Genomic DNA, 144,179 nt, shown 5'->3' with positions numbered 1-144,179 from the left:
TATTTTGGGAATTATCTCACATAATTATGGAGGCCGAGAGTCCCACAGGTTGCCATCTATAAGCTGGAGAACCAAAAAATCTGGTGATGTAATTTAATCTGAGTCTGGGATTGATGATGATAATTTTCAATCTGACCAGCTCTCACACAGAGAGAACAAATTTACCCTTCCCCTTCCTTTTTATTCTATTTCCTCAGGTTCTTAACAAATTGGATGAGACCTGCCCACGTTAATTACTAAGGGTGATATTCACTCAGTCTGTTGATTCTAATGCTAATCTGTCCTGCAAACACCATCACAGACATACCCAGAAATGTTTACAAACTATATGGGTATCCTTAGCCAAATTATGTTGACACATAAAATTAACCATCAAGACTCTATATATGAAGTTCATAATGTCTGAGTCCAGAAAGGTAGGCTAAATATAGACTCTCTGGACACTAAATTCAAATATTTATTAATACAATGCCAAAATATACCTATGCATATATCAACCCATTTCTAATTATGTCTATATATTATAATTAACATACCTGGACAAATTATTCTCCAACATTCGATGCTATAAATAGGTACCCCTCCAATATGCTAACGTGGTCTCCTGTACTTGCTCTATCTTTGCATGACTTGTAATTGCCTATTTAAACATCTATGTCCCTTTCAGATTGTTACTTATGACGGCATTATGGGGTGCCATGCACAATTATATACCCTTCCCAATGCCTAGCACAGTGCTGGGAACACAATACATGTTCAATAAATACTGCTTGAATAATGATTTGCAATGTCTTTAGTAAAAGCCACTCATAAAGCTTGCCTCATTTCTCTTCTGATTCTAGCTTGTAAATAGTCTGGGAGTAAATATGGAAGTAAAAGGGAAGAGGGAGAGAGGACGTGTTTTGGGATGTCAAAAGAAATTGACTCTTCATATATCCCCACCTGTTCTTGGAACTGAAATATTGCAAACCAGAATTTTACTATTAAAGTTTCCAAAAGCAGAGTAGGTTGAAACAGTCACCTTAGTAAACATTTTTATCGCTATCTTCTAATGTTTAAATAATATAGCCTAAAAATCAGCAATACCATTCCTATGTTCTTGAGAAATGTTTTCTCTGTGCACAGTGGACATGCATGAGATCGTTTATTGCAACTTTAGCCAAAACTCCAAGAAATGGAAGCATCTGAGTGCCATTTGACCAAGAGTGCCAAAGTAATGGATTACTAAATGAACTGGCATAAACTAGAGCTGCACACAAAAATAACTGTGGCTCTTAGAAACACGTGATGGTCAACTTTACATGTCTTCTTGGCTGAGCTACAGTGTCTAGATTTTTGGTCCAAAACTAGAATGTTTCCATGAAGCTGTGCTTAGCTTAGGAGTGGTGGCACATGCCTACAATTCCAGTGACTTGGAATCCTGAGGCAGGAGGATCCCAGGTGAGGCCAGTCTAGGCAACGTAATGAGACCCTATTTCAAAATAAAAAATAAAAAGGCCTGGGGAGATAGTTCAATGGTAGAGCACCCCTAGGTTCAATCCCTAGAATCCCTTTGTACATGTGGGTTAATATGTACAATTAGTAGACTTTAAAAGGAGTTAAACAGATTATCCCTTTCTGCATAATGTGGATGGGCCCTGTCTAATGAGTCAAAGGTCTTAAAGGCAAACACCGAGAATTTCATAGAAAGAAGGAATTCTGCATCAGGAATGCAACCCAGAAAGCCCACCTGACTATGACCCCTACCCCCAAAAAAACACAGACAACAAAAACAAAAGGAGCCAAAGGGGTTGACATAAAACTTAAAAACTTCTGCACAAAAAAAGGAAACAATCAACAGAGTAAAGAAACAATCTATGGAATGGGAGAAAGATTTTCCCACCACATATCTGATAGGGGTTTATATCTGAAACATAAAAAGATCTCCAAGTACTCAATAACAAGAAACCAAATCCAATTAAAAAGTGGGCAAAAGAACCTGAGTAGACATATTTCAAAGATGATGTACAAATGTCTAACAGGTGTATTTTAAAATGTTCAATAGCTCTAATTATCAAGGAAATGCAAATCAAAACCACAAGGAAATGATGTCATCTCACACTTGTTGTAATGGCTATTATCAGAGGTGCAAGATAGCTAGTGTTGACGAGAATGTGCAGAAAAGGGAATCCTAACTGTTGATGGGAATGTAAATTAGTACAGCCATTATGGAATTAGATTGGAAGTTCTTCAACACATTCAACATGTAACTACCATAGAGTCCAGCAAACCCACTACTGGCTGTGTGTCCGAAGCAAATTAAAATTGGTATGTTCAAGTTATCTGTACTCTCAGATTCATTATTCACAGTTGCCAAGATAAGAAATTAATCTAAGTGTCCATCAATGGAGGAATGGATAAAGAAAATCTGATATATACCTAGTGGAATACAATTCAGCCTTAAAACAACAATAACACACACACACACACACACACACACACACACACACACACATACACACACGTACAAGATTCAGGCAGGATTTATTTGTTTTTCTTCCTATTTGTTTTGGGGGGGGAGGGTATTGGGGAATGAACTCAGGGGTACTGGACCACTGAGCCACATCTCCAGCCCTATTTTGTATTTTACTTAGAAAAGGGGTCTCAGTGAGTTTCTTAGCACCTTGCTTTTGCTGAGGCTGGCTTTGAACTAATGATCCCCTGCCTCAGCCTCCCAAGCCACTGGGATCACAGGCATGCACTGTGGTGTCTGGCCTTATTATTTTAATTGATAAGTTAAAATTGTATTTATTTATGGTGTACAAGATGATGTTCTTAAATATGTGTACACTGTGAATGGCTAAATTAAGCTAATTAAAATATGTATCACCTCATATACCTATTACTTATTTGTGGTGAGAAAACTCAAATCCACTCTCCCGGTAATTTTCAATAGGTTGAAGAACCTCCCATCTATTTACATAATGGCTGCAATAACTTGCATTCCCACCAATAGTTAGACGAATTCCTTTTTCTGAAAATCCTCATCAACACTGGTTATCTTTCATCTCTTTGATAATAGCCTTTCCAACAAGTGTGAGGTCTATGTCCGTATGTGTATGAACTGTCCTTTGCTTCTGTCCCTGCAGAGAGCATTGGTTACTACAAAGAACAACCATGACTGAACAAAGAAAATGAACTAAGTACCATGGTACTATGAGACCATAATTATAAGATTCAAAGGAGGTAAAATCAAATACCATAATGTTCATGGATGCGCACCTATCTGGCAAAATAACTAAGTTGGAGAGGATAAGTCTGAAGTGTGTGGCTACATATTGCCTTTGTGTGTGGCTCAGGGAAGGAGGTTGGGCCTCTTTTAGGAGGGGTTGGTAATGTTCTGTGTTATGGTTTGGGTGTGAGATGTCCCCCAAAAGCTCACATGTGAGACAACGCAAGAAGATTCAGAGGGGAAATGATTGGGTTGTGAGTCTTGACCCAATCAGTGAATTAATCCCTGTAGGGATTAATTGGTAACTGAAGTGGTAGGATGTGGCTGGAGGAGGTGGGAACTGGGCATGGCTTTTTCATATATATTTGTATCTGGCAAGTGGAGACTCTCACTCTGCTTCCTGGTCATCCTGTGAGCTGGTTCCTTCTGCTACCCTCTTCCACCATGTTGTTCCTGCCTTACCTTGAGCCCCAAGGAATGGAGCCTGCTGTCTATGGACTGAGACTTCTGAAACCATGAGCCCCTAAATAAACTTTTCCTCCTCTACAGTTGTTCTGGTCAAGTCCCTTAGTCACAGGAAAGAAAAAGCTCACTAAAACATTCTGCTTCTTAGGTAGGGTGGTAGCTTTATGGGTATTCATTGTATTATTATGCTTTATATTTTACATGTATATTAAACATAGCCTTTTTATGAAGCAAATATTTTATGATTAAAACTTTTTTAATAACAAATCTTATTGGCACCTATAAAAGAACATTGTGCTGAGCTCCTTTTGTTGGCTTAGTGACTGTTTTTAACATAAAATATTTCTTCCTGGAAGCCTCTCTCTGTTCCTTTTTCTTTAGTAACAGTCTTGCCTCTTTTATCCTTGTCCCCCTTGTACTTTTCACAGCTTCTAATCCATTAACCACTCTGACATATGGATTTAAATGCCCTTCTTATTACACTCTGTTGGATCCAAGTTCTCCAGGTCCGATTTTCCGAACTCTGTCTCATAATCGGTTGCTTTTTTTATGCCTTCATTTTCAACCCCCTTGTCTGGCTGCACTGCCAAGCCCCTTACTCTCATCCTGCCCCAGCTCTGAACTGCATCCCAGGAGAGTGCTATATCCCCTGGTGCCTCCTTGGACTTTGATGACTTCTCCTCTGAACCTTGTTCTTTTGGTTAAGTAATTCTCCTTGGCCAAGAGTTCACACCTGTAACCCTAAATTTCTTTCCTTCAGTTCTCTCTTTTACCTTTTCTAATCCGGCTTATACCCACTTCACTCCAGTGAAACACAGTGCTGCCAATTACCTCCTCTTGGGGGGCTAAGCCTCCTGGCCTCTGTGCCAGCCTTCGCTCCCTCAACCCTACAGCTGCCTTTGAGTTGGCTCAACAGTCTCCCCCTGGGTCAATTGATGACTCCCACAAGGGCCAGCCTGACTGAGTACCTCGCCTAGAACATTGAGGAGCACTGTGCAGCTGCTGCCCAGGGTATTTTGCATGCAACCAAATAGCTCCCAGCTTAAAAGAGGTGAGCCTTGAGATGAGAATCAGTTTTTCATTTGAAAGCTGAATAAAGGTTTGATCGAGCAGGCTGAAGTACCTTGAGGAAAGAAAGAACAGCCCATGATTAGAAAATGCAGACCTTCTCAAATAATTTTTCAACAATTTAAAAACTAGCAGTTTAAAATAGAAATGTTGAAGGAATATGAATTGGGTCCAAAGCTCACTGTAATGACTTGCCCCTGAACAACCTCCTGCCCCGGCTTTTTCTCAGCCACACATTAGAATTTCAGTTTTTATAATTAAATATTCAAGCAGCATATTTAAATTTTCCATTTCATTGGTTTTTATTTAGATTGATAAAGGCTTAGAAATAATCTTTTCTTCTCTAAAATCATACTTTAAAAAAAATCTTCCCTAAGGGCCCTCACTGTATTTTATCATTTATTCAAACTTTGTATATTGTTTATAATGTTGTTTGAATTTGTACTTGATAACCTGTACTTAGACATTTTGGAGAGATTCCCACAATGCTCTCTAAATTAACACTATTGATTTATCTCTAAAAATTCCTATACTTTAGCTACATGAGACTCTTCTTACACCTATGCTTACCCTTTTCAGTATTTCTGCTCAGACAGTAGTCTCTTAATTATTTGTTTTGCCACTTTTTTTTGACTAAAAGTCTTTCTTGCCCTCTCCTTCTTCCCTGGTCAAAAGTCCTCCCATGATTTGACCTGCTGTAGGACTTCCTTAGTACCCTCTTGGACTGTATTTTTGTTTTGTTTTATGTTGCTATAATATTTCATGAGCTTTTTATTTTGAAATAATTTCAAATACACAGAAAAGTTACAGAAATAATATAGAACCTAATACTCTTTGCACAGATACCTAGATGTTAACCTTTGCAGTATTGTTTAATCTTTTTTCTTTCTCTGGATGTGTGTTATGCATCATATTTCCCTTCTGGATGTCTTTAGAATAGGTTGCATATATTATGCTTTTTTATCCTTTACCATTTAAGTGTGTGTTACCTAAGAAGAAGGTCCTTCTTTTATGTAACCATAGTATAATTCTCAAGTTCAAGAGATTTATCATTGATTTCATACCATTTATCAAAGAAATCCATATTCCCGTGTGATTAATTGTTCTAATAAAATCCTTTATAACACTTTGCTTTTTCTTCCAGTGCAGAATCCAGTCTAAAATTACATATTGCATTTATGTTACATTTATTCTAAATTATGTCATTAGTTGGCATTTATAATAACAACTGATAAGCAATCTAAGTAGTCATATTAAGAACATATAAATATTCTGCTTTTCATCACAGTCTTCTCCCTAGATTTAGCATCCACTGCTGATCCTTGCCTGAATCAATCTTCACTATAATACTTGCAAAAATGGCAAATTTCTAACTCCATTACTCCGTCTACATTTATCTATCTGAATTATCCTGTAAAGAAGAGCCCTCCCATTACCCATTTTATTTGTTATCTAATTATTATCAGTGTGGACTCAATAGATTCCTCTTTTATTCAATGCTTTATGTCCTTATTTATTTTGGTGCTTAAAACTTTCCAACATTTAGCCAGGGCAAAACTTTGGGGCCGAGTTCTGTATCCTTCTGATATATCCGTGGATTCTTTGATCATTACCTTACTCTCTGTTATCACAGGGTAGTCCAGGCTTATCTTGTTCCTTTCCTCCCCCAGCCCTGAAATCGGCCATTTATTCATTCATATTGCAAATGTGATTTTAATACCTGCCATGTACCAGTCATCCTGCTAGGCTCCAAAGATATGATTCTAAGCAAACTTGACATCATATTTTTCCTAATAAAATTTGAGTATATGAGACTGACATTATGCTTTTTCTTTGCTCACATCTCATGCTTTCACCCATGTGTGGTGAAGTACCGGAATCTATTCCAAATTGGATTGAATGCTTACTGAATGAGTCTTAAGTTACTTTCTGGTGATCTCCAAAATTCTCTCTTGTCTAATAAATCTAGAGCAAGGTGATCCTATGAACCTATAAGAAATAACTGTGAGTATAAGGCTGTCTTCAGCCCACAAAGAAGATGGCTTTGGAGAGGCCCTGTCCTAGGATAGGAGTGTACCTCAGCATCCCCTGCATGCTGACTTGGGTGGACCTGATACGCACAATGCTGTATAAGACAAGGGACAGTGTTGGCACTGAGGAACACAGGACATTGGATCAAATTTTTTCTATTGTTTATTTTATAGACTTGATTTTTAGAACAGTTTTAGATTTATAGAGAATTGAACATACCACACAGAATTCCCGTATTTCTACCCCACCTCCCCATAACTTTCCCTGCCATTTGCATCTTTTTGTTTTGTTTTGTTTTGTTTTTTTGTTTTTTAGAAATTGGTGTTTATTCTCTGTAAATTGGTGCTTATTCTCCTTATTTCCATCTTGCTTATTAATACGTGTCTGCAGAACAGCTCAAGACCACTCAGTGGTTGTTCCTACCTACCAGTGGCCTGAGCAGTGGGAGCTGCAGACCAGTCTTCAGTGGCTGGCTGGGCACTCCAGTCTTCAGTTGGGAACTGTTGGATAGGCACAGAGGGCACCTGCACACCTTCGGACCAATCTGCAACCTCAGGTTGAGTAGCAGTGAACTCAGGAGCTGAAGCAGTCCATTCATCCTGAAATTCCTTCTTGGTCACAGCCTTTTCAGCAGCAGCCTGCTCTTCCTTTTCAATCTCTTCAGGATCTCTGTAGAAGTACAAATCAGGCATAACCTCCTATAGTGCTCACGGGAAATGGTGCCACGCATGTGCAGAACTTCTCGGGCCAGCATCCACCACATCAGACCCACAGAGTGAGCTACCTTGTTGTTGCATGGAATGGCAATGTCCACATAGGGCAGAGGAGAGTCTGTGTTACACAAAACAATGGTAGACAGATTGACATAGGACGCTTCTGTTAGAGGCTGGTGGTCAGCCCTGGGATCAGTAATCACCAGAAGACATGGTTCCCGGAAAGCTGCCTGGATCTAGCTAGTGAAGGTTCCAGGAGTGAAGTGGCCAGCAATAGGGGTGGCTCCAGTGGCAGCAGCAAACTTCAGCACAGCCCACTGGCCAGTATTCCTAGAGGACATCAGCAGGGTTTTCAATGGCAACAATGGCCCAAGCTGCCAGCAGAAGCTTCTCCCAGGTCCTCTTCAGATTTATGATGTAGATGCCATCACTTTTCCTTTTGCAGATATACTGTTCCATCTGGAAATCAAGGTTGGTGCCACCTAAGTGGGTTCCTGCTGCAAGGAATTTGAGGACATCCTCCTCCTTCATTTGCAGGATATCAAGGGCTCCGGACATTGTGATAGTTTCCCTTTAAAATTATGACGGGAATCAAGAACTACGCCATATGGATCCCTCCCTGGGTAGCGTGGAAAGCTGCCATTTGCATCTTACATCAAGTGTAGTACATGTTTTATAATTACTAGGTCAATATAAAGGTCCCAGTATTGACTTATTTTTATTAACTAAACTTTATAGTTTTCATTAACGTTCATTCTTTCTGTTGTTTGTACAGTTCGGTACGTAGTGTCAAAAGCACAATGTTGAGTATCCACCATTATAGGATTATACAGAATTGAGTTTGCCCTAAAAACTCCCCATTCTTTTTGTGCACCCTCTTCAAGTCCCTCTGAATCTCTGGCAACCATGGATCAAAACTTTAAGGAGGAGTAAGAGAGTTGGGTTATTGAAGGATATTATTGTTGAAAGCCACAACTTCTCCAGTTCCATGCTGCGTGATTCTCCATCTTGTCCCATGAGCCTCAGTCACTGTGGATTTCCTTCCATTCCTGGAAAAAGCCAAGCTCCATTCCACTGCAGATCTCTGTGTTCTTGTTTACACATTTCTCATCTTTCAGATGAAAGAGACCATCTCTGACCATCCCACCAAGATCCTTCTTCCTTTAGCATTAGTTTTACAGAACTAATGAAGAATTAGTTGAAGAATATGACAAGAGGCTTGAATTTTTGTTCAGGGGCAATAGACTTTGAAACAAAACAAGAAGAATCATCATGACATTTAAGGTAATTGACTATAGAAGTGCCCTCTCACTTGAGCTAAGAAACTTAACAACCTAGACAAAAATGTTAGTATTCTCATCTCTATTATCTAGAAAACTTGCTTGCAATCTGAAAAAAACAAAAACGAACAAGTCATTGCACACGGATTCAAAATAAATGAAATGTCCCATGGTGAGGCTTTAAGCAGAACCTCCTGTCTTATTTAGGGATGCTACTTCCTGCTTTGGTCATGCTGTTTCAAAGTATTAGTGTGACTGGGCTGGGGATGTGGCTCAAGTGGTAGCGCGCTCGCCTGGCATGCGTGTGGCCCGGGTTCGATTCTCAACACCACGTACAAAGAAAGATGTTGTGTCCGCCAAAAAACTAAAAAAAATAAATAAATATCAAAAAAATTCTCTCTCTCTCTCCTCTCTCACTCTCTCTTAAAAAAAAAAATTTAAAAAAAAAAAAAGTATTAGTGTGACTGGTAGGTACACCTCAGGGACTTTTGAGAATATAATTTGCAACATTTAATATAGATGAAAAGTGAATGCTTTTCATAACCAGTTGTGTAGAGCTGAATGCATAAGGGACAGTGGCTGAAAAAAATGTATTTGTGTTAGTCATATTTAATTACAAAGAACTTTCCCCAACACCACCACCTTCTCCTGTTTAAATGGAAAGTGGCAGGATGTGGCACAATATCCCAGAAGAAATGGTGTCTTGGAGACTGTTAATCATCTACATTTTAGGAACTTGGGGTCTTAAAAAAATGTAATCAACCAATATGGGAATTGGACAGTAAAATGATCAAATTGTGATTGCTTTATTTACCCACAGATAAAAGTACCTATAATCAAGATTTAAAGGATTTGCTTTTCTAAAAATTAGGCATAGAAGAAAGGTTAGGATTGGATTTTTTAATCTTTTTTTCTGATTATAAAAGTAACATGGATACACAAAAGGCTGACATCTCAAATTGCAAGAATGAAATAGAAAAAAAATTAAGGAATGAAATAAATTTACTATAATCCCACTATCCAAAGGTACTAACAACTATTATCATTTTGATATATGAATGAGAGATTTGGGGTTTACAGTAAAGAGAATTCTATATTCTGACTTTTGTCATTAGTTTTTATTCTCTGCATCTCTCCTCATCATTAGTCTTCAAAGCCATGATTTTTAGTGCTCACTTGTAATTTCAGCATGTGCATACACCTGATTTATTTAACTTTCTTGTTTTTATAAATGTAGGTTGCTTCCAGTTTTTTATTATAATGAATAAAGTCGTGGATTTTCAGTTTAAAAAAAAATCAGAATTGCCACTCCTTAGCCTTCCACTTTTCTGAACTCTACCTCTACCATATCAGACAAAGGGCATCTATCCACAAGGAAAATGAGACATTTTGAGCAGATCACAGCAAATTAGAGACTTCAATACTTTTTTTATGATAGAGAATAGAGAGTAAATGACAGTAATGGAAGACTGCTAAGAGGTTCCAGTGAAAAGCCAACCCACTGGCCCTAAAGAACACAGAGAGATTCAGTCCTTAGAAATAATTTGTTATTTGTTCCCTATAAGTAAACCTTACACTTCTCTCTTTGAACCCCTAATCAGGAGTGAGAATACATTTCTCACCTTGACCCAGGTAAGAATCAATAGGCTCTCAGATGGCCTCCTGCAAAGAGGACAAGATCAAGTAGAACTACTGGTCATCAGAGCATGCACCAGTGGGCCTCTGGTTATTTGAGGAAGACCTTTTCTTTTCATGCACAATAGAAAACACATAGAAAATGTAACCTTTGCTGTGATTTTCCCTCCACCTCCTTCTTTTGTTATGCAGTTTCTTATTTGCCTTTTCAGGGTATCTGAACACATATCCAGTCTACAACTCTTTGCAATTTCATTCACTTTATCCTACCTCTAAGCTCATTGCCATTTGTCTTGGATGTGGTGTAGATCGTGTGTGTGTGTGTGTGTGTGTGTGTGTGTGTGTGTGTGTGTGTGCGTGTGTAGTAAGAATTGTATGCAATATATATATATATATATATATATATATATATATATATATATATATATATATAAATTTTTAACGCATAATTTATTGAATCATGGCAAGAGCTATAAGTTTCTTTATTTGACTGTCAGAGTCACCCAGTTTATATTAAGCTGAATAAAAGCCTCTGATGATGACATGAGTGGTTCTTAATATGTCTGGGTGTTTAGGTTTTGATGCTTTTCCTTGGTATAGCTAACGCCCCCTCATTGAAGGTTTTCTCCATCCATGCTAATGTAGCTCTTCTAGAACTTTATTTATCACTTTATGTTGTAAATATTTGTTCCCAGAACTGTTTCACACACCAGGAACTATATCTTCATTCCTTCAACACATTTTTTGAATACTTGCTACATATCACACAGTGTGATAGAAACAGGAAATACAGTGATAAACAAGATAACATGGTTTATTTAGGCAAATACAGTGTGGTCTGAACCCCAAACTGGTATATTAGGTAGCTGTTGACAAACCATCCCCAAACTCAGTAGCTTCCAGCAAGCATTCACTTCCACACCTCTGGGTCTACAGGATCCCTATAGTTTGTTCAACTTAGGCTGGGCTCCAATGGGAGGTTCCACTTTAGACAGAAGTCTTGTTGGGCATGTCTCCTCCTTGTAAGTTGAGTTCAGTTCCTAATTACTTATATTAATTCCTAGGGCACACAATCCCAAAAAACTAAAGGTCAAATATTCTCTCTGATATGTGGATGCTAACACACAACAAGAGACATGGAGGGTAAGAATAGAAGTTCACTGGATTAAACAAAGGGGAATGAGGGGAAGGGGGTGGATGGAATAGAAAAGATAATAGAATGAATCAGACACAACTTTCCTATGTCTAAATATGAATCTACCACCAGTGAAACTTCACATCATGTACAACCACAAGAATGGGATCCTAAGAATAAGTTATACTCCATGTATGTATAATATGTCAAAATATACTGTCATGTATATCTAAAAAAACAAATTAAAAAGAAGAAGAAAAACATTCATGGGTCACAGGCTTCTCAGAGAATGAGCTCTGCATGGTGAATTGTTCAGACACAAAAGGTCAAAAACATTAGAAACTTCTGCTCTAGGATGTCCACTTTCTATTGGATAAAACAATAGAAAGTAACTACATGACCTCTAGGTCAATGGAACAGAGAAGTACCCATTTTGGGAAAGCACTGCTAAGTTACACACCAAAATGTATGGATGTATAATTCTAATACAGGGTTGATGTCAAGAATTACAAAATGTGAGCCAGGTATGGTCGTGCACACCTGTAATCCCAGTGGCTCCGGAGGCTGAAGCAGGAAGATCGCAAGTTCAAAGCCAGCCTCAGCAAAGGGGAGGCGCTAAGCAACTCAGTGAGACACTGTCTCTAAATAAAATATAAAATAGGGCTGGGGATGTGGCTCAGTGGTATAGTTCCCCCAAGATCAATCCCTGGTACCGCCCCCCCCAAAAAAAAGAAGTCTAAAATGTGATTCAATTGACTACATGACATAGTTATTATAATTATTATTTATCATTATTGGTTACAGCTTCCCATTGTACTCTGTAAGGCTCCTCTTTAAATACAGCACTTATAAAAACTTCTTCAGTATTTGTCACCCTACTCTTCAGTAAACTCCATAAAGGAAGAGATTCTGTCTGTTTTACTTGCTAAATTTTTAATTTTTCCTTTATACTTAGTAGATACTCAATAAATTAATATTGAATAAAGTAAAATTGGTAAGTGTCATGATGGCAAGTTTAAAAAGTTAATAGATCATATGGAACAAGGGCTCTTAGTGTATTACCTGCCCATTAAAATCACCTGGGAAACTTTAGAAACCATATGATTATGCTTCATCCACACCAATTAAAGCAGAACCTCCTAGTTTAAAACTTCAAAGGAGTTGGGCCTTGGCATGTTTTCAGTGCCTACCAGGTGGTTCTAATGTGTAGCCAGGGATAAGGATCAGCAGTCTGGGGATAAATTCCTGGTATCTGGGCAGTTAGGGAAGACTTCTTGGAGGAAGTTCCTTTTAAGCAGAGACTATGCCTAGACTGATAAATTGGCCCAGCTGGGACAGGGGATGGAGGAGAAAGGATTGTAACAGAAGGAGTTACATGTGCCAATGTACTTAGATCAGAGAACCTGCTTCACCTGATGCCCAGGTCAGGTTGAGGTGAGTACACGCAGCCAGACAAATGTCTGGACCGAATTCTTAGATGGTCAGAAAAGGTTAGGATTTGAGGGAAACCTTTCAAACCAGGAGACAGAGGTTTCTCAGGAAAGGCTCTGTCCAGTCCAGTCCAATGAACTCTTGATGGCTGGCCAGGTGATGCTTTTGTTCCACACAGGATTTGCCTGAGTTTATTTTAGGGGTTACTATTGCCATGCAGAATTCCACCCAGCTATTCTTTCTGTAAGTCTCTAGGCAGCCATCTAATTTCTAGGCTATGACAATTTTTCCACACAACATTTTTATTCATGATGACTATTGATTTCCATTTTAATAGTAGGCAAGTCAGAGTTTTTTAAGTATCAGTATAAAAAATAGTCGTACCAAGAACATTTCTGCTTCTTTAAAAATTTTTCTTAAAGATAAAACTCCAAGTAGCTCCATATTCTCCCTACACAGATCAATATGATGGATCCATTTCAGATTCTTGTATCAGTAAAAGCTTGTTGCTCTTGTCAGTATGATTTATGTTCTTGCATTTGATAATGAGAAACATTTATCCATCATGGTTTACTTCTTTTTTTCTAGGAAACTTAGAGCTAAAATTGCAGAATTCAATATTAGCCCAGCTTTAAGGTATAATTTCCTTTCCTACCTATCACATTTAATTCCGTATGTGTATCTTTAGCATTCCTACTCTGTATGTGGCATCTGTGGCAATCTACCTTAAGTACTCTTTGAAGAAAGAAGATTGCAGATTACCTGGTAAATCACCTCGCACAAGATGCTGTGGCAAATACAAAGGTATATAAGACTCACTCACCATCCAGAATTTTCAATTTACTAAATATTTACAGATAATTTTTCTACAATAAGTCTGTTAAAGAGGGGCTTATTGTTTTTTAGGCCCAAACTGTCTCTACCATAGGTCTAAAACTAAAAATGTATTTTCTTGCATTCTAAAAGTTATAACCTTTTCTTAACAAAAATTCTTTCAGGGCTGGGGTTGTGGCTCAGTGGTAGAGTATTTGCCTAGCCCATGCAGGACCCTGGGTTCAATCCTCAGCACCACATATAAATAAATAAAATGGGGTTATTGTGTCCAACTACAACTAAAAACTAAATATTAAAAAAATTCCTTTAACTGTATATAGAATATTCTTTTCTCAGAAGACAGGTATGTGTGGATATGACTACAAGTGCAAAAGGTGCAGTAGTTATTATTACCAATGCATCATTACAAAGGTTGAAAATTTTGAAATGTTTATTCATAGCAATTTTAGTTGGTAAGTACATTACATGGGCACTAGCAATAAAACAGTAAATGCAAAAATAGTTGCTACCTGCTGCCTTTTTGCAGCTTTCCAGAGAAAATTGTATCAATTTAAATCAACTAATTTTGAACCCTATCATTTTGCAACAGAGAAGAAAATCTAAGAAAACTGAGCACCCTGCTCTAAGGAAGTTATGGATACAGGATTAAATAAAATAACTGGAAACTTTCCTAAGAAAATTAGGCAGTTCCAGATCCCAACACAAGGGGTGTCTTCTAATATACCTCCTTCAAATAAAGAGAATAATGCTTTAAAACCCTCTAAGAAATTTTCCTATCCACAGTTCTACCTGCTGAATCAAATTAGCAATTTTATCACTTTACTTTATTAACACCTATTAATCTTGAAAAGCATATTAGTGGTGTTCTATTGATCTCTTTTCTGGTTTCTATAAATGAGAAGGCTTCTTATTTCTATTTACTGATGCGAAAGAAAAAGAGATTTAAGGCGATACACTTAGCATAGAAAACTCATAAACTTCCACCTAAATAAGCAGTTACAGAAGAGCAGCTGTGTCTAGATTGCATTGGTAAACAATGCTGTGTTATAGACCAATCAATACAGTTAATGCTAATTGTAATGTACTTTTGTCAAAACTGCACTTTGTCTTAAAGTTAATTTCTGATTTATGTCATTTTGACATAAAGTAATTCTGAAAACCTAGGGCTTATTGCATTCTGTTCCTGCTAATAGGGAGACTGACGTGATTCAAATATCATACTATCCTTCCGAGTCAGGTATCAGGTTCAATATTCCTGTTGATTCAGAATGGACTGATGTTTACCAAGCTATCCCCTACCCAGCCCAGACTTCAAGTAATAGTTCAAAACACCAGTTGAGTCAAGATCAACAGGTCGTGACCTCAACCATATTTACAGAAAACACCATGAGCCTGTGTCTCCAGAGGCAGTGTCCCTTACGACTGCCTACAGAAATATTTAGAATGCATTGTGGAGTGCTTTGATCATTTTGTTCAATAAATGATACATTTTCAAAATGGGAGCAGAATTAAAATTCAATTTTTATTTGATTATGGGTCTAGTGGATGGTACTGTGGTTCCTTACACATCAGTTCTTAATCCTGGGGACAAACAGGAATGGCAAGAGTCAGATCCATCCCATGTTATTCTAAAGAAACTGGAAAGTTACAGAGCTTCTTGCTTGTGGATGTGGAACAATCCTGCCTGTTCTTTCTCTTACACAGAGTACTGCATACCACCCTAATATTCTCCAGTATCTTCCCCTCTCTAGTTTTTTTTGTTCTCCTTCCTCCCTCCTCTCTCCTTCCTGCACTACCACCCCCCTTATTTCCTTGCTTCCTCTATTTATAAATATCTGATTCACATTTATGTTCATGATTTTTTCTTTTTTTTTTTTGCTAGATAATTCACACCCTTTGGGGAGGGAAAAAATACTTAGCAAATTGCCTGGTTCTGTACTAAGACATTTACAAAAGAAAATCTAATAATTTTCTATAGCTGTTCTTCCCAGCATGGTATGGAAATGCATTCCAGTAGTTTAATTTTCTTTTTCTTCTCATTGCCAGAATTATTTATTGTTGAAAATTGAGAAATTGTATTATAGCTATTATTTCTTTTGATTGGTTTAAAAGTTCAGTTTGATAAACATCTTAAAGGAAAAAAAAATCCCACAAAGTTTAAATGTGGTTTGGAAAGGCAGCAGAGGGATTTGAAGAGAACAGATCTGATGAAAAAGAAAAATGTTTTAGCATTTTCAACGGACCTGAGCAGAATCAGTGAAAAACAGGAAGTCTCAGAAGGAAACTGCAACAAAGTAAAAAGGGTTTATAAAAGGATACATAGCCATTCTGAGAGTTGTGCTGGAAGGGATAAGGTGATATTTTTTATCTTAGGCTATAATGAAAAGACCAGAATGATGCCTCTGTGGGAATCAAACTTTTTCCTTGACAACAAACTAGACTTCTGTCCCTGGCTAAACATCTTGAAAAGATATGGAAACATGGAATTGATCATGTAGACTTGATTTGATCACAATTTGTGGACAGAAATTCATATGACTGTAGATATGACATGAACATATCACAGAGAAATCTCACTGTTCCTATCCGTGGAGACTGTTCCATCAATTCTGCATCCACAATCATTGTCAACAGCCATAGTGCACATGGGCACACAGTATGGTGCATTGGACTGGAAATAAACACAGGAAACAGGTGAGCTTCAACTGGTTCTCTTCCCATCCACTAACCAGCCATGCGTCAAGGACACCCAATAAACTCACTGTCTCTTAGTTTCCTCAACCTTTCAAGTAGGAATAATAATAATTCCATATTAACTACCTTGCTATGTTGTTATGGATATCAAATATGAAAAAAAAATTAATCACTTTCCAAACTTCACCTTAAGACATTCTTTAAAAAAAGAGTAAATTGAGCCAGACACAGTAGTGCATGCCTATAATCCCAGTGACTTGGCTGGCTGAGGCAGAAGGCCACAGTTTATCAAAATCCATATTTCTTAAAATAAAAATTAAAAAGGGCTAGGGATGGACCTCAGTGGTATCCACCTCCCCCACCCTGCTCAAGAAAAATAAAGCAAATTGAGATAATTTGTACAAAGGAGACTTTTCTTTCATTCCTGTTTTGCTAAAAGTAGAAAAGACTTATTGTAGATACTCCCATTTTTAATATTTGAAAGAAGTTCAGATTCAGAGGCAAGTTTTAAAACACTTCACAGTTACTTCAATGGTGATGATAACAATATCAGCACAACCTACATTAATAAAGGCCTTGATATCCACTTACAAGTCTTTCTATAAGCATATGATTGATTGAGGAAGACAGAGAAATGCTTTCTGGGAGAAGCCAGCTGGCCCCACAGGCTCCCATACACAGGGAGAAGCTTGAGGTGATCACCAAGTCTGGTATTAGACATGGACGTTGGAAACCCTATTGGTCAGTACAATCAGAGGGAAGCAGGCTCAGGGAAATAACTCACATCAATTCAAACATTAACCCCAAATACAGGATTCCAATTTATTCACCAGACATTAAAAATATAATGTTCTGATGGTAGACCTGTGCAGGCCAGCACTCCCCAGCATGTCTCTTGATGATGGTGGAAGCAGGCCCACTGTCCAACCTGGATGACTGCTGTGGTCAGGTCACCGAAGTGCTGTGAGGTAACTGTGCTGTACAGGCCAACTCCCTGGGCTCATGGTTTAGGAAAAACAGTTTTCCAGACAGGACTAGAAATGCAAAATCAATTTTTGCCCTGATGACATGCCATATTATTCATCAATCAGCTTTCAGATTAAGATAATTTTTCTTTCCTTGCCATATGAATAATTTTTCCTTCAAATTTGGCCTGGGAGATATTCTACCTTTTTAAAAGTAATCACATATTTGCTCTGATATATTAAATATTTGTTTCATGGAAACACTTGTGGGGCAATCTTATTTCTATTTCCAAATTCTTGGGCTTATACCTCACTGGTGCCTAAGGCAGCATCACCAACGATTACTCTTCACATCTCTCCAGGCTTGCTCTATACTCTTGAACTTCCAGGCATTTGAGCACAGTTTGGGTTGGAACACTCACCATACCCAATAAATTCCTATAATACTTCAGTAGCACTTTAAAAATTTATTTCTCTGTGCCTGTGGGTAGGCATGGGGTATTGTTTATATGAAAGGAACTACCCAAACTCAGTTACTCTGTAGAGTTTAATTTACTTTGTTGGGATAGCCTTTCCAATGCAGAAAAATAGAGTACAGTGTCCTCCTCATTTTGCAAGAGTGATGACATTGATATCAACCTTCATTGAACCACTCAAGTTCCATGTCCAGTATCACTAATCATTGCAATATTTTGAGATTCAAAGAACTGCTTCAGCTTCGGCCCATAGCCTCAATGGGCTACATTTGTAATAGCAGCTAAAATTAATCAAGTGCTTACTATGTGCTAGGCAGTGGATTTAGCATTTTGCATTAATTATTTCACTTAATCCTCACAATAGTGTTATGATGTAGGTGGTTTTAATTATCCCAGTTTTACAGTTGAGGAGCCTCATGATAAGAACAGACAGATGGTAGGAGGTAGGGCCAGGACACAAACCGGCTGGGGAAATCTGAAGCTGAATGGTGACAAAGGAGTATTCTTGTTTTTCTCATGGTTCTGGTCTCTATGGTAGGCCTGATCCCTATTGCAAAGAAGTATCTTAGGTGTTCCACACTTGCTAAGCATTTGGGCAAGATCTGGACAAATAAAAAAAAATCAGGAAGTGTAGAATCTTGTATTTTATCAACACAGGAAGTATGCCAGGCATTCCCTGGATCTGCTGGGGTTCCCAACAGACCACTTTCTCAGCTGCCACAGAGCCATAAACATAGCTCTGGGATCTACTCATCAGCGCTCTGAACCGTGTAAGCAGAATGTCACACAACAGAGAAGTATTAAGATTTGAACAAAATAAAATAAAATAAGTGTTGCCTACAGAACCATGATTCAAGGGGGGAAAAAAGTTGATTTTTTTTCAAAGACTCATTTTTTTTTCTTATAATTTCCAGAATATGAGACATTTGCTGGTTGTAAATAGTCACATGTTCTACTTTTGGAGCCATGCAGCAATACTTAATTGCACCCCTGAGAGACCCAAATAGAGAAAGTTTTGCCTTACCCAAAACTCGTTGGGTTAGAAATAGCATTTTTTTCCCCTACTGAAAAACAAATAAAAGGCTGCCATCATAAATGGCTGATAGTCCCTGGAGGTATGACCATATCTTCATTTACACCATTTGCTCAGCCTGAGGAAGTTATTGTTTTTATCCCATTGCCAGTTCCCATTGGAACTGTGCTGGCTCCATTCTAAACACAACTATAGGACACAGTGTCCTTCTGTCCACTTGAAAACATGTATTTGGCACCTACCATGGATTGGCCACTTTGCTATCAATCCTTAAGCCTTATAATTACACCCAAACACTAAAAATCATTTGAAAATCAATTTTTTAAAAATCAGTGTGAAAATTGTAGACCCATGCTTAATATGGATATGAAATGTCACTTAGTCAAACGAATACTCTGGTGTGTAATTTGGATAAGGGAAGCATGCCATTAGAACTAGAGAGCACTCAACCTTTGAAACTGGTTGTTACCTCTTTCTTCCTCTTCTGTCCTTTCCCCGAATCTGTCTCCAAGTCACCTCTCATCCCCTACACACAAATACAGACTTAATCATAAACAGATCTGTAGAGCAGCCAATCAGGGCTACTCCATCATTAAGATCTATCACTACACAGCATCTTAGGGTTATAAAATCCCCCCCCCACCCCTCACACACACACTTGATGAATACCTGTTTGGCAGCTCTCACAATTGCCCTCCCCAAAAAAACTCTTTTCTGGGGGAGGAAACAAAGTCTCACCTCCTTTTTACAATGACCCAGCAGAGAAAAAAAATGAGCTCGCCCAACACATAACATCCTCTTTCAGAAAAGCCACATGCTCCCTCTTGAGAAAGGATGGAAAACGAGCTGCCAGCTAAAAACTCCTACAGGATGTCACAGTTACAACTTTTCACTGGCACTCCTAGTGACAGAGCTTCTGACCTAAGACAACTGAGACACACAGATGCACTTCTAGTCTGCTCATTAGCCTAATGAGGATGGAGTCAGGCAAAGAGTTAATTTGACTAATTTAATCAGCATGTCCTTAGATGTGTCTACCGGGAGAACACCAAAGTGGCAGAGGCAAACAGAAACACACAGAGGAGAGGGATTTACGGAGTTGTGCTTATGATTAGGCGGAGTCACAGTTTGAGAACATAACAGCAAGAAAGCTGGAAAGAGCCATAATGATTGCTTACCTCAATCACATCATTTTATAAGCTCTAATGATATTAAGAAATCATAAACATGAAATGTATTGTAAAGTGAGCAATATATGAAAAACATTTTATCCACTTCAAACTGCTACTCTATGTATTTATAAAATACTCTTATGTTGTTTTCCTAAACAATATAGGAGAATTTAGAGAGTGGATAGATTGTTATGTTTTCATAGAATCATTGCTATAAGTAAATTTCTTCCTTTCCTATCTCTTAAATAAAAAAAAAAAGCCTGATTTGTTTAGCTCTACGGACACACTTTAAATTCAATCATCTGTTAAGTACATACTTTGAAACTGTTATAAAATTTTTTCCCAAACTTTTCCTGTCTTTGAAGATGCTAGAAAAATAAAGCACTGATGAGTATTATTTGAAGATGAATATAAATTTCAATTTTACCAAATTTAGGGATTCTCAGTGAAAACTGAGTGTGGATGATTTGTATTTTTGATTAATGGTTTTCAATTTCTTTAAAGTTCTACCTTAAAACGAATACCACAAAATATCTATTTAATGTTGCCAGTACTTCTGACAGCATGCCTTGATCTTACAATTAGAGATTAAGCCACAATTACTCATCAGATTCAGTAATTCTAAGAGAGTTGATTGAGGGTTTTCTGGACAATGGAATGTCATTTGCATTGATTATTTCATTATATTAATTTTCTCATCACTTTTCTTTTTTCTTTTTAATTCGAACACTATTAAGGATGCTTTTTCAACACGCTCAGGCAAATGGATTTTTTCTATTAGAGGAAAAAAAGGAAGAAAGGAATAGCTTATGGGGATAAGCCTACAAGTCTCATAGCCTATAAATTGGTCCTGTTCTCTCTCTCTTTTTTTTTTGTTAGTAATAGTTTGTAGAATTAAAATGGGATGGTGAAATTTATATTTGAGTCTGAGTATTATAAGATATTGATCTTTTGAAATGTCCCTCTTATCTGAAAGATATTGCTGCTATTCCAGCCATCAGAACAGGCCATACATAATGTCTCTTTTCTTTTTTATTTTTTTCCATGTTTTTATTGGTGCATTATAGTTGTACATAATAATACCCCTTTTCAGTAAGTTTTCTCTCAAATGATTTTTCTCTGTTTAAATTATTAATGAAGGTCTGATTATGTATACTAAGTATGTAAACTAAGTATAAAGTTTATACTCCAGTAGGAGAGACAGACACTAAATAAGTAAACGAATAAATGTGACTATAAAATATAAGTGCAATCCAGGGAAATAGCTGGTTTTGTAAGAGAAAAAGGGATATGCAATTTGTATGTGAGTGAGGTCAGAAAGTCCTCTCTTGAGAGATTAAGAGCAGATACAAATTAGACAGCTAGGTGGGAGGGGAGAGAGGATACACAAAAGATCCTGAAGCAGGAAAGACCATGGGGGGTTCAAGGACTATCAACAAGGTCAATATTAGTTGGAGTACATAGAAAATGGCAGGAGATAAAGCTGGAGGAATGGCCAGGATCCATATGGGAAAGTGTTGAAGAGTGAGTGGGGAATTGAACATGGAATGGTGATGGAGTGAATATAAGATAGGATACCTCAACTTGCTCCTAAAAGCCCATTCATTATAAAATGACAGGCAAAAAGTAATTTTTTTAAAGGCATAAATCTCTAGAAGCAAAGAGAGATGCAGAGGAAACAATGGTGTTATTTGAATCTGAAAAGCATGTAAAAGTGGTAACTGATTTATCAAATCTGAGAAAGCCTGCAGTAAAACTGAGAAGTTACCCTAATTTACCAAATTATCTGTGTAAGTTATCTATGGATGTGGGGAAAAGAAGAAGCTAAAAGCAAAAATTACAGTTAAGCAAGGCACAGTGGCTCACACCTGTAATCCCAGCAGCTTGGGAAGTTGAGGAAGGAAGATCACAAGTTCAAAGCCAGCATCAGCAACAGGCAAGGTGTTAAGCAACTCAGGGAGACCCTGTCTCTAAATAAAATACAAAATAGGGCTGGGGATGTGGCTCAGTGGTTGAGTGTCCCTGAGTTCAATCCCTGGTACCAAATATATGTGTGTATGTCAGTTGAAAATCCATTCAAGGAGCACTTTGACTTGAAGGGATTCAATATGGAGATGTAACTGCTTATAAAACTGTTGGAAGGACAGGAGAAACAAAGGCTGGGGAAAGCCATGGCTACTCCTAAGATTTGTTTTGTTGTCAGCATTCAGAGTCAGGGCATGTAAGAACTTCAGGAAATTGTCAGGGTTGACGACAGTTATCTGCAGCATCATAGGTGGTGATTGACAAGAAACATTCTAAAGCTTCTTTAAAATTTTGTACTTGCTGAAGTCCACAAAATAGCCTATTGCTGCCAGAGAGCAATACCATCATTTCTGCCCTTTTTTAACTTCCAAAACTTATAGGGATGCCTGTCATTGCAGAATTAATCCAAAATTTGATCAGCAAGTGATTCTGGGAATGTAGTTTCTGCAGTGGGAGAAAGCACAGGAGAAACATGATAGAAGGCGGGGAGGAAGATCCATCAATCCAGCAGAGAGCAACTCCCAGCTCTCACTCCCCATTTGTGCAACTGGTCATTGCCCTTCCCTTAGGCAGAAGATTAGGTCTAGAGCCTATGGTCTCTGGACTGGAACTCTTTATTCAGTTGATGTCTGGGACACAGTTCTTAAAACAGGGTAATGAAGAGAAAATTAACTAGCACAGCAAATCTTAAGACTCCTAACACTCTCCTCCCATTCATATCTCATAAGGTTGATAGACAGGTTTATTATCCCTCAAGCTATCTTGAAAAAGAGTCTTCTCTAGAGAACCTCACTAGCCCAAAAGAAAAGACCTTTAAAGAAACTGATAGCTAAGTTTCCCCAGAAAAAGATCCTGTTAAGTCACTTTATAAAAAAGCCCAGGGTGGCAAGTTCACTCATAGATATGAAGTTTTAAACAACTATTTAATGCTCTGCACTAAATATGAGCCAAGTATGAGTAGCCTTTCGAGAAAGCAACATGTATGAAAACCAGAACCTAAAATAAACAAAAAATTAATAACCCAAGGAAGACAGAAGTTAAAGAGAAAATAGTAAACTATTGGGAAAGAAAACTAACATTATCTGTCCTCAGAAGGAAAAAAATATATTGAAATGGGAACAGAACGCTGTGTGTGTGTGTGTGTTTCTGTGTGTGTGTGTGTGTGTGTGTGTGTGTGTGTGTGTGTGTGAGTGAATTGAATTTTGACAGCAGAACCAAAAACCTTAATGGAAATTTCAAAAACAGTTACAAAAATATCTCAGAAATTATAGTATTTTGTCTGGGGAAGTATCCCCCAAAGACCCATATGTTGAAGGCTGGGTTCCTGTCTATATTACATTCAAGAGACAGTGGAACTTTAGAGGGTACAGCCTAATGAAATGAAGTTTGGTCATTGGAGGCTTGCCCTAGAAGGGGATAATGTGACCCCAGCCTCTTATTGTCTTTCTCTTTGCTTCTTGGTTACCCTGAGATGAACAACTTTCTCTTCTGCCTTGCTCTTCTACTATGATGAACCATGATGCCAGATGCCCAAAAGCCATGGGCCAACCAACCATGGACTAAAACCTCCAAAACTATGCAGCAAAACAAATCTTCTCCTTATAAACTGATAATCCTGATATTTTGTCAAAGTGATGGAAAAAGTTAATGCAGATAGAGAAAAAAACTGAAAGAGAAAGAAAAGACAAAGGATGTTTTGAATTATAGGTGCCATGAAAAGAGAGAACTGAATTATGAGAAGAAGAAATTATAATGGGAAAATTTAAGATAATATACCAGAAATGGAGGGCATGTGTTTAACACAATGAATAAGCATGGGCCCACAGTAAGACACATGAAAACACAGAGGAAAAAGACAATATTACGAATTTTTAAAGAAGATTAAAAAAAATGAGGACTTATGTCAGGGTTTGAGAAACTTTCTGTGAAAAGCCATATTGTAAATATTTTAGACTTTGTGGGCCAGTTAATCTCTGCCAAAACTACCAAACTCTGTTATAATATGAAAATAACCAAAGACAACATGTAAATGAATGAGCATGACTGTATTCCAATAAAACTTTATTGACAAAAACAGGCAGTGTGCTGGATTTGGCCTAAGAGCAGTAGTTTTCTAACTTTTGACTTATAAAAAGAATCTGGAATCAGAATAGCACCAAACTTTCCATAAACTGAAGACTGGATGAATATTGTTCAATATTGTTAAAACTCTCAAGGAAATTTATTTTAAATATATACTTCTATTCCCAGACAAATTATTAAAGAAATGTGAGGAGTGAATGAAAGTTTTGAAAACTTAATCTCCCATAGGCCTTTTTTTTTAAAAAAAATATAATCAACAAGGTGCTTCATCAAAATGAGAAAGAAAATCAATAAAGGAGAAGACATAGGATCCTGAAACCAGGAATTAGTTTCCAATTTTTGGATCTTCTGATTATGTTCAAGCAAAATACCAAGTCACTCAGCATAGAGATTGGAGCAGATCAGAAGGCTTTAGTAGAAACTGATCCAAGAAAATGCTGTTGAGAGAATATCAATTCAATGGATACATTAATGACTAGTTTTGCAGGTTCTGGGTATGCATTTATTTAGTACAAGCCACTTAAAAATCTCCATATAAATTAAATAAATACTATTAACTTCAGAGGACAAAAAAGTTGTATAAGAAAAACAAATTAACTATGAATCACTATATGACTCATCTAGTGGTCTCAGAGTCTTAATTAAACTATACTTGGATCCAATCAAATTTATGATAGAGTTGTCAGATTTTCATCACTGTGACAAATACCAAAGAAAAACAACTTAGAGGAGGAAATGCTTATTTTGGTTTATAGTTTCAGAAGTTTTCCATTCATAGTTGGGTGGCTCCTTGACTTTGAATATGAGGTGAGTTAGAACATCATGTTGGAAGGGTGTGACAGGACAGCTGCTCAGCTCATGACATGTGGGAAGCAGAAAGAGAAGAGACCAGGGACAAGATGTAGTCCTCAAGGGCACACCCCAGTGACCTGCTTCCTTTAACCAGCTCCTACTTCCTACAATTTCCAATACCGCCTTCATATTGTTAATTCACTGATGAGGTCAGGGTCTTCATGATCCAATCACTTCCCCAAAGCCCTACCTCTGAACACTGCTGCATTGGACCCCAACCATTCAACACATGAGTCTTTGGGGGACACTTCACATTCAAACCATAATAAAGGTACATCAAAAAGATGGGGGGAAGAATGGCCGTATGTGGTATGTGATGCAGCTTTGTTTTCCCTGTGATAATAGATAATGCCTAAACTGTAAAAGTACTTAGTGCCATAACTGTATAATTTAGAATTTTAGAGACAAATACCAAACAAGGCAATTACAAAAATTGAATATGGTTGTCTCTGGGTATTCCGGACTAAAAGTACTTTTAACAAGCATTGTATAACAATTTGCCTCTTAAACTATGTGCATATATAAAACTTTGATTTTTTTTAAAAAAAAATCTTTAATTGTTAAGAACAATGAATACTTTTTCATCAAGGGAAAATAACCAATGGCATATTTAACCAATGGATTTTGTGTGGTAGCTCTTAAAGTAGTCAAATGTAGCTTGTATATTTCAAGGTGGATAAAACTCAGATAACAACACTGAGCAAAAAAACACAAAGCAAATTGAAGGAAGAGATGTAGAGTATGGTAGAACTTTAAAAGTTTAAAAACATGAAAAAGAAATACTATATTTTACTAATACATACATACATACTTGAGAATAAAAACTTTCATGGGAAAAATAAAGAAACAACTTAGAATATAGTTGCCTCCTGGAGGGAGAACAATGAGTAGTTTTGAAGCGCTTCCACTCTATTCTGTTTTGTTTCTCTAAAAATATTTTTTTCCTAAGCAAATGAGATGAAGTAATATAGTTAGGCAAAGCAGGAAGAAAAAGTTCAATATGCAAGAAAGAGAAAGATAAATATGAGGAACAATAATAATATTAAAATCAAAGATATTTTCCTATTTCTGACAACACTTCATCCATGCATATAGGTTCTTGCCTTCTCTTGTCTGTTTGTTTTGTTTGTTCATTTGTTATACTAGCTTACCAATATGCTCTTGCAGTAACCAGCTGTACCACAAGTTAGAGTCCAGCTCAGCCAAGCTTCCTATAAAAGTTGGTTATACATGGGTTTTCCCTCTACTTTTTCTTCTAAAGTTACTTCTTTTTTCTTTTAAGTATCAAAGGCTCAGTAGGAGAAGTTTGAGTAAAATATGGTGTTATCAATTGTAATTGTTTCCTACTTCAGCCCACCACACAATGATATCTTTGGAGAGGGGGAGCTACAGTGAAAAGCACTGTGGGACTTGAAGCAATTTTCCTGTTGAACATAGCATGAAGTAGGTATTTTCAGGATTGAATCAGTCATGCAAGGATGACATAAGAACCAGGTCTCTTCTACACTGGCATCCTGAAGGTGTGGACTCAGTCCTCAGATTTGCCCCTGTTCAGTCCAGCAGGGGTTGCTGCAACCCCAAAGTTGACCCAAATAAAACAGTTGTTTCCTATGATACATCTGTTTTATTACAGGAGAAACCTCTTACAGGTAGTTGGTCCTCACATTGCAAAGAACTGAGACTCTCACTTTCATAAGGGCATTAATCCTACTCAGAAGGGTTATGGCTCATGACCCTATAGCCTCCCAAAGACCCTACATCCTGATACCATCATATTGGAGGTGAGCATTTATTTTTTTCTTTTCTTTTTTGTAGTACTGGAGATTGAACCCAAGGTCTTGCATGTACTGTGCAAATGCTCTAATACTTAGCTATCTCTTCAACCCTTGTTAAAACTTTTTATTTTGAGACAGGGTCTCAGAATTGCTCAGGCTAACCTCCAACTTGCAATCCTCCTGCCTCAGCTTCTTGAGTACCTGGGAATTATAGGTATGTGCCACCATGCCTGGCTAGAATTTCAATATAAGAAGTGGGGGTGAGGGCACAACATTCAGTAGACTGAATGTATGCAAATAAAGCAGATGCCCTCCCGGCTACATGTACCAGGGTTGGATCACATGCTGTAAGGCAAATGGGGATGGAGAAATGAGAAAGTGAGATTTTTAATCTCCAGAGTGAGAGGTAAGTTCTGCTAATAAGAAAGTGGAGCTGTGCAATGGCATCGAATAGACAGTCAACAGTGCCTACCACTCACCTGCATGCCTCAAAGTATGATCTACAACACCCAAAAAAGTGCACAGCAATGTCCAGTGAACACAGCCATGCCCAGCAGAAGAGGCAGCAATGCCTCCTAGAGGCAGCCGGAAAGACAGTACCAAAATGGAAACATATATGGTTCCAGGTGGACACAGTGGCACCCAATAGATACAGAAGGGTCAGCACAGAAGGAGATCACAGCTGTACTATCTTAGATGATAGCTCTAATCCATATGAGGCTCTTCAAACTAAAATCAAGTGAAATTCAAAATTCAGATCCTCAGTCACACTAGACATATTTCAAGTATGTAATAATCACTTGTGGCCAGTGGCAACCCTCCCATACATCATAGATCAAGAAATTTTCCACCTTTACAGAAAATTCATTGGACAGTGCTGGGCTAAGGCAAAGGGAAGAACTTTTAAAATGATAAATCTACATATGTAGGAGTAGAATTAAGTTAAAGCTCATCTGCAAGCATGTCTGGGGAGACCTCTGGCCAAGATAGGAATTAAATATACTAGCTAATGATTTATAATGTGCTGTTTAAAGCTTGAAAGTCCCCCTGGAGATACCCAATGCCAGCTTGTCTACATTGTTTAGTGAAAATGTCTAGATTGATTGTCCATACATGGTTTTACCTGGTCACTCAGCCTGATGCTGGCTATTTGATCCATTATATAAAAGACTTCCCAGTAAGCTTGTGCCTCATCTTCCTGAGACAGACATCTCATAACCATGTCTGCAGATCATGATCCTGAGATAGAACATATTCTATGCCACTGAGAGAAAATTCTGGAAACAGTGTTCACATGTTTCAGGCCTTCATGATGTTGCTTTCTGCCTTCTTGCTCCTGGTGCTGTGTACCCTTTGCCTGTCATAAATCTTTCATGAGTATATCTTATTAGAGTCCTGTGAGTCCTTTCAATTATCTGACCCAAAGTAATTGCTACACCCCATGGTGGCCACTCAGATTTGGTCATTAACACAGATGAAGCACCCCCTGGACACTGCTAGAAATAACTAGATTGAACTTGACAAAGCTCTGAGGTCCTGAACTAGCAGGGGTGAGCATGAAACACCATTATTTTTTTTAATAAGATTTTTGTTGTTCTTGTTCACTCATACATGTTAGGAGAGAGCTTTGAATTAAATAATAGAGTTTAACATGAATATAAATCAGAGACATCATCTGTGTTCAAGTCCATGAAAAGATCATTTTATTCCCTCAACTGCAGTTTTCTCTTCTGCAAAAGAGAAAATAATTCAGAACTCACATTACAGGTCTGCTTGAGGGTTAATTTATATAATACAGTCCATGAGTAAACATAATACTGAACATGTAGTATGAACTTATAAATGTGAGCTCTTATTAGTACACTTTCCAAATAGGTATCTGTTAAATATGAATATTTATAACAAGTCTGGGTAATGCATTACCTTAAATATCTTATTACCTTAGATTTTCATTTTATTTAGTAATGATGTCTCAATTACTTTCCAATTTTGCATCTATTTTGCTTCCCTTTAAATGATATTTTACATAAACACACACTATACCCTGACTAGAAGTCTACTTCTTCCAACTCCAAATATAATAAACATTTTCATAAGCTCCATTGATGAACTTAGTTTTATTAAAAATTCTACATTTTTATTCTATGCATGGTGCTTACTCAGTGGGAAAATTATGAAGGTAATTGGTAGGTCACTAACTCAAATTTCTTCCCCTGGTGGTTAATCATGGTTTCTAATCCCAACAGCATAAATGGTTCCAGCAGTTTGCTGGTATAATCCTCTCCCTTTACAGTGAGATGTCACAGTTAGCAAATGATAGAACCAGCTCTCAAATCCAATCAGACCCCTATAAATGTTGAAACTGTAAGAATGTATAGAATAATTTTGTGTATCTTTAAAGAGCACATTCTTTAAAATAGAATGACAGACTTTAATGAGATAATGAAAAAAATGAGATTATTCAACCTAATTTATAGGATGACTCTTCAAGAGGGGAAAAAAATATATGGGATATTCTTCCTACCATGAAAGAACTTGGACCCAGCTAGACACTGTCTCATTCAAGGTTGTTTAAGTCACATGAAGCAGAAACCCATTCAAGATATTTAAAATGAAACAGTGATTTGTTATAGAGGCATCTCAAAGAAGGAAAAACAAGCATGTGATCTTCCGTAAACTAGAATTGGAAGGTGAAATGGTGTTAGCTGAGGCAGGCCCTTAAATCTATTCCTCACGTGGCAAGTTCTCCAGTCTTTAGCTTTCTTGGATGCCTTGCTCTGAATTCCTGTCTGCCTCACCTGGCTTCCTCTGCCTGCATTTCTGAATGTGGCCCACCATGGCCTCACTCTTAACTCCATCACTTCTTGCTACCAGCACACGTCTCCCATTTCTGTGAGGTAGCATCCTCCTGGCCATTACAGTCAGCCTGCACTGCTTGCCCTTGGTGCAAAAGTTCACCTGTTGTGAGTTTGGCAGGTGATTTGTGAGCACATATAGTCTGGAGCTCATGGGTCTGTGGAAGATGTGCAAACATACCCTTTATACACGTATATTAGTCAGCATTCTCCAGAGGAACAGAAGCTGTGTCCACATACAGGCATAATAAAATGTACTGTTGTAAAAGGTCAACTGTGGGTTAACTGAAGAGTGCCTTGGTGTCCGTATTAGAGGGAACTGATCTGATTCTAGAGGCAACTTTAGATAAAACTTAGTGTTAAGCTCTTTCCTTTTTGAAGTACATGAAGAAAAGATTTTAATTTCAGGGCTATTTGAAAAGGGGTCTTGAGTGGTCCAGGATTTTTAAAAAAGGTAAGATGATATAATATATTCTACTGGTAAGATGCCATCCTTAGGAACACATAAAACCAAGAACCAAGATTTATGTACAAAATATCTGTGTCAGTGCTACAAACAAAACAAAAACTGAAAGTGATTTAAATACCTAACATTAGATTCATTAATAAATTATGTATGTCCAGATGTTGTACCATTCAGAAGAATGTTTCCAGAGCACATTTAGACATAAGAGGGAGGGGAAATAGAGTTGCTCATTTATATATTAAACGTAATATTCAAGCATAAAGCTGGATGTTTGTAATTATGGTGTTGCTAAAATTAAAACATTAAATCTTTGTTTTGAAATTTTTTAGAATCAATTTGCACTTTTTAAACATAGGATATTAGCATTATTGTTTATATTTTTCTAAAGATTTATTATAATAAGCAAAGATTGATATCTATCACATATATTCTGAATATAAAGCAAATGCTAAGCTTCTATAACAAAGAGGCACATAAAATGCAATGACTTAAATGAGAAAGAGGTTTATTCCTCTCCCAAGTAATCATCTGGCTGGTTTTTGCTTGCGTAATTTCCCTCCATAAAGTCATTCAAGGAACCAGGATTCTTTTATCTTAGCACTCCACCTTCCACTTTCCTGCATGATCAAAGCTGAGTTGGTGCTGTCTGAAATGAGTCCCTGTTATAGCCTACAGGAAGGGGGAAACAGAGCAAACTCAACTAAGGATGTATAGTAAAAGTTGTTCACATCACTTCTGTTCATATCCCATTAACCAAAATGTGGTCACATGGTCATATCTCACTGTAAGGGAGGCGGGATACAGTGGGATAGGTGTGCTCTATGATTTAAAGACAGAAGGAGAGAAAGGATACTCATGGATCATAGTCTCTTCCACATCTGCTAGAACATAATGGGTCCTCAGGGATCCTTTACTAATGGTTCCAAAATAATCTAAACTGTTGTTGTTGTTTTGTCCTTTTATCAGTAGTGGAAACTTGCTGTGGTGGTCAATGGATTTAATTGTGCAACTAAATAATCAAAAAGAACAGGATAAATCTCAGACAACAAACCAAGACAGAAAAGAGTAATCATGTTCCTTTATTATCTTTGAATCTTTTAAATAGGACTTAAAGCTGCCCCCCATCTGGCTAGAGAGAAATTCAGTCCTGGGCATAACTGGACTCTTCTTCAAGACTGTGTCATGACCTCTACTCGGGCCTGCAGCTTCACTTGTCAGTGTGCCTTAGGTTCTTAGGGCCTTTAAGTGCCAATCTGTGCTCTTTTCATGCTGTGCACAGAGCAGAGCAACCCTCTTGAAGGTACACAGGTGCCTAACACAAGCCTCACCCCCCATCCTAGTACAGCAGGCAGGGCCTCTGCATCTATTTTTTTTTAAATTTTCCCTGTTTTAGGTAAACTTTTCTTCTCTCCCCCAGGAATGTTCACAGAAACACTACAAGGCTAAAGTCCAAAGGAACATTAAGAATGTCAGAAAATGGCCAGGTGCAGTAGTGCATGCATGTAATTCCAACAACTTGGAAGGCTGAGTCAGGGGGACTGCAAATTGGAGAACAGCCTCAACAATTTAGTGAGGTGAGACCCAGTCTCAGAAGAATAAATGAAAAGGACTGGGGATGTGACAGTGGTTAAGTGCCTCTGGGTCCAATCCCCAGTGTCAATAAAAAAGAATGACAGAAAATGCTTTCAACCTCAAACAAGGTCTGTTTCCCCTCTGCAAAATGTTCCCTACTTGGAATGGAAGACAGGGGTGTAAACAGCAAATAAAACCACACCCAATCACCTCTAAAAATCATGCTGTTTCATCCTGAGATGAAACTCAATTCTCCATTTCTGCTGAAAATTGAGATAGGAGTTTCTCTGCTTCTCCTGGCAGGTGGGGTCTGTGCAAGGTTGCAACCCATCTGCAGCCCAGGCCTTGCAGCTCTTAATGGTGGGCCATGCATGCCCTCCAGTGTTGCAACAGACCCAGCAACTCACCATCAACATTCTTTCTGGGCTCTTGTCTCATGAATTCAAAGAATGAAATCCATATACCAGATGAGTGAGGAGTCTAAGAGTAGGATTTACCAAAGAATAGAAACAAGAACAGAACCTGATAGCAGTTTTTTGCCATCTGAGTGTGCTAGTCTAGAGGTTTATACAGCACTTGGGTCATTGCTACTGGTCCAAGATTATGCTAATTAGGGTTTGGAAAAGTACTAACACTATTTGTCAACTCCTGAGTTGGAATTTTCCATTCAGTCTGCCCCACTTCCATTTTCTCCCTTCAAGTCAGGAAGCAGGAAGTGGAAGGTTGAGGTCATCAGATGGTCTATGCTTTCAGGTTCTGCGATGCTGTGCTGTGTGGAGTGGGCTTTTGCAGCAGGTGTCAGTAAGTGCCCAGGCCTGGCCCCTGAAGGGTGACAGGTTGGCTACCTTGGCTTGCATAGCCTCAGGCCCACCACACCTGCATGGTGGGCTCCACACCTCTGCAGGCCATGCTTAGCCCACGTTCCAATGCACCCGAGCCAGCATTCCACCGCTCTGCTGGCTGGCTGTTGCTTCTCAGAAGGGAGCAATAACCTGGCTGTTTGTCTTTGCAGCTTGGGACCTGTGTCACTGTCATCAACGTGCTAGAATTATATGAAAATTAGAACTGATGTGCTTCACCCCGTGAACTACCTATTTTCTCGAAGATTTTCTTCCTCTTGGTTTGTAGTTTACTGGTCATATTTTGGAGAGTCAAAAAGGTCAGATAACTTCCACCTAAGTGTTGTCTCCCTGTATGAATTTTTCCTAGATAAAAGAAAATTGCAGCCAGAGGAAAACAAATGAGAAAAAGATTGCATATTTAACTGTTGTACCTATAAAGTTTGCCTATGGCTTAAAATAAAGAATCTGGACATTATCCTAAAGCTTGGAAAGTATTTGTTAATTACCAAACCTGCAGCATCTGATGGGTGTGGAATACAGGTACTCAACCCTGTAGGGCACCTGAGGGAACAAATAAGAGAGAAGGAGGGAGAAATTAAATTTCACCCAAATCATACCTAGGATAGGTGAGCGGGCTTCTTCCTTCTTTCCTCCCATTCTTTTGGCGGCTTCCTACCCACAATCACAATTTGAAATATAAAACTCTCCCTCAAAATCATCTGTTTGAGAATAAAACATTTTATTCTTCAGTTCTTTGCCTAGCTGACTTCCCAAACATCAACATTTCAAATTTTAAAAATATTTGACATTTTTCCTGTTGATTTAACACAAGCTGGTAGTATACATTTTTATTTAAGAAAATTCACTTTAACATGGTGAAAACATGGAAAGAAGCAGCATGCAACCAAATCTCTGCTCCAAAGGAGCTGCCTCTCATAGACACCAAGGAGGGCTCTCACATCAAGGGGACAGGGAAAGGACCTTGGTGCTTCTGTATCAGGGAAAACTTTCTCTCCGTCTTTACTTTTTCCTGAAGATGAAGTGTTGTAGCAACTTTCCAAGATGCTATGGTTGATGTCTTTATTAATGATCTTGCAGAGACAGCAAATGGTACTCAACTTAAGTTTGTAGATGATGCTAAATTAAGAGCTGTTGCTAATACCAGTAAAGACTATAGCAATAAATAAACTCGTGATACATAAAAATATAGGAAAGGAAGAAAAGGGAAATACATGAAACATCTGAAGGGGATATGGAACATGTACATTTTGTGATGTTATATGAAAGCTAACATCCTCCCCAAAGAGGAGGGCAAATATAAAGATGCTGCTGCATGGAGAGAAGTTGTCCCTTCCTCCTAACTCTGATAGGATTAACTTGGAACAGCACATCCAGTTGGGAACCCTGTATTCAACTTAGTAAAGTCTGGAGTAGAGAACAAAGCTACACTGAGAATCACTGAGGGTAATGCAAACACAAAAGTTACTAAGGATAAATATTTATAATTTCCAGACTAAAGAGAAATCTGCAGTTATTTGAAAGATATGAACACTACAATGAAGAGCAATTATTTAACCAAGGAAAGGTTTATGACTAGAAATAATGAAGTTAAATATAGCTTTATTTCAGCAAGATCAGAAAACTTTTTGTTCAGACACAAAAGCTATTAAACAGTGGAAACAAAGAACATCCTTCCAGAACCTTTCTTTCTGTGGGTCAGAAGAGAAACATTGAAAAGGGCTATAAGATAGTTAACAAAAAGCATTATCCCACCAGTGAGCAGAGAGGCAGGGAAAACAGAGACCTGGAACTTATCACTACCAATAGTCCCTGGGGACCTTGAGATGAGGGCTCTGGACCCAGGCTCACAAGCCAGCAGAATGTGTTAAAAGCAAGAAGAGAGACCACAGTTCCAGAACGGCTCCTTTTAGTCTTGGGAAGGAGAAGCAGAAAAGTCTCTAGTCGTACATTATAGAAAATACTGAGAAGAGAACTCTGATCCGTATTTCTGATATCCTGTAAAAATTAATTCTGTGATGGCATGAAGCTTATCCATCACAGTGGCATGGGTAATAAATGAATGTCTTCTATGAATATTGATTCTTTCTGACAATGAGCTTACAGTGCAGCTGTAACTTACTCTCATGCCTGACAAGTTCTCCTCCCATCTCTTCTGGGTAGTTTGGAGGAGTACATGATAGAACTGCTAGATGAAAGAACTTGTTGCACACAATCCTTCTGACACCAAATGTGTGGGTTTTCCACACCAAAAATTCTCCAATTCTCTGTGGAAACAAAATGATGTCCTACGATTTACCTCATTTCTGATATTAATTACCCAGGGTTAATGCAGATCCCACAGATTAAGAGCTTAGTCCCACAAGACTGTTTCCTACCTTAATATGTCAATCACAAGTAGTTAGTCCACAGGTTACTTGGTTACTCACACTTCTGTCAGACTTGGCTGCAAACTGAGGGTTCCTGCAATTCCCTCTTCAGTTTAATTATTGTCTATAATGGCTCACAGAACTCAGGAAAACACTTTACTTGCACATACCAGTTTCAATGGATATTAAAAGCATAGAAATTAATGGCCAGTTGGAGAGGTGCACAGGATAAGATCCAGAAGAACTTTGAGTGCATGAGCTTCCGTCCCTTTGGAATTTGGGATGAGCACTGCATTCATGAATCCAAAATCTCTCACAACCCTTTTGGTTAGAGTCTTTATAGAAGATTCATCATGTAGCCATGATGGATTGAGTCATTGTAATTGGTAATTAATGCAATCTCCCAGGAGTTTGGAGGAAGGGGCTGAAAGTTCTAACTCCATTTTTGTGGTGAGCAGAATACTGGGGATTGATCCCAGAGGCACTTTACCACTGAGATACATCTCCAGTCCTTTGGCTTTTTGTTTTAAGACATGTCTCACTAAGTTGCTTTGGGCCTCATGATGTTGATGAGGTTGGCCTTAAACTTGAGATCCTCCTATCTAAGCCTCACATGCCACTGGGATTACAGACATGTGCCGCTGCACCTGGCCTGACTCTCTTTTTACAGCATTGATTCATCTAGAAATTAGCTTCTACCATGAAGTTATCTAGGGGCCCATGAAGAATCACATCATGAACATAAAGTCAGGTATGATTAAAAGAGGGTTATTTTTTTTAAACTCCAGAATGTGGAGTTTTTAATGTTTAAATGTTTGATTATTTATTTGTTAATCTGTTTATTTTAAATAGGGGCTAATTTGCACTCAGGAAAATCCAAGGTCTTAGAACTGCACCAGAAGCCATAAATGAAAACCAATAGATATTTCTTGTTATAACACAGAGCACAGCATTGCTGACAAGTCTTAGCTCGAACATATCTAAGTTACTTAAATTTTGTGAAGCTCAGTTTTCCACGATAAAATGGGTATTATAATAACATCTAAAAACTGCCATTTGCTTATAATTTCTAAGGTCCAGGAATTTTACTGGTTCCCTAAATAAGTTGGAGTTTCATAAGCCGGGTAAGAGATAGGGAATGGATGGTACAACAGAGAGAGTTCTTGATTATCAACAAGAAAATCCAAGAAAATCCAACTCCAGTGATGAAGCAGGAAAGGACTTTGCAGAAAGGATACTGCCCAGAGAAATGCCTTTGGCTAAACATCTATCAGCATTACTCAAACCTCACCACTAAAACTAATGGTCCCTCATGGAGATGGTCATTATGGCCATCCACAAGAAAGTCTCCACCTTGAGATGCAATATTCATATACCTGCTGAAAATTCAACTTGACTACAACCATAGCTTTCATTATCACTCTCAACACTTTGGGGACCTCATTTGACCCTGCAGCACTGCCGGTCGTAATAAACAAACACCCAGGTGGTTATCTTCTGTCAAATAAATTCTACTCAGAGATGTTCTGTTCCAAACCAACATCTCACATGTATCACTAGCAGGATCAAATCTCTGGCTGTGTCCTAACTGCAAAGTAATCTGGGAAAGTGGGTGTTGTGACTTCTGCATTGGGAGGCAGGACTCAGGAGGAGGAGCAATTCCCCAGTGTGAGAAGGTTGCCGGAGATGCTTGGCAGCTTCATAACATGACAAGTGTCCACTCAAGGATTTGGCTGCCAAACACTAACACACACATATGTTTTCCATCTTAAAATTAACTAGCAACAGGTTTAGCAACTGTGGAATACAAAATTCTGCAACCTCATATATCCCTCATAGGAGTCATCTGTCACAAAGGAGAGAAAGAGTCGCTTGCGACTGCCTCCCACTCCAACTCCAAAATCTATGTGTAAGGTGTGCTCTTCCTCTATAAATTTCACAATTCTGTCTGGACAGTCTTATGAACTACATGATAAACTACTCAATGTAAACAAATAGGAAAGGCAAGAGGAGAGCAGCAAAAGTTAGAACACAGGAATACAGGCATGAAATAGGGAAAAAATGTCAGCACAACAGGCTTTATCTCTGAACTAGACACAAGTTTGTAATACTTTTTATTTTCTTTCTCTGCTACTTTTTTCATGTTCCCATGTTCATCGATATGTATCTCAGCTAGTCAGGGTCCTTCACCTGGTTGCTTAATCCAAATTTTATTCTCCAAACATTTAATCCCTTGGTAGTCTTGTCTACAGAGAGTTGTTATAGTTTTCTTTATCACTGGGTAAGGGAAAACTAGAAGACTTCACAGAGGATTCCTGGGAATCCATGTAGAATATCTTGTCTTCATTGTACAGCAACACCATTTCCCATCAATAATAATGATCAATCACCTCAATAAACATGGAACTCTTATTTCTGCCTGTTTTTCAAAAGCAAGAAGAATGCTAGGTGGTCAGGTTATGATCTCAGCTTCCAACATGATTGCATCTCTTGATGGAAACCTTTCTCTCATGGTTACCAACACACTTAAGCCAGAAAATTCCAAAGACATAAGGAGAGGAAACCAAGGCTGGGGAACTTTGGTTATACAGCTAGACTATTTTTTTCCTCCATGCAAAAATAGAGAAATCAGCTGTCTACATCTTGAAAGAAGAATTTTACCAGATCTCAACCATGCTGGCAGCCTAACCTCTGACTTCCAGCCTCCAGAACTGTGAGAAATCAGTTCCCACTGCTGAAAAGCCACAGTTCATGGTATTTGGTTGTTTCAGCCTGACCTAAGAGTTGTAATATTGAGATATACCACCCATACTTCTACCCTTGGGTTTTTGGATCCCTGTGCTTTGGCTGTGAAGGAAGAAAGGCCACAAATTGGTCAAATCAAACTTACATTTCTGAAAAAAACACTTGGGCTACACAAGGAGCTATTACCCAACCAATGTTAAAACTGAGCCTTCAGTGGACCCTTCCATTGAGTTTTTAGGCCAGATGCTTCTGGATAGTGGGGTACACAGTAGTCCAGTGAAATCTCATGGAATAGCACATTGGTTTATGTATTTTTCTTTTAAAATAAATTCTTTGTTCAAAGAATTTTATTCTCCAGCTCAGAATTTATGAAAAGTCAATCATCTCCCATGACTTAATAAGGTGGCCTTTGGGATCCTGCCTCCATGCAATTCTCCTTTACCCTCTTCTAGACAGTTTAGAGGGCCAGAGGACATGATTTTCCAGATTCCTCAGAATCACACAGTAATCATAAAAAAGGAATTCTAGCCCTCCAACTTCACCATTTTTATATTCAACCATTTTTTTTTCCCTTACCTAGGTAGAAAGGTGCCTCATTCCTACTTAGATTGCCCAGTGCAATCTTTTCTCTACTCAATCCCCAGGCACATTCTCATAGAAAAGTTTAGCACATGTAGAAAGGAAAAATTCAACAAACCTTGGAAATATTACATTTAATCATTCTTTCTAGCATTAAGAATATCAGTCTTTCTCATAGGACTTTAAAAGATCAAGCTTTGATTATTTAACTGCAAAATTGGTGAATTTAGGTATCAGCAAAAGTGTTTACAAATTCTTCCACCCAGTCTTTACAGATTTTCTCAGTTTCAACCTCTATTTAAGGTTATTTTTTTTAACTGAAGATCTTCTTTCACATCCAGAATCTTAGTATTGTTAACTTATCATTTAAAAGACTATCTATCTATACACCTCTGTATTTGCTTTATAGTGTTAAATTTAAATGTATATTTTTAAGAACAGATTGAAGTCTACATTGTATCCCCTTTGGGTATTTTCTAATATCTGTTGTAGTGGTTATTGTTGTTTTACTCTTTTAAAACCCATGTTGACAAATTGTGTGACTTTGATCTTTAGTAATAGATCTATGATAAAATAATCATTTCTATAATCTGATATCATTCAAAAACTTTGAAGCTTAGGTTTAAACATTCTCAATGGACTATCAAACATCTGTTTTTACTAATAACATGGTTCCTTTGAAAAGATCAAGAATGGCTTAAAATTTCAGTGAAGATATTTTGAGTCATAAATGGGAAGGCACAAAAGAAAAGGCAATTTATTGAAAAAAGCATATGATTAGAAATGGTCTAGAATGGAAGAAATTTTTCTGAGAATAAAAGAAGTGATTAGAAAATACACACACACACACACACACACACACACACACACACACACAATTTTCTCTCAAATAGTAGCTCTTAGTCTTCTGGGAGTGTTTAATAATAATCTAGGTAAAGCCATAGACTTTTCCCCCATATTGGAAACCCACAGGTCCATGGAACACCCAGTCTGTGGACCCCAAAATAAGCTCCCATTTCTAAGAAATATTATTAGGCAATTAATCCAAGTTAAAATACCCTCTAGCTCCCCTGTGCCCACAATCAAAGTCCCACTTGTTGAATCTCAGTCTTCATCCTGAAATAGGAAAAAAAAACAGGTATCATCTGTGGTTTTTATCGATTACAACACAGCAGTGTTGGTGTGACTATGTAAGAACATTTATGGGGCGTGGTTTGGAGAATATCATTCTTGCAAGAAGAGGCAGCCTGAGCCAAAATAGGATCTGTGAAGCATCCCTCTGTCTGTGGCAAATTATACATATGAAATGGTAGTGCAAGATGGTCCCTGCTGTGGGTAGTGAACAGGATCTCATCTTCTTATGTATGTCATGACAACTTGATTCTGTGGAGAGAGGGTTTGGAAAAGTAGAGCAATTGGTCAGCTTCGAATGTCAGACATCAAATCACCTAGAGTCAGAGACACCATGACAGGTGGTTGCAGAAGTCCAGGAGAAGAGTTATCAGACACTGAACTAGACAATGAGAGTGGACACAGCAAGAAGAGAAAAACCCAAGAGACACAGGGACCTGATGAAGGGATGGAGCATGGAGATTATAGAAATAAAAATGGCAACATGTCTCCCTTGCTTAGGGTACTTATACTTTATAGAAAATTTAAATCCAGAAGTAACAGCTTTAACATGTCAGGACCATCCCAGTAGGGCCCTGGGTAGCCTTGTCATGCTGTGAATATAGTGGTGAAAGGAGACAACACTCTCCTTTCCACTAGCTTGACCTGACAGCCACGGCTAAAGTTTGGAAGCAAAAATGTTGGAAGTGAGATAAAGAAATCATTCAACTAAATTTCTTCATAGTCTAAGTAACTTACATGTGTGTGCACATGTGAGCAGAGATTGAGAGAGTGGCTGAAGAAGAGTCTGGCAAGGGTCAGAAAATCCTGCCAGTGCCAAACATACATGTTCTGTGTATCCAGGATTCTTGCCAGAGTATAATACACATACCTTATCATCAAGTGCCTAAAGTATGTTTTCTTTGACTTTCAATATATACCCTTTTATATTGAAGAATTTCTCCTCTAAGCACTTACTCTAGTAAAATCACATTGTGATTCATATGCCTGATTCTGCTTCACTGAATTTTGACTCTGTTTATAGCTGAGATATTTTGGGGGTCTTTTCTAATTTCTGATGAATTCTCTCTTCTTGTCTACTTCAGATCACTGACGAATGAAAGATAGGTAGAACCAAAAAGGAAAAGAAGGGGAAAAGACTCTGTGTCTGAGTGGAATCTGAAATGGTGTTAATCATAGGGTTAGTTATATCAGGGCCTTTGGTTCACTTGCCTCCTCTCCATTGAGGTGGTGGACTCAACTAGGGGCTGAAAAGAGTAAATTACACACACACACACACACACACACACACACACACACACACGAATCTCCACTGGTGCTTCCTTTCAGCAGTCTAAAAATACGAGAAGGAAGTAAGACCAAGTTTGTTGCTAAACCTAAATGACAAAGTCTTACAGGTCCCTTCTTCTAACTAGCTTGCTGTTCCTAAGGCCCTCCTATTCTGTCAAACCCTTCTATTATGTTCTTTGTCAAGAACAACTAACTGTCATCAGATTCACATGATTCAACTTAATATGTAGAAATTCTGGAACCAGGAATGTGCCCCTAAAATGGTCAGGAAGGAAAACAGGTTAAGCCACGTTTTCTGCCAGCACCACCTGCTGTTCACCTCTGAGAATCCCCAGTTCTTCCTACTGTACCTGAGAGTTGTCCTTCCATTAAAGTCTGTGTTGGGTTAGAGGAGAAATGACAAGTAATTCAGAAAAACTTAGTGGCTTTTTTTGGCAAATATAAAATAAAAGCCATCTTTAATCCAGCTTGTATCAGGACATCCCAGAACCATAACATCAATGGCCTTGTGGCCCTTTTGTTTTGAGGATACAGCACCATCACATGGCAGTGAGGGGAAGAATACTTGTCCCTTGAACTTGACCTTGGGTGGATATCTAAGACACCATCCTGGCCTCTTTAAGAAAGATCCCTCCCTGCTTGCATGGGAGTAAGGTGGAGAATATAGATAATGTAAAAATATGACCAACAAGAGAAAACTAAAAAATCCAAACTCTGGAAACACTGCTGCAAAAATTTAAATCTGCCTGTAATAATCAATAGCTTATGCTGGCATGCCCACTCATTGCAGGCACTGTATGCCTGCAGACTGAGATACAATCAAGCTTTCATTTATATTTATGTGACTAGGAGGACTTTGTATTTGATGATTTTAAAAGATGCATAGACTCAGCTCTGTTTAATTCTGATATATTAGTCTATTATCTATAAGAGGCCATTGGCTAAATTGAACTATTCACATGAGGGTCCATGATGAAAATTTATCAGGATGATAGGGAAATATTCAGATTTAGGTTTTCTTCAACAGTAAAATTTGAAGACTATAAGCACATTGTGCTTCCAAACGACCATCAGAACTAGATTTAAGAGGACCTTATTGTAAAACAAATGCATTATTAAAATAGTTTGTTATGGTGCATTGAAAGAGAAGCAGCTTGACAATTGATGGAGCAGGAGAGATTGGATGCACAGAATTGCAGCCGGTGAAACTGCAGTCTCACAAGTCCAATTCAGCAAGCCTGGAGGAGGTCCCTAATGGTGAGGAAAACTGACATATCTGGGTGGCCTGTCACTCTCAGAATTAAGTTTTATTTTGTTTCAGTAATATAATGTTTATTGAACTTCCATCACCACTAATTCAATCTAGACGAATTGCTTCAGTTTCTAGGTCCTTCCATTCATTTGGCATCTAGGGTAGGTGCCCCAGTGTGATAGTTATGATGAGCATAGATTTTCAAAGAGGATGCTCATGGTCACCACCCTGAGGAACCTGTCAGGGTAGAGAGAAAATACACAGATATACTAATTGATACAACATAATTTAACGATCTTTGTGCAGGAGTTAAGGAGAAATTGAAAATTACAAGTTCCCAGGGGAATTTCAGTGTTATTAAACAAAGATATTATAGGTACTATAAATCCCAATAAGTATGCCCCCCTCTCAATATCATCATTGTGACCATGTCCTATTAAGGGGCAGGATGTGTGTCTATCATTGTGGTTTCGAACATTGCTCCTGGGCTTGCAGTAAATCATTTCTATGTATGATCAGTGACATGGAATTTCAGGGCAGTGGTCTCTGTAAGCAAAGATAATTGATTTACTGGAAGCAACATGGGGAATTGAAAATTCATTGGACTTTGTGGCGGAGGCCTGGGACCTAGTTTCAGTTCTGCCACTCTCTGCCTATGGGACCCTAAGAAAATCATTCTACTTCCAAGGATCTCAGATATTTTCAACTGAGAAACATCAATGGAATATTGAACCTCACTAAAGGCCTGCATTCCTATGGTTCAATGTGAAAGCGAGTCTTTCTTCACCACCTCTAACTTCAAAAAAAGACACCAATAAGACTTTTGACTTCATCTCAGAACCAGAGTCAAGAACCCTGTCTTTATAAGGCCACATGCTCATGCTACTAAATTAGTTTTTGTCATCTTTGTACATTGGATATTGATGACCAGAGATCCATTCACCTAATGGATTTATATTGAACATACACTTTGGGGCCAGAGTAACAATGGGAATAAGATAGAGTTCATTCCGTCCTCTACACTAATAAGATGAAAAAGTTCCTGGTATTTAGGTCAGGGAAGTCAAAAATCTTCTAGCAGAATGTATAGCTTATAGAGTGTTATTGAACCCTATATCAGAAATGATTATATAACTAATTTAGGAAAACCTCCTCATTCTTCATTAGGGGAAACTAGTACTAGAGTCTTAGAGCTTCTCCAAGTCACTCAGGAAGCTGTGATAGATTTAATTAATTCAATAAATATTTGAGCTCTAGAATTTTTTTGCTAGGTACTGAGAAAACAGTAAACAAGGCACTTCAGACTACAGTCTCATGGGGACCGTAGATCATTAAACATCTTTTGATAAGTATTATGATCTGGAAACCCATTTCTGAGGAATGTCAGAGAAGGTTTTCTCAGGGAATCAAGTTTAGGCTGAGTTCTAAGGGATGGGTAGGAGGCTTAGAGCTAGGACTGAACTTAGGGTTCAGTCATCTTCTACAAGATCAGACTAGAGGAACAAACTGGGACTCCTTGCTCCATAGGGAATCGCAGTTGCTCCTGGGAGATAGGCGCACTCCGGTGCCTTAACCAACACAAACCATCAGCTGTCTCCTGAGAAACTTTATCTGTGCTGACTCTGCCTTTTGTTTCCATTGTTGCTGTTATAATACTGTAGTGGAAAGGATGTCCTGCAGAGCTAGCAGACCTGAGTTCAATCCCAACTTTGACTGAGACTACAGCTATGCCCCATGGGCAAAGCACTTGCATCTTGGAATTTCCCAGCTGCAAAATAAGGAAAGTATCTCCTTAATAAGGTTGTTGAGTCTTTAATCAAATAATGAATATAAAACAGCCACAGCCTCCAGCAGCCAGGCTGCATAAAGAGCCCACAGAGAGTAGCTTTGAAGGGTCAGGCAACTGCAAACACCTGAAATTGCAGGCTTCCTGTCAAGGGTGACTAATAGACTTTGCAAAGGAAACAATAAATTCAAGGTCTCTACACACTAAGAAACTCTCTTCTGTTCTGCTCCTCTGCTTCCTCATTATCAATTAAAATTATTATACACTTTCTTGGTGCTTTACATTAAGTCCATTAAAAGAGATCTCTATAAACCCTTCATCCCAGGCTCATCACTACTCGGGACTTACCAAGAAAAGAACAAACATAAAATTCAAATGTACAAATTGACTGATTAGAATCAATTCACTTGGCCACAATGTGTGAAAAGAAGCACACTTTCTGTTGTCTTACTCCTCTGGCATAAATTTAGTTTATTCAAGGGATTTTTAATGAAGAACCTAATAAAATTATAAAGGTAGGCCCAAGCATGTTTTGAACAAAATCATCAAATACTTCATCTACTTTCTGCTTTAGAGGAGCTCACCCCGGGTGGTCAAAAATACTGCTCCCCAAGTGATCCTTTTTTGATAGGCTACAGAACAAAGCAGGTGGATGGATGGTTTCAAGGCATATGGATCATGCACACCCAATGTCTAATTTCTCTTCAGGACACAAGAATTCTTCCTGCCAAAGTCCCCATCTTTAGTGATGGCCAGCCACAGTAGCTCTTGGTTGCTACATTTGTACTCTATATAACTTCTGACCTATTTCTCCTTCAAAAGTTTTGTTAACTTCACCATGAGGCTTTGCAAAGAAGGGAAATGACAAACTACAAATCAATCACACTGGGTCTGCCCCAAGCTAATGAGTGGGGATTTGGAGGTCTACAAAGTTGATCAAATGCCTGTGAGTTCCAACGTGTGAAATTATTTCTCCTCTGGCTTTTCAGAAACAATGAGGATATCAATTCAATCTTTCCTATTGAAGAATGTTATGCACCATCAGCTTCCAGCCTCAGATTTTTACAATTTCAATGATCCCTAACCAATGGATCTTAATTCCTGCTGAAAAAAAAAAAAAAAAGAAAAAATCCTATAGGGTTTTCTCTAACTGCTGGACAAGCCTCCTGCAAATTCTTTTGTATCTTTTCTTCACAAATGCCAATGTGAGCAACAAAATTCGAAGTGGTCACATGAGAAAGAGAGCTGTTTGCAGTATTTTTAGCCTTGAGAAAGCTGCATTGTTTGATTTAATTAATCCAATTAGTGATCCATGTAGCATTACATCTAATTTTAAAACCTCTATCAATGGGCGTTTATCCCCTGTAACTTTTTTTTTTCATTTACACTAAATGTATTTTAATGGTTACATAAAAATATAAAGAAATGTACATATTAATCAAGTAATATTATGTTTCAATATATGTATATATTGTGTGATGCTTAAATCATATCAAACAAATGTCTCCTAAACATTTAACATTTCTCTATGGTGAAAACTTTCAAAATCCTTTCTTTTAGCTTTTGGAAATGTAAAGTTTATTATTGTTATCTATAGTCACTCTACCATGCCAATAGCATGCCAGAACTTTCCCCTATCTAACTGTAGCTAAGGACCCATTGATCCCAGGTAACTTTAATGAAGAAGCACTATACCAGCAAACAAGCACAGAAAGGGCACATGCGGTTCTCTAACCAACATTGAAAAGGCAGCTCTTAAGGTATTCTGCTATCTATCACAAGCCACCTGTGTGAGTGTTATCACTGAGCACCTGTTACCACCTTGTTCTTAAGTGTTCTTTTCAAGCTCTTTTATGCCCTCAAGGTCCAAATGTTAGAGCAGTGAGAACTCACAGCACTGGGAATCTACAAAGACTTTCCAAGGTGTAAAGAAAATCCTATAGCATTCCAAGCATCGATTTCCAGATTCCCAAACATCATCCGTACCCTTTCCTAAAAAGAATGTGCCCCAAGTATACACCTCTGTTCACTAATAGCCCTTTTACAAATTGAACAAACATGAACCATTGCTTTAGCCTCCACCCCCAAGGTAAAAATTGGCACCAAATTATAAAAATTTTTAAAAGTGGAGGTACTTTCTTTCATGGCTATTCAGGAGAGAATAAGTTCTCAGGGTGTCCAGTGCTTCATTGTCCTGCACATGCAGAATGAAGGTCAAGGATGAAGCTGGGCACTAGAAAGAAGAAATCTGGTTCCCTGTTTGAAAGTTCTAAATTCAGATACTGAATAAAATGGGGCTCATGGTAATAAAAATTAAAAAGAAGGAAAGTGGGAATAATGATGATTTTAGTTTAAAGACTTCACCTCTTCTATTCCCCTATTATCCAAGCATTCATTATTCATGAGAGAGAATCTGTTGAGAACAGGGTAAAAAGAGCACCTGTGAGGAAATACTGAACCCTAAAAATGGCCCTTTTTATATATTTAAATGTAAGCACTTCTTTTCAGCCATTCTCAATGCTTATCCCTAAAACATGTTATTAGCTCTGCAAAAAAGTAGCTTCCATCAGCCAAAGAAAAGCAACTCCCATCAGCCAAAACTGTATGGGTCGTGACGCAGATCTTTTCAATGTAAGTGGAATGATTTTTGGGGACTCCATGTTTTTCAAAATAAAATCCACAAACTTCCATAAGATTTCTCTTAAGATTTGGTGTATGTTATTAAATAATGTAGTTATTTAATTATTATAAGTTAGTTATTTAAGAGACCACCAAGAGACTGACTTTATGCAATTTGCAGAAGGGGGTTTATTGAGGATCCATTCCAACGCGCTGGGGCTCCCGGCTCACTCCAGAAGGCAGAGCAGCCAAAAGCCCAGAGCAGAGGTCAAGCAGTGCTTAAGTACACTTTTTGAGGAGGGCGGGGACTATGCATACATCAGAACAAATCATCATGAGGCACGGGAAAATTGAACAATTCTGAGACATGATTGGTACATTCATTGGCGGGAACAGATGGGGCAGGGGTGATTGGTTACTCCTAAGTGGGATACACATTCAAACTGATTGGTTCGGGCCCTGAATGCCCTAGGCTGTGAATCAGCAAAATAGCCTTAACTGCCTCAGGGTGTAGCAGAGGAATTTAAAGAAACTTTACCCTTTCATTTTAAGTTTTAAAACTTCAAAAAGCATACCAGTTCTAGAATAATACTGGATATATTTTCCTATATTCTTCCTGATAAATGTAGTCAAGAACTCTGGATATTATATAGAAATAAGAAAGAAGGTTCAAAAAGATGGCAAGAAGACAGCAGATCAGGGAGAGACCATGGAACCTCAGAAACCACCTAACGTGAGTTTCCTGGCCCTTGTGTTTGCCTACAGGTGTTTCTCACCAGCAGTCTTACTTCTGGACTGAATCTTAGATAAGCTAACAATTCAGAAACACAAATACATACAAGAAAACATGCCCCACACAGCCTGTTCTCTGTAGCTAAAAGTTAAGGGAAGGGCTGCCTAGCAAGATAGCAAAACTTTTAGGCAATAACTGTTCTACTCCAGTTACACACCAGGGAAAAAACTGAGGCCACGTTCCCACCAGTAAAAGCCAAGTTGGTAGGAAGCTTAGGCTTCCAACTCATCAGATTCTAACCAGCTGTGCCTCCGTACTCCAAGGATGGTACCAGAGGACACCAAGTCAGGGGCCAGGACTTTCACCATCACCCAGTGGTAACAAGAACTCCCTCCACCCCCACCTTGTCAGTGGAGGTCACTGGCCTAAACTCCTAGCCTTGCTCCATGGTAATGATACTACTTCCCCCAGGGTACTAATGAAACTTGGACATCTGTGTCACCTGACATGAAATGGCTGGCACCCACACTTCCATATTAGCATGGTGTTGGAAGAAATCTGCTAAAACAAAACAAAAAAATTTAAATGAAATTCAGAGCTTCAGAACATAATGCTCAAAATATTCAGAATATAGTAAAAAAAAAAGTTTAAATCATTCATTATAACAAGATCCAGGAAAAATCTTAACTTGAATCAATTTAGACAGTCAACATACACACACACACACACACACACACACACACACACACACAGCATAATGGACTTATCTGACAAAGATTGTAAAGAATATGAAAAGAATATTTCCATGAACACTTTTGAACATAATTTAAGCAAATAATTGGGTTGTCTCAGAAAAGAAATGGAAGATTTTTTAAAGAACTTAAAAAAATAATAATAATCTGTTTTCTTTGGATCAGATTGGAGTTTTGCTAATCTATCCTGAGAGTTACTGACTTTCCACTGTCATCTACATTCTGCTTTTAAGCCCATTCTGTGACTTTTTAAAAATTTTTCCAGGTGCTATATTTCTCAGTTCTATAATGTCTAAGTGCTTCTTTATTCTTTTTCATTGCTAAGATTTTACGTATTTCCAGCCTTTTAAAACATATTTTCCCTTATGTTCTTAAACAAATAGTTGCTTTAAAATCTTTGTCCTCTAATATTTCATTCACCTTGGGGGTTTGTTTATTTGTTTGTTTTCTCTTAAGAATGGGTCATATTTATCTAGCTCTTTGTGAACTAATTTGGGATTAAATCCTAGACTTACTGAGTATTGTGTTTTAGGCATCAGATTCTTTTGTATTTCTCTGAAAAGGCAGATTTCCTGTTTTAGCAAGTGATGCTTGGGTTGGACTCAAAGTTGCAAACACTAACTCTTGGGGAAGACCTTGAAGCCCAGTTCAGATCTTTCCTCTTCAGAGGGCTTCTGTCCTGTACATTTACAGCTCAGTATTTAGCTAAAGATGGAGGCCGAGCCTATAATGGAATTTGAGTCATCTTCCTTTCTAATTCTCTGCAATTTCACCTTCACTTCTCAGCAGCTGTGGTTGTCCCCAACTCTATCTTCTGGTTCTTCAGGCTAAAAAACAGTTTCCTTTCAGAGTCTTAATGACATCTTCATGCCAACTGTGACCTATCCTTAGACTAAAGACTATTAAGAAACTGGTCACTAACCCTTTTCTATGTACTGACTCCCTCCAGAACCTGCCTGCTTTTACATCCACTCTCCAGGGAGTTCAGGTCATTGTATTATTATTATTATTATTATTATTTTTTGCTTTAATTTGTTTTGTTTTGGTCCAGAATTATAGTTTTTACCAGCAAGAGGGTAAGGTTCAGTGGGAGCTAGTCCATCATACTGGAAGGGAAAATTCAATAGTCCTGATTGTGATTTATAATCACTTACTGAGGTTTGCTCTGCACAGGAACTGTGCTTTTCCATAGATGAGCTTATTTCCTCCTACAGGGATCCCAGAGGGAAGGAACTGTTATTGTTTACCTTTTACAGCTATGGAAATAAAAGTTGAGAATGGCCCCAGTTCACACTCCAAGTGACAGATTCAAACCCAAGCATTACAGACTCCACAGTCCATCTTTTAACCTACTCCTTTAAGTTAGAAAATTAGCTCTCACTACCAAAAGGTGCCCTGAGGCACCAAAGACTGCCTTAGGCAGGCTTCTTAATCAGAAGCCAACTTTAAACTAGTTGATTGCAGGCTTAGAAATTCATTTCCTTACTCATTTAGAGCAGTACTTTCCCAACTTGCCTTATCATACATATCACCTGAGGGGAATCACTGGTTACAGATCACAGACATCCTGCATCAGTCTCCAAGGGCAGGGGCTAAAAATCTGAATACCGCATTTGCTCTCCAGATGATTCTAATGTTCTTCCAGTTTGAAAGCACTTCACCATCTACCAAAATTCTGTATTCACAACTCTGTTTCCTGGGATGAATGATGATAGCAATAAGAAATGCTAATTATCACCTAGAACTTACCTCAGGCCAGGCAGGCACTTGTCTAAGTATTTTACACATATTAGCTTCTTTAAGCCAAGTTGTCTATGAGTAGATACTGTTTTAATAAGGAGATTGAGGCACCAGTGGCCCACAATCCTATGGTAGGGAAAGGACCTAGGCTTCTGGAGGTTGTTTGAGTCCATGATTATTATTTGTGTCACTCCACTATTCCACCTCCACTCCAGTTTGCCACAGATGCTCCTGAAAAGAATTCTGGTTACATGTGTGGCCCTATGCACCTTTTCCCAAAGGCTCAAGAATAAATTTCTCAGCCTTCTCAGTCTGGAAACAGCACCTCTTTCCTGTTAGAACCCGTTAAAGCTTTGGGTTGTGCTTTGGGCAACTTCAAAGAGTCCAGCCACTACGTTACTTTCAGCAGAAAGCTTGGAAATGAGTGGGAAGGAGCTTTGGAGAGCTCTGCCAACAGATTCACAGCACATACCTAATTATTTCCACACATTTCTACCACAGCCCAGTGCTAGGCTCCAATGTTTAAATATAATAAGGAATTTACAGTTTTAAAAAGGAGGAAGAGAATCCAGGTGCAGTGGCTCATGCTTGTAATCCCAGCTTGTGAGGCTAAGGCAGGAGGATAGCTAGTTCAAAGCCAGCCTCAGCAACTGAGAAACCCTAAGCAACTCAGTGAGACCCTGTCTCTAAATAAAATACAATATAGGGCTGGGGATGTGGCTCAGGGGTTCAATCTCCAGTACCAAAAAGGAGGAAGACAGTAAACAATAAGGCCAACAATTGCAAACTGAACTACTGACCATGTTCACAATTCTTAGGGTATTTTATGAACTCTGGTATTGACTAAAGAAGTTTGAAGCAGAGAGAATCAGTCATTCCCTTACCATGGGTTTTATGAGAAGCAAGTCTCAGATTTGTTTATTTATCAAATGCTTATTAATTTATTAACAAATCAAATTTTAAAAAAATTATTTGTCTTCTGTGGAGAAAGCCTCCTCTCTTTTTCTTTCCAGATACTTTACCTATAGCTCTTTTCTTTCCAGATACTTTACTTTGCATGAAAGGCTAATTCTTGGGCAATGCCAGGATCCCACAGCCAAGACACTGTCACCCTGATGACCTGAAATAATCTAAAGTTTATGGACAGAAACCAGACATTTAATGCAGTCGCCAAGGGTATAGTCACAGGCCTTGCTGCATTCTTATATCTCATTCATACTATTTTAAAAATAATGTATATTAAATATCTGGATTTCACAATTGACAGCATATTTTTAATACTCCTCAAATTAGAAAATAGACTACATTTTATACAACATAAACTTATTTCTGACATCTAGTGTGGTAATTAGAAAGCATCTGTTGTTGATGGAGAGGTGGCTGACAGGAGAATCTTCCCTAGTTGCCTCTGGAGGGTGGTCCTTTCTGTTAAATGTTATCTGACCCCTATTTTTAAGCAAACAAAAGTTTATTTGGCTCATGATTTTGGAAGCCCAAGATCAAGGGGCTGCATCTGATGAGGGCCTTCATGCTAGGGCATCACAACAGAAAGACAAGCAAGCACATGAAACAGAGAGAAAATCGAGCTGACCTGGTCCTTTTTTATCAGGAACACACTCAGTATTAATGTATTCATGATTGTGGAGTCCTCGTGGCCTAATTCCACCTGTCAACACTTTTATGATGGCAATGAAATTTCACTCTGAGTTTGGGAGGGGACATTCAAACCACAGCATCTACTTTTCCTTCTCCATCAGTCTCCTACCTCAGTTATGGAGAGAAAAATAGGGCAGAGTGGAGAATGGTCAGGGACATGTTGATCAGGCAGGAATAAGAATTGCCTGTACATTTGGGCTGCTATAACAAAATACCTAAGACTGGGTAATTTATAAAAAAAAAAAACTTTCTTTCTTACAGTTCCAGAGGCTGAGGAGTCCAAGATCAAGGCACAAGCAGTGTTTGGTGAAGATGGGACTGAGCTGATTGTCCTCGGATGGCCAAGGAGGAAGACAACTCACTTCAACCTCTTGTATAAGGCACTAGATCCCATATATGAAGATGGAGCCTTTGTAGCTTATCAACTCCTAAAGGTCTCCCTTTATACTATCACCCTGGGAAATAAGTTTTGACATTTCATAGGGGCAATCTTGAAAGTTAATCAGAAGAGACAGATGGCATTAGTGCCAGGGGTCAACATGAAACTTTCCTATAAACACCACAACTCATAAATTCCCCAATCACCAGCAAAGCTACTGTCATCATCTCAGCAGCCTTTAGACTCATAGATTTGTTCTCCACAAAGTACATGAATTCACACTTTCCCTCTTTCCCATCCACCAACTCTGCACTGTGCTGAAACTGTTGTCCCCACCACTTTTCCTTAACAACTCCTCCCTTTCTATTCATCCTGATCTAATAATATTTCTTTACACAGTATTAGATCTCTAGAAAAGCCATATCTGGTCACTCTCTAGAAAACATAACAGAAAATACTTCTCTAGAAAAGTAATACTTGGTCTTTTGTCCTTTCCAACACAGCCTTTCTTTTGCTTCCTATTTCTTTAATGATCTGTTTATTTTTATGCTGCTGCTAGGGCTTTTTATTTTCTTATTTATTTATTTGCATACTAGGAATTGAACCCAGAGCCTCACACATGCTAGGAAGTACTCTACCACTGATTTACATCCCCAGCTTTCTTTTTAAAATATTTATTATGAGACAGCATCTCTCTGAGTTGCCAGGCTGGCCTGTAACTTATGAGGCTCCTGCCTAAGCCTCTCAAGTAGCCACAGTGTGGGAGACCAACCTCCCATGTGACTGAGTTAACTCCCCTGCTGGGCGGTGGGGTGTCAGGCACCCAGGCTGCTAGACCGCCCCGCTCTTCTAGGGTTCCATGACTGTCTTGGAGCCCTGTCTTCCTACGGCACCATGGGTCTAGCTACGCTCCCCTTGTCCTGTTTAGGATAGAATGTTCCATGGAAGTGCCTTGTGTGTGTCCACTTCTCTTACTGTGCCCTTGGGTGTGGCCTACCCAGGTGTCAGTCAACTTGCTGACAGTGGACATCATGAAGATAGACTCAGCCCCTGAAACCTGACCCCTTACCTCATTTGGATGGCTTCTCCTCAATAAAATGGGGTCAGCACGTGCTCTCTCTCTCCTCTCTCTTTCTGCGGATCCTTAAGGTCAGAGGAGCCATCACAGCAACCCCAAAGAAAAAGGTATTTGTGTCTCTTGTGTGATTATTTTGCACAGGCCAGTCAGCCCAGTTCAACTGGAGTGACCCCTGAGCCTTTTAATGGAGGACAGAAACCCGGCACTGCAGCACCACATTCAGTACCTTTATTTAAAAAAAAAAAAGAAAGAAATTGATTTGCATTCTAGACAGAAAAAGAAATCAAGTGATATAAAAAGAATAGGAACTAAAGCAAAAATCACCTAAATCCTACAACCTGAAGAAACATTACTAGCAAACTAAGTTTTTTACTACAAAGAAATATGCATATATTTGTGTAATTTTACATAAATGGGACTATACTACATGTTGCTTTTATCATAGTCATATTTGTTTTTTAAACCCATGTGTTTTGGCTTACTTCCACACTCACATTTATACACATATATGAGATTGATGCCATTGTTTTAAACCAAAACGTGTTATGCATTTTTCCTTCATCTTGCTTTTATCACTTAACAATGCATGGTAGAAATCCCTTGCAGCCAATGGTTTACATTTTATCCATTATTTTAATGTCAGCCTAATATTCCCTGATGATGGGCATTCACATTATTTCCAGGTGCCAAGGCATGCTTTATTATCTTTTATATCTTTTATATGCTGGGCACTTTCATGCCTTTGGCTCTATTTCCAGGAGCAGGATTACTGTGGAGAAGATCTTGTGTATTTTCTATTCTAATGAATTTTGCTAAATTATGTGCCAAAACCCACTTTCCTAATTCTCATTTCTGCCAGCCAACAGGAAGGGTATTCTTTCACTCAGATCTTCACCAATAGGTATGATCACTCTTGAATTTTTTTCAGCCTAATTGGTGAAATACTCTGTCATTGCTACTTTAGTGATTCTTCTAGGATTACTGCTAAAGCTTTAAATTTTTATATGTTCATTTTCCATTTGTAAAATGTCTGCTAATATCTCTTGTTCATTTTATATGGTTACTTTTCTATTTTGCTCCTTTGTATTAAATATTCTAATTTTATTATATATTATGTGTTGCACTTATTTTTTCCAATAAATCATTTGTTTTAATTTTTTAATAATAATCACTTAGGTATTTAAGTTATATAAAGTTATATATGGCTTTTCCTTTGTAGCTTCTGGGTTCCTTCTTTTGCTTTAAAAATGTTCACTACTTCAAATAAAACTGCAACATGCATTGTAGACTACACCTCCAATTGTTTCCTTAAGCCAAATTCCTAAAAATTAAATTAGTAAGCTAATGAGGTGGAACATTTTTAAGATTCTTAATGGACAGTGCCAAGTTCTTCTTCAGATAGATTGTGGTCATAACCTTTTAAATCCATCTAGTAAGAGTATGAACATGTTGCTTTACCAGCTTCTTCTCCAGTACTTCTTTATTAACTTTACTGCATGAGAACATCTCTAGTCATAATCCTTCCATAATACCACCCATGTATCTCGCTAAATCTTGAAAATCCTGACATTGGGCTAGTGGTCTACTTTTTTCACCCTCTAAGATGACAGTTTTTGTTCAATACCTTCTGGAGCAAAGGAATTTTCTTTTCCTTTGAGTTTTCATCATTGCAGGTCATGGACTGTACTTCATTGTGGCCACTAACCTTATCTTCTTCCAAAGTAGAGGGCTTGGAAGCTCATAGCACAGATGGATAGAAACTGCATTGTTGGGGTATGTGGGGGTGGAGGCTGGGGTGGTCTTCTTCACAAAAGACAATGGGAAGCTGGGGGTCATTTCTTCTTGATCCCTGCTTTTCAAGACTATATGAAACTTGGTGTGATGGCGCACACCTGTAATCCCATCTCGGGAGGCTGAGGCTGGAGGATGGCTGATTCAAAGACAGCCTCAGCAAAAGTGAGGCACTAAGCAACTCAGTGAGACCGTATCTCTGAATAAAATACAAAATAAGGCTGGGGGTGTGGCTCAGTGGTTGAGTGCCCCTGAGTTCAATCCCTTGTATCAAAAAAAAAAAAAAAAGAAAGAAAGAAAGAAAGCAGAAAAAAAGAAAAGAAAGAAAGAAAAAAGAAAAAGAAAAAGAAAGACTATCTAAAAACAAAATGCCCATGAAATTTATCTGTACCTGGGATCCTCAAACCTTTCCCGAGGGCTCCTGACTGCTATAGTTTGAATTTTAAGTGTCCCCTAGACCTGTGTGCTTAATACAGCCCCTGTTGTAACTAGGAGGTGGGGATCAGGGGGAGGAAGTAGCTCATGGGGTCTGGGCATGCCTTTGATGGGGACATTCTGGTATCCTCTGCTCTTTTTATGCTTTCTGGCTGCAGAGGTGAGCATCGTCCTCCGCCTCACTCCTGCCATGAAGCGCTGTGCTCTCAAAGGTCCAGAGCAACGTGCACAAGCAACCAAGGACCAAAACTGTGAAACAACTTTTCTTCTTTAAGTTGCTTATGTTAAGTATTTTGTCACAGCCACGGAAAGCTAACACAAAAAGCTCTCTCTTAGTCCCACCTGCAGAGTTTCTCATTCTGCAGGTCTGGGGCAGGGTTCGCCCATTTGCATCTCTAGCAGGTTTCCAGGTAACTCTAATGATGCTGGTCCATTAGCCACACCTGGGAGCCAGTGGGCCCTCCTGCCCCCTCATTTGCCACTTCTTGTAGGGAGGTGATGCAGGAAGTAAGCTCGTCAGCAAGTATGTGAACTTCATACCTTCCAGAATAATTCATTTAATAGGTCTCACTGTGAAGTCCTGTTACGTCTCTAGAAAGTAACCCTCTTCTTATTAGTTCTGTCCTCTGTGACAGTAAAGAATGGTTGTCAGCACCTGCCTCATTATAACCTCTCATATCTTCAAGACAAATATTAAATTTTTCTTACTCTCCTTTTCACCTATCTAAAGTTTTGGTTCCCTTAGTCCTTCCTGATAATCATATATTGGACCTGCTCATCATTTTTATTGCCTTTCCCTGAAGCCCATTTTGAATTTTCACACCCCTACCCCTTCCCCCAACCTGGTTAATAAGAACAGATATGAGAGAAAGGGAATGTGTTTGGACAAACCTTGACCATATAACTTTCTAGGATACCCTACCAGGGTATTTTAAGTATTTTCATAGCGGTTGATGATTCTCACCCCTCGCCCCGCCCTCAGTTCTTATTTCAAAGATTATAGTGCTACACAGATAGGTAGGAAAAAAATAGCTATTTTTTTCTTATTTATTCAAACATAGTCATCTACATCTTTTTTGGTACTAGAAATGTCTATTCAATGATTTATTCTACAAATATTATTGAACACCTAGGATGTGCCAGGCACCATGGCTGGCAGATCTAGTGGATGTGACATCAATTTTGGTCAAGTCAATTTTCCTAGGCAAATCCTCAGTCTATATCAAAAATGTTTCCACAACCTCACCCATAAGGCTAAAAAGATAGTTCAGCCATACAAAATGACTTTGGCTTCTTCCAGATCTGCCATGTTTATGTAGAAATGAGCCTAGATTATAGTCAACATTATAATATGTGCAAGGAAGTGATATTTTCTATAATTCAAGTTGGCTTTCTCCTCCTGGACTGGGGATTTAACCCAGGCCTCATATGCTAAGCAAATGCTTTTATTACCAAGCTATATCCCCAACCTTTTTTTTTATTTTTTGAAACAAGGTCTCACTAAGTTGCCTGGACTGGTTTCAAACTTGAGATTCTTATCTAAAATATTAAGTATCTGCTTTATTGGTCGGTTTGGCCAAATTTCTTCAAGCTGATATATTGAGCTTAAAGAAAATCATGCCCACTGGGCATTATGTAGTTCGTGTATAATCCCAGCTGCTCAGGAGACTGAGGCAGGAGGATCGTGAGTTCAAAGCCAGTCTCAGCAACTTTGTGGGGGCACTAAGCAATTCAGCAAGACCCTATCTTTGAATAAAATATAATAAAGGGCTGAGAATGTGGCTCAGTGGTTGAGTGTCCCTTAGTTCAATCCCCAGTTTCAAAAAAAAAGAAAAAGAAAAAAGAAAAAATCATGCCCATTTTACAAGGAATATCAGGATATTCCTGAAAAATTTAATTCTTTTGCCACATTGCAGCCAAAATTTGAGCCTTGAAGGCTTATGATGATATACCATCTTCTCTGAAGTTGCCTGAGTTAGATGCTGGGAGCCCTCACCTATGACAGGAACCTATGGTGAGATTAGAGCTGTGCATGATATTTCTCACCCATGGTTCAGTCAGTTATGTATCAGTATTTTAATGATCTTGCTAAACACTGACCTAAGTCTGCTCTTTTAATGGAGAAAGTGGTTCAAGCAGATTTTGGACTGCTTTTGTTTTACTGTTAAGAGTCAATGTCCACAATTGGCTGCAATTTAGCAGAGAAAAATCAGTACATCCATTTGTGGATGGATAATGTTAAAACCAATTATTAAGAAGGGTGGATATTCTTATTCTTTATTATCTCCATTTAACACAGCAGATAGATTTTGTGCATCATTCATTTCCCCTGACTTTTAAGATTAGAGTATATAAAAATAAACTTTTAATTAGCAATCTAGTGAAAAAATAGACTCATATTCAGATCTTGCATTATGTATTTTTCCCTCACTTCTAAAGTCTTTTAAAAATAATCTCCATCATTTTAACTTGGCAATGAACCTCCAGCATCACACTCAAAATTAACTAATAGTTTTCATTAAGTGCAGTCTAGACTGTGTCTTTTCTCATTTCTAAAGCATAAGCAATTTGATTTGTTGCTTATCCCAAACTTTTCCTAAAGACAAAAAGTGGAAGTTATGTACAACTGCTTTCAAACCTCCAATGAAGTAAGTACAGAGTTCAATAACTTCATCAAAGAAGGTCTAAATTTTATGGTGCAAATGGCAGGCTTTACAGGTCAGTGAGCTTTTTCAAATGGTACACAGGCTGCCTATATTAAATTTGTAGAAAAGAATTGATTTTGGTGGTTGGAATAAGGCCATTTTCATCTAGCTGCAAGATTTCCAGAAATAATAGTGCTATATTAGAAGATAAATTATATATAGATTACTGTTTTTAAGTATTATTCAGAATGTTAACAACTAATATAATGGGCCTTCTATTGCAATCCTAAATAGCAAGTGTCAACCTGCTTTTTAAAGTTCCCCAGTGGCTCTCAGCAGTCATGTGAGTTCCAGGGAAAGCTGTGCTGTCTGGCTCACAGAAACATCATGTTTTATTCTTGCTCTTTGTTTTCTTCCTTGTAGGTATGCTGCACCTCTGTTATTGGCAGGACCTTTGATACCTGGCAAGTTGCACCACTGGGAGGTAGGAAGAAGTGTGTCTGCAAAATGGAAGTTCTTAGTGTGTTTTCCTTCCGTGTGAGCTATTAACTGGCAGAAAGATTGGTAGGTGCACAATGCATCCTCCTGAGCCTCCTCTAATTCACCATGTGCTCTTGTGATCTTTTACTCATGAACCACTTCTCAGAATGGGAGCTTTTCTAATTTTGCAGCCTTACCATTTCAAGAGGTCAGAAGGGCTGTGTGCAGCACACCTGGGCAGCATATTTTTAAAGAGACCCTTTGCAGCTAGCTGTATGTTTTCTGTAGTTAGGAACTGAATATATGATGTATACTGTTTCCATAAAAGTATAGAGTTGTGCAGAGAAATTCTTTCCCAGTTCCTTTAGTTTCCCCTCTGCACTGCTGTTGCCTTCCAGTATTTCTCTGTTTGTTCATACGTTTGTATTCTTAAGGAAGGAGGGAATTCCTATCATATTTTCTCCCATTCCAGTGTTTAGCATAGCATCTGGAACATAGTAGATGGTTGGGTTTGTTAAGTCACTGCCATCCTACTTGGGGCCTAAAGACTAAAATCTGTTGAAATCCCACAAAATCTCAAATACAGAGTATTTGCTAATGTGAACATTGAATTAGAACCGAATCTATATGATGCTCAAGTGAAAGGAACTCAGAAATAGTGTTTGTTTTCTTAAGAAAGTAAAGAAAAATGGTGCTGGGGATGCCAAGAAGAAAGACAGGCACACTTCTACCATGGACATGTCTCTGACTCCTGTTTCCCATGAAAGGTGGAAGTTGGATCTCAAGGATCCTTTTAATTGTAAAAGTTCAGGGCATCTTTGGCATAGATCATTATTTTATTTTGTTTTATTCTTTATATTTTAAAGATCTTATGTTCTCATTGCAGTTCAGAATGCATGAAAAATATGTAGATTCAATTCAGAAGGGCTTTTTTTCTTTTTAAAGATTTTAACCTTTATTTTATTTATTTGTTTTTAAATGGTGCTGAGAATTGAACCCAATACCTCACATGTGCAAGGCAAGTGCTCTAGCACTGAGCCACAACCCCAGCCCTTAGAAGGGTTTTTTTTCTAGCCATAAAGCTTATGATAGACCCTTAACTACAACCAGGACACTAAAGAGAATGTTTCCAAATCTTGTTTGGGGTTTTCAATGTCTGAGCGCTACTCGCAGCTGGCATATCAAATTATATATCTCATGTAACTTTAATATCCGAAGAGTATACTTTAAAATGTAAATGAAAAAGGATAATTAACTTTAATACAATTGTCTCAAACTACCTTGCCTCCCACTATTAGAATGACCTCTCTAGATTTATAATGGTTTATTTCACTATTAAATAAAAACTATCGCTACTTTAAAATATCTGGGCCTGTTATGCCCATTCAGGCGGTTGTTCAAATGTCCACTGTCAAGGACAGCATAACCAGATGGGTTGGTATCAATTTAACCTGCACTCTAGTCTCAGTGGTTATTTTACCACTTAGAATAATAGCAGTTCTCAGATATTTAATATATTTCTCAGAGCTGAGGTGTTCGGGGTCATTCCAGACATGACAGTCCCTTATGAAAAAAAGAGGGGAGGGATCAGATTCTCTTTTCGCACCAGTCATACATAAAGGGCCTCCTTCCCATTGCTCACTCTCTCATGTTTGACTTCTGGTCCTTGGTCCTCCTCCCTGGGGGAGCATGCGTTCCTCTGCGAGTTCTTTGTCATGAAAACTCAGAGCTGAAAGGGACTTCAGAGTTCATCTGTACATTTCATAGATGAGAAGCCAAGGGCTGGAGAGGTCATGCAACCCAGTTGAGGTCACACAGTTAATTAGGAGAGGGCTGGACCTGGACTCTGGGTCTTTTGACCTCTGCTCCAGAGACTTTTCTATCAGGTATGAAGAGGGGGAGTGGCAATGTAGGCACCAGAGACTCCATGTGGCATTTTAAAATAGCAAGACTTTCATTTCAATTTTTTTCCCCTCTTGTTTTACAAAGATTTCTTTCTTTGCTTTTTTTTTTTGTTGTTGTTAATTTCCCAGTCCTCCCATTTTCTTATATGGAAGATTAATCTGACATCTTCTGCAGAGAATTGACTGTTTCCCACAAAACAAAGAGTGGAAAGAAAGTAGTACAAGCATTGGAGGGTCTCAAGGGTCCTTAGTGCTCCAAGCTTCCGACAGCTCAGTAAACATCTCTGCCCTGATTGTCCAGGGAGTGGAAGAAGCAGGAGGAAGTTGCCTGTAGAGCACTGGGGATGGTAGGAGAAGCAGTGTTGCAGCGAGTGAGTGGCTAGTGTTCTTGGCGCTGTGATAGGTCTGTTTTTCCAGAAAGTACAAAAAAGCAAAATCATCATTCCTAAAGCTCAGAAGAGCCTGGCAGCCAACAACACTCATTCCTAAGGCTCTAAACAAATGCCAAAAGGCACCGTGTGTCACATCGGAGATCCCAGGAGACAAGCGAAGCATGTGTTTATGTTGCACACAGGTCTACAGGGAGGGTGCCTTCAGTCTCATGAAGGAAAGTTCTATCTCTGATATCAATGAATATGTACCTGCTCCAAGGAGGCAGGTGGTATAAAGGGTGATACCAGGAGGACTTCAGCCTAGATGTTGAGAGCCTGGTGCAGGAAGTTTCCAAACATAGAACAGATACACAGAGAGTCCTAAGTTATCTTTGCCTTTAACCTTGCCTCCTTTCCCTTTCTCCTGCTTCCTTTATGCTACCTTCCATACCCCTGAGCCTTAACTATCCTATGAACTTCAAAGCTGGCAAAAACATCTTTGGAGAACACTCTTCTGTCACTTCAGGAAGTGGGACTGTACCAATGGCTGAGAAACATTGCAGTTTTGAGTTTCAGAGCAGTTAAAAATATAAACTGCTACCTGAGCCAGACCACAAGGACATCTCCCCCTCTCATCTCCTTATCCTGTACAACAACAACCCAGCTTCTCTTCCACTCAGACAGCTCTCTGGTCTACAGAGGCTTTTGGATGCATGTTGGCTGAAGAAAGCCATTAATCCCTATTTGAGTCATTTAAACAATTTTCTTTTGACAGAGGGAGTAGTGGTCATAAATAAAAGGTTTTTATCTTTGACTTCTAGGATGGGCCTGGGAATGGCACATCTCCAGACACTAAATGGAGTACTGTGATAAGACTGAGTGGGAAAATGAGGAAGATATGAGGCTTGATTCTGGACCTGCATGTGCTGAACCATGTGTTACCTAGAGTCCCATGACAGCTGTTACCTGAATAGGAGTGAAGCTTTGAGTGCATTTGGTCAGCTTTGACACCCAAGCAAGTTACTAATGGCTGTGAATCCATAGCCTTAAGTTTCTCTTTGCTGTTAACCCAAACCAGAATAATAAATGCTGGTGTCAGAGTAATAAATGCTGCTGAAACAAACTCATATTACTCAATCCTTTCCAGTGCAGTCATGTGTGTGGTGGAGGGGGGAGAGAGGGAGAGATTTTAAGTTGGAAAATTTGTCAGGTTACCTTTAAATAATTGGTATTTGCATTTTAATATTCTCAGAGGTCTGCATTTACTCACCAATACAATCTGACTTAGAGGACAGTCAGTAATCTTGTGCGATTCTTCCATAAAAGCTGAAACAGTCAGTTTGTCTTTGAGGCTAATGCACAGCAAGAGGCTAAGCTGATTTGTGTTTTCTTAAATTCTCCAGGTGATAGGGACTGGATAGCTTATTGGACTTCAAAGGGCTTCTCTTCATGAGAAGCGAGTGCAGGGAATTAATATGCTACCCAGAATAGGGATAGACCAAGCGGAGGCTTCTCTAAGATCACCTGGAGCCAAGACAGGAGGCAGATGAGTAGCACAGAGGATAATGGGGTGAAAGTAGGGAAGGATTAATTCTGGGCATTTTGTATTCCTCTGTTACGTCTCAGGACTTTGAATCAGGGAGACTATAATACTAGATTACTAGTCCTTTGCTACAAGAAAACTGTTTTCAAACCATCTCCAGGGTGGGTTAATGCAAGGAATGTCATGCATGGATTCAGAAGACATGGTTTGAATGAGACTAACTTACTTATAGGACGTGTTGTCCTTGGTGAGTCCACTGAACTTTCCACCTGTTTTCTCATCTGTATAATGGGAATAAAAATGTCAATAATTAAAGGATTATTATTAGAATTTATTAAAAAGATGCATATAAAAATACCTGGCACACTGTATTTGACATATTGGGTGTTCAGCAGGCATGTCTTTCCCTAGTCTTTACTGTTTCTCTCCACCAAAGTGCTTCACGATCTAAAACCTCTTGCTACTCAAAGGCTTTGGAGCGGACACTTTGACACAGAATTCTGCATTGTCTAAAAGTCTTATTTGCCCTGCAAACTCAAATTCTGCTTAATTGCTTCCTTCCTAAGGTTGCTCTGGGTAAGTTCTGTATAACTCAGTTTGAAGTTTAACCCTATTTGCCCTTTGTCAGGGGGACTGTGCTTGGGGGGTAAGCTGTTTCTGAAGAATTGTGCAATTTAGAAAAATTAAGTTTCAGGCCAGCCATGTGGCTCTGACAGCTTATACTGCTCAGTACTTAGCAATAATGGAGAAAATGCCAGTAAAAATGACAAAACAGCAGAGCCCTGACCCACCAGGCAGTTGTATATTGAGTATGTCTTGGCTCAAACTAGGGATGATTTTGCTTAAATGAACTAAGGGCAAAACTGCCTGTTGTAAGTCATATAAAACAAGATCAGTGCCCTGTGTAATTAAAGATGCAAACCAGCAGCACAAGATTTTTGAAAATGCAAGGTGAATATTGCTAGCTTTAAAGAGGTGGAGAGAGGGTGTAAGGGCAGTCCATTTTCTATTTAATGAGTTGATTTAGGTATGTATACGAACACCAAAAAGAGACAGGCAGTCATTCAAATCCATCTCTATTTTTTTTCCTCCTATGTTAGAAGAAAGATTAGAGATATTGGTTGTCCAGATCCCATAACTGCTCTTATCATCCTGCAGATGCACAGAGAGGGGCAAATAAAGGAAAGAGTTTGAAGGAGATAAGTACAAAGCCACAGAGTGAATTTGTGCAGGAATGAGGATTAAAGCCGTTAAGTGCTTTAGTCACTTGATCCTGCTAATCTTTGTTCTCTAATGTGAAAAATTCATGGGCTTAGGAAGAGACTGCTGTAGGTTCTTATATGGAACAGGACTGACTGTCATTGTGTAATCCCCACATATTTGCACCCTATCTTTTCAGTGATCAGAAATAGGCGACTGGGGAAGGCAGGCAGAGAGATTAGCTCTCTATTTCTCAGCACATTGTGTTTTTGTGTTGCAGCATCTTTAATTACTGAAAAGTAATTCACTGAATAGCACCCTGGTGGCTTGAAAGAGTTAATGCAGTTTCCAGAAGTGTCTAACCTCCTCCTAGGGAGTAGCTTAAGTACAGAGAAAATCTGGCTCAATAAATACTAAACAACAAGAATCTACTGATAAGGGTCAAACTCCACAAAACAAAATTGAACCAATGGCCCATTTAATCCAGTACCTTCTCAATAAATCCTTTTTCACCATAAGGCACTATTTACCAGGTATTTTCCATGAATTGATGACCATTCTTTCTCGATCCTTTGAGGTCAGGTCAATATCCATTTATATACTACTCATTTCATCCACCATCTATCTGAACATTCATCCATCCATCAGTCTTATTGAGCACCTACTGTGCAAGGTTCTGTGATAAATAAGACAGTCTTTTGTTTTTCTGTGAAGAACTCACTGGAAGAGGGAGATGGAAGGAGATGGACATATATAACCTACTCTGAGGAGCCTGGAGAAATCTTCAGAAGCCCTCATGAAACATGATCCCCTGGATTGGGAACACTGCTCTCTTTGTGTGCTCCCACTTGGCTCTGCAGTTACCTAATCACATTGTGTTGTAATTTTCTTTTTATTGACAATCTCCCCCTCTATGCTGTGGACTTCTTGAGGGCAAGGTCTCAGTTTCATTCATCTTTTTGTTCCCAGTGTCTAGACCAGCCACTGGCATTGAGAAGCTAATGGTAAATGTCTGTGGATGGATGAATGGGTGGGGATATTTTATTTTGGCTGTGAACTTAGCTATACAAGGCATAGTTTTGATCTATGCATATAACTTCGTGGTGCCTGGATAGTTTTAAAAGGTAATAGCTGGGGATGGCCATAGAATCTCAAGCTTTCCTATTTATGACTCAGGCAAAATGTGAGATTTGTGTGCATGGTATACAACTTCTTTCAGAATGAGAAATATAAGCTCACAGATACGCTATATATATATATTGGCATCCTGGATTCCTTCCTTTACGTTATAAACTACATTAAATCCATCCCTATATCATATTTATTTTGCTACCTTAATAGAGTTAAAATCTGTGACTTTTCTTCATCCTCACTGTTACTACTTTAGTCCAAGCCACCATCGTTTTTCGCTTGGTTTACAGCTCTGTTTTAGTCTTGCTAGATTCCAGTCTTCCTCCTTCTGCCAAATCTATTCTTCATATTGAAGCCTGGATATCTCCTTAAAGTGCATCTGGTTTTGCATTCCCCTTACTTAGGACCCTCTGAGCCACAACCCCAGCCCGGATGGCTCCTTCTTGCTCATAGCATTAAGTCTTAATGCATTAGCACGGGGTACAAAGTCTGCCATGTTCACATCTCTAGCGCCATCTCCCAAGGATTCTCTCTTGAATACCCTTCTCTGATACCCAGAATGCACCATACACTGTCTTGCCTCCTAACCTTCTGTTCTAACCCCTTCCCTCTCTGTATATACTCGACCAAGTTCCTCCAGCTAAAACATCTCTTCATTCAAAATTCCTTCCTGGAATGTCCACTCCTTCCTCCCCATTCCTAAAGCATACTCCACTGTGAGGAGGGTGTAGCTAAGTCTAAGCGGTTCTGTGAGGTAACTGTTGAGTCTGAAACTCAAATCCATGACAGGGTACCTGCAAAGCTGTCTTTCCTATCACCTGTGAAGATGGCAGGGATCCCGAACTGGGAGTTGGAGAACCTAGTTAGAGATTATCCCAAGTTTGTTGACCTTGGGCCAGCTGTTGAACCTCTCCAAGCCTCAGTCTCTTCATCTGTAAAATGAGATAGCACATTCTCATATGTGTCAGGATAGTTGGGAGTTCAAAAAAATTGTGCATGAGAGAGTAATCTGAAAGCCACAAGTACTCTGCAAATGTGAGGAACCATCATTATCCCACAGTAATGTTATATGACCACAGGCTGAGTTTTTTTCCCACCAAAAGTTATAGTCAATATCGTTCTAGAAGTGTCTGCTTTCAAGCACATAAAAAAGACTGTGCAGAAATATGGAGCAAATCCACAAGCCCATGATACACAGCTGCAAATGTTGGAGGCTCCCAGCTGTGACACAGAGCTAGCTGGCCATGAAAAGTAGTATCTTTTTAAGATATAGCCTGGGATCTTCTCTTTTGCAGAATTGAATTGTTCAATTATATTACAGTAATCTGACTACGTGATCACTACTTTCAGTGACATTTGCCAAATGGCAAATGGCTTTGTACTGTCTACAGGATGAATTGAATTTTGACAGCTACAATGAAATTTAACTTTTACTCCTTCATTACTATAATTTTTATTTATTTATTTATTTTTGTGAAGCGTAACGTTGCATTGAAATTTTATTCTCTTTCTGCCAGATAACATGAAACCTACCAATTCTGATGCTTTTCTCCTCTTAGAGCATTTTTGAATTATAAGAATATATTTTCTAGATAGAACATTATATACTACCTATTGCAGAAAATCTATGTCATTCCTCCTCACCAGCTCACTCCCACAACACATACTCGGTTACACTGTAATGTGTTTGTACCAAAGAAAATTACTGACCTCATGATCTGAGCAACAAAATGTTCTCAAAATATATTGCCTCATCTGTTAGGTTTGATTAAACCATTTATCAGCAAAAAATAAAAATTGCTTTTCTTTGCTGAGAACATTTGGAGATTCAGGAGTACTTTGCTGGGCTGTTGTTATCTTTGTGGGGCTATTGATAGAACTGCATACTATCATTAGTTTGTAATAATATGGATGTGGGTTTAAATTAAGAGGAAGATTGTCTTATTTCTGATATTGCACTGCTTTTCATAACTGGGCTTGATTCTGACTATATTCCGACTATATTAGACTACCTAGGAGTATTTAGTTGTTCTCTCTCTCTCTCTCTCCCTCTCTCTCTCTCTCTCTCTCTCTCTCTCTCTCTCTCTCCCTCTCTGTGTGTGTGTGTGTGTGTGTGTATTTCTTTTAGGTTCCATTTAGGAAGTCATATAATTACTCCTCCATCCATGATATATATGCATTGAATTTTTTTTGACTCATGGGGATGAATTTATGGTATGTGCTATCTCACCTTGGTGAAATATCTGACTGAAATTAGGAATGTGGCCAAACATTAAGCAGCTGAGTTTTTCCTCCTCGTGTAATGCTCATTGATCCCCAGGGCCACTGAATTGCTATCTTCATCTTTCACCTTCATTCCCTACTCAATAGAGTCCGTGACTCCAATGAATGTGAATTAAATGGTTGCACAGTTTGACCCGCCCTGACTCTGAATGGTTATGTGACTTTTCAGATGTGGTCAATTTTGATAAGTTTCCAGATGAAGTTACATTTGGCATGGGATGATTTGAGAAAATTCTTATTCCATTCTCATTATACTTGCAGTGCCAGAAAAATATATGAGACCCTTGCCATACTTATGTAGTCACAAATTGAATAAGCGTTGATTCTTTTTGAAGTTTCTGGAGAGGATTTTATAAAAGAGATTGGTAACATATATTATTCCCCTAATATTTATTGAGCAGCTATCCTGTGCTGGGTGCTGTGGTGTTTCCTGGAGTTGAGATCAGGAGCATAACCCCTTAAGGAGTTTAATATCTAAGTGCTGCCAGACTTGCAAATAAACACTTGCTAATTATAACTGCTTGAGTTGGTGAGCTTTTTGTCATTGTGAGAAAAAATACCTGAAAACATCAACTTAAAAGGAGAAAAGGCTTATTTTGACTCACAGCTTCAGGGGTTTCAGCCTAAGGTCACTGGGCCCCATTATTTTGGGCCTGTGGCCAGGCAGAACATCATGGTGGAGAGCACATGGTGAGGCCAAGATGCTAACCTCATGGTGGCCAGGCAGCTAAGAGAGAGAGAAAGAGAGAGAAGAAGGGGCCAGGGGTCCCAATACACCCTTTCAGGGCACAGCCTCAATGGCCTACTTCACCCCATGCAACCCCATATTAAAGTTTCCACTGTTTCTCAGTTGTACCCTCAAATGGGAACTGAGCCTTCAACACAGGAGATTTGGGGGGATGTTCAAATTACAATACTGCTGTAACTGAGTGTTTGAAGTATAGGAAGAGAACAGGTGTAGGAGAATCACAGTTTGCCTAGGGTGGAGGGAAAGTTTTCCTTGCCGGAATATAATTTGAATGGAGGCTTCCAGGATGATTAGAAATTTAAAGCAAAATCAATTATTTAAATAAGTAAATAAGAAAAAGAGTGCTTCAGAAGAAATACAATGTGCCAAGGTCTGGAAGTGAAAGAGTGTGGTTGTTTAGTGATTCTGGGTATTGAAATTTGGGTGTGTGTGCTTTGGGCAGCGGGGAGGCTTTACTGGAGGGTCACTGTGCATGAGGTGGGACAGCAGGCCGGGTCAGCTAGATTATGAAGGGCTCTGGATGCCAAGCAAAGGAATTTAGCTTTTGTGCACTATGGGAGATTTTCATCAAGGTAGAGATTGTAACAAATGACATTTGGAGGGTAGCAATTACATGTCTCCAACAGCCTAGCTGCAACCTCCCGAGTGACTATAAAAGCTCCATGTGCCCTTGAGAATATGTCAAATATAAGTGGAAAAGAGCTGAGATTACTGCTCAGGCAGTTATGAAGTGCTGAACGCATCTGAGAAGGGGCACACTGGATCAGATTTACATGTTCATTTTACTAATGAGAAAAAAGGCTCAGAGAGGTTAAGTGACTCCCCCACCCCCCCCAGGTTCAATCTCTAGTGATGTTTGAGGTTGACTAAATGCACTAGTGCTCTTTTCATCTCACTAAAAGCCTGCAAAGAAGACTAAAAGGGACGGGGCAGATAAGGATTTATAGCAGACAGAGAAGTGACAAGCTGAGTGCTGGGTGATTTCACAGGATGGAACGGGAGGCGTTGGGCAGATCTGGAGGGAAAATAAAGAACCCTTGAAGTACTAGAGAAAAACTTAAGGCAGAAATCTGGTAGGAGTCTTAAGACTCCTGGTTTTAAAGTCCTAAACTTTCTGGTTTAAGAGCTGTTGCCTAAGGGGAAGTTTTCTAGAGTGTTACAGCACAGTTCAAAGGAAGTGATCTTAGGACGGTAGCATTAAGCCTTAATGGACACTCACAGCTAATTTCTCCATCGTCTATCATGTTGAGTTTGGTCTGAATGATCTAGTTGGGCAAGTGGGAACTCAGAGCCCTTATGGCAGAATTCAGTGGAACACAGTTCCCACTGGTCCTCTTAACCGTGGCATTTGTTTTTAGATATGCCAGAAGGTCCAAGGGCACTGACTCTGAGAATGGGGATGCTTTGGAAGGGTGCCGCAGTTCAGTGATTTTATTCCTACCCTGCACATTCCTTTGCCAGGGATCACCCATAAGTACTACTGCTTTAAAACACACAGGGGACATGGCCATCAAGAGGCAGCATTTCACAGATCAAACCACCTGGCCAAGGACAGCAACTCATTGCCCTGTGGATTTACCTTAGACCTATCACACATGGGCTCCTCCATTCAGAGCTAGTCTTGACTCTCGGTAGTTGTCGGATATGATATCTATGAACCTATTATTCATTTGTTTAATGTTTTGACAAAGCTCGTCCTTTGTCTTATATCCTTGTCTAACACAGCTTGGCACATTCTGGAAACTTCTTTATGTTCCTTAATATCCTGGAAGCCTCTAGTGAGCAAGAACTGGTGCATTGGTAATATGGCATATCACTCAATTTATGCCCCAAATAATAAAACATTTCTCTCAAAGTTTCCTGAGACTTTCCCAGTGCTCTGCATATCAAGGGTATGGACACTAACATGTGCTGGAAGCTCATCAAAGTGTTGCTTTGTTTTGGTGTTTGTACTAATATTTTCCTTCAACCAATTTCATTTTTTTTCCTAGTTTGCTAGGAGATTATGGAGATATGACACGATACTTGATTAAACTGCTTGGAGTACCTTAAATTGGTCTGAGGATAAATGAGACAATTCAAGTAGAAGTGCTTGGTTTCATGTCTGCCACATGCCACATGCTACATGTCACACAATAGTGACTCATTGGCAAGTTTCTTCATCATGACAAAAACGAAAGTCAAAACAAACCTTGAAGGCCTCCCCTGAATCATTAATGTTTACTTTTAAAATTTTGAGAGTGGAGAATACTTTCTCTCTCTCTCTTTCCCCTTGTTTACTTTCTGGAAAACAATCTGGCTGTTGGCTGTTGAGTTCTGATTAAAGGTGAGGCATGCTTCCATATGTAGGGATGAGATATTTAAAAAAAAGATAACGCTTGAAACCACACTTTTAACATTCAATTTCAGTGCTGTCCAGAGTAACTATAAGACTGGGGAAAGGTGAGTAATAGATCTGACAGCTATACTCTAAAATGGACCTTATTAGTGAAATATAAATTATAACCAGGCATTTTCTATCAGCACCCTGTGCAGTTAATGATAAGCAGTCAATGAGATTTATATATCCTTAGCATTTTTATAATGAGTCTGTTGCTTTGATGACAGTTCACTGTCAAACATTATGCTTAGAAATTTATAGCATTTGATTCAAATGAATAGACAGTTTAGCTTCATTGCAATCTGTTCTGATTTTCCCTTTTCATAAGGCTCACACTTTCACTTCTTTCTCTCTTTACTTTTATTTATTTATTTTTCTTTCCTAGGCTAAGCTCTTAAGCCCTACTCTGGAAATGAAGTTTTAAAGTGGGTGCACATTGACCTGCAGAAAGTATGTGATAACTCCAAGGGAAGGAGTTCAATGGATTCCAAAAGTAGGTATGAGGAGTCTAAAGAGGAAAGATGTTCCATGAAAGTATCAAAAATTTACAGACGCACTGGGATGGTGGCTGGAGCGAAGTTATGAAATATAACGCTAAGAGAATGGGTAGGATAACTATGACAAATGGTGGTTCCATTCCAAGTTTTCTAAGGAATCTCCCAGTTATCCCACTCCCTGGTCTATACCCCAAAGACTTAAAATCAGCATACTACAGCAATGCAAGCATCAATGTTTACAGCAGCTCAATTCACAATAGCCAAGTATTGATCCAACCTAGGTGCCCTTCATCAAATGAATGGACAAAGAAAATTTGGTATATATACACAATGGGATTATTACTCAGCCGTAAAGAAAAATGCAATTATGGCATTTGCCAGTAATTGGATGGAACTAGAGAATATCCTGCTAAGTGGAATAAGCCAATCTCCAAAACCCAAAGGCTGAATTGTTCTCTTTGATATGTAGATGCCAACCTACAACAGGGAGGGAAGGGAGAAGAAGAATAGAAGTTCATTAGATTAAACAAAAGGGAATGAATGGAAGGGAGGGGGAAATGGGAATAGGAAAGACATTAGGATGAATCGGACATAATTTTCCTGTGCTCATATATGAATACACGATCAGTGTAACTCTGCGTTATGTACAACCACAAGAATGGGAACCTAATTGGAATGGGTTGTACTCCATGTATGCATAATATGTCAAAACACACTGTACTATCATGTATAACTAAAAACAACAATTTTTTTTTAAAGATATTGGGTGGGAAGAAAGTCCTTTAACTTTGGGAGGAGCTGCCCTTACATATTTGCATAAAGAACATAGCATCTCATTCTCTTCTGGAAAGAGCCCCACATGGGTTTCCACAATTGCCTACAGTCCTGAGGACAAGCTCTCCATTAGACAAGTGCCCAATAAAAGCTGCTGAAAGATTGACTGCAGCTTCAGAGGGCATGCAGAGGTGATTCCAAGGATCACTCAACAGAGCCCGGCTGCCCCTGTAGGGCTGTTTTGCTGCACAGTTCAAGTGCACGCAGCTGTTGGATCTGATGGCTGCCTCTGCACAGCTGGGAGTGTGGCTTCCCTTCTGGTAATCAGGTGCTTGATTTTCAGGAAATAAGACTCTTGTTCAGAAAAATGTGGTGTCTCAGGTAGGCAGGCTTTGAAGGTAGGTGTTTTCCAAAGGTGGTAGTATTAGAGTGGTATTTATGCAACTTTATAAGTAATGCAAAGGGGCTGAAAGCATTCATATCTCATATCACTTATGCTCTCTGTTCCAATTCAGAACTTAACACCTGCCCTCCTTACCCAGGGCATGTCCACTGGCTCAGAAGGGAGAGCTGGATGGGCACCTGCATTTGAAGTCCAAGATGGTGGCCATCTGCTCCCCACCTGTTCTTGTTCTGATTTTGTCTCTATCACAATTCTAAAATGTTGGCCCTGCCAATATTTTTTCTGAGTCTGGTCCTTTGGAATCCGTGTGGATAATCATCTTATTTTTATTTTTATTTATTTTTTGTGTATGGAGGATTAAACTCAGGGGCACTCGACCCACTGAGCCACATCCCCAGCCCTATTTAGTATTTTATTTAATGACAGGGTTTCACTGAGTTGCTTAGCATCTCACTTTTGCTGAGGCTGGTTTTGAACTCACAATCCTCCTATCTCAGCCTCTCCAGTGGTGGGATCACAGGTGTGTGCCACTACGCCCGGCAATCATCTTCTTTTTTGAGTCTCAAAATTTCCTGAAGAGCCCAGAGTCAACTTTCCCTTGGCATCTTGTATGCTGTGCTGCTTATGATCAGAATTCCACTTGGATTAGGAGTCTAAACCTTGTCAATGACTGTTTCATTGTTTGTGAACTCCAGGGCCTCAGCAAGAACCTAGATGGATGCTTGGATGTATGCCCCTTTAACGATGACTTCTATTATGACAATAACTTTCCTATCTATTTAGGTCCAAATAAATGGAAGGCTCTATGCTAGTTATTTTACATATTACTTTCTAGTGCTTACTAGAGGCAATATTAAAATTCATATTTTGTTTATCCACATTGGTGAAAGCATGGATAAAATTCCAAAGTTCAGTATTATTTTTGGAATAGTAGAATCATAAGTGGAAAGTGAAATAATTCACAGAAATACAGAACTCTGATTTCTTATGCCACCATCCATCTTGGCCTCTTGTTTGGAGGTCTCAGCTGGCAAATTTATCTTCCTTTTTCATGAGGATACTATTTCATGTGATTATTCTTGCCTCCAAGCTGATTGATGACAAGTGTTAAATTTAAATAATGCCACAGTTAGGAAAGAAGTGGAGAGAAATCTGTGGAATTCTCTGAAGCCTGAGTCAGGCATAGCACAGATTAGATACGAAACCTGGGAGGGCTATCCTGCAGGAGCTACTATATGGGTAGTTTGGTGTATTCACAGGAAACATTCTAATGTTGCTTCTGTTAGGAACAAAGACACTGACAGTGGAGGTCTCTAGAATGCACTTAAATTATAGCACTGTGGTGAGAGCAGGGATTGAGGGGGAGTGGTTGTCAGGGAGAATTATGAAAGCAAGTGAGTGCCATGGTGACAACATTGGTAGACATTAAAGGGTCTTAAAAGGGTCACGGATGGAAGGTAACATTTCTGCTGTGTGCCCCAGATGTCATGTAGCTGGAGGCACACAGCCCCAGTGACTGTGGGATGCTGAGTAGAGGGCTCAGAACCAGCCAATGAGAGGCACATGCTTTGCCATTCAGAGCTTAGATGCAGGAGAGATGTGTGATCAAGTGGTTATTGCTCAGTCTGGGCTGGAAAATCCTTTCTAGCCAAGGACCAATATTTCTTTAATATAGCACAATATGTGCTTGAGGCTGTCTGTCAGTCTTTGGGGCTTTTGAAATACAATATTAGCAAAGTCACTGACATTTTATTCATAGAAGATGAAAAATAATGCATTGGTTATCAAATGCCTTTTCATAAGCATCATATTCATGTATTTCATATAGCCTTTCTCCAAGGTTTAAAAAAGCAACTTGTCCTTAGAAACCAAGAGAGGGCACGTGGAATGGTTCTAAATGAAGATATTAATATTCACATTATAGCTAAACCTTGCTAATTTGCTCTAATGACTGAAAACCTATTGCAAATTACCAAATTAGTGAGTAAGCCAGCAACCAGGATTTCAGAAAACCCAAAGATGGCATCAGAAAATGAACCTTTTCCTTTAATTTCATCAGCACAATTGAAATTTAACCAACCAGAGTATTTGTAGTCTATATTTTGCCTATCTTGCAAATCTATGTGCATTTTAAAGAGTAGTGGTGAGGCTACTAGAATAAAATTCATTGTAATATATGGTTGTGATTAAGAAACATACACAGAGCAAAACAAAAACTTGGAAAAAAGACACTGAAGATTTGTCCAGAGGATTTTAATTTTTATTGTGTTTTTATAATCATTGCCAGACATAAGTGTGTTCATTTCTTCCTTTAGTTATCAACCAGAATATTGCAAATGCTTAATGAAATATTGCACAAAAGACTCATAAGCATTGGTGAATTCTCTCAATTGACCAGGCACCTTATTAGTGAAAGAAGTAATTTTCTAAAGCAAGATTACATGAAAATGGACTGAGTGAGAGTAAGGTAAGAATCATAACTTTGTTGGCAGTGACAGCTTAGATCTATAACCTATGACAGTGGAGGGGGTCCTGACTGGGTGGTGCCTGAGACTAGCCATGACATCGCTAAGGTGTTGTGTTGTCTCATTCTTCATAAGCTGTTACTTTTATATCTAATTTTGCATTTTCAAATTTATATTCTTTTTTAATTGTATAAATTTCTGCCCTTATAAAACTTGAGTCCACCCTGGATGTTGGAGCCAATTGTTTGGAGCTTTAGTTAGGAGAGTTAGTGGAGTGAGAAGAGAGTGGACTGAGGGTAGAATCGAAAGACATAGATGTATAAAGAAGAAGAATACTCTTAAAATGGAAAAGAAATGAGCTTCGGGATCAGAGAGTTCTTGGAACGCAGAAACCTATCTTTGTCTTCTTTTTCCTTCTTCCTTAGGCAGGGTTGCTCTGTCTTCTAGGAGGGGAGAGGATTTATAGGATTTATTCTTTCCCCACCTTCAGAGAACATCAGCGTTTCAGCTTCCTGGATGGAGATAGGATATGGGTTGAGAATTATCACACCGTGATGAGAGCCCATGAATTTCAAAGGCAGCCCTTTTAAATGAGAAGGGAAATGTGCATCCCAGTGTAGAGATGGAGCATGGGAATTTTGTCATCATAGGTAACATATTTCTATAACATATCTTGCCAACTAGGATTTAGCACATACTTCTCTAAGGTAATGTAGAAATGGGAAAGAGGCACGAATAACAATCATTTTTAAAGAACTTAATTTGAAGAAATTACCTGTGTCCATGGCTAATTTTAACTTTACCTACACTTTTAACTGCTTGGTGCTTGCCAATCGTATTGAGCCTCTAAGTTCTTTGAAGAAGTCAGAAACATGAAAAATATTTTTCAAGGAAAATGTGTTGTTCTTCGTGTTAAAACTGAAATATAAAAGGAAGGAGAGCACCTCCCTCCCATCGTTTAAGAGGAACGCTAGGAGCTGTTTATTTATTTATTTATTTATTTATTTATTTATTTATTTATTTATGTTAAAGCTTCAAGTATTCTGGAGTGTTGAGTTTGTCTGGCAGTACCTTATGTTTTTCCCCTCCACTTTTGTGTCTTTGATAACTTTCTGGAGTTGTTTCCTTGGAGACATGGTGGTAATGATCATAACAGGTACACTTGGTCTCTATCACTCTCTTACAAGGATGCTGTAGATGTGACTGGGTAAAAACTTCTTGTAATGAAATCCCATTCCAATTACTGCAGTGCAGAACTTAAAGTATCAGCAGAATACACTGGGAACACTTCAGCATCTTTTCTGTTTTTTGTTTTTTGTTTTCCACCCAGCTCAGATATTATTAATTTTTAAACTTTTGTCCGCAGGAATCCATTAATGTCCCTTTTCAAACCCTCTAAAACACTCTCCAAAGAGGATTCTCAGATAGGTAATTTTATCTTATCTGAGTTTTTGCGGAATTTTAGTTCAAATGTTTTTGTATTTTTAAGAGCCCTCTAGATACCTATGAAAGATAGTCGAGTTGAGTTACAACACACGTGATCCAATGCATTCATAATCTGAAAGTATTCTTTAGGAAGAACAATCAGAGTAATCGCTTCTTTATTCAAAAGAGAGGCCACCTGAGCTCTTCTTAACACTTCCAAATGTTTGAAAACCAATGCCCTTAGCTGGTTATAATGACATTTTCACAGAAGATATTGAGCGTGTCTATAATATGTACTAACAAATAGATATGGTGAAATTCCCTGATGGAGCTGAGCACAGAATGTCAGATCCGGGAATCTCTCTGGACCATGACAATTTGATTTTATTAATGCCTTAATTCTGTTAAGATGGTAAAAGGAGGGTTACCTTTGCCTTTCTTTTCTTTATTGAATTAAAATGTCCTGCTATGAAGCAACACTTGCAGAACAGTCACGTGTTTAAGGAAAGAAGTGACTAAAATATGTTTCCAGAAAGGTTTGCTGAGACTGACCAGGTGCCTTTTGTCATTTCATTGTCCTCTGTACTCAGATGTGGAGGGGTTAGGTTCTGCCACCTCCTCCCTCTGTTTCTTCTTCTTTCCCTACCCCATTTCTAGGTGTGTTTTCAGGAAGAAGGCAATCTTGGCACTTCAATACTGTGTCGCCTCAGGGCAGTTATATTCCTTTGAAAGCCTTCTTTATTTGGCTTTTGTCTTTAACTTCCCTTTCTTAGGCTTTCCTATAAAGGAATGAAAGAATATTCCTAAAAACGTGGAAGGATAATTAACTTATCGTTATGATTTTTCTTGACCATCAAATTTCTTAACTCAAAATAATAACCCAAATAAAGGCAATTTGAGCCAAGATAATGACAATCATTTTCTACATTTTGTCTTTTACACTGTGGACTTGATGAATTCTGTTACCTAGTGACATCATGATGTAGAATTCCAGTGTATGCATTATGATTAAGAGAAATTCACCTAGTTGCTTATATGAATGCCATCTGCTTCTCAGCTAATTTGCCTACATAAAATCTGGAGAAACATTTAAAGCCATTTAAAATCAACCCATTCATGAATCAAAATGCATTGTTTGATCACCTACTATAAAGAAGATATGATGTTATCATTTTTAAGGGCCCAAAGATTTGCTAAGTGCTGGCCTGCCGCAAGCAGTTTATAACTTACATAATTATTAAAGACAAATACTCACATGAGGTAGTAAGAGGATGTCAAGTCTGACAGTACAAACTGCCAGAGGATGGTGAACTCACTGTGGGCTGCTGCAGTCAGACAAGGCTTCCTGGGTTGTGCTTGATAAATGAGGTATGAATGAACTATAATAACTCTGAGGCACAGGTATGGGTAGGGCCTTCTATAAAGGAGTGATGAGAGAAAGAGAACTCTGCAGGCAGAGAGATTATCACAATTGAAACTACATCAGCAGAACACTGAGAAGGGTGTTGGAGATTAGTGGGAAGGGCAGGGAAGAGTTCAGCCAACCTGGGGTGGTGGGAAATCATAGAAGAAAGGGGACGCAGTATTGAAGTGCCAGTGAAAACAATCACACTAGGATTTTCAGCTGTGGTTTTGGCAAGTCAGAAAAAATATGTTCTTGTACAAGTGGGAATTAACCCTGATGTCTTAGTAATTGATTCAAGTCTCAGTATCAAAGACTAGATGACTAAACAGTACTAGCTAATAGATTTTATTTTGTTCACCACGCTTTTGATGAGAGCAAATAAACATATTTTCTGTTTGAAATGTGTCTATGCATCAGCCATTGTTAATGGTTTTCAGTGGGATCTCTCTGTGTGTTCGTTGGGGGGGCGGGCATGACTTTATAGATAAGCCCATATATGTACATGTGCACCTGTAGACTGTGTGTATACATGTATATGTATTTTAAAGGGGGTTGCTAAAAATATTGGTGTATGGTATACAGCCCTTGATCTGCCATACCAGGGGAAGGATTTTTATTGATATACATTTCTTCTCATTGTTCACAGATATTTTTGTTAATAAAAATGAATGAACCAGTGTGTTCATTTCTTACAAATATGCATGGTCTTTGATGACAACTGTAAGCTATAATAATTAACATATTCAAAGATTGCTTGTGAAAACTATGAAGGTTTTCTTATATTTTTGGTTTTGTGGATGAACTCAGTGATCAGGTATCACTAAAAACCACTGGTTTTTCTAAGGCCAATACCAGGACCGCACATTCCAGCAATTCTGCAGTAATTGTTTCAAAAGGATTCTTAATTCATAGGTAGAACAACTACATCTCATTTTGCCTTTCACAATGTACTACTGAATAAAACTATTTAAAAGTCATTTGTCTGGCGAGTTACTGAACATTTCATATCAAATCATCTTTTCTAGGAAATAATTCACTGTGAGACATGTTGATGACAGGTTCGGATTTTAGAAAATGGTAATTTATAGTATCAGCTCAGTTGTCTTGATGACCCTCACTAGACTGTACTAGTATTTTACTTATTCTTCCCTCTTCTTTGCCTTTCAACATACTGGAGGATAATTCATATCCTTGCTAACCTTTACAAATGCTTTCCCCAAAGGTTTTCCTTCATCAATATCAGTGAAAACTAACCCATTGTCATCTTCTTTTAAAAAGTAATTAGCCATGAGTAATTGCTCCATCCTGACATCTTTCCAACTGAATTGATTTTCTTTTTCTTTTATTTGAAGGTAGATCTATTAATTGTGGCTGTGTTAGAATGTGATCACCCTTTTATTTTCCCATTTCTTACTTTCTGCTTTTCTGTGAGGCCTCTGGATTACACTAAGCTTGTAGAGTTTAATGCCATATGAACATTTCCCTGGTTTTATTATACATTCTATTCCACAGTAGAAGAATGGATTTTTCTATCCAGCTTTATTAGATTCGATTTTGGAATATTTTACTTAATGGGTTATTTTCATGGCCGTCTCTATGCAACATTTATATGGGAAATGTGTGTTACTTGATTAAAAATATCCCATGGGACATTTTCCCCCAGTATTTTTTTTTGACATTACCATTTGGCTGTGCAAAAGTTTAAAAAAAAAAAAGAAAAAAAAAAAACAAACCTTTTTACTGGGCATGAGGTGGTCACCCTATAACAAACTCCAGACATTCAAATACAATCTAATTGGAGAAGGGCCATAACAAAGGATGAAGGGAAAATAAACAGACCATGCCTGTATAATTCCTATTTCTAATGCCCAGATGGGATTTTGTCTATGTGCTCTATTAAGGAGCTACCCTGAAAAATTATTCAAAAAGCTTTGGCTGCTACAGGCTCTGAGGGTTTGGCTAGGCCTTTCCTTGCTGGTCTCCATTAGTCACTGACTTGCTTCTGGGCACAATTCGAGGGATTAATTTTCTATCTACAAATCCCTGTGAGGTTAGGTCCCAGCAATCTTGGCAATAGTGTTTCTACTCACTCTAAAGGCAACTAAGATTCACGAGGGAAACTCCTTGATAGAATTATATATGATGAGAAGCCAGTGCTCCGTGCTTAAATAGGTAACCTTAATGTTGTATGACTAGAATTTGGCAGTAAACAGGTATTTTATGTTCTGCCAAGATTTTACTATCAGATACACTCTCTTGTTAGCTATTTAATGAGACAAGGTCTTTTTTTCCCCCTTTTGCTATATTGTAACATTGCTTAGATTTATGTCTGATTCAAAAGCAGCTGTTCCCAGTTGCTTCCTGGTACTTAAAGTCTGAACTATGTCTAGTGTTAGCAATTTGAAAAGCCTTTATAGCTTGGATACTGATCTCATATGGTGCTGGTGGCTTGGTGAATACTCACATAAGCAAACAGAAATGAAAATAGTACACAGTTCATTAGCAGAGTGTTGAAAGCCTGGGATAGACTCTGAATTTGAAACTGACTCAGCCACAAAACCACTCTCTTTCTTGGCAAAGGTAATCTCTCTCTGCTTCAATTTCCTGATTTAGAATATAGGGATTATACAATTTTCTAAACCTTGGCTTCTATGGTGAATGATAAAATTTAGTCATTGGAAGGGGCATTGCAAATAGAAATTACTCCAGAATGTGAAAAAAAAAAAATGAACACTAATTTAACCACCCCCGCCCCCCCCCACACACACACACGCTAGTCTCTATTAGCCACACTGATTTGCTTCTGGGCACAATTCAAGGAATCAATTTTTGTAAAAATTGTATTAATGTTTATATAGAAAGAAGGCCCACCTCTGTAGTGATTTGAAAATCTCAATTATAAAAAATGCAGCTCAATTTGGCCCTTTGTTATTTTAGTCATCTAGTTAAGTATGGTCCTCTTTTGTTGTACTGGCAAACTTTAAGAAATTGCAACAAAATGTGGATATAAGAAACCAATAAGCAACACAGGAAAAAAACAAGTTGGCAAACTATACATTTTTTTTTTTTTGATGTCTGTAGGCCAATAGCTTTTAACTTAGTACCTTCAGGTACAGAATAAAGAAGGAGAGGAGAAATAATGGTAAGTCTGATACTTTGCTTCTAGATCTACCAAAATTGGTCCTTGGAGAAGGTCACCATCACCTAGCCTATGGTGAAACCTAGAGTTTGTCAAACTGCCCATATGTATTTACTGTGAATTGGTGGCACATGTAAGGGAAGGCACTGTGCTAGATAACCAAGCAGATGGGGTTCTTGCTTTCATGGATCTTGCATTCATCAAGACAAACAAAGGCAGTCAATGAAAACCAGATAATAATACAATGATCTAAAGCCTACTGATAGTGTAAGTGAAGTACTGAGGTGGATAAGAGTGTAGGCACGTATTTCAACTGGGTGATGCAGGAAGTCTCCTCGGAGAAGTAGGCATCTAATGGAAGGAGACCCTCAGGGGTATACAAAATTACATACAAGAGGAAGTGAGGGGAAAGGGGGAAAATATAAGGGGGATAAATGAATTACAGTAGAGGGGGTAGAGAGAGAAGAGGGGAGGGGAGGGGGGAGGGGGGATAGTAGAGGATAGGAAAGGCAGCAGAATACAACAGACACTAGTATAGCAATATGTAAATCAACGGATGTGCAACTGATATGATTCTGCAATCTGTATACGGGGTAAAAATGGGAGTTCATATCCCACTTGAATCAAAGTGTGAAATATGATATATCAAGAACTATGTAATGTTTTGAACAACCAACAATAAAAATTAATTTAAAAAAATGAGGAGGAGTCTTTATGTGAAAGTTACCAAAGAGGTGCTTCAGGCAAAGGGACTAGCAGGTGGAAAACTCTCAGGTGGGAGCAAAGAGAGTGCCTAAGGCTCATGTGTAGACACAAAGAGAAAAGAAGGCGACCGTCTTGATGTGGAGGATTCTAGACTCCATCCTAAGACACTAGGAAGCTTCTGCAGCAATCAAGTTAAGGACTGACAGGATCTAATTTACCATTCCAATTTTGATGCTGTTTGGAAGATGTACTGAGTGTTCCCCCTTCAACTGAACTCTTGGATATGCTCATTTCTATCTTTTTCTCTGCCACCTCTGGATCTCCACTTTGGTCTCATCTTACCTTTTCTACTGCAATATTCCCTTGATAGTTCTCCTCATACTATCCTTTCTCTTTCAAATCCATTCTCCACACAGCTGCAGCTATGTTTGCACAATGAAAACCTGATATTCTTTCATTCCTATGTAGAGGCCTGAAGTGACTTCCCATATCTGGTGGGATAAAGCTTCTCTTACTAAAGCTTGCACTGGCTTGGCCCCTGCCTGCCTCCCCAGTCTTGGCAAAGCTGGTTCTCCCTGCCTCTCTGGACTCTTCAAGGAATACTCCTTTCTATTTCCTCTAAGTGTTGGTTTTTTCTCCATGCTCAATGCCTTTGTGCATTCAATTTCCCATCACCCTGATAATGTATTCCCTACCCTCACAGCTCCCAGACTCTAGCTCAGTGGTTCTCAAATTTAATGTGCATCAGAATCAGTCTTTCCATGTCTAATATGAGACAGTGATAAATATCTTTTGGGGAACATAATTTACAAAATGTAGGAATAAAAAAAATAAATGTTTCTTAAACTCCATATTTTCTCCTTTTGGTGCCACCAGGAAGTCTAGAATTTGGATTTTGTCATTGGGCAGTGGTGGTCCCAACTAAGCATATGATCCTGGACACCTGGGCTCAAAGTAGAGAAATGGCTGAGTGACATGTAAAAGACTGGTGCTGGGCTTAGTACTAGTTATGCCTCTTACTAGTGCCATTTCTTCATGCTTCAGAGAATGGGGATACTTACCAAGCCTCATTCATAGGGTTGTGAAGGTGAAAGAGTTAATACATGTAAGTTCTATGAACAGTGCCTGGCATAGCACTTAAAGATGTTCACTTTCATTATATTTTTCTATTTTTGGTATGAAACTCATTCAAAGAATTTAAATGGCTGCAGACAGTGGGTTTAATTTTAATCTAATAAGTGGAGAAGAACATGGAGAGATTTGGGATTCTCCAGGAGGACAAAAATTACTGGATGTCAAGATGACTAAGGTCAGATCTGGGCATCTGACCTGTCTGTGTGTACAACCCAGACAATTAGTTGTCCTAGATGAAGTCATCTGCAATCATACAAACAGAACTTAGAAAGGAGCATCCCCATTTGGAAACTAGTTGATATAATTTATAAAGACCAATGTGGAAGGGAGAAAGGACATAGAAATTACAAAAGAGGGAAAGACCAAATTGCTGTGGATGGGGTCTTGAAACAGAAGGTAAAAATAAAAACCCTCCTTAAATACCCAAGAAAGCTGCTCTCAAATTCTTGGTGCAGTAATTGTGAAATTATTTTGTTAATTTTTGGTCCAAGACACACACACACACATATTCTCTCTCTTATTTCTCTCTCTCTCTCCCCCTCCCTCTCTCTGTCTCTCTTTGGCACTGGAGATTGAATGCAGGGCCTTGTGTATTCTAGGCAAACACTCTACCACTGACATATATCCCCAGACATTTTGGTTCAATTCTCAATGAATATTAGTAATTTATCCAATCTCCTATAGGGGTTTAAGGGTAATAAAATATGCATCATAAAATTTTCACTTTTCAAAATTTTTATTTTTGTTTCTGGTAAGTTATTAGTGCTTTGTTAAATATCCTATAAAGCTGTTAAGTACTAATTATTTGTTAAAGTTTTAAAGTTATAATTTTGCCTATAACAATGACTGCTTCCCTGATTAGCTTTGGGGTTGCATTGCAAAGGGTTCAATTGGTAAACTTCATGATTAAAAAGAAATCTAAGGCTACTGCAGAGTGTGATTTGTTATCTTGTTTTGACAAGTGCAGTTTAACTTTAATTGTACGTGATAACAATCTGTAAGGGGAGTGGAAATGTACTGGGATTCGTTCTGTAAAGGTGATCCAAAACATCTCAAGACTGCATGCTGTTCTTAAGTCTGCTGAGAAATGAGGTGTGACATTGCTAAGTTTCCATGTGAAAATGATTATGTTTGTAGATTGAGAGAGAATGAACCTAAATTATTCTATTGTATATTCTGGTTGACTGACACACAGATCTGCCTAATTGAGGACGTGTGCTGCCAATAATTGAGTGTCTTCTAGTTTTCAATTTTCAGAAAACTACTTGATAATTCAAGGTATTCCCCCTCCCCAGCAAGAATCATTCACATGCCCTGTGTTCATTTATATTCTTCTGTTGTGGTTTGGTTGTAATCCAGGGTTTTCTGACTGATTAGCTATGCACGGCTTGTTTCAAACCAGTGCAAACTACAGCATTCTCTTGGTTTTGTTTCTTTTTCATGTGCAATATTATAAGCTTTCCTAACTTCTCCTGGAAATGTGGTTATTACTGCATAAAAAAGTTTAGTTAAGCCTTAAAAAAAATGAAACTATCACCTCACAACAAACCTACCATCGATGCCAAAGAAATTATCTGTCTCTCATCTAGCTCAGAAAAAAAAAAAGAAAAACTCAAAAAAGTAAAACTAAATTTCTTCATTAACTCTTTGATACCAAAATCATTTTAAATGTCTCTAATAGATTTATGTAATCTCAGGGCCTTTTTGTGTTTCCTGTCTTTAAACGAAATTGTGTGTGTGTACACACACATATATACATATACATACATACATATATACACACATTTTTTTTCAATCTAAATCAACTTAATCATTTTTACAATAACAAATTTTGCATATAAATTCTATATTAGAAAGAAGGATACCCCCAGAAAGCAATTGTATACTTTTCTCCTTTTCCCTCTATTCTATTACTTTAAATTCAGTTGATACAATCTCTCTTTAAAGTTCCCCAGGATTACTTTGCATTACTCCTTATTTGTTCCTTGAAAAGCTTCTGCAGATGAAAGGTTATTTACCATAGCCCTTGCACTCGCTAAAACTTAATAGGAAAAATACTTGTAAGCAGCACAGTGGTATCTGTCAGAGAGGCAATAATTTGGTTTCAAAAACCTGTCTGATCCTTTTTCTTTTCCCCAGACTCTGCTACCTGATATGAAATTGCATATCAGTGACTTAAAGAGATTAAAAACAAATGTCTATGAGAACCCTTAACTCAGAGGTACTCAGTCTTCTACTTCCTGAGGGGTTTCCTCTAGAAGTGAGGACCCCATACACCCCCAGTGGGGTCCTGGGGTAGGTCAGTAACTCTGCAATTCTGGAAGGCAGAGCTTTGAACAGCTTCTCAGGTCATTTTGATATAATCTCATGGTGAGAAGAGGGTGTGGTTTCTCCTTCTATATTTGAAAATCATTGTCCTGTTTTAGGTGGAGAAAATCATGTTGGCAAAAGCATTAGTGCATTTTTTTAAAAGTTATTGAGTTCAAATAGCTTATTCCTGATAGCTACCCTTGTTGTCAAGGATGTGAACTAAGATTTTGGATCACAACAAGATGATTGGGAAGGGACTCTTTGCTTTATCAATCTTAAATAAGTAGTTCCTGATCCACATACTATGAAGATCATTGTTCAGAGAAAATGGGTACATAAAAGGCACCTCCAAGGAGTCTAACGAGACTCTGGTAGTTTTTGATGGTTTATAGGTACGACCTGTACTTGGCCTGTGTGGTTTATGAATTGCTACCTTGGGGCCCTTTTGTTTCTAGATTTCCTAAGGCATCAAAGGTATAGAATGAGAATTTTCTAGTTTCTCTTTTTTTTTCCTTAATTTTTGATTATTTGTGGCTCCATTGTTTCAAACCTGTTCTCTCCACCCTGTCCAGGCATTCATGGCCTTCAACATTTTATAGCCTCCTTATATGACCTCCAGCTTACCAGCCTGGCTTCCCCTGGCTTCCTGACATGCACATTGTTTTTTTCAGCCAAATGCTCATCAATTGTGTGCTGAGGGTTTTTCTCTATTTCATGTATCCAGGCCCTTCTCTGTGTTCCTTTCCTTCCAAAATGAGCTTCAAGTATACGCCATGTCAGTATATCCTGGGAGACTTCCCAGTTCAGGCATCATCCCTCATCAAGGTGCCTTAGATGAAAACATAAAGGATATCTTTGATTCCTTTATTTTTTCATTTTTTCACTATTCATCAGTGACTCATGTCAATTCTACTAGCAAATATTTTTCTCATGTTCCCAAAATTTCTCACCATCTCCCCAGTGACCAACTTCATCCAAGGCATCACCTGGATGATGGCCAGAGAAGCCAGCTCCTCTCTGTCCCTCTGCTTCCATCTGTGATGCACATGGAACACCCTCCTTTCAGCAGCCAGTCTGTTGAGAACAATCCTGGTTTAACACCTTACAGAGGCTTCCAGTGGCTCTGTGTGATCTGATCCCTGGTGCCTCTTTGACTCCACCTTCTGCTCCTATTTCCTTGCTCCTTTTATTACTGTGCCTGGATCTTCTTTTTATAGACCCTGAACAATTGGAGCTTATACTCAAGATTTAATATTTGTGGTTCCATCGTGTGGGAATCTACTTAGCCCCAAATCTCTGCTTTGAAAAATTCAGGAGCAAGTTGTAATGTCACCTCTGTAGAAAGGACTTCCTTAATCACCATGCCCAGCCACTCTGTATCCATCAGTCTGTCTTGTGTTGCTGAAGTTCTTAGTTACTTATTATTTATTTATTGTCTGGTTTCCTCCACATACGGAAGGATCTTGTTTTGTTTTGTTAACCGCTCACTGGATCCCCAGTGCCTGCTCAAGGCCGGCCTATAGCTATTGATTGCTTGAAGGAAAGAATCTGGAATGCCCCCTCCTTCACGAATGCTCACAGCTTCTGGCACCAAGCCTAGATTTGTTCATTTTCTTTCCCTGTTAGATTTGAAGCTTTTCAAGGGCCTGAACTCTGCTCAACATTTTATCCCTCAGAAGACTTTTCATGAGGTAAACACTGAGTAAATATTTGCTGAATTCATTTATATTCTTCATTAAAGAAAACTGAGTGACAAACTTAAGTAGCACTCTATAGTATCCGAGGGATTTAGAAACAGCAACAGGCTCAAACAGTGACAACACAGTGTATTCATTTTCAGATGTGGATTCTCATAGCTGCTCTAGTTCTGGACTTCCCTATTCAAGAATCTACTCTGCACAACCTGCCAACAGTTGATTCGCTCAAAAGGAAATGAAGTAGGACTGGCAAGTAGATAAGCATAAGAAAAAACTCCTGTCCTCAAAGGTTTTAATTAGTACTTCCTCTGTGTCAAGGATTCCTGACAGTACCTAGGAATGGGCATGGACTAGAGGTGCTAGGAAGCAAGATGGCAGCCTTGAAGCAGGTGAAAGAAGAAGTGGGAGGAAAAGAAGATCCTGTGATGCTCAAAATTCAGCTTTCCAGTCAGTGAAAGGAGGACTTAGAGGAAGCTTGCTGCACATCTGTAGTGGTATTGGTTACTGTGCTCCATATAGCAGATAAAGAAAAGACACTCTAAACCCTCTGTAATGTGTAAATTGCTTTTAGTCATTCTCCCCAGGAAAGCAAGCCAGTGTCATCCTGGAAGCTGTTAGGCTGCCAATCCTATTGTCAGGCAACCAGGACATTTGAATTCAGATTTGCTGAAATTCCATTTGTGGGTTTTCCACTACAAATCCCAAATATAGAAAGAGACCTCTGGCTAGAAAGCAAGTGAGCTTCACACATCAAATCTCTTTTCAAATACGTTTTAAACAGCTCTGCTCAAAGAATCCTGGAAACAAGTCACAAATTGAGGTATTCCACAAGGCTGGGGACAGGTGAGAGGGAGAGCAGGCAGTTATTTCAGAGGGAGTAAGAGTTGTGTGCTGTCATGGCAGAGTCTTTCTTTCATTTTTTATCCATTCAACAAATCTTGGTTGGAAGGCAGAATATCACAATGCTCAAGAATTTATGCTTGGAGTCAGAAGGCTGGGTTCAAATCCTGTGGGTTACTTATCGTGATGACTAGTTTTATGTGTCACCTTGTCTAGGTCGAGTTATTCAATTTAACACCAGCTAGGTGTTATTGTGACGGCATTTGATGGATGTGGTTCACATCCACATTCAGCTGACTTTAAGTAAAGGAGATTATCCTCAATAATCTGGGTGGGCTGCTTCTAGGCATTTGAAAGGCCAAAAGAGCAAAACTGAGGTTTCTCTAAGGAAAAATAATTCCTCCATGGGCTGCAGCTGCCTGAGTGTTTCTTCTGCTATGAGTTTGCCCTAAGAATTTCAGATTTGTCCACCATGTGAGCCAATTCCTTACACTCTCTTTCCCTCTCTCTCTGATTTTGTTTTATTTCTCTGATAGAATATTGGCTGATTAATAAATCTGTGAATTGAGCTGACCTTGGGAAATACCTCACCCTCCCTTTGCCTCAGTTTCTTCATCTGGAAAATATAGATATAAATAATATCCATCAGTATCACAAACTGTGGTAAGGATGAAGTGAGTTAATGAATGTTTGGTCCTCGGGTGGGAATGGCACATAGTAAGTGTTTTTCCTCATTATTGATCACCTATTTATTGCTTATTGTATCTGCTGGAGAGAAATAAGAATAAAGATGAGATGCCTGACATTAAGCAGAATGCCATTTCTCAGAGGACTGTAAAGCATAATCACAAATAAATTTACCTAGAATGTGACCCTGGTACATTCTCATAATTAAGAAAAGGTTGGCCTCTAATGCTAATTAATGCTCATGAGAATAGATAATATTTCTCTGCTATCGGTACTGACAATTCCATTGTTCATTTTTTTAACATTCATCCTTTATTCATTTGTTATTTTACTTAACATTCATTGGGTGCCTGTTAGATATGCACAGTTAGATGCTGAGGACATAATATAAAATTAGAAGAGGTTCTTGTCACCTTGTAATATGTATTCTAGTAGAAACTGCAAATTACACAAATTACAATAAAAGTGCAATATATTATCAAGTAGGGATATATTCTATGAAGAAAGATAAGGCCTGGCAAGAATTGTCAAGGACAGTCAGTGATGTCTGGGCTGAGACCTGAATCATAAGAAGCAGTAGCTTTACAAATACCTTGGGTCAGTGACTGTAGGTGGAGAGAATGTGAAGGGTCAGAACCCTTAGATCAGGATAAGCTTGATACATTGGAAGGAAAGGAAGAAGCCCACCATTGCTGTAGAGTGAACAATGGGAAAAGCATCAGGAAATGGATAGGAAAGGAAGTGGAGTACATATATTATAGAGCCTTCTTGGTCACGAGGAGAAGAAGGACAAGGAGGAGAAGGAGGAGGAGGGTGATGGGAATAAATTCATCCCCTAGTGTTTGCACAGAGTTGGTTCCAGAAATCCCCACAAATACCAAAATCTGAGAATGCTCAATCCTGCCGTAGTATTTGCATATAACTTATACATATCAAATTGTCTCTACAGTATTTATAATGCCTAATACAATGTAAGTGCTATATAAATAGTTGTTATCTGGTATGGTTCAGGAAATGATGACAAAGCAAAAATGTCTGCACTTGTTTAGAACAGATACTATTATTTTCCTGAACATTTGGATCCATGGTTGGTTGAATCCATGAATGCATAATCTACACGTATGGAGGGCCAATTGTATTCTAATGCATTTTTGTGTAAGAAATGCAGATGTTAATTGTAGATGCTGGATAGGTAAAGCATGTTCTGTGGTGGTGAGGAGCATTGGAGAGAAATGAAGCTGGGGAAATTGCAACAGAGGCTACTGGAGAAGTACAGGTGAATGGGTGGAGTAAGCACTGGCTTTCAGGTGGTTGAGATGAGGATATGAGAAGTGGATGAAAGTCACAATAGATTTGGGAGAGAGAGCTTTTGGGTAAGGCCAAAATTAAGATGCAAGTGTTACTTTGACCTTGTTAAGCTTCTCAGTGTCCAAAGGCCTGAGTTCCTCAGCTGCCAGATATCCTTTCTACCTGCCTGTGAAGGCTTCCCAGCCTGGTAATTCCTTCATGGATTGGACCAGCTGATCAACACCCCCAACCCTCAACCCAACAGGCTCCACATCCCTGCCTGTGAAATCATTCAGCAAACCTGTTACATCTTCTCATGGGAGCCAAGGGGTCACTGCGCCTACTTGTTGCTCTAAAACCGTCTTCCAAGTGGCCCTTCATGACCTGCATCTACCCTGGACTTTGGGTACATTTCAGTAATATTCTGCCAATTTCCAAAGCTGGGAGGTGTGTTGGGCCGTCTCATGCTATTTAAGACAACGGATCACTACCACTGAGGTGAACGAGAGACATTCAGAATGACATGTCCAAAACAGCATGGCCTAGCCACAGCAAGGGCTTCCTCTTAGTGTTAGTTATTAGTTCTTTGATAACAAACTGTTTTTTTTATGGGGCTGGAAGGTCCATACTATGAGTGATTAGACAAACACAGAAACTGAAAGCTAGGATTTTATGCAGCTAGAGATCAAAACACAGAGAAGGAATTTGTACAAAGAGGTCAGGGGAGAAAAAGGAATTGGGGGCAGGATGGCTGCCCTGCAGGAAAAGGCAGAGGAGGGTTTCCTTTCACCAGCTTCTAGGCTATGGACCTGATATTCCCCTGAGGCACCAATATGCTGTGGGTGGCTTGATCGCAACAAAGGGTCTAATCCTCAGCGATAGAAAAAGCCCAAATGAACAAAATAATCCATGACACACCTGTGGCACAGCAAAAGGATTAATTCAGCCTAACTTAAACCCAGGGCCCTTCAGTGATGCAATTGCCACTATCAAGGCAATGCAACTAATGCTGGCAATGCTGACTTGAGGCTCCCTGGAGGACCAAGTGTTTTTCACCAGTGTCATTGATTGAGAAGGGGAGAAGTAGAGGAGGAGTGGCTTTGATGAAGGAAATTAAGAAGAGGATTTGGAGCGATAAAAACTGGCATTGTGAAACAAGGTGAGAAGGAATAAGTGGTCTTGAGAATTGATGGTGGAGAAATCACTTCCAGTTGAGGGAACAAAGACAGGCTCACATTATGGGAGGCGTGTCGACTGAGCCTCAGAGAGCTGAGAAGATTTTCATGACTAGTCATGTTGGGATTATTCGTCCTAACAGAAGAAAATGGTAAACAAGGCAGCATGGAGAGAAGACCAGAATGACAAGTGATTTGGCTAGGCTGATTAGAAATAGGAGCTAAGACTGTAAATGTATACTGGGATCATCCTAATCAAAGATCTTGGACATTAACTAGGTCCACATTGAGAGTTTATATTTTATCATAAAGGCATTAATTGTGTTGGACTTTACCAGAAGTGATTAGGGTTGTGTTCAAAAGATGAGTCTGCCAGCTCTGTACTGTCCCCCATCTTAGAAAGGAGCTTGGTGGGAGATGTGAGAACAAGTAGGAATCATCACAATTGTCTGTAATCAGAAATGATGAGTGTATCCCCAGGATGGAAATAGGAGTGTATTGAAAGACGTTGCAGGAAGAAAATAAAAATAAAAGCCCCTTGGATGGGTTTTGTTGGGGGAAGGAGAGAGAAAAGTTGCCTGTGGTTCAAGGTGGTGACATCTGGACAAAGAGGAGATTGTGTAGACCCCACTCAGTATGGAGAAGAGTTAGTCTGAGTCAAAGAGGATGATTTTAATTTCAACATGTTGAGTTTGAGATGCTGTTGGGACTCTTCAAATGAGGTGGTTGGAAATAGTGACTACCCCACTGGAGAGAGATCGGGTTCCAGCCCTCTACTTACAGAGGGGAGCTGAGGAGGGCAGAAGTGGTCCTGGAGAAGCAGGCACAGGATGCTGTCCTGATATTACTTCCTTTTATTCAGTTTACTCCCTGCCATTCCAGAAAGTCACTGAGCACATTCTTCCATCAGAGGCCTGTGCTTGCTCTTCCTGGCCTTAGGTCTTCCTTCCTCCAGAATGGATGCCTCTCACTTTATTCAGATATTTGCTCAAATGTCCCCGCATCCAGAGGCTTCCACTGAGTTACCCTGTGTAGATGGGAAAGGGTTCCTCCTTCCTCCCTCTACCATTTTTATATCCTAACTCTGCTTTGAATATAATGTGATTATCTGTGTATGTCACTTCCCCCTTTAGGACATAAGCTCTGTGAGAGCAAGGACTTTGTTTTACTTGCTGTTCTATCCATGTGTCTGGCACATAGTACACACAGTGCTGCTGTGTCTTAGATGCAGAGGGGAAGAAGGAAAAAAAAAGGGAGAGAAGAAAATGGTGGGAATGAGGCCAGAGGCTCTGGCAGCATGTTGTTTCTTGCCCATCTGTTCTCCCCTTTTCTGCAGGTGGCACCTTGGTTTCCCTCTGGGTAAGTACCTGCCCACTGTCAGCATGGGGCTCAAATGATTATTAAGTCTGCTTGTGCTAACATGTGGCCTGTGATTCAGATATGGCTAGAGTGCTGAGTTCAAGGTGAATGGTGCAGCCATACACAACTGATCCACTTCCACCTGCTGGCACCAGGCTGAAGGCAGCATAGCATAGTGATGAGGAATCCAGATCTGAGTCCAGGTCTTTATGCTACCTCTGTCACTAGCTGGATGAGTGACTTGGGCAAGTTACTTCTTTCCTCTGTGTCTTGGTATATATAATATAGGATTTTTGTAAAGATCAGGGGAGTTAACACAGAGTAAACTCTTAGACCAGCATCCATCACAGAGTAAGAGCTATGCCAGTTATTTTCATCTCGTGAAGAAAAAGAAGTGTACTATTCAGTTGAATCTGAGGGCCAAGATATTATGGTTTTGGAGCTGTTGGGGGGCCATCTTATCACCACATGAAACCTGAAAATAAAGCCAGGTGGAGGAGAATTGGACTGAAAGATGGAGAAATACTGACTCTCAATAGTATCTCTTGATTTTGCTGAAGTGAATTGGAGTTAGCTTATCAGTCAATTGTAATGAAAGGTTCATAATCGGTACCACAGCTAGTCATGTTTCCTTTCAATTCCTTGTGTCTGCCTTGCTTCCTTGCTTCCTTGATTCTGTGACTAAGTCTAATTTTCTTCTGTCAATATCTCACAGTCCTGAAGCACTAACCAATCAACCTGGTTCTTTTCATCTTTTCTTTTGGTAATTGTTTTTGTTGTTCCCTGGACTCCTGTTTGCTCCCTACTCTGGTATTCTGGGCAGAAGAGACCTTGGGGCTTCCTTTTATACTCATTCTCAGAGCTCAGAGCGAGGTCACCCTCTTGCCTTTTGTCCTCAGTCTCACTCTCGTCCTCTTCTGTTTTGTTGCTTTTCACACAGAAAAAAAAAAAAACACAAAAAACCACACCTCCTCTCACATTATTTTCCCATCTCCTCACTTTACTTCAGAATGAGAAAGAAGGAAAAATGGAAAAGGAAGAAACAGGTGCCAACCACATCTCCAGTAGAGCCTTGCTCTCTCTAAATCCAGGTTCATATCCCTTCACTCACTCATTTCTTCCCCCAAACTCCCTGCCCTTCCAACTTCATCCCCCAATACCTCTGGGTGAGTGAGGACTATTGGTGGCTATTTATCTTAGCTCTGATTGTTGAAGTTGTCTCCCATAATTGTATCCACTCACTTCCTAGCGCCGAGTTTTAAACCCCACAGATGCTCCATCTGGGCTTCTCAGATTAACTATACCTTCCTCTTCCATGTGTTTTTGAATGAACACACACAACCCTTGGAGTTGTGCAAGAGGAATCACTTCAGTAAAGCAAGAGAGGAGGCAAGGAATGAGGGTGTGGAACACTCTGGATGGAAAATAATGGAGAATTTCAACCAGACCTGGACTTGCAGGAGGACTGCCGTTCCTGTGGGTGGTTCCATCCTCCACAGCTTGGCCCTGTGGCTAGACCAGCCTCTCATCTGTCCATTTCTGCCTCCATTTCCAGCCAAGCTTTTTCTGGCTCCACAGGCACACTAATCTCTCTTTCACCTCTCACTTTCACAGATGTTTTGCTGTATGTCCAGAAAACTCTGATTTCAGGTCTTTGTGCTGAGAGACTTCACTTGCCTCAGGCCTTGGTTAACTCCTCTTGCCATTTGTGCTTGTAGCTCCCTCAACCTTCTCATCACAGCACACATCACACCTGATTACTATTATCCGTGTAACTGTCTTTCTCCACTGCTGGATCATGAGCTCCAGAAGGATGGGGAACACATCTACTATGCACTAATCACTGCAGTATCCCCAGGACCTAGCACGTTTCCTGGCTGTATTAGGTACTCAAAAAATGTTTGTTGAATGAATAAAGTTTGGTGTGAATCTTAAAATCCTCTCAGGGCAAGAAACAATAATTAGAGCTCTTCTCTCTTCCAGTGGAATTATAGCTGCTAAAACTATGCTTAATTTCTATCATGCCACATAAAACCTAGGAGAGTGAATCAAGTCCACTGATATATTTACGCATAGCATGTCTGAACAGGAGCAATTAGCATAGAGTCACCCGAAGGTACCACCCTCAGTTGAGATTCTTGCTTTGTGAAATAAAAGAACAGGTTGGTAATCCAGCTAAAACTAATATGTTATTTTTCTCAACATAATAAAAGTTTTTTTTTCCTCAAAAGGGAAACTACATTATCCAGAAAGTTACTCCAAAGCTTGGCATCACATTATGAGCAGGTGCAAACTCCTCTATTGGGCCTGAACAGACCCAGTGACCTGAGGCACCTGCATCTACAACCCATTACCTCTCTCCTGAGCTACCTAGTCTCAGCACATTCACTTTCTGTTGGAAAAGACTCTGCATTCTCTCTCCCTGACCTCTGCAGTCTTACTGGGAGGAGGCAGTGGGGGCAGAACTGAAAGTCTGTGTATCTAGAGGGGACAGGGACGAGAGGTCCTTCATCATGACAAGTTGCACTGTATAAAAGTGATTTGTGTGTGCGGGCTAGCTTTCTTTCTAGTCTCTTTCTGACACTTGGGAGTTTACTTCATCATAGTTACTCATCTACCTTAGCCAAGAAATTACAAATGAAGCAGAAAGAAAATATGAGTAAGTGAGAGAGTTTCAGAGTTTGACAGGCAGAGGTAAAGTTAAAGCAACAATAACTGGTGCTTGTATAATAGTTTTCAGAATTGACATTTGAGGCTTATGTGGCTTTAGTTAATGAGGTATTTGAACAGAGAAACAATAGTGTTCAAGTTAAGTTCAACTGAAGACTCAAAATACCTTTATACATTTTGGGTTTTATCTTGTTTTCTAGGGACAGACTAAGAGAAATGTCTTCTTGGTGGAAGTGTCTATGACAACAAACTCATTTCATTTTCTAACTTTAATGCACATGATAGACAACACTGAAGAACTTTTGATATCTTTTCTACATACATAATTAAGCAACTGAAGATTGCCTCCCACTCTTGAAATGATTTGAATCCACAGCAAGTTATCCCTGGATTGAAGGGCAAGAATGTGGGTGGGAATTGGACTCCATCAACTAAGTATTAAGACTAGAAAATAATTGTGTTGCCTTAATTGTTACTAATCAATTATCCTTTTTTTAAATGTGGCTCAGTGATCTCTTTGATAATATAAGTTATAAATTCAGGGGAATAAATTCCAAGAGAGGCAAGGGAGGAAGAAACTCAAAACTCACAAATATTTTGCAGTACTCGCCATATGTAGGGCATGACCTGGGCCGCCGGAGGGAAGCAGAAACATACAGAAGGCAATTCCTCCTCTCTCTGCAGGCTCCACACACCACACAGGTAGCTGTGCAACTATAACTCAAGGCAGGGTCTTGCCCTTATTGACTATCTTAAAGTTAATCTCAGTCTATGGATACCCAATCCCAGCAGGAAAATCTCAGGGGAAACCAATTTAGGAAAAGCCCATCTGGTGAGCCCATGCCTTTTACTGTTCAAGGGATAAGAGGTTAACTATTTTCAAGTTCCGTGAGCCAAAGTGTTTCTTTGTGACACTCTGGTTGCTGCATATAGAATTGTCTATATGACTTTTTCCTCTAACAAATTTCACTAATCAAGATATTTTAGAATTCCTGGCTTTTTAAAATTTCTGTTTTTTGTTCTGAGTTAATGGTTAAAAATATCCTTAATAATTTGGATATTTTCTAGAACGTCTTCTCTTTGGTCTGCATAGATGCTGCCTTTATAGATTTTATAGCAATAACTCCTGAACCCAAATGGTCACTGAAATTGGGTTGGTAGCTTTATAAAAATAGATATTTGTAAGCCAGTCCAGGTCTACCCAATAGAATCTGCAGGAGTGAAGCTCAGGTATATGGGTATGTATGTGTTTGAAAAGTTTCTCAGACCATTTTGATAAATGGCTGGCTCAGAGACTATGTTACACTACATTACAGAGGTTTTTTTTTTGTGTAGTGTTTTAAAAAATAGAAATGTATGTGAAATAGTGTTCCTTTGGATCTGGTTAGCTTATCCTTTGTTGAATAGAGGTTCATCACACTTCAACAGCAACATGATGTTAGGTGATTTGCTTCATCTGCAAAATGGAGTTAATTTTATTAATTAATGGAAAGGTTGGCTGTAGGAATCAATTGTTAGAAATGTGTGGCAATCTCTCTCTCTCATATATATACATATATAGATATATATAGATATAGATATCTATATATCTATATATCTTCCATTTAAATGTTTTTATTAAATATCAATCTCATTTAGATGTAAAATACTCAGAATTCTTTGTAAATAATTTTTAAGGATAGGGACTATATTCTCCAGCATTTCTCATCTATTGACATTTAGGATGGCACATGGCACATATTGACCTCTCAATAAAACAATTAGATTGATCTATTTAAAAATACCCATATCTATTAAAATATTCTACACTGTATGAGTACATATTGGACAGTGAAGGAAGTTAAAGAAAACATCTCAGTAGTTTGGTCACATGCTTCAGTTGTAGCTTTGGAAGGGTGGGTGGGTATGTGTACCCACTTAGCATGTCTGATTTTGTAAGGCAGAAACCTCAGCACACAGTAATCAGCCAGGAAAGTAAGGAGGCTAGATGCTACGGTATTAGAGAAAGCAATGAAGAGACAAACACTTAGGGAGCATTTGTTTCAGTGCAAGGTCACTGTTCATTAATACTTGTACAGATAGCTTATTAACCACCCAGAAAATTCACTTCAAGTTTTCAAGCTACGTAATACTCAAAATCACTACCTGAATACAGATTAGGAGATGTGGGATGGCTGCACAGGGAGCTAAAACAGAGTTGTAAATCATAAACTTCATTGATTCCAAAAGTAGAGATTATCTCATGTATGATTTACCCTACCCTGCTCACCCTTGGCCCCACGTATGTAATATTTCTCTTTCCAGTTCATTTTTTCAAAGCTTTGTAAGGATCTGGCCCTCTGAATAGCTGTATACGTACACCAGAAGGGCAAATTAGATGATGAACGTTGTCACTGTACAGGGGGAAATTTTGCCTCAGGTGCCCCATGAACAGGAACAACTGGTGGGTGGCTGGCCTTGCAGATCTCCTTTATGAGGCATCTGTCAATCCCTGTAGAACCCAGAGTGACACCTTCTTGCACACTGTAGTGCTACATCAAATGAATGAGTGAAAAGTTGTTTTAGGGTTTTTACTCAGTACAATTTAGTAACAATAACCAAATTTGCTTTACCTAGGAGCCTCCTTCTTAGTAATAGCTCTGTAAAAATTTCTATTTTTCAGTCAGAGTTCCATGTGATTGACAGTGGAATTTATGTTGTAGTAACCATAGCACATTCAAAGTTGAGATGCTTGTATGTTTTTCTTTTTCTTTTTTTATTGGTTATTTAAAACATTACAAAACTCTTGACATATCATATTTCATACATTCGATTCAAGTGGGTTATGAACTCCCATTTTTTACCCCAAATACAGATTGGAAGGCTTGTATGTTTTTCCCATCAAAGGACTTTCCCCAAAAGGTCATTCAAGTGCAAGGAAATGCTTGAGTGTTCACAAGGGAGAAGGAACGGGATCATTGTTTGATTTACCGTCTTCTGGTATTTTGCCTGCCTGCGTACTCTGAGACACCTCATTCCAACTGATCATTGAGAAGGCAAGGCGCTGTCCACTGATGTGTGACTGCCCCTCCTGTGCTTTGGGTTGTGTTGGCTGTACCTGTTGGAGTCAAGGACATGATCAATTCTGATCATTGTGCCTCTGACTCTACCCTGTGGCCTCTGTCCTTGCCTCCCCCACAGTCTAATATTCCCTGCTGGAGCATGTGCGTTTCTGTATTCCTGGGTTGTGAGGAATCGGGGGTACTATCTTCCTCTCCGCCAGTCCCACTTCTACCCCCATCCCAGAAGACATGTTGCTCTGAGCCACCCAAGGCTTCCTTAAGGAACTTGAAAACTTACAGAGAATTGAAGAGCAACACCTATAAGGGATCATTCTATTAGACTCCTCAGAAGTTCAACTCTAAAGTTAAGGATGATAGAAAATGAAGATATTCCTGATTCTTCTTTCTTATTTCTTCTTTTCTCCCCCATCTGTCCCCCAACTCAGCCCTTTCCCTTGACTTTTGATGGGCTCATGGCTCCCTTTCAGTCTCTTCTCTCTTTCCTTGGAAGGTCCTCCTCTATCCTTTCACTTACTATAGGAATGGTGAAGGAGCCTAGGGAAGAAATCTGGCTTCCTGTTTTAGTTTGCCTGGACTCTTATAACTAAGTACAGTAGCACCCTATTATTCATGGTGATATGTTCCAAGACCTCTAGAGGATGTCTGAGACTGCAGAGTACCAAATTCTACATAACGTTATATCCTGTAACATTGCCAAATAGTACCAGAGTAAATCTGCCCTTTCATCTTTTATGCCCTGGTGGCTCCTTTGAATCACTACTTTTGTTCCTTGAAGGCCATTATTGAGTAAAATAATGGTTATCAAACATGGCACTGTGATACCACAACTGTCAATCTGACTAGTGGGCAGGTAGTGTATACAGCATGGATACACTGGACAAAAGGATGATTCAAGTCTTTGGTAGGATGGCATGGAATGGTGCAAGGTTTTATCACACTGCTCAGGATGGTGGCACCTTAACACAAATTATTCAATTTTTTTAATATTTTGGGACATAGTTGACTGCTAGTAACAGAAATCATAAAAAGTGAATAAGGATAAGGATAAGGAGAACAATTGTGTCACTAACTAAATAGATTTTACAATAGAATTTTATTGTCTTATAGTTCTGGTGGTCAGAAGTCTGAAATCAAGGTGTTGGTAGGGTTGGGTCCTTCTGAGGGTTGTGAGGGAGAATTTGTCCTAGGCTGTTCTTTATATCCTGTAGATGGCCATCTTTTCCTGTATTTTACATTGTCTTCCCTTTCCATGTGGCTATGTTCAAATTTCTTTTCTTATAAGAACACAGGTCAAGTGCATTAGAGTCCACTTTAATGACCTAATTTTGTTACCGCCCAGTTATCAGTGATGAGTTCTGCTCCCTCAAATGTTGAAGTTTGAACATTAGAGAAGCATGCTGAGGCAAGCATGTAAAGCAAGTTTTATTTAAAAAGAAGTAGACTTTTTAAATAAACATAATAAACATAGACTTCTCCTGGGATGGAGAAGGGGGCCATAGCTGCTATCCTGGTATCCCAAGAAGCGAGAAGCGAGGTGTTCTGCCCTTTTTATATGTCCTAGTCTTCCTTTGTTCTCCTGCCTTTTCGCCCCTTATCTTTCTCTTTCTTGTGTATGTGACTAGGCCCAGGAATGTTCAGGAATGCTCGGTGGAATGGCCCAAAGGTGGGAAACGGGTGGGCTGAAGGGGGAAGGGCAGGATGGATTAGCCAAGGACACATTAACAACCTTACAGCTCCCTGTAGGAAGGGGCAGTTCCTGGGACAGGTTACCTTGGCAACAGGTTGGAGCAGGGGCAGGTTCTTGATTAAGGGTGGAGGAAGGGCTCTGAAGGAAATAACATTTCAATCCCTCAGGGCACAGTCTTCAACTTGTTGACTCACTCAAAATTGGCCTGACTCGATTTACCTATCTAATTCTGGCTTCAATTTTAACTTGATTACCCCTGTAAAGGCCCAATCTCCAAGAAAGGCCACGTTCTGAGGTTCTAGAAGTCAGGACTTCAGTGTACAGACTTTTTCAGAGGTATATACACAATTCAATCTAAAGCAATTACCAAGAAGGGAAAATATACCAGTAAGTATTTGAAATATTCCTGCTATCTCATAATGTTATATTTGCACATTAGGATGGAGTGAGAATGCTGTCAATACTCTTTGGATTATTGACTTTGATGACTTTAAATGGAATTGGAAGTTTTCATCATTTTCTTACATTGTCACTCTGGGGACATTCTAAGGAAATAATTCTATTGATGAAGTTTTAGACTAGGATATGATTGGAAGTGGCAGACCCTAGGCTCTATGAGATTCCATATCTTTTAAGAAGTGAGAAAAGGGGGCCAAGAGATGGAGCTGACGCTACATTTTCCCCCAGGAAGCCCTTGGCATCAGGTGAGACCCTGCTGTATCTTGATATGAGAACTACAAGGAGAGTGTTTGAGCCAAAGAGGAGGCAGCAGTGAGAAGAGTTTATTGCAGAGATTTAGGCAAGTAATTTCGTTTGTGGGAGTCTGACGGTGATGATAATGAGAATGGTTGCTCCATTTACTGAGCAATCATGTGCCAGACAATTCAAGTACTTATTCATTTGCAATTCTGCAGAGGCAGTGTCTTATAGTGGTTGAAAACATGGACTGGGAACTCCAGAATTGGCCCTGTCTGACTTTGAATCCTAGTTCTGACATTGATTCACTGCATTATTTTGGATAAAATTTATTTGTTCTGTCTTATTTTGTTTTCTCATCTGCAAAATGGACTTGATAATAATATTATCTATCTTCTAGGGTTATTGTAATAATAAAATGAATTCATGTATGTAAAGAGCTAGAAAGAGTCACAAATTAAGCACCATACAAGTATTACTTACTAGTATTAAAAGTTTGAGATACTAGGTGTTGGGGAATCAAAGTTAACTGAGATATATACTTTGCCATGAAGAAATTCACAATTCATAGAAGAAAATAAGTAACGGAATACATATTGTCCCTGACATATTAAGCATAATGAATAGGACGTGGTGGGATTTCATAAGAAGGCATTGCATGTCGTCTGCAAATAGTGATAATTTAAGTTCTTCTACTAGAACTAATAAATGAATTCAGCAAAGTGGCAGGATATAAAATCAACATGCGTAAATCAAAGGCATTTCTGTATATCAGCGACAAAACTTCTGAAACGGAAATAAGGAAAAACACCCCATTCACAATATCCTCAAAAAAAAAATAAAATACTTGGGAATCAACCTAACAAAAGAGGTGAAAGATTTATACAATGAAAACTACAGAACCCTAAAGAGAGAAATAGAAGAAGATCTTAGAAGATGGAAAAATATACCCTGTTCATGGTTAGGCAGAACTAACATCATCAAAATGGCGATATTACCAAAAGTTCTCTATAGGTTTAATGCAATGCCAATCAAAATCCCAATGGCATTTCTTGTAGAAATAGATAAAGCAATCATGAAATTCATATGGAAAAATAAAAGACCCAGAATAGCAAAAGCAACTCTAAGCAGGAAGTGTGAATCAGGCGGCATAGCGATACCAGATTTCAAACTATACTACAGAGCAATAGTAACAAAAACAGCATGGTACTGGTACCAAAACAGGCGGGTGGACCAATGGTACAGAATAGAGGACACAGAGACTAATCCACAAAGTTACAACTATCTTATATTTGATAAAGGGGCTAAAAGCATGCAATGAAGGAAGGATAGCATCTTCAACAAATGGTGCTGGGAAAACTGAAAATCCATATGCAACAAAATGAAACTGAATCCCCTTCTCTCGCCATGCACAAAAGTTAACTCAAACTGGATCAAGGATCTTGATATCAAGTCAGAGACTTTGCGTCTGATAGAAGAAAAAGTTGGCTCCGATCTACATATTGTGGGGTCGGGCTCCAAATTCCTTAATAGGACACCCGTAGCCCAAGAGTTAATAACAAGAATCAACAAATGGAACTTACTTAAACTAAAAAGTTTTTTCTCAGCAAGAGAAACAGTAAGAGAGGTAAATAGGGAGCCTACATCATGGGAACAAATTTTTACTCCTCACACTTCAGATAGAGCCCTAATATCCAGAGTATACAAAGAACTCAAAAAATCAAACAAGAAGATAACAAATAAGCCAATCAACAAATGGGCCAAGGACCTGAAGAGACACTTCTCAGAGGAGGACATACAATCAATCAACAAGTACATGAAAAAATGCTCACCATCTCTAGCAGTCAGAGAAATGCAAATCAAAACCACCCTGAGATACCATCTCACTCCAGTAAGATTGGCAGCCATTCTGAAGTCAAACAACAACAAGTGCTGGCGAGGATGTGGGGAAAGGGGTACTCTTGTACATTGCTGGTGGGACTGCAAATCAGTGCAGCCAATTTGGAAAGCAGTATGGAGATTCCTGGGAAAGCTGGGAATGGAACCACCATTTTACCCAGCTATTGTCCTTCTCGGACTATTCCCTGAAGACCTTAAAAGAGCGTACTACAGGGATACTGTCACATCGATGTTCATAGCAGCACAATTCACAATAGCTAGACTGTGGAACCAACCCAGATGCCCTTCAATAGACGAATGAAAAAAAATGTGGCATTTATACACAATGAAGTATTACTCACTAAAAAATGACAAAATCATGGAATTTGCAGGGAAATGGATGGCATTAGAGCAGATTATGCTAAGTGAAGCTAGCCAATCCCTAAAAAACAAATGCCAAATGTCTTCTTTGATATAATAAGAGCAACTAAGAACAGAGCAGGGAGGAAGAGCAGGAGGAAAAGATGAACATTAAACAGAGACATGAGGTGGGAGGGAAAGGGAGAAAAAAGGGAAATTGCATGAAAATGGAAGGAGACCCTCATTGTTATACAAAATTACATATAAGAGGTTGTGAGGGGAATGGGAAAAAAAAAACAAGGAGAGAAATGAATTACAGTAGATGGGGTAGAGATGGGAGGGGAGGGGAGGGGGGATAGTAGAAGATAGGAAAGGTAGCAGAATACAACAGTTACTAATAGGGCATTATGTAAAAATGTGGATGTGTAACCGATATGATTCTGCAATCTGTATTTGGGGTAAAAATGGGAGTTCATAACCCACTTGAATCTAATGTATGAAATATGATATGTCAAGAGCTTTGTAATGTTTTGAACAACCAATAAAAAAAAGAAAAAAAATTTAAAAAAAAGAAGGCATTGCATTTACCTAATTCATGCTATGGACCTCAGAGAGGGCTTTCTGGAGGAGATGGGGCCAGGTTTGGATTTTAAATGATAAATAAATCACCTAGGCCAGTGTTTCTCAAACTATAGCATGTACCAGAATTACATATAGAACATATTAAAATATGTTACAATCTAATTTGTCTATGTGGGAAGGGGAATGTGCATTTGCATTTCTTCTAAGATACTGCTGTGGACTGCTCTAGATCTAGATGAAGTGGCACTGATCTATGTGAAGAAGAGAACTAGGGTAGGGATGTTCTGAGTAGGGAGTACAGGTAAGGATCTGTAAGGGGTCCAATATTGCTGATCTGTACAGAGTGAGGAGTGTTAGAAGGAAAGAGAAAATCACAGTCATGTACACAAGGCCATCAAAGGCCTTATTCTGTCTTGGGAGCCTGGACTTGGTGCTGGAGTCATGAGACTGTTGGAGATTATGTAGGAGAGTAGCAGCGTCAGATTTTCAACCTAGAAATAACACCCTACCAGTGGAAGGGAGAATGAACTTCAAGGGGAAAATTCAGAAAGTAGAAAGATTAGTCATTCTTATTGTTACTCAGTTAAGAAAGCATGAAGTCCCATATTAGTCATTTTCTGTTGTTTTAATAAAAAACCGGAGACTAGTAATTTTATAAAAAAAAAGTTTATTTAACTCACTGTTTTGGATGTTGAAAGTCCACAAATGCGAGATCTATCTGTTCATCCTTGAATGAAAACCTCCCTGGCTATGCCACAACATGGTAGAAAAGGAAAAGGAGAAATAGTCACAGGCAGAAAGGATCAAGTGTGTGGGATGTCCTGGCTTTATTACAACCTTACCACCTTAGCGCTAACTCACCTGAGAGACCACCCTTAATGCCTCCCAAGGACCATGCCCCCATGATGTAATTATTTTCTTTTATAAACCACTTTTTAAAGGTTCCACCACCTGACCACCATCATACAAGGGCCAAGCTTCCAGCAACATAACATTTTGGGACACACACTCCAACCATTTCCAAACCATAGCAAGACCCAAACTAGGAGAAAAGGGGACAGAGACTAGACATATTAGGGAGACAGTTTGACAGCATTTTGAGGTCCAATTAGATATAAAAACTCAGTGATAAGGGGGAGTTATTAATGGTTTCTGTGATTTGGATATGAGTTATTGGAATAGGGAAAGGGTGGTAGTAGAAGAAGAGAAGTTGATACATCCACTTTGGAGATGTGTTAGGTTTGAAGTGCCTGACAGATATTTAAAAGGAGATGACTTATAGGATGAGCCATTATTCTTTATACACAGTGTGTTTAGTTTTCAACTAACAATGTAAGCAGGCATCACGTACCCCCATTTGACAGTCAAGGAACTGAAATCCGCAGAGATTAAGTGGCATACTGAAGCTCAAGGTCAATATTTGATTTATATGATTCCAAACCCAAGCACCCAAAATGGTTCTAGTCACTTTCTCACAGATTGCTAAAGCAGCCAAGGGGCCACTGCCCTTCACTCAGAACATGAATTCTCTGCATCGGTCCTGATGTGTAACCTTGTACTTCATACCCTGAACATGAGCCACAGGCTATTAATGTTTAAAATAACATTAGTTCCTAGGATGGCTATCTGTCAGACCTGGGTTAGGGCTTACCTTTCAGCAAGGTTTTAAATACATTTGAAATGACCTTAATATCAAGTCAGAACTCGCCAGAACATTGGAGAACTCTCTGCTCCGAGGGTTTATAATATGGCCAGAGTTGGTAGATTTTTTTAAAAATTAAAAATTGTTAATGTTTTCTGCTTATAAATATAAGAATCTATATACTGAATGCTAAAAATGATTTAATACTAACTTTGGGTGTTTTTAGTTACAGAAGGGTAAACAGAACTCTAGTGTCTTCTGACCCAAACACAGTTTCAATGAAATAATCTACACATTATATGGTAAAAACAATATAATTTCAATTTTGGATATTTTAAGATAATCAAAAGTGAAGAGAAATCTAATAGCTTCTAACTCAAACACAGTTTCAAGCTAAAACAAGAAATTTTGTGGGCTATTAGTTCTTAATGGAAATTAGTGTCTTAGCTATTTTTTTATAAGTGTATAAATGCACTAAACCGGCAAGATACAGAGATTTAAGCCACAGCACAGTTATCTCCAGTCTGCATGCAGAACAGCTGTCTGTAATGAACACTCCACACATGGATCCTATGGAATGCTGAAAGCCATTGGGTATTCATCAATGAAACCTGAGGTCCTTGCCCTCTGGGGTGGGATACAAAACAGGACCAGGAATCTGAGTCTAGTTTTGGCTGGAGTACCAACTAGGAGATTGGAATTAAGATCTGGATGTTTCTAATAAGAAATAGGAAAGAAGAGAGATTCAAAATAGACTGTTACAATGTTTTCTGCTTGAGGAAGTGAGGTGGTGAAATGCCTTCCCTGTAGACACAGATGTCCGTGGGTGAATTAAAAGACAGGAAAATGGAGAGTGGGAATGCCATCTTATCTGCAGCTTTAAGTGAGCAAAACCATAAATAAAGGTTATTTGCTTCTAATGTAGGAGTTGAGGATTTTTTTTTTTTTTTTAGCAATAGGTTCTGTGACAAAGTTTGAAATTTTTTTCATTTAGAAATTATTATTTCAATTGTACAAAGTTATGTAGTACAGGGTGACCATTTGGTTTTGTTTAAAAGAATCTGAATTCTGTAGGCACAGAGACTACCTTAAAATTCCACCAATTGCTATTTCTGTGATCAGGAGCATTTTTTTAAAAAAAACCTTTTCTAGATGTGCATTTTTTCAACTTATAAAATTCCAATAATACACCTATTTCAAAATATTATTGTGTGCATTACATGTTTTTAAAGTGCTTAGCCTAACACCTGGTCCAGGACACACACACATGCGGTGCCAGTGTTACTATCATTCTTTCTATTTGAGCATATCTAGTAAAAGGCAGCTGGCCTGTCCTTCCAAGGTACCTTGGTTCCTTTTGTTCTGCCTTCTTCTAGAAAATCACTGGTTGCCCCTGGGCTAGAGCCAGGAAATTCACTTCATGAACATTCTTCTGCACTCAGCCAACATCCTCTGATAAAAGCACAGTTCTTTTTCTTTCTCCCTTCTTTTCTAGTTGTATCTTGCGCCAGCTGCAGTGACAATGAACTTAGTCCAACCGGGCCATTTACCCTGCAATTTTGCCATTCTTTTGTCTAGCTCCATAAATCCTCCAATAGAAGAAGTGTGCATAGAAGCAATGCTTAACTTAGCTGTGCCACATCACTGCTAGGCTGTCATTCCTTTATAATCTTTTTGACCACTCCTTGCTCACCTTCTTGTCATTTATCTTTTTGTTTCTTATCTTTACAGAGTGCTCTCTTTTCTAGTCACCGGGACAACTTTGTCTTGCTGAAAGCATTCACGATCCGTCTCTATCGTCTCAGCTGCAGATGTTGAACTCTTCATTAGCTGGTTTAAAAATTTTGTTGCTTATTCTGCTCATTTCCATTACTGCACTAAGGTTGGTATGCTTGATTCTGCACTAAAAGTTGTAGATTGACAAATATTGAATGTCTTTAAAAGTTAAATTGCTAAATAATCTGTTCTCACTCTTTCCTACCCAGCTTCCTTCATGAAGGATCTGGATAACCCTGAGTTCTACTGGAGGCTTCTGTCAGAGGCTTCTACAGTGACCATTCTGGGGAAAAGGTGCCTTTCTCGTCACTGTGATTGACATTCTCACTGACCGCACCTGTAGTGTGTCACACAATGTGTTGTCTATGGCTTAAGGAAATGTTTAGGTACTGATTCAATGTTATTTTTTGTTCTACCCTCTTTCATGGTCAGAACCACATTATAAGGAATCCTAAAGCTTAGGCAATATATGGGACCTCTTTAAGAAAAAGAATTCAAAATAAATAAATAAATACGAAGTTAAAATTTATCTAAAATGAAAAGAGAAATGTCAGCGAGTTCCAATTTTTTAAATTGGACAAAAATCACAAGCATTGATTTAGAAAAATAACATATCTCTTTATTAACTTATTCCTTGGTAATGTTTTTATTTACATTTTTGCTTACATGTCCCTTAACTGCCTCTTTATGGGAAAAAAAAAAAAAACATCATGTAACTTTCTACATTTGTTTAGAGGAAAACTAAATTCATCCTTTCCCCTAGCACAATTGATGAAAATTTGTATCTATCAACAGTTTAGAAAATTTCTTTTTGCTATACTTTTTGTTATTGGCAGTGTTGTGATAAGGCACAGTAGAATGCATAAAACATGTGGATCCACTCACAGAAATATTTACTGTTTATAGCACTGTTATAGGTTTTTCCCTATAAACATAGGGATGCTGATAAATTTTATTTGGTACAATTCTCATTAAAAGAAAAAAATATATAAGATACTTTGTAATGGCATAGTCTGCATTCAATAAAATATTCCTGAGAAGAGAGAACTTACATTTTGACTAGGTATTAAACATACTTTCTGCTTACAATTTTATGTATCTGATGCTTGGGAGCCTTTTTCACAGAGTTGCTCTGCCTCCATACATTTCAATCTGTTTCTCACTCACTATTAAAATTCTTTATTGAGCCAGGCACTGTAGGTCACATTCATATGGTGACTTTAATCTGGTATATGAGACCTTTATACAATGAGGCTGGGGAGTTGACACAAAGGGCAGAAGGAATTTTCCTAAAAGTCGTTCCTATATGAGGATGGTATATATAACAACTATACATGCAAATGATTTCATATTATTTAAATATATTCTGCAAAGTCCAAACAAATAAATTCTAAACTTGACTTAATCTTGAGTGGATATGAAATTACCCACAGCCACCACAATGCTACTATCCATGAGGACACGTGTAAGAGAAGGGAGTCAGAGTGAAGAGAGACAGGTCTTAACTGATTGCAGTTACAATAGCTTCTGAAATTTTATCACAATTACAAATCATTGCTAGAGAGCCTCTTTTCTTGGTGACATGTTATTCATTCATCTTTTCAGAGTACATTATGATCATGTGATACATGTGTACGATGTGTAACAATCTAAACAGAGTAATAAGAATTTTCATCTCTTCAAACAGTGATCATATTATGGGTTAGGAATTTTATATTCTTTTTCTGTAGTCATTTTGAAATATATCACAGATTGCTTGAACTTGGGGCCTCTTAAGGTCTTGGGAAGACCTAAGCAATTGAGGAGCCTTGAAGCTTAAGTTTTATTAGTCTTATGGTAAATACACATCTGTGCTGCCTCCCTACTTACCTGTTTGCCTCCTTACGTTCCTCCAACTCTTCATTTTTTCCCCTTCCTTTTTACTTTTCCCCCTCCTTCTTTTGTTCCATTGCAGAATAATTAAAAGCATAGTGATTAAAAGTGATTGCATGGATTTACATCTGTGTTTATCACCTTACCATGTGTGTCTTTGAGTGAGTTGCTTAACCTCTCTGAATTTGAATTACCTCTTACTGGTTCCATGAGTTACAAGCATTAAGATAATATGTGTAAATCATTTAACTGACACATATTGAGTGCCAAAGAAATGTTTGTTGCATCACATAGATACAAAAGAGAAGTCACTCTCCTTGGGGATGTAAGGCAAACATAAATAAAAAATTATTTTATAACTCTTCATAATTGGTAAATGCTCTCATAGCAGGTAGTCCATGTTCCAGAAAGATAAAGTTGTGCAGAATGTCAAATAAATGATTGAAGTTGCCCACTACTATTCAATACTAAAAAGTCATTGAATTAGGTCCTTAAAATGCTTGCATTGAATGGAATATGAATTGTATCTCAATAAAATTGTCACATATATATAGGTGATATATAGCCTTGGGCTAAATGTATAGAGGGTATACACAAAAGAACTTGGTGTCAAATCAAACACTGAAATCTAGGAGAAGAGGAGGAGAAGGAGATATATGTGTGAGGGATTAATACAAAGAAAGGAAGGGCATGGATGCTGGAAAATGTCTACTCATTTATACTAAAATAGCAATTTTCAAGTTATACCTTCTGGGAACACAATAAACTAGACCTTGGATTTAATCCACCAAAATTGACACGTGGATATCATTGTACTCTTCTCCTCTTCTCACAAAATTAAGTATAGAGATAAAATTTTCTCAACTTAGTTTTATTTCAGTCTAAAATTTTAAACAAATATTTAGAATCTGAATGGTGCTATTTTGGTAAAAATGCTAGCATATAATGTAACCAAGGAATGCTCAGCAAATGAATATTCAACAGAAAATTCTGCAAGTAACTGTGGCAGACAACATTAGTTGGCTTGCACAATTGCCTTGATTTCCTTTGTTGTTACCCTCTATACCTCAGACAATAGAAGCTTAAATGTTCAAATTATCAACCTTTCTTGATAAAGTTTTATAAGTAGATTTGAACTGAAGATTTTCTAGAAAAGATTTTGCTTTTCTGATGGGGCTCTACAGGGCTGGTAACATACTTTCTTCCCTTCATACTGTCTTGAATACAGATAGATTGCCTGTAATTTTCAGACCAAGAAGGAAGACCAAGAGAACTATGGAGACACTGGCCCTGTCATCACAGATCCACAGAAACAATGCTGTCAGCCGCAGGGTTAGCACACACAAAAAAATCAAATCTCTTGTTACTTATGTCCAGGAACAGTGGAAGTATAAAGTTTTGAAGAGATAACTTTTTATGCCACTTAAGAGTTTTCATTGAGGTACTAAACAGGAAGTCAGGGACTTTGAGTCTTTTATCCAAATTATCTATGTGACCTTGGCTAAGTTACTTAACCTCCATTTTCTCATTTTTAAGAAGTCCATTATACCAACCTATCTTATAGGATCATCATGAGTTCTAGTAAATAATTCTAAAGTGCTTCATAAATGCTTAATGATGATAATGATCATGCGAGCAGAACCACTTTTGTAGGACACAGAAATTAACTCCCCTGAAGGAAGTATCAACAAAATGTAGACAGGAAATAGTATTTATTACAGGGAGAGAGTATGCATATTCCTAAGGAAAGGTGATCATTTAGCTCTGCATATCTAATTGAAGACTAAATGGAGAAGATGATGGTGTCGTGATTGGGTTTATTCAGAATGTAATTGAAGATTCATCTGTTGAAGATGAGACTCATTTTATTCTCTCCTCAAATTGTATAGCACAGGAAGTCATGACCAGGGGAATGTTAGCTTATTCATTTCTATAAAACAGCTCACCTTTTAGCCTCTTTTTCTAAATTTTGCTTACTTTTTTTTTATAAGATAGAGAAAAAGAATTGAGATATCAGTAGCTAGAGGTAGGACAAATGCATAAAAACCCCTATAATTTCGGAAAGCCTTCAAATTATGTTCTAAGTCAGCTTTAAAAAGTTATTATGGCTGCTGAGTGGCTGTTTTATTTTCAGTGTGAATTCTTGGGCATAGGACTATGATCATCCATCAGGAGCTTTGCCATGGAAATTCTGCAGAACACTGTTGAACCTTGTCCTCCTGCTGTGACGAGACTTGGATTAATTCGGGTAAAGATTTCAAATTTTCTAATTTCCTTTTGACCGGTTCACTTTTTCTTATTGTTAGATGTTTTCTTCTTCCCTTAAGTTTTCTTCTTTTTAATATTTTAGACCAAAGTTATATGTTTATTTGAATCCTCGGAATTGTTCTGCCCATACATGCATTTCAATATCTTTTGGGGCTGGATAGCTCAGTTGAATAGACGTGTGCCTAATGAAGCTGAGTATATGGTTTCGATCCTACTTAATGAACTAGCTAAATTTTCACAGAGAAAAATGCCCCTCATTACACGAAAGCTATGGTTTCAGTGTGCTCATATGTTCTGTTGATTCCCAAGTGTGGGAGAGTTTGCTTCCATCGTGAGGAGACAACTGGAGGCAACCTATTCCATAGGAGGAAGGATTAGTACCTGCACATCACAGCTAGTTAATTAGAGAGTGAGTGTGAAAAGTTGAGTACTAGCAAGTCTTAGTAGCTTTGTATGAGACAGTCTCTTCATTTTTGACTTATTAGGCAAACTGGATTGATCTGAATTAATAGTTCTCTGGGACTCAAATTAATCCATGTCTCTAAAGAGAAAAATGCTTTCATGAGTTCATGTTTGAAAGAAGTTGCCTTCTGATGTTTGCTCCCCCAACCCCACTTTGATTGTTTGTTTTTCTTTTCTCCTTTAAACCAAGGCAAAGTTTTAAGGGACCTGGTAACCCCATTGCTGGAGTTCAATTCATTTCAGCTGGTTATCTCTACTTTTCTCTGGATTTAGGAAAGCATCTTTCTATTTTCTTTTAATTGACAATTGATGACTCTCCTTGAATTACTGGTGACTATTGTCTTTCTGGTCCATCAGAGTAGATGAGCTGAGAGTGGATGCAGACTCTCTTCATGGTCTCAGACATTCCGAAGGCAGACTAACGAAGTATATCATAGACAGTTGTTTTCCAGTGCCAAACGGTAACTTTCACTCACTTCAAATTGTTAAATACTAGCATTAAAAATGATTAGAAGTTTTACAAAATATAGATTTATTATTCATATATCTTCAATGCACAGCTAGTTCTTTAGGTAAGTAAAGAAGCTTTAACTATCCAGATTGTTTTCCTTTTCTTCCTTAAAACGCAAATGAACAGACACATATGCACACATACCCACTCATACACACACTCATTCCTTTTTTCTAACGTTTATTTTTTCCTTTAGGCTGGTTTATGATATGTAATTGGGAGCCAGTGTTGAAAAATATTCAATATGTGACTTGTTATTTTTTCACCAAAATAGTTTTCTTATTTATATGATTTCTTTAAAAAGTTAATGGTGGGGCTGGGGTTGTGGCTTAGCAGTTAAGCGCTTGCCTTGCACATGCGAGGCGCTGGGTTCAATCCTCAGCACCAAATAAAAATAAAAAAATAAATAAAGGTATTATGTCCAACTACAAGTAAAAAAATTATTTAAAAAAGTAATGTTAATGCACATTAGTACATTTCATCTTAACAATTCAGTGTACTTCTGTAAACTATTTAAACTTACTCTCTAATGAGTTTCTTATTCTAATGAATCTGATTTTTGTAACTCATTATGCATCTTGAATGACATATTTAATACTTATCCTTTAAAAAGTCATTGGCAAGAATTGTAAATATAAGCATTAAAGGACTTTCCTCACCTATTAGGAAAAAAAAACCTAAAAGGTTGGGGAAGAAATACATCAATTACAACAAAAAGAGAGCTGATAATGTTCTTTTGTAAGAAACACTTTTAAAAGATAATGAACATGAAAAATTAATTAGATTTCAAGTTGGAAGTGTCTTTCTCTACTTGATGAACTTGATAGTGCTGCTATTGCTACCTTAATGTATAAAAGGAAAAATGTCAAAATTAATAAGATAGTGAAGAATAAAGAGAGTGGAATGGTTATCTTTGAGGGGGCTGAGTACTCCCTAGAAATAATAGCTAATTGGTATTAAGCTAACTTAGGAAAAGAATCAAGCAACATTGTTTAAGACATCTTTGACTGGCATGGTTTCTAAAAACATTCTAGTTTGCAGAAATTTAAATGCATTATGATGGAAATTGGATATCTCTGGACTGAAAAATTAGTGTTTATGTCTGGCTACTAACTTGTAAACACATTGTTGAAAGATTTTTATTTGTCGAGAGGATGTGAGCCAGACATTTACTGTTCTCATGCCTTTCATATTCCAATTCGTTCTTTCATAAAATTAAAAATAATTTTTGGAGTTCAAAAAAGATTTTCCAGGGGCAGATGTATGAAGAGAACTAAACAAAAGTTTTTATTTTAACCTCCCACGCTCCCCTCCTCAGTGATTATTTGTAAACCACTTATCTCAGTGGTGATAAATAAAATCTGGAAACCTGTCATCTTTCAGTGTAATTAAAAAGTTTAAGAAAAATGTTTGATACCTAACTCAGAAGAACCTGGGCCAAATGGTCTCTCGATGCCCCTTCCTGCTTTCAGATAATTTTTTCAATAAATATTTAGCTTCCAGGTTGAGTACCCAAGTGAATCAAGTGATGGCTATAGCTTTCAATAGCCCTACACTAGTATAGATTCATAATCTCTCTCTCTCTCTCTCTCTCTCTCTCTCTCTCTCTCTCTCTCTCTCTCTCTTTTAGGGAGGAACTGGGGACTGAATCCAAGGGTACTTAACCACTGAGCCATATTCCCAACCCTATTTTGTATTTTATTCAGAGAGTTGCTTAGTGCCTTGCCTTTGTTGAGGCTGGCTTTGAACTCTCAGCCTCCTGAGCCACTGGAATTACAGGTGTGTGCCACCGCATCTGGCTCATAATCTCTTATTACATGTCAAAACCCCAATGAGTTGTATATTTGTGATGTTTCCTGGACTGTGTTCTGGACAAAGGAGTTCATCTATATAAAAGGGGTACTGTGTCAAAACTAATTTTCAAATTGCTATGAAAGAGTGTTTAGAGAAGACAACTTGGTCTAGATCCAACAGATTTCCTTAGAATGAAGTGAAATGTTTGGTTGGATAGTAGAGGAATGACATCAGTGTCCTTCTGAATTCAGAGGATGCATTTTGTCTTAGAGAATCTAAAATATTAAAATTAGATTTTTCCAAAAATTACTCAAACAAAACTCTCTGTCCCAAAGGTGAACTTAAAGCAGATGATCCACGAGAGCATGGTTTAAGTACTATTACTACTGACCCTCTCAGCCTGTGAACACCGCTCTTCAGTTTGTCAGTCAGGATAATGGTGACTGTATTTTTTCTTAATTTATTGCCAAACCAAGCAGAATCTGTGACTTATGCACTCTGGAGTTTCTCCTGGATTAATATATATATATATATATATATATATATATATGGCTGGTTTGATTCTACTTTTAGATACTGGCTTACTATTTATTTTTTCTCATAAATTAAAGCATGCTTATATTTGTTCTACTAAAAGAACAGGATGCTCTATAAGGAAACATAATAACATAGTATAAATAATTCAACCTTTATTCTTTTCCCATGTAACACAACCAAAGTGAGTGTTTGTAGCTGTCGAGTGGCTCTGTCCCACACACAGACATGTGGCCTTCCATCTGCCATCTATAATATAAACTTCCTAAGTTGCCTCTGGTCATCAGGCAGAAAGGAACAAAAATAGTCATCAAGGATCATGCCTGGTTGAGTTGAACCTTTCTTCTGTTTGCCTTCTGTTGAAAAAAACTTGTCAAGTGGTCATATATATCTGTAAGAGAGGCTTGGAAACATGGTTTAACCATGAGTGTGGCCAGAAGGAAGAAAGGATTTTGGGGCAGCAGGAATAGCATCCATTGCTTCTCAAAAACCACCATTAAGTCCAAAGTAAAAAAGCAAGAAATTGCCCTAAATTCTTCTACCTAAAAATAATACATGAACATTTTTCTGTATATCTTTTCCTGGACAGATACCGAGAAAATTGAAAATGGTTAAATAGATAAGTGAAAACTAATATTGAAATAATGCAATGATTCCATGCCTAGAAATTCCTTCAGTTTTATCTCAGTTAAATTTTATTTAAGCTCATTTAAATTTCAGAAGAAAAAGAAGCTGAGGTGATATTTAAGGGATCAATGCTGCTTCATTAATAGGAGTCAGTAATTCTTATGCCATCCCACTAATGGCATAAAGACTTTTATGAGATCATTGTCAGAAGAATTTTTAATTACATATTTCAACACAAATAATTGGATAGGAAATCTGCTAGAAAAGATGCTGTGATTAGAACTCTTCTTTTCTCTTTTCCTCCTTCCTTGTCCCTCCTCATTTTTGTTTCAAATTATTTTTCCTTGTCAGCGTTGTAGCGTTACATTTTATTCTGCAAACATAATTCCCTCTGCTGATCATTATGAGTTCTCTATTTAAATGGAAGCGTTGCTCGGTGCTAGTCCTTTTACCATGACTTTTCCATTACTAAGTTTACTTTTTAATTTATCACTTGGTTGGTTGGATTTTATTGTCCTGTAGTTTAGAAATTTTTATTTACTTTTTTAGTAAGGGGATTGTAAGTTCTTCATCTTCGAGTTCTTTCGTATTTTGAGAATGTCAGCCTTTTGTCTTGGTACAGCACTTGACTTGCTGTACAGTTCGGGTTATGCATTCTTAGTATGTTATAGACATTTTCCTGTTGTCTTCTGGAATGGACTATTGCTGTGAAAAAGCATGAAGCCAACCTTATTCTCCCTTCTGGGTACCATTTCTGCTCAGATACCTGAATGGGTATTTTTTTTTCTCTTTAATTTGAAGTTCTATATCAATTAGATGTGTCTTGCTGTTCATACTAATAGCCAATTAGAGTGTCTAGGTTCTATTCTAAGCACTTTATATATATTTAACCCCTCATGCCATTTTATTGAGGTTGCAAGTAGTATAATTTGTGTTTATTTGATGAGTGAAGTGATTCACATAGAAGGCGGCAGATCTTGGTGGTGAGTGGCAAAGCCAGGATTTAGACCCAAGTCTTATGACTCCAAAGTGTGGTCATAATTTCTACATACTTCTGTATCTGTAGTATTATACAGTATCATTCTGATGACATGTATAATGTTTTCAGATCAATCCGTGGTGTCTAGCATTTTTTTCTTCTTTATTTATTACCATGAAATTTCCCTGAGTTTTATATTTGAAACTTTGTCCAAATTTATACATGCTTAGTTCTCAGTATTAGGAATTGTCAAACTATAGCCCACAGACCAAATCTGCCCCACTACCATTTTTTTTGTACTGTGAATTGAATCTAGGGGCACTTAACCACTGAATCACATCTCCAGCCCTTTAAGTTGTTAAGGCTGACCTTGAACTCATGATTTTCCTGCCTCAGCCTCCGGAGCTGGAGGATTACAGGCATGCACTATCGTGCCTGGCCACCACCAGTTTTTATAACTGAAGTTTTGCCAGGTGCAGTGGCATACACCTATAAACCCAGAGCTCCAGAGGCTGAGACAGGAGGATTTCAAGTTCAAAGCCAGCCCCAGCAATGGCGAGGTGCTAAGCAACTCAGTGAGACCCTGTCTCAAAATAAAATACAAAAAATAGGGCTGGGGGATGCGATTCAGTGGTCAAGTGCCCTGAGTTCAATCCCTGATACCAACCACCCCCCACCAAAAAAAACCCAAGAAGTTATAAGTGAAGTTTTATTGGAACATAGCCATACTAATTCATTTACATGTTCTCTATGATTGCTTTTGGGTCACATGAGCAAAAGATGAGTATTGTGACAGAGACTCTGTGGCTTGCAAAGCTTAAAATATTCATAATCAGGTCCTTTACAGAAAATTGAAGACCCCTGCTTTAAATTAATCATTCAAATGTTAATCATATGCATTTTATTTTTGCCTCCTTCTAGTTTATCGTGTTTTCTTTCATATCCTTCTGTCATGGCCATTTATCACTTAATTCGGAGACTTATTTTGCATATATTGTGTTCTTATTAATTTTTAAATGATGCATGTCTTAACTCCTTCTGTGTTCAGTACTTTAATTTTTTTCCCCTCCATCCTGACAATCTGGGTTCTTTGTGTGTGATGGTCAATTTTTCTTTTAGCATTTTCTTCTTTTCCCTTTTTCTTTTTCTTTCATTTGATTATGGTGTGTTTATATATTTCCCATGTCATTCCTTTCTCTCCCACTCATTTTGACTCTAACCACATGTTTTATTTCTCCACAATCTCCTTCCCAGAACCACTTAGTCTCTCTTTTCAGTTACAATTTGATGTCTGAGTGCTGCTTTCCACACATTGTCTGCAGTCCAAGGACATGGGATTTGAACAATGAGTGAGCCCTGCATATTTTCCCCTTAGGTTTCATTAAATGTTTTGTACACAGCCCCTCTCTGCCCAGATCAGGGTGCAGCACACCCTTTGGGCTTCGGCAGTGTCCCCTACTTAGCACACCTGCTCTGGGATTCTGCTCTCTTTGACATGGCTGAGTTTAGAGTGGGATGCTGTATCTTCCACTGGCGCCTGCTCTCCATCAAGGAGCTTCTCCACCTAGAGGACATTCGTAGGACTCTTCTGAATGTTACCGACTCATTTGTCTTCAGAACAGCTTGGAGATGTGAGATTTAAGAGCCCATTATCTAATTTTTCAGGTAAGGCACCACAAACAATGCTTTCATGATCAAGCAGTGCTCTGAAATCTAACCATGAATTTTCATTATAACTGCAAGCAAATGGCTCTGACCTGTAATTTTGAATTCTCTCTTTGGTTTTCAAACAATTTCCTCTAGAGTGCATTGCTTTCTACTTCACAGCAATCGTGGATATAAACATGGATCTAAGAAAGATGAAGCAAAACAAAAGACCCTCTTTGAAATGTATATCTCGAGCAGCCTTTAAGACAACTGCTTACCCTATTCCAACCCTTCAGGTCCAGGAGAAAATAAAGGAATGACTGCCTATCAAAAATTAACAAACACTGAAAAGTTTTGACAAGTTGACTATAATTACCACAGCTGTTCACTTCATTTTTTTTCCCTTTAAATTGCTGTTAAGTAGTAATTATGAACTACCTGTTTTAGGAACGACACTTTTATGTGGCTGTTCTTTGCTCTATCCTGGGAAGAAGTGACACTGTTAATAAATTCCACTGCCATCTCTCCCACTTGGGAACTAATGGCTATCCAATTTGTTAGTATCAACAAGGAAACGAGTGAAACAGGAGCATGACCATTACCTTGCTCATTCCTAAAATTCTTACACGTAACTATTTCCCAGGAGAAGGCTGGACAATGGAAGTGCTACTGTAAACAAAATCAATTTTCATTACCAGTGCAGATGGGTATTCTGGTCCTCTGATTAGTTATTCAAAGATGGAAGACATGGCCACTTTCATCTCCTTGTGTACACCCCTCAGCACTTCTGCCCATTCAGCCCAGAGACAGCTTTGGCATATCTCATATGGTGCCCCAGAGAGCTACTGCCAGTCTCTAAGTGTCAGCACATGAGTTAAAGCTGATTTGATATCCTTGATCAGTTTAAATGACTAATTTAAAAAATCAGATTAGATGAAGTTATCAGGAAAGCCTCTTCTCTCTCTTAATTCTTAAAATCTTGTAGAATCTTGGAATGTCTAGTGTTCATCATTTTAAGAACACATTTTGATTGCTTCAGAAAAATCAGTGCAATTGCTCCTAGAAAAGCACAATCTGTATCTTTGAAGGTTCTCAGTCCAATGAGAGAGATGGCTGTGCATATGAAGATGCCATCAAGGCTCCATCCAAGGCATGTAGGATATCATGGAGGAGCCATCAATTCTGCCTGGGAGGTTTGGGATGGAGAAGTCATACAGTTCCGGGTTCCCACGCTGGGTCCTGAAGCAGGTGTCAGGATTACCATTTGAATTGTGATTTAAAGATAACTGGAATATCTATTGTCTTCTCTTCTTAATACTACCAATTAAAATTCATCATCAAAATTAATAGCAAGAGAGCAGTTGAAGATAATTGTCTTTTGGGACTTGCTGCATCTAGGAAATCTCAGAATCCTCCAGAGAACCTGCCTGAGCTACTGGCACCTGTTGTCCTCACTCAGCAAAGCACAGATGCAGGGACCATTGTCTCAGCTCTGTCTAGTGGGTTTTTCATGTCTGCTTTCCAGTGGTTGACCAATGAAAGCAAGCAGAGATGTCATCAGGATAGCTCAGGGCCTTTCAAAAATGTTTGACGACAATCTAAGATAAGAAATGTATTTTAACTTTCACAATATATGTAGAAATATATATAGTACATATACAAGTAATTTAAAAAATTAATGAAACCTATGTGTGATACATTCTTATCATTTCTATTTTTTTTAAATTTTTTAGTTGTAAATGGACCTTTATTTTATTTATTCATATGTGGGACTGAGAATTGAACCCGGTGCTCTGCACATGCTAGGCAAGAGTCTCTACCACTGAGCCACAACCCCAGCCCTTAATCATTTTTTTTTAAAGTTTAATAGTTATGACCAAAACTAATTGATATTTTTAACCTGCTATTAGATGATCCAAAATTTGAATAACATTCATCTAGGAGATGTATGTTCATAGATAAAACTATTTATATTGTAACCAAAAATCAAGACTATGTAGGAAAGTAAATCCAGTGGAAAATATAAACCACAAGGCACCTTTCTAAACAAAAATAGAATTAATTTGGGAATTGTCATCTGGCATACCAGAAATTTTTGTGCTGCTCCTGAACAAGGACATCTTGAATTTGGTCATGTTTTTCTTTGTGTTTTTATCAAGTTCAGTGTCACATTTGGATTTCCTAGCATGCATTTTGTGTAATTTCACCTCTGACTTCATTTTCTTTTCTTTTCTTTCTTTTTTTTTCCCCACTGGAGTTCTGAGGTTGCTTTTTTAAAAATCCTATTGTATTATTTGTATTTTTTAAGGTGCAGTCACAGCTTTTGGATAAAGACACAAACAAATACATAAATGAGATATGGCTGTTGCTGCTATCAGTGCAGATAAGTGAGCACTGAAAACCTCCGTATTCTGTATTGTGCTTTGAATTGCTTTGTCTGAATTACGCAGAATGCTCCTTGTTTCAGTGTGCTTGTACCATCATTCCATTGTGACTAGCATAGGCTCATGCACTTGAAATTCTTTAGTTACAGTGTGAACAGAAAGACGCAGAGCTTGGAAATACTTGCACCTGTCTCCCTTGCTAATGTTGCCGAGAGAAGGAGCTCCATGTTTCCACAGGTTCCTATGGAACACTATGTTCCAATTACCTTCTATTGTAATTCCCATGCTGTTATGGTGGAGAGTTTCAGAAGAACAAAAAAAATCTCTGATGGAAATCTGATGCTTTTGTGCATGAAAAAAAAAAAAAGCCCAGCATGCTAATTACTTCAGTGATGACATGTCAAGTGTATCCCTGAAAAGGGAATTTTGTGTTTTGGAACATGGATGATGCTGTGACTACCCAATGGAAGGGCAGATATTTGCCTACACGTAATTACCTATGGTAATTGTGTCCCAAGTGAAAACAGGCTTTATGAAGCCTAGTGGAATAATTACCAAAGCGAGAGAAAGCATGTTAACATCAAAATAGTGTCTCAGAATAATTGCAGGCAGGAACAGACACCAGCCTGTCTGGGAGTCTATAAGGCTTCTGTATTTCACCCGTGTTGGTTGTCAAACATGCCACAGATGTTTTCCAAATGAGCAGGTGCATGAAACCAAAACATTATATAGGCTAAGTTGGGTTTTACATTGCATGATTCTCATCATGTGTGTGTACATCTGTACCAGTTTCAAATTTCTAAGCAGACTTTGTGCTGTTTAAAATGTGAGCATGACAGACAATTTAACAACAAACACTGAATTCTGATGTTCAACACTGTGTTGATTGATGACTTAAGAATCTTTCAAAAAATTACATAAGTAAGTGATTCACAGATTTCCCAGCAGATTATTGACTTCTGGACCAAAACAGACAAATGTGAGGCTTCATTAAGAATCAAAGGAAACATGGTAAATTTATCTGTTCACCCTCTCATGCCACTGTTACTACTGTTATTATTGTGAATTTTCCTTGCAAAAAGTAGGAGGTAAAGTCTAACGAGCAGGAACAGAGGTGAGGGTTTACTGCTCTGAATTCTCTTTCTGCTCCTCTGTTAAAAGCCTCCTAGTCCTCTGTTGAGGTTTGCTGATCCTTTTTAAAAATAATTTAATTTTTAGTTGTAGATGGACACAATTCCTTATTTATTCATTTATTTTTATGTGGTGCTGAGGATTGAATCCAGTGTCTAGTGTCTCACACATGCGAGTCAAGCACTCTACCACTGATCCACAACCCCAGCCCGAGGTTTGCTGATCTTGAAGCAGATTTCTCAGATTCTTTCTGTGTCTAGAAAGAAGTTACTAGAAAAAACTTAAAATATTTGTTGACTACCTTCTATGTGCTAGCCACTGTATTATTCTTGGGATAGAGCAACAAACAAACTAACCCTATCATGTCCTTCATTCAGCTTCTGAATCCAAGAGGGGTTGGCCATTAAATATGGACTTACAAAGGGGATTTGTGCTTCAAGAATTTATCATCCAGACTTTGTTCTCATCAACTCACAAGACAATGAAATGCACAGTTTCTGTTATGTAAGTCGATATATTCTAGGGGGCTCCATTTCTGGTGAGTGGCATTTCAATTTCAAGACTTAAAGAAATGTTTTTAAGCAGTGCTTGAATAGTCTTCCTGAAGAATCTGCAGGGAGCCCCCTCTAACGTATGCCACATATAAATTCATATTTTTTTCCAAATTCCTCAGGAACTTTAGTCAGATTGGGTTTTTTCGATATCTGAAAAGAAAATGAGGGTTGGTTAATTAGAATTCCACATAAAACCCCCAAAGAGACCATGATGACAGTATTGTCTGCTTTTTGTTTCAGCCCAGTGGCTGATGGTCAAATAAAGTTTCTTCTAAAAAGTTTCTCATATGTCCTGGATGGCTGGATGCCTTGCTTTTTTTTTCCTGTAGAATACAACACTGTAGGAAGAGGAATAGACATTAAAATACCTGAGAAATGTCTGGCTGGATTATTGCATATAAAGGGGAAAGAAGGAGCATACATGTTTTTACAAAAGAATCATTTTCCTTTTAGCTAAGGATACACAATGAGCTGATTTAATGTTAATGAGTTTTAATCTGTCATTGTCCATGCTTACACTTATATTTTCCAAATCAGCATTGCATTGTCTGTGTGTGAGCCTGGAATGCTTTTCATATAGTTTTGGAGAGTTATTTTTCTGAAGGTCTCTTTTGTTTTGGAAACAGCCCTTTGCCCTCTTTCACACATACAGTTACTTTTTAGGATTTTCAATACAGCTTATGACTTTAGCACCTACAGTTTTTAACCAGGAAGCTCAGGGTCTCAAAATGATATTTTCTAATTGGGCTGAAATTATGCAGCAATTTTGTGAATTATAGTACATTTTGTATATTAAGGACAGTTTCTTATATACATAGATACTTTAAAAATATGTGGTGCTATATAGAAATTAGTAGGATTTAAAACTCTTAATATTTTAATCCAAAGTTAATTTTTTTGTGGTTCTCTGACTGCTGAACTTGTAAGACAGCCATTATATAATATCTTCTTTGTCTTTATGTTGCATATTTTTACCCATAGAGCTTATAAAATATGTTTTTATATAGTGTGTATGTTATGTTACTTATAGTGAAAATATATATATCTCACATACCCAGGTGTTTATATAAAGTTCCTTTTTTATTATGCTTATTAAGAAAAAATAGTAATAGTGTTATAATAAGGAAGTTCAGTCTCATGAAATCTCAGATCCTCCTAAAATTGAAGCTCTAAGAAAAGTATTTTTTCATGTGACCAACAATGTTGATAGTATTGACTAAGGAGGAACAATATATCAGTACTTGTTCTGAAGAAGCTGGGCAATGTTTGATTTAGAGGTAGACGACAATAGTTTATTATAGAAATCAGAAGAGAGCAAATAAAGCCTTTTATTTATAGATGTTTAAGGCAGTTTTCATCATTTAAAAAGCAATTATAGAGGAATAAAAAATATTGATGTGGGCAGGTCAAACTCTTGAATATTGATGGATGCTGGGTTTCTTTTTGGATTTTGTCATATAAAACTGTATACTTAAAATGGACAATAAAGTCAGAAGAAGTAGAAGGAGAAGGCAGCATGGAATGATGGAGCAGGACTATGAACTTTAAATTCTATCTTGAACTCTACTATCCAATAATTTTGTGAATAGAAGCCCCTTGGGCCTTTCTCCTCTGTAATTTAAGAACAAATAAGTCCAAAGATAGCTTTCTTCAGGTTGTTTTATGCTCAATTCCCTTGCCCAGGGTCCCTCTGACTATAGTTTCCCCTTTGATGGGGCACTAGAGGGCCGTTGAAGGTAGCATATTTAGAGGCAAGACTGTCTGTATTTCCAGGCTTTTTGTAAGTCCACCTAGATTTAGTTTGTTTATTCTTGGTCTTGGGAAGTAAGGCTTATTTTGTCCAAAAAGCCAACATATACAAAGATTTTTATCTAAGGTATGGAGTGACACTTGGGTCTTGCATAGGAGGCTTTGGAGCCTTTCTCAGCAGAAGTTAAATAATGCCAGGATAAGTACTTTCTATTACAGGTAAAATCGCCTAGTCCTGTTTCCCTGGACCACAGAGAGTGGTGAAGGCTCTTAAAACTTGCAATTTGGGGTCAAGGTTGGGACTGGTCTGAAAAAATATGTTTTTCCCTAGAAAATCTGTGTAGAGTGACAGAGTGCCCCGGAGTGTGTGTGTGTGTGTGTGTGTGTGTGTGTGTGTGTGAATGTGGTGTGTGTGTGTGTGTGTGTGTGTGTGTGTGAGAGAGAGAGAGAGAGAGAGAGAGAGAGAGAGAGAGAGAGAGAGGTGTGGATGTGTAAGAATGTGGGTGTGGGTGGGAAACTAGGGATTTTGTTGATTGTGGTCTCCTCTGAGAGCAAAATCTTAATTTACTTTTGAAAGTTATGGTTTTAGGAATTACTATAGGAGGCAACTTGAAACTCATTAAAGAATTGAAATGGAAAAGATGTACAATAAAGGCATGAGTTAATAAGGCAATGGTAGGATAAAGGAACAAAAAACCCCAGAAGTCTCCCAACTTCACCTTATAGATAAAGCCATCTCAGACGACATGAATATTTCTCAGAGATTGGTTGTACAATGCAGTTGCCTCTGGAATCAAAGACTATGTTAAATAAGTGCTAAAGAATGACTAAAGCAATATGGCTACTAGAACTTCAATAAATAAAAATATGGTGAGTCTTTGAGATAAAATTTATTTTCTGCCTTATTTAGAAAACCAGCTTTCTCTGTTTTGTAGAAAAATGGGAATTAAACAATACAAAAATCTTTAGACTTTTCTTCCTATTAATGAGCAGACTCCTCATCAGGATGGACTGCTGGTCCCCAAAGAGGATGCAGAACAGAAAATGCTTGCTGAATTTATTGTAGGTAGATTAGGAAATAGTCACTCCAGGGATATGCATAATAACAGCCAAGTTCAAATTTGTTCTTGTTCTCTCTTGTTTTGCACCTGCTCCTCCCTGAGCAGGGACCCAGGGCCACAAGAGGAATTCTTTTGGGATCAGAAGCAGAATGAGAATCTGATGCTAGAAAAGGATCAAATTCTTAATTAGCCTTATCAAACTTATTTACAAGAAACATGAGCTGTGGATCTTGGGGACCTGGTGAAGAACTCCAAGTTGGCTCAAGGATGCATTTGTTCTGAGAAGTAACTTGCAGAATTCAGAACATATTTTATTTCCAGAAAGTGTAGTGTGGCGTGATTAATGACCATATAAGTGGGCTCTTTAGAGCATATGTGGTGTCAAAATTACCAGTTGGTGGGGGAACACTGTGCCTCTGGCAGCCCTGCCTTCTTTTGACCTAGAAGTTATTTTCATCCCTTAGTGGGGTTCTTAGTATCTAACTGCAAATATTTCCCTAATCTTTACTTATCTCTCTCATTATTAATTACTTCACCAAATCAAAATAACTGCTTTAATTGGCCAAGCTCTGCGTCAAGCCTCAGTGTTTTTAGGTTTATGGCAAACCTTACAACGAGTGTGGGACTAACTAGAACAGTTCACTAAGCAATCTCTGAAAATATAATCCCTATAGCCCCCCTAGCCTGCTTAATGAGTGGAACACCCCCAGGTTTTCCTCAATGTGATTTAAAATTGTCCTGAATTCTCCAGGTACTTAATTCAATCCTTTCATTATTTTTCTTTTAACGTTAAAATTTTAGGATACTGCAAGAAAGAATAGTATAATAACTATCCACATGTCTTTTGCCTGCATCAAGCAATTGTTAACATTAATCAATTTTTTCCCATACTTTTGTTTACCTTTTTCCATCTATATAGAACTACATGCATTTTTGATGAACTACTTGAAAATAAATTACAGACATTAAGATGTTTCACTCAGAAATATTTAGCACTGATCTCCTAAGAATAAAGATACTTTGTTATTAATCACCATTAGTAAGAATCATATGCCATTACTTAATATATAGCCAATTTTCCAACTTCCCTAGCTCTCTAAAATTGTCATTAATAGCCATCTTTAAAAATTCCAGGATCTAATCAAATTTCAGGTTGTGCATTTAGTGTTCTTTAATTTACAAAATTTCTCATCGCTTTTCTTTGTTTTCTATGTCAAAGTCTTTTCTCAAGAATCTGGGCCAGTTAACTTGAAGAATATTGCTTATTTGGGATTTGTCTGATTGTTTATTCATGATTAGAATCAAATGTGACCTCTGTTTCACAGGAGCATTGCAAAGATGACTGGTATATAACTTATCATCTCTAACATTCCTCAGAAGAAATTATTTCCAACCTAAGTCTTTGAGCTTCACTGCATGACTTGCTGAGGCCAGACGGGTGTTAGCAGGTATGTCATGAGCTATTGGGCTTGTCCTTTTGAGCTTCTGCCATTAACATGAGAAAAAAATTTTTAGATCTCAGAAAATTGAATGATATATAGACCTGTCCTGAAATCAAACCCCAGCTTGTAGCCAAGTCTTGCCTAGATCAGCAGAACCCCTAGCCAGTCTGCAGATGTGTAAGCAAAAAGTAAGGATTTATTTGTCATATGCCACTGAGATTTTATGGTTAATTAAATATTAGACAAAAAGTGGTAAGTGAGACAAAGATCTTGTCTACTTCTTTTTAAAAAAAAAAAATTGGTAAAAACATATAACATGTGATCTACATTATTGTTGTTGTTCTTGTTATTTTTTAGTATGTGCTGGAGATCAAACCCAGAGCTTCATCCTTGCTAACCCAGCACTCTACCCCTGGGTTATATCCCTAGCCACACCCTCTTAAACTTTGAAGAATAAAGCACAGTATTGCTAATTATGCTCACATTGTTGTACAGCAGAACTCAAGAACTTTTTCATCTTGTGTAACTTACTCCTGATACCCATTGTACAGCAACTTGATATTTTTTCCTTTCTCCTGTCAGTCACATTTTACCTTCTCCTTCTATGAACTTGACTACTTTAGATACTTTATGTAAGTGGGATCATGCAGTATTTGCCCTCCTGTGATTGGCGTATTTCACGTGGCACAATGTTCTCAAGGTTCATCCATGTTGTGGCAGATGACAGAATTTCCTTCTTATTTTAAGACTAATATTACATTGTTTGTATGTATATACCATGTTTTCTTTATCCATTCATCCATCCATGAGCATTTGGATTATTTTGACCTGTTGGCTATCATGAATAAGGCTTCAAGAGATATGGAATGCAGATCCTGTTTTCAGTTCTCTTGGATTAAAAACTTGACTTTGGATTGTTCTATTTTTTTTATTTTTTGAGAAATATGTTCTGGTTTCCACAATGGTTGTGGAAATTTACATTCCCACCAATAGTTTGTGTAGGTTCCTTTTCTCCACATCCTCACCAGGACTTATCATTTGCCTTTTGATAAGAGATGTTCTAATAGGAGTAAAGTGTTATCCATTGTGATTTTGAGTTGCATTTCCCTGGTGATTAATAATATTAAACTTCTTTTCATATACTCATTGGTCATTTGTGTATCTTCTTTGGAGGATTGCCTATTGAAATCCTTTGCTTATTTTCAAGTCAGCTTGCTTTTTGCTATTGAGTTGGATGAGTTCTTTATTTATTTTGAATATTGATTCTGTATCAGATATATGGCTGGCAGATATTTTTATCCCAATCTGTAGATTGCTTTTGCACCTGTTCATTGTTTTCTTTTTTTGTGCAGAAACGTTTTGGTTTGTTGTAATTCCACATGTCTATTTTTAAATTTTATTCCTGTGCTTTTGGTATCACATATACGGAATCACTACCCACTTCAATGTCATGAAGCCGTTCCCCCTCTATTTTCTTCTAGGGGTTTTATAATTTCAGGTCTTGTATGAAAGTCTTTAATCTATTTTGTGTTGATTTTGTGTATTGTGTAAAATAAGGATTCACTTGTATGGTTTTGCAGAAGGATATTCAGTTTTCCCAACACCATGAGTTGAAGAGACTATCATGTTCACATTGTGTGTTATTGGCACCCTTGTTGAAGATAAGCTGGACACATATATATTTATTTCTGAGTTTTCTTTTTTGTTTCATTGCTGTATGTCTGTCTTTATGCTAGTACCATACTGTACCATCAATTACTGTATCTTTGTAGTATGTTTTAAAGTTAGGAAGTATTATGATTTGGATATGAAGAGTCCCCCAAAAGTTCCTGTATTAATGTAAGGGATGTTCAGAGATGAAATGATTCGATTTTGAATGTTGTAGCCTAATTAGTCCATTCTAGTTTCAGTGGGTTGACTGAGTGTAACTGCGGGCAGGTGGGGCATGACTGGAGGAAGTAGGTCACTGGGAGTGTGCCTGGGAAGGGGGCATCTTCCTTGTGGACCCTTAACTCCCTCTCGGCTTCTTGATCCCACCATGAGCTAAGCAGCCTTCCTCTACCACGCCCTTCAGTCCTGACATGCTGGCTCACCTTAGGCCCAGAGCAATGGAGTTGAAAACTTTTCCTCTGAAATCAGGAATAAGGCAGTTCATTCTGCTTTTCCCCAAGAAAGAAAGATTATACTACATACGCAAACAAACACACACACATACACACACACACACACACACATACACACACACACACACACATCCACACACACACTCTAGAGAAGAGAAAGTACCTCTGTCAAGAACATGAAATTACCTCAAACATAATTGATCTGTGTTTTCCTGGGATTGGAGTCTCCATTTTATTTCTTGTTATAAGATGGAGAAGGAGATCTGTGTAGCTGTCCTAATTCTTTTAGAATGATTTTGAGTATTTTTTTTTCTCTCTCTCTGACCTAAAATCATATTTTGGTCTACTTAACAAAAGGAGGAGTTAATACTTAAAGACAACATGAGAAGTTCAAGAATAGAGTATTAGATAATATGATATATACATAGATTTGAATACTACCCAGACATTAAAAAGAATGCTGTAGATAAGCATTTAATAATACAGAAGAATGTCTGTATTATATTAAATTGGGTTATTTAAGAATATATATTGTAAAGGAAGAAATTTATGTGTACATACAATGAAGTTTTATTATAAAAAATTAAGTCATCTTTTAATCTATTAATCAGATCATATGTAGTCAAAATTATGAATAGAAGTACTTTAATTCATCCATAAATAATAATACACATAATTTTATATATATGCAAGCTACTCAGTAATTCATTCTTACACAATCTGAAATTTGAGAGCCTTTGGGTTAAAAGAAAGGATTATATGTGTATATTTGGGAATATGAACCATTCTTTCTTTAAAATGACTACCAGATATCTAGAAATCAATTGGAGATAGTTGGATCAAGAATTGTAAAATGTTCCTGCTTATCTTCAAGCCCTTTTCCTCTCTTTGAATTATTAAGCCTCTAAACATTAATTCAATTAAATAGAACACTTTGCTGTTCCAAGAATTTAATGAAGTAGGGAGATTTATCTTATGGAAGGCAATAAATAGGTTCTAAAATTCGTGCACAAGTTAAATGCTTAAATGCATGAATGATTCAATTCATAATATACTGTTGTGTCTGTGTGTGTGTGCACTAAGCTTTATAAAGAAATGTACTAAAATTATCATAATTAATCATTATTAAGGAGTAGTCTGTTTGAAGTCATTTTTATGTACTTTGTAGATTTTTAATAGTATTTTCTACATTGGAATGCTTATTACTACAATAATTATTTTGTTATATATATGAATGTGTGTGTATATTATATAATTTTTAAAGACTTTGATTCTTCCTTAAAAAACAAAAACAAAAACAAAAGAAACACTAAAGTGAATCTAGGCAATTAAAGGCCTTTGGATAAAAACAAATTTCTCCTTGGTCCCCTAAAGAAGATTCATGAAAAACATATGTTTTAATCAGATTTTTTATTGCTATGACTTAAGGACCTGATCAGAACAATTTTAGAGGAGGAAAAGTTTATTTGGGGGCTCATAGTGTCAGAGGTCTCAATCCATAGACAGCAGGCTCCATTCCTTGAGGCTCAAAGTGAGGCAGGACATCATGGCAGAAGAGTGTGGTGGAGGGAAGCAGCTCCGATAATGACTAGGCATCAGAGAGAGAGAGAGACTGCACTCACCAGATACAAAATATATACCTCAAAGCCACTCTCTTAATGTTCACCTCCTCCAGCTACACCTTACCTACCTAAATCACCACCCAGTTAATCCCACCAGGGGATTAGTTCACTGATTAGATTAAGACTCTCACAATCAGATCATTTCCCACTCTGAACCTTCTTACATTGTCTCATGTGGGAGCTTTTAGGGGACACCTCACATTTAAACCATAACAACGTGTACTGTAGGCTGCCAGCTTTGAGTAAAGGCAGGAAAATCCTACATGAAGACCCCATTCATGGTCCTCAGTGATAACTCTCCTCACTTGGGGCAGTACTTGAAGACAGATTATGGGAAAAGGGCAAAAGGAATAAACTACTCCAAATTAAACACTATTTCTCCCCAAACTGCCTTGCACAATTGTACCAATAATTCCAAAAATGGTGTTGTTTTATCCTCTCCAGACTGAATATATTACCTTCATTATTGTAGGATTGGAATCCTCTGAGCTTATATCAGAGTTTCATGAGTGTCAAAATGCAATATAATTTTTTATGTAAATTTTTTAAACACAATATAATTTTCTAATATTTCCAAAATCAAGTTTTTCCCCCAAATTAACTTTTAACTGGTGGTTTTTAAATTAAGACCCCATTTATGGTCCAAACAGTGGATTTTCTCTTCACTTTGAAGACTCCACCTCTTTTTCTACCCTGGTCTTATAATTAAAAAAATTTTTAACATATATTCAAAACTTACACATGAGTATAAAAGAATATGATAGATTAATAAAATAACAGTTTAAAAAGCAGTGTTGAAATTTCTATTTGTAAGTGGTAAATAAATCATAATTTAGATCCAATTAGAACATGGATTAGATTAAAAATTATTGATTAAAAACAATTGATAATACTTCTTGGGCACCATTTTGTATCTGATCTTATGTTAGATGCTGTGTAGTAGGTAACTTTCCTTATCTCCTTTTCATAGATGAGAAAACTTAGGTTTAGAAAGCATCTTGGTTTGGTCTTGATGCCATAAAAATACCTTAGGTAATTCATAAACGACGGACATTTATTACTCATAATTCTGAGGCTTCAAAGTTCAAGATCAAGTCAATAGTAGGTTTGGCATGTGGTAAAGTCCTCCTCTGCTTCAAATATGGTTCTTTTCACTTTGTTCGCATGTGGCAGACATGGAAGTCAGCTCTCTTCCGTCTCTTCTCAGGGGCATTAATTCCATTCAAGAACATAGGGACTTGTGACCTTATTATCTGCTAAAGGGAGGTAATAAGGGTTAAAGTTCCAATATGTGAATTTGGGATGGGACACCAACATGAGACCAAAGCAGAAAGTGTAAGCAACTTGGCCAAGGCCATTCAGCTGATGAATATTATTGCCTAGATTCTGAACTTCATAATTTTTATGTTCATTCTGGAGATGGAATCTTCCATAATTTTTTTAATAGAACAAAGATGCGAGGAGGCCCCAGCTATTGGCATTTGGGGATTTATTTGAATGAAGAGGTCAAACACCAAGAGATGCTAAATATGAAATTAAGAAATTGCTAGGATGGCTGCAGAAGAGACAAGGCCCGGAAAATGAAGCCAAAGATCCAGAAGGATAAATAGGAAAGCAACAAGTCAGTGGTTTAAGGCTGGACAGAGTATGAAGGGGAGGTCATGGAGTGTTTAGGAAACAGGAGAGGTGAGGGAACAGCCATTGTGTTATTTAAAGAGGAAAATCAGGAGGAGCCATGTGAAACCTGAACTTGTGGTTAGGAGAGAATTTATTCATAGAAATAAAGGTTTAAATCTCATGCTTGATGTCAACCTAGTTTACAGTTTTAGGTAATGTAAACCAAGGGTGACAAATTCAAAACAGATGGCAAGAAACAAGGTTTACAGACAGCAAATCACCAATGTCTGTGGAATGGACATCCTGCAGGGACAGCTCTCACTTCCAGGGGGCTTCGTGACCCTCGAAGGTGATTTACATGTGACAGTCATGGACAGAAAGCACCTGCTAACAAAGTTTCCAGTAAGAATCTGTTGACTCATTTGGCATGATTTGCTGATTATATTTTGGGAGAAGCACAATAACCTTCTGATAGGAACACTGTGGCAAGGACTTAAAACACAGATGTAGTGTGATAGTCTAATGGCAAACCCCTTTCCTCAAATTTTCTACCCAAATGTTTGCTTCTGTTTAAAAATATTTGGGCAGGGCTGGGATGTGGCTCAAGCAGTAGCACGTTTGCCTGGCATGCGTGCGGCCCGGGTTCAATCCTCAGCACCACATACAAAGAAAGATGTGTGTCCGCCGATAACTAAAAAATAAATATTAAAAATTCTCTCTCTCTCTCTCTCTCTCTCTCTCTCTCTCTCTTTAAAAAAAATGTTTGGGCAAGCACCGTTGTGTGTACTGCGTTGGTACCCACTGTTAGACTGAAATGGGTATTGGATGGAAACCAGATATGAAATTTTCTTCTCCCCTTACCACTGCCATCAAAATGTTAAGGCAACTGTTCGTGCTACCAGATTTAAAGATGGTTTTGATGGTGGCATACAGCACAAAGACACATGGATAGACAAAAGACAGAACTCTCTGTTACTTACAGCTCCCAAGGAGAGAAAGCTTCAGGGTTTGCACATGGGAACAGGGTATCAGTACATTGGAAATGTAGAAGGTGGTTTGTGTCTGGCAAAGAGGGTTGGGGTAGCAAGTTAAACAGGCTTCCTGGAGATTGGCTAATTTCAACAATTCCTTTTTGCAGTGCAGATGCTGTCTCTAGTTATTTGGTAACTGGCCCTGAGGAGACAGGGGTGTTGCCTAGGACCTTCGAGAGTGGAGATGTGACAAGCCAAGTGGTGGGAGTTAGGGTTTAACAAATAACTTGCAAGGAGGATAGAGAGTTTTTCTCTGTGATTTCAATAATGAGTCAAGAGAGCTTTTGTGAAATATTAAATGACACTGTTAGGACTGCCGAAGTATCAGAGCTTGAACCCGAAGGAACCTGTTTCTGCCTTTGAATTCTACATATGTGTGGAGGTGTTAAGACCCCTTATAATAAGGGAGATATTTATATTCTCTTAAGGGATTCCAAACTTTCTTCAATTGCTCCATTTTTCATTAGGAACCCCTTATTCTTCCAAAATCATGTTTGCATTGTTCACCTATCCCTCATCCTGTAACCTCTTGCCTCCTCTTCCCTAATTTATTTCTGCTTTCCATTCCTACAACTGCCATCTTAGTGCAGGGCTTTATTAGCACATAATTATTTTAATAGCCTCTTTAAACCTCTTTTCCCTCCTATAGTCAGCAAATTAAGGCCTGCAAGCCAAATCAAAGCTATTGTCTGTGTTTATAAATAAATAAATATTTATTTATTTAGGTACTGGGGTTTAAACCTAGGGGCACTTTTAATAGCCTCTAAGACAAGTTCTCGCTGAATTTATTAGGGCCTCACTAAATTGCTGAGGCTGGCTTGCTGATTTTGAACTCATGATCCTCCTGCCTCAGTCTCCCAAGCTGCTGGGATTACAGGTATGCATCACCTCACCCAGCCTATAAATAAAATTTGATTTGAACATGATCACACCCTTGTTTATGCATTGTCTATGGCTGTGATTGTACTACAAGGGTTAAAGGGAGTAGTTGCAACAAAGTCTATTACCTGCAAAACCTGAAGTATATACTATCCCTACAGAAAAAGTTTGTCAACAGCAGTGTTTTATATATGATACAAAATATCTGTTTAAAACCCAAATTATGTCAATCTAGGAGGTAATGGATGGAAGGAAAAAAATGAGAGTCATTGAGCACTTCTTATAGCTCTGGACTGGACACTCCACATAAATAAAACCCAGGTCTACATATTCAGAAGAATAAGCAGTGCAGTTTCTTATGTTGGTTTTTGAAACTTTAAATATAAGATAATTTTACTCATAATTTCTTTTAACACAATCTTGTTCTCTTAGATGTAAAATATTTAATCTCAGTCAATTCGATTTTACTATCTCTTCTTTTCTTGAGGTTTTATTTGTCCTCTGGATGAGAATCCATGTGCAGTACCAAGATTTTGCATAGGCTGTGCTGCATCTGATCAATGTCATCACCTTCACTCCATCTAGGTCATTTTCACTCACCCAGGAAGGTCTTGCTACCTTGGGTCTTGTTCCTATTCTGAAGGCCCCTTTTGGCATGCTTGTCTTTGTATCTTTTCTGTCACTCTGGGGTTTACAGAAAATGTAATATATCTCCTACTGGGTATTTAGCATGTGGGAGGCCTCATCTGCTTCACAGTCCCTATAGGTACATGCAGCAGTCTACTGCTTCTTGGTTACACTGAGCCAGGGAATATAGTGAAACTCTCTCTTTTCTGTTCTAGATTCATATCATTTCTTCACAGGGATTTCATTGACTCCTAAGAAATGAGAAAAAGGCCATTATATGGTCTCCAATCCTATGACTCTATTCAGTGCTTCTCTTCACTTTCCCAAAGTTTGGTTAGGTCACAGGCTCCCGTAGAAGGATCTACATTTTCTGAACTGTGGCATCTCATTAGATTATGTTCCTCTATAGCTCTCCTCCATTGTTTAGCTTAAAGCTTTTCGTCTAATCAGGAATTGAAGCCTCAGGAGTCTGGAAAAAGGGAAGTTTGCTCCTAGTTGCCATATATTCCTCCAAATTTATGGTAGATACACATGACTTCTTTGTGTTCCTTATGGAAGTTTAGTCTCCTGAAATTGAAAACCCAAAGATTGACTCCTCCTCCTCCTCTTCCTCCTCCTCCTCCTCTTCCTCCCCCTCCTCCTCTTCCTCCTCCTCCTCCTCTTCCTCCTCCTCCTCTTCCTCCTCCTTCTCCTCTTCCTCCTCCTCCTCTTCCTCCTCCTCCTCCTCCTCCTCTTCCTTGTCCTCCTCCTTCTTTTTGTTTCATGACTCCCTTGACCAGAGTTTATATTAATGCAGAGAAAACACATGGGTAAATAATCTCATAATAGTACCTCTTGCCCCTGCCCCTACCCATTATCTCATTTAGTCCATACAATAGCACTGCCAGGTAAAGTTTTCTGCTTCCATTTGGTAGATGAGAAAATAGATCCAAATGAGTTAAGTGGTGGGAAAAATATGAATTCTGGTCTAACAGCCCCCAAATGAATGTTCTTCCCTTGACACTGCACTACAGTATGAATTTTACACTAAGGTTTGGCTCTCGAGGCTCTATTCTGTTCTTTCTTGTTTAATATCTGCTCTGTAGGTTTCTAATCATCCTGCTACCTTTGGTTGTAATTATTTTATAGCTTATTGGGCTACATATATTACAAAATCAAAAGTTAAAATCACAAACTAAACAGCTCTACACTTTCATGTGTTCATTTAATCATAGAACAAATATCCACTGGGCCAGTAAGTACAGAAGAATACAGTAAGCACTATATTTCTCTTCTTGTGGTTAGGACCCACAAGAAGCACATCATAGGAAGAGAAAAATAAATTAACATAGTCTTTGGTTACACAAGATGTATTGTTATGTATTGTTAATAGAGTTGAATTCATACCACAAGAGATTTTCTGTATTTCCACAGAGAACATTTAATTTGCATGGAGGAAATCAGGGAGGTTCCACAGTAGGTTCCATATGAATTGGTTCTTAGAGAATGATTCTTTGAGTGGCAAAGAAGATATGGAAGAGCCTTTCAGGTTGAAGATACTGTGTAAGCAGAATGATAGGTAGAAAAAGAATGTTTTCTACTATTGGGTTGGAAACTGGATTGGAGTGTTAAAATTACAGGGGTAATGGAGAGATATAGTAGGATATTGGTCTCAAAATATAAATCAAGACCTGAACCTGAAAAACATCTAATGTCTTTCTTAGAATCAGAACATTATTCTGAGGCAAAAGGAAACCACTGATGACTTCTGAAGAGGGGTATGTTGCTGTCCAAACTCAAATCAACACCTTTGGTAATTTTGGCATGTGATCTATAGGGAGCAAGAAGAACATGCAGATTTGGGGCTAAGATTCACAATCATATTATTTTTATATTCAAGTGCATTGTTACTCATCACCATTTTCAAATAACATGAGCAAAGTTGTCTCACCTGTGGGTTTGAGACAGAGTACAGATTCAGACTTAGGCCATGTTTGGATACCCCCTGTAGATGTTGTGCTCATTAGCCCAGAGGTACTAGTTTTCTTTCATAAGTGTTTTGTTATTTTGTGGTTGGATAATAATGGACATGTCAGAGTAACTATATTACAACTTCCTGAGGAATACTTACCTGCTACAGTTTATGGTGACCTAACTTTCTAGATGATATACAGTCTACTCTTCTTGTGAACCTATACTTGTTACTAAGATATATTCTAACTACATCTTCTATTTATTTATTTATTTATTTATTTTTCAGGTAAAGGATGCTACATGAACTGTTAACTCTTAATTTTATCTTCCAGGCAAGTCTTTTCAAAACTTTCTGCTATATTATACAGCTCATAAGTGATTATTTGTACTATGGTATAGTTAGCAAATGATCTATTTTCATTATAGAAGCAGTGGAAGGAAAGGGAAAAGATTAAATGCAGAAATGATCAATATCCACCTTTGACCTCATCATTTAAAATCAAAAAGTGTGTTTCCTTATTCTGAACTGTGTAAAGGCATTTGGATTAATTTATAGATTTATTTGATTGATTGGTCAGGAAAATAAAATGGCCATATGCCACAGGCTTGATTCTGGATTGGAAGGTAAGGTTCAATCCAAGGGACACATCATTTAATCTTAAAAATCAAACTTTGTATTGCAGATATCAGCAAAACATTTTTCACATCTAACCTGTGTAAGGATTGTACTAAATGCTATGGAGATACAAACATATTTGAGACAAGGTACATGCAATTGATTAAAAAATGTAGTAAGTGTTCGCTAATCACATAAATAGAAACTACTGATAGATTTACTTAATATAGTATTTAACAGGCCAGTAGAGTGGGAGCTTTCTATTTTCTGTGAAAGAGCTGGTGGGAATTAGCCTCTGCTGATATGACATCTACTACTTCATTCCCATGTCTGATCAGCCATAAACAATTTCATTTCTTCTAAAATACTATTTGAACAGTGATCTGAGATGGTAAAAAATGTAAATAATATTTTTAACTTGTAGTGAGTTTTACTTTGATTAGGTATTAAGCTAAGACAATTTCCCATAAGTTGTTTCAGAGACGAGAAAATTAGTTATGGATGAGCTTAGTCCATTAATTATTTTATGTACCTGCAGACCCCTAGGGAATTCCGTGGCTTCACAACATGGCCCTGGAGTGTTAAATTTTTGCATTTGATTCTCTGCATTTGTTGAAGATGAGTAAAATTGGATGACTCCCTGTTGACTATGCATCTGAGGCAGCTACTGTGTGTTATTTCCCTAGAGAGAAAGAATTCTATAACATCCTGATTTTAGACAAATTATGCCTCTTTCTCCCCAAAGATTTTCACATGCAAGTGGATTAGATAAACTGTAGGAGTTCATAGTGAGAAACATCTGGGAACAGATAAATATCCCTATATTGCTTTAAAGATTATTTTTAATTATGGACTATTTCAACCATTGAGAAAATCATAAAAAATAATATAATAAAAACCATTGACCCCAAACCTAGATTTAATAGACATTAACATTATGTCATATTATTTTGCATCAGATTTCTTAGTCTTTCTGTCCTTTTAAAGAAATAAAATAATTATTCATCCAGTTAATGCTTCTCCTTTGCGTCATATCCTCCTCTCTGTCTCCAGAAGTAGTTTCTATTCTGAAGTTGGTTGACCCATGTCACTTACACGAATGCTTAAACTTTTGCTTGCTGTGTAGATATCAAGAAATTAAAAAATAATGTTATTTATGGTTTATAAGTGACATCAAATTTTGTCTGTATGTTGCATTTCACAGTCAGCATTGTTTTTGAGACTGAAGCATTTTGATGCATGTAAATCTAATATACTCACTTTAACTATTATATAATATTTGTCTGAATCAATCATGGTCTATTTTAACTCTTTTTGATAGTTCTCATCACTGGGATTTCTTTTGTACATGCACGTGTTTCTTTGGAGTGAACACATAAAAGGGGATTTGCTGTGTCATGATTTAGCATAGGCTCCACTGCTGAAAGTCAGCTAATCTGTGATGGCACAAAGAAATTTTTGCACACATAAGAATCCAAAGAATGTGTGCATGTCAATGGGTATGTGTCAACTTGATTAGGTCACAGGATTCCCAGATAGCTAGTTAAACATTATTTTGGGTGTGTCCCTGAGGATGAATCTGAAAGATATTAGCATTTGAATAGGTGAACTAAGTAAAGCAGATGGCCCTCCCACTGTGGGTGGGCTTCATCCAAGCCTGAACAGAACAAAAAGATGGAGGAAGGGAGGATTTGCTGATTCTCTGCCTGACTGCTTGAGTTGGGGCATGTCTTCTCTTTCCCTCCGGGCTTCTGATTTCCATGCCTTCATACTGGGGCTGGAATTTATACCATTGGCTCTCCAGCTCTCAGGCATTCAAATTATACCACTGGCTTTCCTAACTCTCCAGCTTGCAAATGGCAGATCATGAGAATTCTTAACTATGAAGAATCGTAGCCACATGAGCCAATACTTTCCAATATCTCCCTCTTTATCTCTTTCTCATTTTCTTCTAAAATACATGCTCTATGCCTTTGTTTTTTGCCGCAGTCTTTTGCTGGGCACAAATCACGAGTCTCCACACAGCTTGTAGATTCAAACAGCAATTCTTTATTCCCGAACTCACACCGGCCGTCTACAAACACGTTCTGGGGGAATCCAGGTTCTCTGCCCAAATCCAATCCGCCCAAATCCACTCCTGCCTAAATCCCCACCGCATGGGCTTCTGTCTCTCAAAAAATACTGTCTGACCCTAAGCACTCAAGAGGAACTCAGCAGCAGGATACGCCCTATTCCAAAAGAGGAACACCCTAATCTCCTACTACTAAACCACCCTATTCTAAAGGGGAAACACCCTACTCTCCTATTATGCTAAACTGCCCTATTCTAAAGGGGGAACACCCTAAACACGGATCCTGCCCTGGTCCTTGAGCAAGGTCACCTTTCAGAAGTCCTTCCACTAGACAGCATGGGAGTAAGCTGGCAAGGAATTTGTCATACCTACTTGGCTGATGGCTCCCAGCATCTCCCCCCTTCTGATTAATTAAACAACAAGTAATGTGGCTTAAGGACCGTGCCTGGTAGGTTGTCCAGTTCAACATATGGCTCTTACCCGTCATCGGAAAACTGACCTTTAGGTAACTGACCTTTAGGCGTCAGCCTCCTGTCTTAGGTTGATACCATTGCAACTGGATCATACCCGTCACTGACTACCAGTCCAGCATACAGCCATACTTGTGGATAGGTCTATGCACCAGTGGGGGGGTGAGGTTCTTTGCCTCACCTCTGTTGGCCCCCAAATTTGGCCTTGGTGCCAGTGGGGGAGTGAGGTTAATGTGGCTTAAGGACCGCGCCTGGTAGGTTGTCCAATTCAACATATGGCTCTTACCCGTCATCGGAAAACTGACCTTTAGGTAACTGACCTTTAGGCGTCAGCCTCCTGTCTTAGGTTGATACCATTGCAATTGGATCATACCCGTCACTGACTGCCGGTCCAGCATATAGCCATTGGCCCCCAAATTTAGACCATCACTAGCAGAAGGGAGGAGGATACAGAAATGCCACGACACCAAGCCAATTGACAGTTCCTTTGGAAAAATTGCATCATTGGTGACACCATCAGCAAAGATCACTGGTGACACCATCAGCAAAGATATGCCAGCATTACCACAATTTGCTGCACTAAACGTAGTTACATAGTCCAGGCAAGTTCTGTAAGCAGTTCAAAGGGGAGGAATCTATCAATCTGTCCGTCTCCTCTCAAAGTCCGTTTCCTCCCAAAGTAAGTTGACTCCTTGATTGAGCATACTTGTTGAGTTATATTCATTGGGATGAAGATAGGAATTCTGGCAATGATGCTAAAAAGACATTATCCTGAAAAGAATTATTAAATATAATGAAAAGGAAAGGTGAAAGTAAACAAACAGATCTGTTAACCTACTTAAAAAACAATCCTTAACAGCTGTTTACCTGATTTAAATTAGTAAACAAGCAGATCTGTTAACCACCTTAAAAAGAATCCTTAACAGCTGTTTACCTAATTTAAATTAAGCCATTTAAATCACGTGAATAAAAAATAATAATAATTTGGATCCATTTTCTCATGAGCGCTCCTCATATATGAAATATGGACATACGCACACACAGACATATAACACAAAACACAAATGTGCAAACAAACGTACAACACATAAGATAATAATAAAGGCCTTGTAGCTTTACCTAGGTGAAATCTCCATTGCAATGTTTAAAAACTCCACAGTCAAAAAATAAAACTGATCAGAAAAACATTAACCTAGGTTTGTATGAGCTCAAAAAATAAAAATAGAACCTTATGATGTGGGAAAAATGCAATAATAAAATAGATATTGAAAAAAGCATCCTTGTTAATCACTGTTGCAGATGTAAGAATGGCCAAGCTGGAGTTCTGGATATCAGCTGTTATGGATTTGAGTCAAATCATCTTCTTTTCGATTCGTAGAAATTGCTTTAGTTAGTCTTTCTGGAATCCAAATCGGCTGCTGTTCTCCCTGTGGAAACACACAAACAGAGCCCCGACTCCAGACAATCACTGGGTCTGGACCTTTCCATTGTCCTGTTAGAATATCTTTCCAAAGAACTTTAGGCTTATGCACATTTTTTGGATACATATGCCTTTCCGCAGCATTAAGTCCTGATGAATCCAAATTTAAAAAGTTTAGAGTAAAAAGGGTTATTTTAAGTTTATCTTTGGGGGATATATACCCCTTTCCAATTCCCTCTTTTTGTTTTAGTAAGTACGTTTTAATAGTTTGATGAGCTCTTTCAACTATGCCTTGTCCCTGTGGATTGTATGGAATTCCTGTTATATGAGTAATACCAAATGATGAGCAAAATTGTTTAAAAGAGGTAGAGGTATAGCCAGAACCGTTATCAGTTTTTAACTGTTTAGGAACGCCCACAGTGGTAAAATTTTGTAAGCAATGAGCTATAACATCTTTAGTTTTTTCTCTGGCATGAAGGGAGCCCATCAAAAATCCGGAAGAAGTATCAATTGTAACATGTAAATATTTTAATTTTCCAAATTCTGGCAAGTGTGTGACGTCCATCTGCCAAATATGGTTAGGTATCAGTCCTCTAGGATTGACTCCAAGATTAACTTGTGGTAAAAAGGTCACACAATTTTGACATTGTTTTATTATATGTCTGGCTTGTTCCTTAGTTATTTTAAAACGCTTTTGTAAAGTATTAGCATTAACATGGAATTTTTTATGAAAATTCGTAGCTTCTTCTAGTGTAGAGAAAATATGTATGTCATGTGTAGTTTTATCTGCTAAATCATTGCCCAAACTAAGGGCTCCAGGCAATCCTGTATGTGCTCTAATATGTCCTATAAAGAATGGATCTTTTCTGTCCCAGATTAGACTTTGTATAGTGGAAAACAAAGAGAAAACAGTAGAAGAAGGGGAAATCCTACCAGCATCTTCAAGAGATACTATAGCATTAACTACATACTGACTATCAGAAAATAAATTAAATACAGAATCTTTAAACATTAAAAAGGCTTGTAATACTGCATTAAGCTCTACCTTTTGAGCTGATTGTTTGGGTACTAAAAATGTAAAAGTTTGATCAGGGGTAACTACTGCTGCTGTACCATTATTTGACCCATCAGTGAATATATTTGGAGCATTCATGATAGGGGTTTTTCTTGTCACTTTTGGAAAAACTACAGGATGCTTAGACCAAAAAGACAACAAAGGATTAGATGGTAAGTGATTATCAAATGAAACATTAGATTTACACATGATTATTGCCCAAGTATTTAACTCATTAGCTAACTCATCAATTTGATCCATAGTATATGGAGTAATAATTTTATTGGGAGAAATTCCAAACACTCCCTTCGCTGCTTTTATTCCTTTGAGTATTAATTGTCCTACAGCCTCAGGATACCTAGTAAGAATAGTGTTAGGAGAATAAGATAAATGTATCCACAATAATGGACCTTCTTGCCAAAATACTCCTGTAGGAATATTTTTTGTTGGTAGTACAATAAATAATAAAGGCAAACTTATATCAATTCTATCCAAATGTATATTTTCCATATATGTTTCAATAATTTTCAATGCCTTTCTTGCTTCAGGAGTTAACATGCGAGGTGAGTTTGGATCTGATGGACCTTTTAGAATATCAAATAAAGATCCCAACTCTCCTGTTGGTATGCCTAGATAAGGCCTTATCCAATTTATGTCTCCCAATAACTTTTGAAAGTCGTTAAGTGACTTGAGTTGATCTACTCGTATTTGAATTTTTGGTGGACGGACCATGGTTGAGGATAATAGAACTCCTAAATAATTAATTGGAAAATTTAATTGTACTTTATCTATTGCTATCTCTAGATTATAATTTTTTAATAAGTTTGTAAGTGTGGCATAACATTCCAGCAATATGTTTTTATCTTTATGTGCCAATAATACATCATCCATATAGTGAAATATTTGTAGTTCAGGATTTTGATTTCTAAGTGGCTGGATTGCTTTATTAACATATATTTGACACATAGTTGGACTGTTAGCCATCCCTTGAGGGAGTACTTTCCATTCATATCTCTGATCAGGACCTTCATGATTTAATGCAGGGATAGTAAATGCAAAACGTGGACTATCCTCGGGATGAATTGGAATTGAAAAAAAAACAATCTTTAATATCTATGGCTAAAACATGCCAGGTTTTTGGCAAAGCAGACAATTGAGGAATCCCTGATTGAGCAGGTCCCATAATAACCATTTCATTATTAATGGCTCTTAAATCTTGCAATAATCTCCATTTACCAGATTTCTTTTTAATGACAAAAATGGGAGTATTATGGGGAGATATGGAAGGTTGTATATGTCCTTCTGCTAATTGTTGTTTGACCAGATCATGGGCTACTTGTATCTTTTCTTTAGTCAGGGGCCACTGAGGAACCCACACTGGTCTTTCTGATTTCCAAGTAATTTTGATTGTCTCAGTGGCCCTTTCTGAAAATCCAACCCATGTCTGTCTGTTCCTTGATCTATTTGAATTGGTGCTGCTATACCTTGTCCTTGTTTTCCTAATCTTTTTTCTTTCCTAAAACCTTGTCTAGCCCTAGTAGTGGGGGCATTAGGATTGATGTTATTTGTTAACGTCAAACCTAATTGATCTAGGACATCTCGTCCCCATAAATTTATAGGAAGATGATCCAATACATAGGGCTGTATAGTTCCCTCACAACCTTCAGGATCCTTCCAATCTAATATCATTGCACTTCTATGGGGATTAGTAGCCACTCCTAGGCCTCGAAGCGTTTGAGTGGCTTGTTGTAATGGCCAATGTTTTGGCCATTCCTTACTAGATATGATGCTAAGGTCTGCACCTGTGTCCAGTAGCCCATTAAAGTCGTGTCCTTGAATATTTAGTTTTAACATTGGGCGAGAATCTAAATTTAAAGACAACATAGCCCAATCTACACCTGTGGAGCCTAATCCCCTGGAACCTCTTTCTACACTATGACTAGGAAATTTATTATGTAGGCTGGGTATTATTAACAACTGTGCTATTCTGTCTCCAGGTGAAATTACTGATATACCTCTTGGAGAACTAGCTATAATTTTTATTTCACCTACATAATCGGGATCAATTACCCCGGGACTTATCATAAGTCCTTTTAATGTAGATGAACTACGTCCCAATAATAAGCCTACTGTCCCTTGGGGAAGAGGTCCTTTTATTCCTGTGGGAATGATTTGAATTCCCATCTCTGGAGTTAGTACTGCTCTGGCAGAGGCGCAGATGTCCAACCCTGCGCTCCCTCGGGTTTGTCTGATGAGGGATTTAATGGACAATGTGTCCTGGGCACTACTCTGATGGTGTTGCTGGGTTCCTCCACTGCCCCGTATATTTGTGGTTGTGGGCCCCGGAGCATTGGGCCCGGCTGTCCGTTTTTTGGCAACGGAGCCTGATGCCTTTCTCCACGGTATCGTGGGTAAATACCTGGTCCTTTTCCGTTTTTTGGTAAGGGAGTACCCTCTATGGTAGTTTGAGAACGGCATTCATTAGCCCAATGTCTCCCTCTACGGCATCGTGGGCAAATACCCGGTATTCTATTTCTTTGATACCTAGTTTTGTTAAATCCTCCTCCTATGGGGCAACTCCTTTTAAAATGTCCTGTTTGTTCACAATCATAGCATGTTTTTGGCCTGGTATCTAAAGCCTGTTGTACTGCAGCTGCCAAGACTTGCCCTTGTTCATTAATATCTCTACATAATTTAATATATGTGTTTAAATCTTCATGTCTCCATGGTCTAATAACCTCTCTGCAGCAACGATTTGCTTGGTCATAAGCCAGTTGTTTTATTAATGGCATTGCTTGTTCAGTATCCCCAAAAATTTTGGCAGCCGTTTGAATTAGCCTATCTACAAAGTCAGCGTAAGGTTCATTAGCTCTCTGTATTACCTTAGATAGCTGACCTTGTAAATCTCAATGTCCTTGTAAAGTCTTCCATGCCCTAACTGCGTCTGCAGCAATTTGTGCATATATAGCAGGATCATATTCAATTTGTTGCCGCTGACCCTCATAAGGTCCTTTTCCTAGCAACATTTCTAAATTTCTTTGAGGGTAACCGGCTGCTGCATTTCTCCTAGCTGTCTCTGCACAAAATTCCTCATTGGCAACCTTCCATAACAAATATTGTCCTCCATTTAGCACAGATTTACACATGCTAGCCCAATCTGCTGGCGTCATGTCCAAGTTAGTAATGGACTCGACCATGCTCACCGTGAAGGGAGCTTGGGGACCATAGGTTGTTACAGCCTCCTTTAACTGCTTCACTGTTTTAAAATCTAAAGCACGGTGAATTCGCTGCCCTCCTGCCTGCTCAAGTACAGGGCATGCTAATCTTCGAGGTCCTGTCTCAGGATCCCAATTATCAACTACGGGGTTTGAGGGCCACTCAGCTGTCTCTATCGGTGGGGCTGTTGGTTGAATTAAAGCCTCTTGTGATAAAACGGAGTTAGTAACAGCCTCCTGTTGTGGCCTTTTTTCTAACAACCCCTTTTCCTTTAAATTTTCTTCCTCTGTCTGACTAGCTGGAGAGACCTTCTCTTTTGCTTGATCTAAAATGTCTTTCACCATATTCTGAACCTCTAACAATTTACTTAACATCTTTTCAGTTTGTTTTAATCTACTATAAAGATAACGCAACCCAATAAGATAACACAAAACAAAACCGAAACTGAATGAAGCAAAAACAGAATAAAAAATCGTTGTATCAATTTTCTCTTCCTCAGGGCCGACAAACTTCAAACCTTTAGTCAACCATTTTTTCCAGTTTGCCTGAGAAATTTCTAGGGATAGGCAGCTTGAAAGAAAAACAAAATAAATCAAAAGAAGAACACATTGTTTTCTGAAATGGTCACCCATTCTCTCGCCTTCCCTCAGGGGCGAGCAATTTCACTTACCTTCAAGTTTCAGACGTTCCGCGTACGAGCCACCAAATGCCGCAGTCTTTTGCTGGGCACAAATCACGAGTCTCCACACAGCTTGTAGATTCAAACAGCAATTCTTTATTCCCGAACTCACACCGGCCGTCTACAAACACGTTCTGGTGGAATCCAGGTTCTCTGCCCAAATCCAATCCGCCCAAATCCACTCCTGCCTAAATCCCCACCGCATGGGCTTCTGTCTCTCAAAAAATACTGTCTGACCCTAAGCACTCAAGAGGAACTCAGCAGCAGGATACGCCCTATTCCAAAAGAGGAACACCCTAATCTCCTATTACTAAACCACCCTATTCTAAAGGGGAAACACCCTACTCTCCTATTATGCTAAACTGCCCTATTCTAAAGGGGGAACACCCTAAACACGGATCCTGCCCTGGTCCTTGAGCAAGGTCACCTTTCAGAAGTCCTTCCACTAGACAGCATGGGAGTAAGCTGGCAAGGAATTTGT

General features: G+C 38.3%; 1 pseudogene; it reads right to left on the bottom strand.

The window, feature by feature from the left end:
• Positions 1 to 7,171: 7,171 nt before the first annotated feature.
• Positions 7,172 to 8,046, bottom strand: LOC143389011 (small ribosomal subunit protein uS2 pseudogene; annotated as a pseudogene).
• Positions 8,047 to 144,179: the final 136,133 nt, after the last annotated feature.

This window comes from Callospermophilus lateralis, unplaced genomic scaffold (assembly GCF_048772815.1).
Source record: "Callospermophilus lateralis isolate mCalLat2 unplaced genomic scaffold, mCalLat2.hap1 Scaffold_43, whole genome shotgun sequence".
NCBI classification, from domain to species: Eukaryota; Metazoa; Chordata; class Mammalia; order Rodentia; family Sciuridae; genus Callospermophilus; species Callospermophilus lateralis.
Note: the sequence above shows the minus strand (reverse complement) of the source record. Positions and strands in the feature narration are given on the sequence as shown.